The 144179-nt window shown below is 32.9% G+C and overlaps 2 protein-coding genes across 2 annotated transcripts in view; one reads left to right on the forward strand and one right to left on the reverse strand.

The window, feature by feature from the left end:
- Positions 1 to 34608: 34608 nt before the first annotated feature.
- On the forward strand, positions 34609 to 112142 carry LOC129920894 (uncharacterized protein DDB_G0283357-like). Its single transcript, XM_056002393.1, has 5 exons — positions 34609 to 34643; positions 71512 to 72078; positions 72204 to 72357; positions 110698 to 111048; positions 111884 to 112142. The coding sequence occupies exons 2-5, from the start codon at positions 71622 to 71624 to the stop codon at positions 112005 to 112007; spliced, it is 1086 nt and encodes a 361-aa protein (XP_055858368.1). The 5' UTR covers positions 34609 to 34643; positions 71512 to 71621; the 3' UTR covers positions 112008 to 112142.
- A 31147-nt stretch (positions 112143 to 143289) lies between these two features.
- LOC129920904 (piggyBac transposable element-derived protein 4-like) overlaps positions 143290 to 144179 on the reverse strand; it is a 1740-nt gene continuing 850 nt past the window's right edge. The window contains exon 1 of the mRNA XM_056002402.1: positions 143290 to 144179. This exon is cut by the window's right edge and continues 850 nt beyond it. Within this exon, the coding sequence (XP_055858377.1) occupies positions 143290 to 144179 (890 nt within the window).

Raw genomic sequence — 144179 nt, forward strand, 5'->3', positions numbered from 1 at the left:
GTAGATTCGTATTATGTATTCATCTAATAATTTTTCAGAAATGGATATTTTGGAGGAATTCGCGTCTTCACCCAGATGCTCAGTTTCAAAAGCAAGAAAACGAAAATCAAATCCAGAAAGTTGGAAAAAGAACGTTGACCGAGAATAAAAAGAAGCAAGCGGCAAAAACCTTGGAAAATAAGTTGCAGCCATGCCCAAGGATCTTTATGTCAGATTGTGAAGCTCCAAGAGTCCAAGTTGGAATCATTCAGCAAAAAATATTACCAATGTGCAGGATTAATCCAAAGGCGCAATTTCATTGCCAATTTTATGTCTGTCAAGCGAACTAAACAAGGGCAGAAACGTAAACAGACAATAAACTATAAAACACCTAGCTCTACAGGTAGCTTCGCGGTGTGCCAAAAAACATTTTTGTCTGTGCTCGGCATTACAAAAAATACAACTTTAGCAGTTGCCGATTTGAAGCTAAAGAATGACTTAAACCGGAAAGAAACACAACGTTTGAATGTCAAAACTGAAAATACGACGAAAAATATAATGGACCACATAAAGTAATTCAAGCAAACCGAGCTTACTTGCCGTCTTGTCTCAACATAAGAAAAATGTGGCTGATGTTTTGCGAATTAGCTCGTAAAACGAATGCTGTACCATCGAGCTTTGAATCTGCAGCAGATAAAAGTATTCAACATCCTGAACCATCGGAGGTTGAATCTGCAGAGGGTTGGGGTCGAAATTCTGTATGTTGTAAAATTCTGTATTCAAAATACTGTATGCCAAAATACTGTATGTCAAAATTCTGTATGTGCAAAATGCTGTAGGAACAAAATTCTGAAAGTCAAAATTCTGTATAGCAAAATTCTGGTTGGTCAAAATACTGTATTTCAAAATTCTGTACATCAAAATTCTGTTAATCAAAATTCTGTAATACAGCATTTTTACAGAATTTTGATATACAGTATTTTGCCGTACAGAATTTTACAAAACAGAATTTTGCATGTCAGTATTTTGTTGATACAGTATTTTGACGTACAGAATTTTGTATTTACAGTATAATGACGTACAGAATTATGGTATTACAGTATTTTGACCCTACAGAATTTTGTCGTACAGAATTTTGACAAGCAGAATTATGACCCGCTCCCATCTGCAGAAGATAAAAGTATTCAAAATCTTGTTTTTGAAGTCCTGGGTGATGAAGAGGAACAAGCTGGTCTTGAAATGGATATCGAAGCAGAAGATGGTATTGATATTGAAGAAGAAATTATAACACCTGTTGAAAAAAGCCAGAATTCAGATAAACAGATATGCAACTATAAGCTGTAGGTACTATACGGTAAAAAAAGTAAAGGAAAATTTTAATTTGGGTTTTGGTTCAATGAAGTCTGATACCTGCAGTGAATATGAACGACTGCGCATGGTGCGAAAATTAGAAAATGATGTAGAGAGAAAGAAGATTCTAATAACGCAGCATATGGTACATATGATGAGGAGTAAGAGGTTCTTTCAAGAACTCAACAAAACTTTGCCAAATTCTGTCACAATTAATTTCGACCTTATGCAAAATCAGCCATTGCCAAAAACTCCAATTGGGTAAGCATTCTATTCCAGGCAAATTTGGTATTATATTTTCGCTGTGGTTTTACACCTTCCAAACGAGGCACATCCCCTAAGCAGCAAAGAAAATATTCATTTTTACCGCTGGACAGAAAAACAATCAGGAAGAGGGTGCAATGAAATAGCATCTTGCATGTGGAATTTCCTCGAAACTATTTTAAAAACCTTTATTGTTTCCAAAAATATTAAACACATACGATTTTTTTCGGACAGTTGTACAGGACAAAACAAAAACTATACCGTCCTATTAATGATAGCAATATTTTGTCGAAAAAATAACCTAAGCTTTGAATGGTATTTTCCTGTACGAGGTCATTCGTACTTGCCAGCTGACAGAGTTTTTGGGCTTGTTGAAAAAGAACTGAGGAGGGTTGCTACAATTAATTATATTTTCGCTGTAGTTTTACACCTTCCAAACGAGGCACATCCCCTAAGCAGCAAAGAAAATATTCATTTTTACCGCTGGACAGAAAAACAATCAGGAAGAGGGTGCAATGAAATAGCATCTTGCATGTGGAATTTCCTCGAAACTATTTTAAAAACCTTTATTGTTTCCAAAAATATTAAACACATACGATTTTTTTCGGACAGTTGTACAGGACAAAACAAAAACTTGAAACTTGTCGAAAAAATAACCTAAGCTTTGAATGGTATTTTCCTGTACGAGGTCATTCGTACTTGCCAGCTGACAGAGTTTTTGGGCTTGTTGAAAAAGAACTGAGGAGGGTTGCTACAATTAATTCCCCAGCTACTTATGATAGCCAACTATCTAAGTTTGGAACTCTTCATACCCTCTTTAATGATGTTCACCTTTTTGATTGGCAAAATCTATCAAAAGCTGTGGTTCAAACAAAAAAAACTTTTAAAATTTCTGATTCCAAGACATTGGGTATGACAACAACTTTGAACCAAATAAAATTTTGTGAAACATATAGTGGAGCAACTACCTCCCACAACTTACTAAAAAGAGGAGTTAATTGGGCCGGTCTGGAATCTCGTCTCCACACAAAAATCCAAGAAAGCCATATTAAGCCAGCCAAACAGGTTGATGTGTTCAAATTATTAAAAGCTATGGGCATTGGGCATTGAACCCGATACAATTCCATTTTATAATGATATTGTTAATACAACACTTAACGGCGATGTTAACGTTGAACTCGATGAAAATATCACGTTTTCGAACGAAGATAGATTTTAAAAATGAAAACCACTTTTGTTCACGTACATAGATACTTACTTTACTAATGGATTCTTAATTTTTATTTTTATTTAAATAACATTAAAAAAAATGTTTCCGTGTTCCTACCTCGTTTTTGAACGAACATAGATTTTAGCCCTGGAAAGGTAACCTTCGTCGATTTGACGAACACCAATTTAATTTTTTCTGTTTTTTCGGGAAAAGGAGCTTCCGATTTCATTCTCAATTCGTGTAACCCGTGTGGAAAAAAATCCTTTTTTTTGCTTTTTCTGTTAAAAAAATAACTACAAAACATGAATTATTTAACTTTTTCTTGACAGCGCAGTTAAAAATCACTTCGTCGTTTCGACGAACGGTTAGCTTAAACGTACTACAAAATAAGGTTAGCTTTTTAGGGTTAAAAATGAAAAGCACTTTTGTTTACCTACTTACTTTACTAATGGATTCTTAATATTTATTTTAATTTTAATAACATCTAAAAATATGTTTTACTGTTCCTGATTATAAATTTAAAGACTGATATAGAATAAAAGTTTATTTAAAAATATATTTTTCTCGTGGTTTTTCTTCCAAAAAAAGCTTTTTTTAAATAATTTTACTTCCAAAAGAAGACATATTCAATTATACTTCCAAAAGCAGATATACAGCAGATATAAAGGTATATTTATTTCGATAACTTTAACTTTATTAAAATTTCGTGATGAATAAATTTGTAGAAGACAATTTTGCTCTATATCTTCTGTATTAGGAAGTACCTATAGGTTTTTTGCAATTTACTCAAAACTACCTTCAAGTCAGATAGCTGGTTTTGGAAATCACCTCCTCATATCAAACCTAGTTTATACTTATTAATTTCATATTGCTAGTATTTACTATTTTTAATGCATTCGGCTTGAAATATACATACATACCTACTACAGAGCAAGCAAGAAATTGAAATTTTTGTAAGACCAAAACTAACGCTACTTTTCATACATATAACGACACTAAAATTTTTTTTTTTCAAAAACTGCTCTAACTTTTTTGAAATTTTTGTGTTTAAGGAAACCAATAAGGTGCTAAATTTGTGATAAAAAAAAAGTATTTTTCGCACCTGCCATAAAACCGTTTTTTTTTTAGATTTCTAAATTTCTCGAAATCGGTTAACACGATTTCAACGAACATTTGTATACAGAAGTGTGATAGAAACACTAATATTCTCAAAAAATAACAATTATATAAAAAAAAATCAGTTTTTTGAAAATGGGCTGATGATTTTTTTTTTTCAAAATTTCGTTTCATTAAAATGGCTTAGGTACCAACTTTTGAAAAGTAATTGAATTTTTTTTTTAATTATTTATTTAAAGAAACGATTCTATAACAGTTATTTTATTTTTTTAAAAAACTCTTCTTTATACAAAAATTCGTTTTGAGGAAAAAATAATTTAAAACAGTGTACATAATTGTAAACACAATTTGTGGTCGTTTCTTATGAAATTCAAATACAATTGTTCTATAAATTGTAAAAAGCTGTAATATTGAAGCTACCTTTATTGTAAAAACTTGATATCGTGCATTTTTTTTTCACTTTCACATTTTCAAAATTTTATTTTTGATTTGTATTACCTAAAACTTAACAAATGCCTGTGCATCTAAGGAAAGATTTATTTTAAGAAAATCCAAATTGCAAAAAAACAAACGGTTTAATGGAAGGAACTGAAAGAAAAAGATATTAAGGTATATATTAAAATTCCAATTTTATTTACAAAAGAGCCGTTTTGAAGACAATTAAACTTTTCCAAAATTTACATACATATGACAGGAGGTATCGTTATGCAGCGGTTTTCTGCATGGCTTTAAGATAAGATGACTTCCGTCTTAAATTATTCGGAAATCCACTTAATTTTATGTTGTCTTTTTCTCCGTGTATGCTTTTTAATCCTCAAATTCAACATACAAAATTTTGAATACAAAACTTATTTAAAAAAAAAAAAAGTCTTTATATTTTAAAGTAAATAAAATTAATTAACCTTAACATTAAAATTGAGATACCAATCAAATCTGTATCAAAACTAATCAATAAAATGAATTTTATACCCTGGAGCATATTACCAACAACCATAAGATAAAAAGCAATCCACTATCCGACACCCATAACTGCAATTAAATCAAAACAAAAAAATAAAAAAAAATATGTATAATCTGCATTTCCTGACTGCAGAAATGTATATTTAATAATTCTCCTCCTCTTTTTATTTTTCTGAGGAATTAATTAGCTAAATGACTCCCAATGATGTTTCTATTAATGTGCTCCACTCTACGACTACACATTCACACACAGCTCCCCGTGGTATACTTTAATCATGTCACTCAGTTTGCATCACAATGATGAATCTGCCCTCCGGAAAAACAGATTGTTTGTTTCATTTTACCAAAACCATTTCGAAAACAAAATATGGCACTTTTCTGTCGTCTCTCTGGTGTAATTACCAATTAAGTTGATTAACTGATGAATTTTCATTTTTAATATCAATCAAGTGCTCCCATTCCGAGTTATGGTCGGAACGGGCAGGGCCGGGAAAGAACGGGCCGTGTTATATATACTCTGGTAATTATTTCTAGTATCACACACCCATTTGTTTCTATTAATTCATTAATTGATGTGATCCCTGCAGAGTGACAACCAACAGACACGACACAAAGGAAGAAGAACGCAAAAGAAAAAAAAAAAACATACATAAACGAAAATCTAATAAAAATATAACATGGCCATCATGACGGAGTTAATTAAGCAAATAGTTCGACCGACTACGTCTTATCGTTTCGGGGGGAGAAACGACATGCCGCCGCCAACCGAAGACTCAACTTGACTTGACAATGGAGGCGAAGTTGATGGTTTTGGCAAGGATAAAGGATATAAATAAGTCCCAACATTTTTTCCAAAAAAAATGGGGAACAGGGGCGCATTTAGTTTAATTTTTTTTTATAATAGAGCTCGATGGCAAACTTTTTGAAATCCTTTCTAAATATCGAAATAATGTTACTTTCTCCAACTTGTTGAAAATATTTTTTCTATTGCTCTGTAAGAAAAAACTATCAGACAACAGTGGACCAATCGCTACGTAGGCCTTAATCCCGTTCATAAAAAAAAGCAAAAGAACATTGTCTTTCCTTTGGGACAGTCTGGGCTTATATGTACATATGTATCTACTGTTTTCGGCTATGTGAATTTTGCACCCCAAATGCAAATTTATTTTTTCAAATCCGCCTGGTTCGTTTGCACAGGATAGCACAACTTTTTTTCATAATTTTTTCAAATGATACAAAAAAAATGTATTCATATTCATATTATGAACCGAAAATATTATGATTTTTTTTCCTGTAAAAAATCGTTAGTTTAAACCATAATTCGTTCGCCCAGGATTTTTTTTCCGGTAGCCCACCCCTAGTTCAAAAACTATAAAAAAAAACTTTTTTTCCAATTACCAACCTCTTAAAAATCTAAATTTTTAATTTTTTTTTTCAGCTTTTTAATAAAAAGTACGGTGGAAGTAGGGTTGCCAACCGTACTCTAAAATAGAGTATTGTACTCTATTCCAAGTATGTGTACTCTATAATCTATAACTCTGATAGAGTACGTCAAAATACTCTTTTTTTTGCTACTGTAAGTATTTCTAACTCCATTTCATTAACTTTTTTCCGCACCATTTGCTACTTAGGTAAAAAAAAATGTCAAAAGATATATTTTCTTCCTCCCATGCATTAAAAGCACCGGCTATTGTGAATCCAGCCTAAGAATCAGTTATTTCTGAACGCGCCCCTAAATGTCAAAACATATTAAATGTCAGTGTGACAAGTTCATGGAAGGCATAACAGTTTTTTTTTTGTCTTTGTTGTGGCTTCTGGTTGTGAGTGAATTTTACTTGGAATTTTTATAAAAATGGATGACGAACAAAACAGCACCGAGAATGAATCTGGAGATAAAAACGAAATGCAAAAAAAAAGAAAGTTAATTAATAACAAAAAGAGAGTACAAAAGTACATGAAAACATGGGAAAACAATTACAATTGGCTGACAAATGATCCGGACAGTGATACAAACGCCAAATGCAATACTTGTGGTGTTATTTTTTCAATTTCTTCAGCTGGAATTGGACACGTAAGAAAGAGACTCACTCCTTCATTCCCAATTGATAAAAATTGAGATTTGGTGTTTTAAAACCTAATTTATTCATAATATGTATCGATATTATTTCAATTCAATGATTAACATTTTCATCAATCGAATTATAAAACACCGAATTTCAATTTTTATCAAGATCAAAATGATAAAATGATGGAGGTTCTCGGTCCATATGCACTTGAAAGTGTGATTAATGATCTACAAGACGATAATATGTTTTTTTGCTTACAAACGGATGCATCAAATAGAAAAAACATTAAGTTATTCCCATTAGTGGTCCAATACTTCACAGTAGAAAAGGGAATCCAAAACAAGCTTTTAGACTTCTACGAAAATTCTGACGAGAGTGCAGATGGAATGTTTGCAGCTATTCAAAATTCAATGGATATGTACAAACTCCCCTTTAGTCGAGTATCGGGCCTCAGTGCAGATAATACTAATGCTAATTTTGGAGTTAATCATTCTTTATACACCAATATGGTTGATATAGTACCTGATCTCATAAAGGGTAATTGTCATGCACATATTGTGCATAATTGTGTAAAACATGGAATGAATTTCCTTGCTCATGATGTTGAAAATGTTATTTTAAAAATATATAGCCATTTTTCGGTGTCAGCTTGTAGAAGAGAAGAATTAAAAAAGTTTGTTGCTGCAGTTCAGGGAAATTTTCATGAACTTAAAAGGCATATTGGTACCAGGTGGCTATCGTTACTACCTTGTATCGATACTATCTTATTGAATTGGATTGCAATATGTAATTATTTTAGAAGTCTTAAGGATGACTGCCCTCAGATAATCCAAAACCTGTTAATGTTAGATAGTGAGCATGACTTAATTGAAATCTTATTTACATTTTTCCAGCCACATTTTAAATATATTTAATAAAACTATTAAGTCTTTGGAAGGTAACAATGTCACAATTGTAGATGTTTTTGGTATAATGAGTTATTTAAAATCAGAATTATTGCAGAGAAAAAATGATAACTTTTTTGGCTATACAACAAAACAAAAATTAAAACCCATTGAACAATCATCAACTGCCCTATTCAATAAGATAAACAGTAATTTCTATTTATTTATAGACAAATGTTTGCTTTATTTGCAAAAATGGTTCGATTTTAGTAGCACAAACTGGCTATCTTCATTAAATTTAATATCTTTGAAAGATAATATTGAATTTAAACATTTGGAAGAAATAATTGAAGGCAAACTTAATTTACAAAAACTAAATATAGACATGGACAATTTATATTCAGAAATTGTAATTTTAAACAAAATTCTAAATGAAGTATTAAAAAACGCAGATTTTATGCAAAAACATACTGCCGAAAAATGGCAATATATTTTTAAAAAATGTCCTAATGAATTTATTCATTTAAAAAAAATTGTAAGCTATATACTCTCTGTTCCTGCCACTTCAGCATTCACTGAAAGAGTATTTTCGGTCATGAATATGAAGTGGCGAGACGAGAGGAATAGATCTTCATTGAAATTAATAATAAAATGCACGACTGGGTCGCACGTACTTGCTCTTGTAGTTCAAAGCATCTTTATCTTAAATATCTATTGGAAATTTAAGATTTTGTATAGAAAAAAAATTAAAAAAAAAAAAAAAAAATCGAAAGTTAAGAAAATTCAATTTTTTAAATATTTTTTGAAAAACTTTTTTTTCAATTTTTTTTTTACATTTTACACTTCAATACCTATGATGTCTGTGAATTTTGAAAAAATTGACTTATGCTTTGATGAAATATATGAACTTAAAAAACATGTCAATTGGAGACATGGAGATATGCGTTAAATTAGAGATATTAAAAAAATAAAAAAAACGGTCCTAGGGAATTACGTAAAAATCATCTGTACCAAGTTTCAAGCAAATCCATCCATCCGTTTAGGCCCTAGCTCCACGTACAGACGCACAGACCGACGGACGGCATGACGAAAACCACTTTTATGTTGGTTTTGATTAAAACCTCGATTTTTTTTTTCTACACGAAACCAATACTTGCCCTATAGAGCAAGTAAAAAATGAGCTCTTAATTTATATGAATGTTGATCTTGAATGTTTAGAGTCATACACATATTTTAAAAACAAAAAATAATTGCTATGTACTGCAAGAAGCACACAAAAATACATTTTTAAGAATTGAAATAAATGGTACTCTTTTTTTTTAATGTACTCTTTTTTTTTTCGTCTCTGAAATGAAATATACTCTATTCTTTCTTAAAAAAGTTGGCAACCCTAGGTGGAAGGGTCAAGGTTTTTTAGATGTAGCCCTTCAACTTCGACACCATTGACAATGCGAGAATACACTTTTTTGATATCCGTCAAAAATTGCATAACTTGTTGAGAGCTCAAATCATGTTTATATTCTCTTTCAAGACGGAACCAAATCGTTCCTCTTGGGCTCTTCCATATTAAACTGCGGGCCTGTCAGCTCATATCAGTCAAGCAAAATAAAATAAACTAAAGAGAAAAAAAGTCCACTACAGTACCCCAGTGATAGAATTGGTAAATGGCAAATGAAATTGAGTACTAATCAGAGATCAACGAACGACGAGGACAACAACGATGTTGAACCTCTCCCTTAATGCTTAAATCAATATTCCCAATTTATTGGCAAATCGAATATACTTTCCGATAGACACTGTAATATGTCCTATAGCGTCTTTGCGTCTTTCCTCACCTTATGGCCGTTAACCATGACCTGACTCCAAGTATAACCACCAACGCCATGGGACAAGATTTGCACCTTGACATCACGATGTATCTCCAACTTATTCCCCCTTCTTCCCTTTACTTACACTTCCTTATATTGCAAGAAGACAACCTTATTTCGATTCAATTCGAGAAACATTTGTAGTTACAAGGATGTAAGATCGTAACTTTAGCTTTGGAGAACAAGGAGAATCAACTGAGAATATAGAGATGATTTCGAGAATGAGAGTGTCTCGCTTTTGGATGGAATCAGATGCTAATGAAATTAACAAAATGGATGAACATATATATTTAGCCATAGTTCCAGGAATCGGGGTCGGTCGTCGTCGGTATAGGAAACTGATGGGATTGGGGTATGTCGAAGGGACAAAGGGGATTAGTCAACCAATTTAATGAATTAGTATCGTTGCTATCGCTCGACATTATTTCATTAACTAATTTGTTTTGGGAATGAAATTGGGTTGGGACTTGGGAGTTTTAGTTGGAGTCAAAGTTGTGTGCAAATGATTGTTTGTTGTTGTAAAAGCACGATATCAAAGCTCTCTTGGTTTATATCATGCATCGTGCGGATTAACCCAAATGAATGGATAGTAGTTTTAATTTTGTCAATTGATTTGATGTTCATTGTGCTATTGGGCTATTATTGAGATTACTTAATTCGCACTGTCAATTTATTTGTTGTTCAATGAAATGAATGAATTGTTACATTTTACTAAAATGGATGTATACATTTTTGTTAACAGGCTTGTTAATGGGGTTGAATTTGTATTAAAGGCATATAATTGTAATGGTTTATACACATTCAATTTTGACTATTGTATTTTTCGGGCTTTTTAGATAGATATTCAATATTAAAAGAGTGAAAGACAAGAAAATATCTCATGTTCTGTTCTGGACTTTAGTATTTCATAGCAGTTAGAGTGTTTAGAACAGAAAAGGTTAAAATAAATGACCAATTACACTGAATTATTTGTTTAGTGCATGATGCAAATTTACTGGCAACATGGCAACCACTGCCATGAGTTGATATCAGAACTGAACGAACTGGTTCGTCATGTTTCGAAGTTTAGCAGCAAGATAGGTTAAGAATAGTATATGAGAGAAAATTAACGGCAACTGAGTTCAAGATGCTTGATCGAATTAGAGTCCGAGAAATCCTACACGTCAAAAATACCATCTCCCAAAAATTAGAACTGAGACGGAAGGTATGAACTTCTGGAACAAGAAAATGCAGAGCTACCAGGGCTGCCAGAAATCATGATTTAGCATGATTTTCATATTTTTTTAACTAAAATCATGTTTTAATATTTAATGTTTTCGTGCCCAAAATCATGTTTTTTTTCACTCGGAGTTGAACATAACGTGAGAATTTTTAATATAAAAATTCTTAAGTTATGTTCAACTCCGAGTGAAAAAAATGGCCTTTAGTCTATTTTAGATGTCAGAGAGACTGTGAATATTTTTTCCGTTGAGATTTCGTAAGCATTTCGTTGTCCTCATGGAGACCGATGAGAAATTTCGTTCCACATCAGCAGCGAACTAGACTTAACACTTAAAGAAGATGGGGCGTTTTTGGGCCATGAGCGTACAAAATGATCCTGGAGCTTAGTTCAATCTATGAAGTTTTTTTTAAATCGGAAGTCAGGGTCTTGAGATACAAGGCTCTAAAGTTCGTTGTGGATAACTCTTACCTGTCCCTTTTACATACAAATATCATGAGAACTATAAAAGGTATAATTATTAGGGTGGGTCAAAAAAAAAAATCGAAATTCGTTTTTTCGATTTTGTACAACGAAAAATCGATTGCTAGACACCTCTAGAATATACACACCAAATATGAGCTCTTTATATTAATGGGAAGGTCCTCCTCTTCGCAATTTTCCATTTTTACATCAAGCTCTACGAAAAAAAAATCATTTTTTTTATTATAATTGACTTTTTAGCAAATTTTTTTTACATATTCTTGTAGAAAATATATCGATATTTGCCTGATACCACAAAATGCTCATTACGTGGGCACAACATACAACAGTTCTCATTCCAACTAGACAACTACAGTAAAAGGCTTTTATGTGTTTAATTCCTTCAAAAGAATCTAAATCAACATCATTATCGATGAAAATGTACATAACGTATAATAGACTTTAGAACTGATGTACCAAGATTTTAAATGACCTTTTATTAATTTTTTTTTTAATTTAAGCTCTGGTGTCCTGTTATAATTCTATTTGTTTTTGGACATACGTCAACGTCTATCTGGTAGTTTCTATTTTGCTTCAGATGTTCGCCGCAGTTTGAACGAGCTTGTTTTATTTGATGATTCCCCAGCGAAATTTTCTTTAGCTTTAGGTTTGGCATATCTCCATCAATATTTTAAAAAGCTGCTCTTCATCCATTCAAGTTATTTTCCACAAAATCACCTAAATGATTATGGGTATTAAATTTGTCTAATGCGATTTGAAGAAGCTCCTGAGCATCATCATTGTCATTAATCAATGGATGAAACTTATTCAAAATAGCTGCTGCCAGAACGTTTCTAAAACGTTTAACAGCCTTGTGATAAAAAAAGTAGAGCTCTTGATTTCGACCGGGTAATACCCGTCGTCACAAATACCCGGGTACCCGGGTACCCGAGTTTTCATTCCAACTAGACAACTACAGTAAAAGGCTTTTATGTGTTTAATTCCTTCAAAAGAATCTAAATCAACATCATTATCGATGAAAATGTACATAACGTATAATAGACTTTAGAACTGATGTACCAAGATTTTAAATGACCTTTTATTAATTTTTTTTTTAATTTAAGCTCTGGTGTCCTGTTATAATTCTATTTGTTTTTGGACATACGTCAACGTCTATCTGGTAGTTTCTATTTTGCTTCAGATGTTCGCCGCAGTTTGAACGAGCTTGTTTTATTTGATGATTCCCCAGCGAGATTTTCTTTAGCTTTAGGTTTGGCATATCTCCATCAATATTTTAAAAAGCTGCTCTTCATCCATTCAAGTTATTTTCCACAAAATCACCTAAATGATTATGGGTATTAAATTTGTCTAATGCGATTTGAAGAAGCTCCTGAGCATCATCATTGTCATTAATCAATGGATGAAACTTATTCAAAATAGCTGCTGCCAGAACGTTTCTAAAACGTTTAACAGCCTTGTGATAAAAAAAGTAGAGCTCTTGATTTCGACCGGGTAATACCCGTCGTCACAAATACCCGGGTACCCGGGTACCCGAGTTTTCATTCCAACTAGACAACTACAGTAAAAGGCTTTTATGTGTTTAATTCCTTCAAAAGAATATAAATCAACATCATTATCGATGAAAATGTACATAACGTATAATAGACTTTAGAACTGATGTACCAAGATTTTAAATGACCTTTTATTAATTTTTTTTTTAATTTAAGCTCTGGTGTCCTGTTATAATTCTATTTGTTTTTGGACATACGTCAACGTCTATCTGGTAGTTTCTATTTTGCTTCAGATGTTCGCCGCAGTTTGAACGAGCTTGTTTTATTTGATGATTCCCCAGCGAGATTTTCTTTAGCTTTAGGTTTGGCATATCTCCATCAATATTTTAAAAAGCTGCTCTTCATCCATTCAAGTTATTTTCCACAAAATCACCTAAATGATTATGGGTATTAAATTTGTCTAATGCGATTTGAAGAAGCTCCTGAGCATCATCATTGTCATTAATCAATGGATGAAACTTATTCAAAATAGCTGCTGCCAGAACGTTTCTAAAACGTTTAACAGCCTTGTGATAAAAAAAGCAAAGAAACTTATTTTAATGTTCCAAGTTCAGTTATGAAAACTCGAACTAAATTCAAAAACAAATATTTTGGTCCTTCCGAACCGAATTTAAATCTCAGATTTTGTTCATTCACTAAATTTTTCCTAAGGTTTAGATAAAACTTTATTTTTAAATTAAATTTGAAAAAGGAGGCATGAAAGACTCCACTAAAATATAGAAATCCTCATAAAGGAAACTTGCTCCACTTATCAAAACTAATCTTCAAGGTAGAGAAACGCGTTTTTTCAGAGGCCTATCAATTTAATTATTTTTAACTCCTAGACATATATCGTCAGACAATTTTATTATTAAGTTGCAAGCCACAAGAGACTACGCTATGGCTCGAGCTCTATATGCTACCAAATAACATGCACCGACCGACATCGTCAGTCGGCCACTGCTTGCATTATTCATATTATACGCAAACATAAAAGATCAAATAAAAAGATTATTGAAAGTATCACTTAGAGAAGCTTAATTAAAATTAATGACGTCATAATACATGCAATATGCATGTGAAATTTAATTAAACACACATGAATGTCTACTTTTGATATATAAACGTATATCGTACAAAACCGCCTTCACACGAGAAAGTTATAAAGCCATTATTAATTTACATACCTACATAGTTATATATTTTTTAAATAAAACATGAATTTGTATGTATGGTATGTAGATGAATAATTTTTTTGTTCCGAATGAAGAACAAGAGCACACAAAAAATATATAAATCGAAGAACATTAAGCCTTTATGGTGATTAGTGTTACCATTGTTGAGAAAATATGTAGGTATGTTAACTATTTTAAAGAAAACTAGGGTGTAACTGAGTGGGTAGAGTTGTAGAACTAGAAAACGCCAATACTGGATTCGTTGGATTATCAAAATTTATCCAGAGGAATCTCGTCATTGATATCATTGGCAAAGAGTCATCTACTGTGCAGGGGATTGAAGAAGATATTTATTAATTCACCGAAAGTCTATCTTTCGCATGAAGACCTGACAATGTTGAACGGATTTTGAAAACATTGAGTACATTGGAAACTCTAAGCTCTATAGTACCATTTACAATTCAGTGCAAGGTAGTTAATAATAATCGTAGGCGTAAAGCAAAATTGTTCTTCTTCTTCTCCATTGTCGACGACAGTCATGATCTCGAATGGGATCACAGCTCTCCCACTTTACTGCTTTACACTACAGCTCCGCATGTGGGGTTCGCCGGTTTGACCCCAGGAAACTGCAGTTGTCGTTGCATTTGTCTTCTCCATGAGTTCTTAGGCCTGCCTCTTCTTCGCGATTGCGTTGGAACGTCATATGCGATCGCCTTTTGAACTGGGTTCTCAGGGTTTCTTCTTTTTACATGACAGTACCAGCTTAAACGGTCATGCTGTATTTTATCCAAGACGGTATTTTTGACGTGAAGGCTTCCTCGGATTTTCTTGCTTCTAATTCGATCAAGCTTTGTTACCCATGCTGTCATGCGAAGCATCTTCATCTCAGCTGCTGTCAATTTACTCTCATACGTTTTGTACATTGTCCAACATTATGAACCGTATGTAAGTGCTGGACGAACAACTGCAGTATAGGGCTTTCCTTTCAGTTTAGGGGGCATTTTTCTATCACAAAAGATGGCAGAGTTTTCTCGCCACTTCATCCACCCTACACTTATGCGATGGTTGATGTCGTCATCAAAAGGTGCCTTGTTGTTGATCATATATCCAACATATTTGAACTTTTCACACTAGGGAAGAATTGTTCCATTCAAATAAATGTCCGGAATGGGGCCGTCTGGATCAGAAAATGGACAGCATAGATATTCTGTCTTTTTCGCGCTTATCTGGTACCCACTTCCCTCCAGAACATCCACGCATAGATCAAGTGCTCCTTGCAAGGATGTTGGATCTTCACTTATGATGGCTCCATCATCAGCAAAGAATAACTGATTCACTTTCGGATCCGTCACTTTTCCTTCAAGCGGAAAATCAAGGACTCTAATAAAGAGCAAAGGACTCAGGACGCTTCCCTGGTGCACACCGACTTTAATTGGGAACTCTTCGGTGCCTCCTGCAGGGCATTTTACCTTCGTTTTTACTTCCTCGCACATGTCCATGATCATCCGCACGTAGGTTTCCAGAACCCCTCGCTGTCTCAAGGACACTCATATTAGATCTCGTGGTTGTCTATCGAATGCCTTTTCGAAATCAACTAGCACAGTATGCAAATCCCTTGAGGAATCACGGTATTTTTCCATTCGGATTCTTTAACAAACCCGCACTGGTCTTCAGACAGCCGTATTATTTTTCGCAGTCGGCCATCCAAAATCCGCTCAACGATCTTCATGGTATGTGACATCAGCTTAATCGATCGGTAGTTATCACATTTTCGTGTGTCTCCCTTTCCTTTGTAGATTGGGAGAAGGTAACTTTCTCTCCACTGATTTGGCATTTGGTCACCGCTAATGATTTTGAAGATGGAGAATCGTAAGCCATTTACACCCAATGTCTCCCATCTTCTTCCAGAACTCAGAGGGTACTTCGTCTGGACCAATCGCTTTTCCTTTCTTGGAGTTTTTCACAGCCACGCTCACTTCTTCGACTGTAAGGTTCAGCTGTTGGAAAGTATATCCTGGGAAATTGCTTATTTAGGAGTTCGTCACATCACAATACTGTCGCCAAATGTGAAGAATTTTGTCCTCTTTAACAAGTAGTAGGCCTTGAGCATCGTGAATGAACTTTGCCCGTAAAGCAAAATTGTTCTAAGTCACAAAAAGCAAATTTTACAGGGAACGATTTTTAAGTTTCAAATTGGTTTAAAGCGAAATTTTTCTGGTCGTTCGCCATTCAAGTTACCTATGTTTTTTTAAAAAGTTTGTTCTTTTCTCTTTTAAATATTTTTTAAAACTAAAAACCCGAAATTGGACATAGAACAATTCCTATACAAGTACGCACTTTCCTTAAATAAAAAGCAAAATATGATGGGACTTAGAACAGTTATGAACACTCGGGTCTCATTTTCAGAAAGCTACTTACCTGTTTTTATTGTTCTATGTCCAATTAAATTATTTTACCTGCTGAAGAAATTTTTTTAGACAAAAACGCTATTTCAACATTTGGCCTTATTGCGCTTTATAAAAGTGAAATAACGCCGAGTCCCAAGTGAGAAATAAGGCCGAATGCTAGAAAAGTGAGCATAAAAGCAGACGCAAGTTAATGGTGTGAAAATGAAATTTGATTTGAAAATTGATTCTCCCATGGGCAAAATTTAGAAAGAATATGGCGTTTATATACCAAACTGACTGCAGGTGGTTACATGGAATATTTTCCTAAGCTCCACTTAGCCGGATTTGCCTCACTGAAAAAGTGAAATAATGCCGAATCGGCGTAATCTCACTTTATCATTGTGAAATAAGGCCGAGTGTTGAATTTGTAAATTGAAATAACGCGGAATTTTGGAATTCGGTTATTTCGCTCGGCATTATTACACGGCACCACGCACGTTATGTAATTTCTGCCTTTTAGATAATGCACAATTTTTGTCCGTTCTTTGACTTCCTTCCAATAGGCGAAATAATTTTTTTCACTTTACAGAAACTCACACAAAAACTCATGAAAATAATTTCACTCGGAAATATTAAAATTTATTCCCGAACGATAGACTTGAATTGGATACTAAAGTTGTTTTCGATTGGTTTCACTCAAAGATTCACTCATTCTGAAATCGAATGGAACAGGAAAATCGCTTCCTCTCAATTCTGTTTTTTTTTTTTGTGTTTGTGTGTTTTTCTGTGAAATTTCAAATGTCAAATACTTATAATAATTAATTTTTCTTTCAAATGAAATCTTTTAAATCGTTTAAAAACAAATCGTTAGGAAAACAATAATTTATTTCAAAAAATAAAAAAAAAAATTTAGATATTCATGTATTAGTGCTTCTTGAGTGAATTCCGATTTTAAATCAAGAAGAGAATTTCTCTTCTAAGAAGCCAATAAAACAGTTTCAGAAGACTTCTAAATGCTTCCGGACGCTTCTGGACGTCCAATCGAAAACGACATAAGGATGATGTTCTGTTAAAAGAGACGTTTTTTTGCAAATTAATACTTATTAACGTGCTGGACAAGGGAACATTACTGCAGCTAGGTTATTTTGCTTCGTTATCCGTTTCTTCCTGATTTTTTCTTCTTCGAGCCAGTTCAATCATCCAATTGTACGATATGCAGGTCGTTAGGGATCAAATTATCAACCCATCGGAGATTAGATCTCAATTGGCATCTTATAACCCCTTCCTTGGCTTTTACGGCTTATTGGCCTGGAGAACTAGATTGTCCCAAACCAACCATTCTGAACGTTTAAGGTGTAGCGCCATTTTATAGGTGATAGCTCTACGAAGTATTAGTATTCTTCAGCAACTCTTTTTCTTTATACGATTGACGTTTACAATGTCCCTATAGTGGTAAGACTTTTTTTCAACGGTTAGTTTACTCAATCACATTTCATTGAATTGGTCAATTTTAATTTTTTTTTATGACGACTTCTTGGTCTGAGTTTGGACGGAGATGGAAAATTTCATTAGCATTCACAGCCTCCATTCGTTCATTTTTTTGTTATCACACTAGCTTTACAACTTCCTACAGAATAACCAGAAGTAACGCGAAAAATAATTACATTTGTATTTTTAACGTATAACTGTTTTTCACCAATCACGCACAAAACTGTATTATTTTTATTAAACCCGGTCATGAATTCCATACTCTTTAAACAATTTTATCTAGCGAAAACTGAACCTTTGCTGCCCATTTCAAAATAAATAATTATTTTTGCAGTATAAACTGTACTCAATTATGTCACCAAAGCGCAGTTATTTCTTCAATTTGCATACGAGTATATAAAAAAAATTGCGAAAACAATGCTTCAAAACTACTAGAAATAATTTAAAAAGAGTATTTTAATTATTTTCTACCTCAAGTGGCAATTAATTCCGCTTTTCAAGGTCAAGTCTTTACCTCTCTCTTGCGGTGAGAATTTATTCCACTTCAAAAAGTGGAATAAATTACCACTTACGAGTTAAGTGGAATAAATTCCCATGGGGAGCGGAATCTGTAAATTATATTTCCCTGCATCCTTTTTCACAACATTCTCGTAATTTTCGTAGTGATCTTTTACGTCCATTTAAAGAATTTTCGCAAGATCCAGAGATTGAAGCTCTTCAACTTAATTTTTTTTATGGATGCAAAATGAAAAAAAAAAAAAAAAACATAAGTAAAAAAGTTAGGAATGGTAACACCATTTTGTCTTAATAAGAGTGCAATCTATTGAAGAGAAAGAAAGATACCTGCTATACCTCTGCTCAATACGTCGTCATCTATACACACCTACATTCAACTACACCTTTTTTAATTGTCCAAAGCGGATTGAATAGTTCTTCACAATTCAGCAGCCCGATGGATTCTTCAACGTTAAGTCCTTGGATAATTTGCGTCCTCTTCAAGTATGGTTGGAGAGGTGCATGATGGTAGTAGTACAACATCAGAAAGCACGCAAATTAATTCCACACGATTCACTGCTCGTCCAGCTGGGTACACGTTCCGTTCGCTCGTTCGTTCGCTCGAGATATCGCAATGGCAAGTTGGTTTGGTAGATATTGAAACAGGAAGGTGGTGATGGTGCTGGTGCATTCGGGCACAAGTAGATAGATGCCAATAGGTACACTGCACTCGGTGTCAGTGTTGCATGATGTGCATGTGGAGATAGATGTGGAGAAACTGCAATTGCGGCTGTGGAGGAGCATGAGAAATAAATAACTCGCCCGCACATTCTCTGCCAGGGGTTTCATGTCTCCCACATGCATTTGGCTTAACGCAAATCCACCACCTTCAATCGATAGCAGCAATTATAGCCGATATTTTATTGAACGCTTGATGAATTTTTAATAGTGGATACCTCGAATACATCACCGTTGTATGGTGGCTTCTTTTCTCTGGGCTCTGGCCCAGTCCCAGTCCCAACTTTTGTTCATCATCATCATTCCCTTTCTCCTCGGTACAAGTTTGGTCTGTTCTATTCCGGCTCCAGGGGTGATGCCAGTGTTGGTTGGTTAGTAGGTAAGGTGGGTATAGAGAACTGCATACTGGTTGAACTGTGAAGTGTATAGTGGCGATGGCGACTATGGTGGCTCCATTCGGTCTCTCCGTCTCCACTCCTGTCCTGGATGGCATTGCAATGTTGCTGCTAGGGAATTTCTGTTAATTGAATACCAAAGTGATTCCTTGTTCAATTGAAAACTCATTGTTATTGGGAATGATGTATTATGGGTTGTGTCCTGTCGGTATTGGATGTGATATTTCTCAATTTATTAATGGCTCATGATGATGTCACAGTGCGATTGCGATTATTTGCAGAAATATTTTCGATGCGAATTTTGGGTTTTATGTGGGTGCTTTTCTGTTCTCTCTTCCTGGTTCCAGCTTGGTACTCATTTCTCATGGTGGTGGAGGTGGTTTGGGTGAGAACTTCATTTATTACTTTGTCCCGTATAAACAAAGTCCTTTGGTTTCAATTAAATAAATATTTTTGTTGGCTTTTGGAATTTCTGTTGAATGAGAGACAAGAATTGATCATCTCTCTTCTTCTTCTTTGATCGGTTATCTGTATTTATAAAATATTATTTTGGAATTCCTCGAGGTAGACAGAGAGAACTTTTGTTTTAGTGCACTTAAAAATTTTGTCAAAATACGGGTTTTTCGGAGCCTTTTATGTGGTGTTTCAGAATAGAACTCTTGAAAATATTATTTTTGGTTAGATTACTGTAAACTGTGATGTGAATTAGAAGATTAAAGGATTCTTAATAGAACCAAGACTGAGTTCGCATTCATGATGCGATACTCAAAGTAAGGTCCTTGGACATTCATTCAACAGTCCATTGGGATGACTGGCCGCCATGGACTGTGTGAAAGTCATTGATGGCGTGGGAGGGGCAAAACTGGCAAGAAAACCACCCGCACCAACACCGAGAGACCCGAACGCCAATATAAACCTTACAAATTACAATCCAAAATAAACCTCCGTCAAACTCGGGCTCAAATATGTGCAAGTATATCAACTACAAAGGATATTTTAGCATTGTTTTAGTTTCTTTATGCGATACAAATTATTATTATACCTTCCCTATGGTTGATGATTGATGAAGGAAGGCCGGTATGGTAGTCAAAGCGTATAATTTTTTGAAATTAAATATTTTTCAAACTAGTTTTTTTTTTAAATAAAGTGAAATTACCACCACCTGAAAAGCTTTCGTACTCAGAAAGAGTTGCTCCGTTCTTATTTGTTGGTGAAAGTGCGTTTCATTGCGTGAAAACTTGATATGACCCTTATTAAACAATCCAAAGGAAGTTTTTAATTTCAGGCTGTCAAGGGCACGTCGGATAGTTAAAAACGCCTTTAAAATTCTGGCTGCTTGTTGGAGAATATTCAAAAAAATGGCTCGAGTTTTAACCACAAAATGCGGATAAAATATTTCTTACATGCACTATTCTATACAACGCAGTCATAAAAATAAAAGATACAATTTATAACTACGAGTCCTTTTGTTCTGAAGGGTACTGCGACTCCCACACAGCCAATGGCGAGCGTATCAATTTAACTTGGCGGCAACAATCTCGCGATTTACTTTCAGACCGAAGATGTGGAAACAACAATCTTTTTAATTAATGTGGCAGTCGAAAAAATTATATCCAAGTTCATTTCTTTTGCAGTTTCTTCAATTTTGTGGGGAGGAAAGTTTATAACTTTTATAGACGAACCCTTGGCTGCATGATTGAGTTCTACTCCGTTAAAGACTAAAGCTTCTCTCCTCATAAATTTGTTTCTCACGGTTCTAAAGCCCCGCTTATCCCATCCACAGCCCCTTTTCCATGTGGTGGACATATCAAATGTTTGTTATTTCTAAAAAAAATAAATTCTTCTGTTTTGTGGGCTATATCATAGGTTTTTTCTAATGATCCTATAGCCTACAAAACAGAAGAATTTATTTTTCTTAGAAAAGGTCACGCAAGAAGGAACAGTTTGTTATTTATCTTTTCTAAGAGTTTTAAATTTTAATAAACTTTCGGCAACAAATCTATTTTTAAACTGAGAGCAAGCACCTCAGACCATAATACAATTTTCTATGCTCCTGTACACATTGCAGTAGACTTTGTTTGTGCTCTTCTTCTGTCGTGATTAATCCATGTAAATTTTTGCCCAATTTTACAGCTCTTTCTGCTGTATCGTTGACAGCTCTTAATTAAATTTTGTTTTGCATCTAAATAAAAGCTATTGCTTTCCCATCTAGAGGGACATTATTCGAGGAATTCATCATTTACTTGCAGACGGGAAAGCATATTTTTACTTCTTGCAGAAACAACAAAATCATTCAAAGTTTTTTTTTTGAAAATAAGTCTCACAAAATATAAAGATTTTAAATTAATAAAGTTACCTACAGCTATAATGAGAACCGCATCTCATCCTGTGAAGGAATATATCGTTTTGTTTGTCACATTTAAAGTCTTTTGTAAGGTATAAGGTTTTTGTTTGGACATTCACAGTATCGTCAAGAAGATAAACTGACAGTTTCCTCGTTTAAATAATATTAATGTTGACAGAACTTATTAAGAGCTACCTTCGAAATTGATAAATCCACTCGTTCGTAGGCTTTTAATATTTTTATAAAATTTAAGTCTTGATAGAGTGCCCTTACAATTAAATTAAATTGAAGCCACGGTTTAACATATAATGTGACAAGGAACAAACAAACATCTTCAAGACCTTGTCTTTCCTTTTGGTTAAATTTTACTTGTGACTGCAGCAAAAATATTTTGAGGGAATAAATGGTCCTTGCCATCCATTTTGCTTGATTCATTGCACCTGGAGGTCTGATCTTCATATCTTCTCTTTTTCCTACCAAAAATATGATGGACAATTCAATCAAAAGCTAAAGTTCACTCGACTTGAGCTTCAGCGTCGGCTTCAACTTCACATTTTAGTGCTATGTATTGTTTTCGTAATTTTCAACTTTGAAAGTACCACAAGCTTCAGTTTCACCATTGTGTTCAGCCAGTAAGGTTACGCACTTTCTTTAGTAATATCCTAGAGAAATTGGCGAGCTTAAACCCAAAGTGCATTACAAACTGGCGCCCCAGTACACTGAGGGAAAAAATAAATTGAAGTTGAAACGTCTTTGTTTCAAATATGAACAACTTTGATTTATGTGACCTTAAGATACGAAACCATCAAAAATTAACCTATTTTCCACGTTGATTCTAAAATGTTCATCTTCAACGCAAAATCATTCCGAATAATAGTTAAATCAATATAGTTTTCATTGATTTTACGTTGTTTTATGGTGGCTTTTTCCTCAGTGTAGGGACTTAAATTGTTTAAAAACTGACGATGCCAAATCAAACCAAAGCTGTACCTTATTGAAATTTTAATATTGTTATATTACTTGAGAGCAATATTGATTAAAAAAAAATGAAAATGTTTGTTAGATAAACCAAATTTAGTATTTTGTGTATGTCAATTAGCATTTACCTGAATAGTTTTTCTCATGACTTCCATCTTTATTTAAGAACTCTTTGTTCCTACTAGACTGACATTAAAATCATTAAAGCAGCTCTTATATTTTTATTTGCTTCCCATCGAATTCTATATAACTAAGAAACAATAAGAAAAACTCCTAACAACCCCCATGCTTCAATGCATTCTAGCATGAAAACCATTAAAAGTAATTACTAGAATTAAGCTTTCGCTAACTACATCAGCGCGAGTTAAATGACCACTTTCCGTCTCAAATAAAACATTTCTCAGTTGGCTATTTCACACCTGCCAACAATTTTCTATATCCACTCAAGCCTCCACACTCTATGAACTGCCAATACCTATCCAATCCACTAGCTGGCATCGACGAAAAGGATTGATTTCCTGCAATTCTGTGATATCTTTTTCTCTAAAGTACCACCACCAGCATTGCAATCACATGTGCACTTAATTGAAAATGCTAAGGTATTTTGAGGCTTTCAAGATCGTGCAAGATCATTACACCGGAATATCTAGAAGTGTTGCTGCCCTATGTTCTGTGTTCAGCTCTGATCACAGGCAACAAACTGGCCGTGGAAAGAGTGTGCATCATTACCAGGTGATTGCTGGGGCAATCGTAGCGTATCAAGATTAATGTAGTTCTATGCGAGGATAAATATCTGTTCGATGTGAGTTGATTAAGCCTCCATCAAATGGATATATGCGCGCTGAGCTGTGGTTCAATCTCTTGCGTGTGCGTTCGCATCCGAGTCCGTAATGTCTTGGCTGCGACTTTAGTGCCGGATTCAACGAGTCAATTTGTCTTTTCTGTGGTAAGATACCTACTCTGATGGGCATCAAGGATCGATTGTCACAATGGTCAAAGGCGGTGCTGAGTTGTGGCGAAAGTTGTGCACAACCGACAGGTTCATTTGTCTGTCTTGTGGATGTCTGCAAATCGGACTGTCTTGGAGGCGATTGTTGCCAAGTACTGTGGGATCAGAAGAATGGACTTTTCTTTCTACCGATAGCTGCCTAGCAAGTGTACCATCGAATTCTTAGAACAAAAACACAGGCTCCCAAACTCACCTTAGTTGGCAATACAGGTGAAGCTAAAAAAAGTCAAGGAGGTTATCATAAGCCTGCTTATCCTAACTAAGTATCAGTCTGTCTGGCTGATGGCTTTTGTCAAAAGATATTTCTCTGTTTATCTATATAAGCTGAGCAGAGACATGCCAATGCGTCTAAATCGTTATGTGCATGTCGAAGAGTTTGAAGAGCTGTGAAGTTGTAGTTGGCAGTGTTGCACATTCTGTTAAAGTCTCCTCATCTAATGTACGTTCGTTGGTCGTCGTCGGTATTCACTTAATGAACTATGTGCAGAAGAGATACAAATAGGCGTTTGCCTGGAGTATAGTGTGTCACAAGAATTCCAGACCAGACCACCACAATGATGAGGGTTTTTTTTTTTTTTTTTTTTTTTTGTATTTTTTATGTAGGTATTCAATTGGTAACATCAAGTCGGCCTGACTGACAAAGTGGCAGTTGATGAGGTTGGTGTTGGTTCTTTGTTAAGTTGGAATGCAAGTCTATTGATGATTTGGAGCAATTACTGGTAATGTTTTGTGATGGAATTGGTATAGGGATGCAGGAATCAGCAAACAAGAGTTGAATTCTTTGTTAATTGGATATTTAAGGCTTGTCGTTAGTTCTTAGTACTAACTAGATTTTCAATTTACTAATGAAGGCGTGATGTAATTGTAGTGGTCCTCGGAGTTGGTACCTACTTATATTCTGAAATACTTTTATTTTTATCAATTAACAGAAAAAAAAATTGTTTTGAAGTCTACTCATTTGGCAAGGTTAGTGTCCTTGTACAACCCGTACAGTTGTTGTATCTTCTTCTGTTTACAATCACCATTAATGCAGATGGGTTCATAAAAAATCAACCAAAGGTTTTTTTCTTAAAATAATCATTCGTCAAAGTCCATGCCTGTGCGACACTTAAGTTGGATAGTTGGTCGAGAGAGTGCTTTGCTGACTTTTTGACGCAACAATTTTTTTTTTTCTATTTGGAAAAGAGTTTTGTTTTCTTCTCCTTGAACCTTCCATTTTCTGAAAGGCAGCCTATAAGAAATGTAAAGATGGAGAGTCGATAGACCGCAACGATAGTTTACTTCATCGGTTTTTTTCCAAAACATTTGGCTGTATTCATTTTACTAGGGAGAGAGCCATTAGGATTAGACGAGCATTTAGAGGATGAATTTGTTTCAGATTAAACCATGGTTATGTGAAACTTATTAAAAACAAATAGTCCTCTCAATATATTGATAAATGTGTTTTTCATCCATTACCTACAATTAAATTTGTATAATGAATATAATAGAAAATTCTTCATCTTGCAATGTAAAGGAAATTTTTTTAAATATTGAAACACCTTATTCATTACATTAAACATTCAAGCATATCGAAATTAATTCTATATAATCATTTGTCTCAAAAACACACAACCGACTTCCATAGATCAAAACTGTGTTTTATGGTTTTTCTCATAGTTTCTATAGCCAAAACTAAACGAAATTGAAATGGGACCACATTGCAAGCACCAGCAATACTAAAAGAATTATTGAAATTGGTTCACTCAGTCCAAAGTTATGAGGTTACAAACGTAAAAAAATAAAATGCACGACTGGGGTCGCACGTACTTCTTCTTATGATAAAAGTAACTCTAACTTTTTATTCATGAAAATTAGGAAAAATTTTAAATTTGACATTTTCAAGAAATTTCATAAGTAGTGTAAAAAAATAAAATCGGTTTTTATAATTAATTAAACATCGTTTTAAATGATGTTTTACAAAAAAACAAGTATGCTTTTTTATTGCTTGTATAAAAAGGTATTTTTAGAAAAAAAAAATTCGAAAATCGTTAGACCCATTTTTTTTTTTAAATAATTTTTTATATAAAAATTTTCTAACATTTTTCAAAAAAAAAATTTTGAAGAAATAATTAATTTACACATAAAAACAAAATTTCAAAATTTTTCACCAACCCGTTTTCAAAAAATTGGTTGTGCAAAACAAAAATTTGAAATATTTTTAAAAAATTAAAAAAATGGGTTTTCTGAAAATATTTATTTAATTTCAAAAGTTGACTCTTATGTGTAATACTACACACACAAAATTTAATCAAAATCGTTAGAGCCGTTTTTGAGAAAAATTACCTTTTCTATTTCCGTTATATGGCAGGTACCGTTAGTTTTGGTCATAAAAAAAAAGATTTAAAAAAACAAGGCATTGAGAATAAAAATTAATCCTTAAATTTCAGTCTTGAAAAGTTCCAACGCAAATAAAATGTCCTTAACCTTGATTTTTTTCCCCGCTCTGTATTCAAGAAAAATGTATGCTCTTACAAGGCCAAAGCTCATTACCAATTAAATAGAAAATACAAAAAACGCGATGTATACGCATGCTAACCATAACTACGTATTACAACATTCGCACTCCTTGATTCCTTTTATATTCATCACATCACATAAAATGTATCCTTATCTTCTGAAATATCTACTACATATTCTCATTATATTAATTAACCAAGCAATTATTTTAATTGCATTAAATTTACCCTGAAACATGTCATAATTCGATCTTATTACAAAGTTCCTCTTGCTAATGATATCGTATTCGTACGTAGTCAACATCGTTGTCGGTCGTCCGTCCGTCGTGCTTGTTGTTGTTGTCACAATTATTGCTGTTTGCGTTGCAATGAATTCAAAGCGCGGAGGACATTCGGATTCGGAACAGCATTCTTTTATTGTCCCTCTTTAGTTGGACCTAATTATGCCGCGCATTCATTAAAAAATACCAAGTTTTCCAGGAAAACACTTGCCACATTGTGTGTTGCACACGATTCCGCAAAACCAAAACGAAACACACAAACACGTACACACATACAAATAAAAATGCGGCGTATATGGAAGTAAGAGAGTATTAAATATCATTGCAACAATCGCACCCTGCAGTTGAATACATACATGAAGAAGTGAGCATTGCGAATCGAAGTCAATTGCTTGATGTACGGACGTCATGATGGTCAATGTCGACCAAAATCGTTTGCTGCATTCTCACAACTTAAATGAAGCGACAGAGCAACCTGCCGAGTGCATGCTGCCATGCCGGCCGGCAGGCAGGCACAGGCAGACAACATCCATTCAAGGTGCATCGGTTTCCAACTCTACTTATAATCTTGAATCGCCTTAGGTCTTATACGAATTGATGTCAGAAGGCCATCATCATGCAGTCGTACCTCGCGCTTTTTAGCTGAATTTCGCCAGTGCTCTTCTTGCGGAAAGTATTGGCTAGTTGACCAAACATCTTGAAAGCATAACTGAAGGAAGCCGAGGTTGTTTTGGTGGTAAGACACCCTCTTAATTCTCACTTTAAACTGCGGGAGGTTTGAGGTCTTTTAAGTCGTTTTAAGCCCACACAGTTTGTAAAAATGTCTGTCTGTCTGTTTAAAGACCTTTACCCGACACGGATGGCTTGATCCACTTCAAACTTGGAATGCAGCTGTTTTAGAATTACATATATATGTTTTGGAACTGTATTTTTGGAAAAGATTAATTTTCTCAAAAAACTATTCCTACGATCTTGATTAATGAATTCAAGTGTTAGTTTTTAGGCAAGTTCCAACTTTCGTCCCGGTCAAGTTCTGTAAAATTTTGGAGGAATATTTTTATAACATTGAAAAATAATACGGACGGAGAGCTCTAACTTCATCGGATTCCAAGTTACAGTCGAAAATTAAACAAACAAAATGAAACATCAACTTTTAAAATTTTTGGTTAAATCAATTATTTCGCTTTTATTTAAACATTTTATGTATGCCATCTTATCTTCATGACGTGCTTAAGCTTAAAGCAACATGAACACAAGTTCCAAATGTACGGGTCCTTGATTGATAAGTGCAGAAGTTACCGAGTATATGTTCTTGTTGTTGTTGTTCTTCTTCTAATTCAATTTTATCGTTTGGTTTATAAGCTATCCAAAGTTGATATTTGGTAACGTTTCTAAATCAATATTGAATTCTTACTTTCACTAAGCCACGCTCAGGAATACTGTTATTAGCTTTTAAAATCCCTTAGTTTCACCGGGCCAATCATTTTGGATATAAGACGGTGCAAGTAGAAATTGATACACTTAAATAGTTCGGCCTTTCAAATATCCTATTGCTAGCCGAGTTAACAGATTTGTATCAATCCACCAACATTTCTAGAATAAAGATTTTAAACTTCAACTAGAGTTTGTATATAATTCGGATCTCTCATCAATTATTCGTTCGTTGTGTCATGGCAGTATCTGCTCCTTCCATATCAATAGTCTGAATTTATTATCCATAGCACCAGCAATTCGTTGGAAATCCCAAATTTTGAAAAAAGATTCATCTCAATAAACTTAATGTTTATTTTAATATTTCCATTAATTACTTCAACAGTCCATTTGAAGATTTTATAATTTTCCTTAATCGTAAGCTTCCTCTAAACTAACTTGGCGTGTTCCTCGTTGAAGTAGTGCTGGCATTTTATATGTTGTTCCTAAATGTATCAACGATTCCGTGCTATATCAGTTTATCTATTAACGATGACAATAGGTATAATTTTCTTGAAACCATCTTCTCATTACTTGACTATCACTTTTGAATTCTTCTTCAAATACAGCGAAATCATTGTTATAATAATCCGAAAAATTTGGACCTTGAATATAAAATATACAGGGTGTCCCAAAAGGAATGGATCAAACGAAATATGCTGATAGGCCAAGTTAAGTGCCCTCAGAATTTGCTAACTTGCCATCCCAAATCCTTACGGTTTTCGATTTAATGCAGTTTTTGTGAAATTTCGAAAATTCCTTACTACAATGTAATGTACAATGTAAATTAATTAGCAGTTCCAAGTTCTATAAAAACTCAAATTCACACTTTTATTTCAGAGCAATACGCAAAAAAAAATTGTATGGTGTGACTAGGGTTGCCAACTTTTTTAAGAAGGGATAGAGTATATTTGATTTCAGAGACGAAAAAAAAGAGTACATTTGAAATAAGAAGAGTACCATTCATTTCAAGTCTTGAAAATGTATTTTTTGGTTCTTCTTGCAGTATATAACAATATTTTTGTTGTTTTTAAAATATGTGTATCTGTATTACCCTAAACGGGAAAATTCAAAATTGATATAAATTAAGAGATCATTTTTGATCAAATTCAATGCAGCCCTATTCCTTTCATCTCATCACTTCATATTCATGACCCAAAATACTCTCTCAGTGAATGCTGAAGTTGTAAGAACAGATAGTATATAGTTCACAATTTTTGCAGTTACCAATATAAGAAGCTTAACTCGAACAAAAATACCTTGATTTTTTACAAGAAAAAATCTAATGTTTTGAGGTCTTAAGCAAAACAAAGTAAAATACAGAACAAAATTTGAATTAAAAATAAATTAAACTAATGTTTCTGAAAAAGTACAAAATCCTTTTTAAACATTTTTTTTTAATTAATATTTAAAACCGTTTTTTTAATAAAGGTATTAATATTCTATAAATTTTTTTATTTCGATGAATTATATTGAAAACAGCAAAAGTTACACCAGTTCAAACATTGGAAAATCAAGAAAATAGCATCAGTTGCGTTTCATATTTTTCTATTAAAAAAAAAAACAAAGTTTAATTTTTTGAAAAAAGCTTATAGTAGAGTAACTAAAGCAAATTATTAGGGAACCCGGCCGAACAGCTCTGATTTTGACGATTTTTTTTTTTCAAACGTAGGTAATTAAAAATACTTTAAAGTCTATAGATTAAAAATTGCCGGTGTTGCCGTATTGTTTTTTTTAAATTAAAATTAATTTTTTTTTAACAAAACCATTTTTTTTGCTTAAATTTCATAAAACAAATGATAGCAAAAGATTCTTTAGGTAATTTAAGGAAAATATATAAAAGGCAGAAAGGGACAATCTTCCATCGTTTAAGCGATAAATGCAATTTTCTAACATTCTGACCTCAAACACAAAAAAAAAAATTTGGAAACAACGGCAACACCTACAATATTTTAAAATACATTTTTTAAAAGCCAGAAGCTCATTCTTATCTCTTAAATTTAAATCCACTAAATTTGATCAAGTCTTTTTGAAAAAATGGTCCTCAAACTCAGAATTTAAAAAAAAAATTATATTAGAAAAATTTAAAATGACTTTTTCCCAACTATTTCTAATAAAATATGAATTTATTTAAAAAAATTTTTAGCCATAAATATTATCAGTTGAATTTCGAAGCAAAAAAGGTAAAATATATCACACTTTAAAAAAAAAAAATGAAAAATTACTTCAATTTCAATAGTTTTTTTTTTATTAAAACTGAATTTTTGCATTGAAATAATTAATTTTCTCAAAGACTGTGGTAAATAGGAACTTTAAATTTTTGCTATTTAGCTTTCAACAGTAAGGGTTATTAAATGAATTAAAAATAATTTTATGTTTAGATGTTGAACTTTAAAAAAAAAAATAAGTTACATTTTTTTTCAAAACTTTTATTAAAAAAAGTTCTTCGAAAATGAAATACTTTTTAATTTTTTTCATAAACCGTAATACATATTGACATTTCCTTTTATAATTTGAAATCATAATAAATGCGGCCAAAAAAATTTGAAAATAAATGCATTTTATATTACGACCAAGTTTAAAAAACGACATGTTAAAATTTTTTCAATAATTTTTTTTTTTTTAAATCTGAGTTCAATTACCTTTCTTTCAAAAGCCGTTCATTCAATTAACTTAATTTTAATTTTACATATATGACTAAGCTTCTAGCTTTTAAAAAATGTATATTTGAATATTGTAGGTGTTGCCGTTGTGTTCAAATATTTTTTTTTGTGTTTGAAGTCAATTAATAAGAAAATTGCATCTATCGCTTGAACTATTGAAGATTGTCCCTCACTCAGATATATTTTTTTTCCTTGAATTTCCAAGACAATCTTTTGGCATCAATTAATTTATGAAATTTAAGAAAAATTTTTGAAAAAAATTTGTTTTTGTTCACAAAAATCTTCAATTAAATTTAAAAAATCAAAACGGCAACAATGGCAATTTTTAATTTATAGACTTTAAAGTATTTTTAATTACCGACGTTTGAAAAAAAATATCATCAAAATCTAAGCTATTCGGCCAGGTTCCCTAATATTGCCAATTTTTGAGCTTTAGTTACTCCACTATTACTCCTTCCTTTGATTCAATTTCATTCCAAAACAGAATTAAAAAAATTAAATTTTAAGTCTGACTAAGAAACAAACAAAACAAGTAGGTCATACTAAAACAATGACCAAAATTATAGTGCTTTGTACTCTCTAAATCACAATTGTTCATATTTAGTAATTATAAGGTCGAATATTTTAAGCCTCGTTTTCTTTTTCATTCAATTATCTTTAGACTTCCATAAAAGAAATGCTACACCTCATTCTTCAAAGAATTGATAAACAGGATTTGAATATCAAACAGTTAAGCGAAAAAGTCGCTCTTAAAAAACAATGATGGACAGAACACTTAAAATCGCTACATGGAATGCAAACGGTCTTTTACAACACTTATCCGAATTAAAAATCTTTTTAGATCTAGAACATATAGATATTTGCTTGGTGTCCGAAACTCACTTCTCCAATGGGCAAAGTCTAGATAATGTAATAGAAAACTATTCATGTTACCACGCTCCACATCCAGCTGACAAGGCAAGAGGTGGATCGGCGATTCTTATAAAAGAAAGCTTAAAACATTATGAAGAAACCAAGCTTACTAATGAAAATATGCAAGTAACAACTATTAGTATTGGTATGAAAAAGAAAGAGTTTAAGATCGCAGCTATATACTGCCCACCAAGGCGCTCCCCGACAGAAGATGACTATACAGATCTATTAAATCTTCTTGGGCATAACTTTCTTGTTGGTGGAGACTTCAATGCGAAACACACTCATTGGGGTTCAAGACTTATATCAACAAAAGGCAAAAGACTTTTCCAAGCAGGCCGTAAATACAATTGCGAATTCTATTCCTCCAGGTCGCCTACTTACTGGCCTTCCGATACTAACAAAATACCAGACCTTATTGACTTTTTCGTAGCTAAAGGAATCAAACGAAACCACATTAGTGTCGAAGGTAATTATGACTTGTCATCAGATCATACTCCAGTGATTCTAACACTAAGTGAATCGGAAGTAATAGAAAAAAGTAATAGAAAGCTTGTAAATATTTTTGCTTGGAGTGATTTTAGAGAAAGGCTTTTAAGTTTTATAAATTTAAGATCTCCAATGGATACAATCGAGCAAATTGACCATGAAGTGGAACAATTTATTGCTGATGTGCAACAGGCCGCTGAAGAAAGTACTCCAACATTTTCTAATAGAAGACAAAATGAAATAAAATATCCTTTAGAGATAAGAGAGTTGATAATAGAGAAAAGAAGAGCTCGAAGAAAATGGCAAAATACTAGATTTCCAGATGATAAAACAACGTTTAACCGTACGTTTAACTCAGTACATTCCTAAAGAATTTAACGACTGATGCTTCAACCGATTTTTCGCTATGGAAAGCAGCCAAGCGCCTGAAAAGACCGCAGTTACTAAACTCTCCCTTGAAATCTCAAGATGGGAAATGGATCGGTAACCCAAAAGAAAAAGCTAACCTTTTCGCGGAGCATCTTGCGAATGTTTTTAAGCCATACCCAGCAAACGCGGCTGAAAATAGCTTACAGCTTGTTGATAAGATAGATGAAAGTGAAATACCAATTGTAAGATTAAAAGAAATAAAAACTATGTGTTTACATCAACTATCAAATAAAAAATCACCAGGTTACGATCTTATTACTGCTCAGGTTATGAAAGAAATGCCTTTGAAAGCCTTCATAAAACTCCAATATATAATAAATGCATGCCTTAAGCAACGGTATGTCCCACACCATTGGAAAATTGCTGAAATTATTGTCATACCCAAGCAAGGTAAGCCACCTACAGAAGTGACGTCTTACAGACCAATATCGCTTATACCAATTATGGCAAAAGTTTTTGAAAAACTGCTTCTGAAGAGACTTAGCAAAATTATAGAAGAAAGAAGGTTAATCCCAAATCATCAGTTTGGCTTTAGAAATAAACATTCCACGATAGACCAAGTTCATAGAATAACGGATGTAATAGAAAAAGCATTAGAAGAAAAACAAGTCTGTTCAGCTATTTTCTTAGATGTTGCTCAAGCCTTTGACAAGGTTTGGCATGAGGGACTTGAGTACAAACTGCAAAGGGATCTTCCCAGACAGTACTATGAAATATTAAAATCGTACATCTCAGACCGATTGTTTAGAGTAAGGTACGATCAAGAATATTCGGAATTGAAGAAAATAGAAGCCGGTGTACCACAAGGAAGTGTCCTAGGTCCTACCCTGTATTTACTATACACAAGGGATATCCCAGTTGGGAATCACACCATAATGGCTACTTTTGCAGATGATACCGCAATTTTGGTACCCGACAAATGTGTCTCTAGGGCAGCAGTAAAGCTGCAATATGCCGTCGATACAGTCAGAGATTGGACCGAAAAATGGCGTATCAAACTCAATGAAACAAAATCTTCACATATAAACTTTACAAATAAAAAGATAAACAATATTCCAATATTCATTAATAATCAAGCTGTACCTTACGCCAATACGGCCAAATACCTTGGAATGACTTTGGATACAAAGCTAAAGTGGAAAGAGCACATCAAAAAGAAAAGAGAAGAACTAAACTTGAAATATAGAAAAATGCGTACTGGTTACTTGGTAACAACTCTGATTTATCAACCCAAAACAAAATAATGCTGTATAATCAAGTACTAAAGCCTGTTTGGACCTATGGTATCCAATTATGGGGCTGTACAAAGAAAACAAATACCGAAACCATCCAAAAATTCCAAAACAAAGTCCTTCGTGGAATAGTTAATGCACCTTGGTACATAAGAAATAGCGATCTACATCGTGACTTACAAATAGAAACGGTTACAGAAGTTGTTAAAAAATACGCTGTATCCCATAATCAGAGACTGCAATGTCATACCAATTCTGAAATGGTGTCCGTCTTGAATACTAGAAACCATGTTCGGAGATTAAGAAGAACCAAGCCTCATGAGCTTATGGTCTAAAAAAACATGGGAAAGTATTAAAAGCTTAAACTTCCCCCAAAGTGATTTTACAAAGTTAAGAAAGAAAAATCTGATGTCGATCTCTCAAGATTGGTCCTGATAAAGAGGTGGTTTTAGTGGTTAAGAGTCCCACACTACTTGGTGTCGAATACTGCCAAGTGTCTTTTGAAGATTTCCTCCCGTCAAAAAAAAAAAAAAAAAAAAAAAAAAAAAAGATGTTTATGTGGTGGTACACTTAGCCTTAAGTAAAAAAAAGAGTATTTTGACGTACTCTATCAGAGTTATAGATTATAGAGTACAAACACGTGAAATAGAGTACAATACTCTTTTTTAGAGTACGGTTGGCAACCCTAGGTGTGACACGTGTGACTTGTCCCGGATTGCAGTTTTCAAAAAAGTATAAAAGTTTCCAAATTTGAAGTTAGATCGAAAAATATTAAAATTTGAATTCAACAAAATATGGTTTTTCGGAGCAAAAATCAAACCTTCCCATGGTGGAAAATGCTAGTATTTGACCCTTCTACAAAATATCAAATTCCAGTTTTATATGACAATCTCCATTATCAAACAAAGAAAGAATAATTTTTAAAAACATTCAACAAGCAACAAATTATTTTCTAATATTATTGAAAAGTTGCAAAAATTCTGTTAAGAACAGAAGTTTTTCTGTTGTTCTTTTGACCGGCCAAGATTGCATCAAGATTCGAGCTCACAAAATGATTATCCTGTCAGTTTTGGTGAATAATTTTTGGAATTATTTCAAGACATCCGATCCCCACGACTTCGAAGACCAACAATGTGGAATTTCAAAGAAATTCAAGTATCGGTCCTTAGACGCGTTATGGATTACATATATCGTCGGTATGCTGTAAAAGAGCTCAAGTCAATTTTCAGACTACTAGGAAGGACCCAAGTCTACATGGGTGTTTTTTGTGCGACACATGGGGCTGTTTTGAAGATGGAATGAATTGTTTTGAATTTTAGATAAACAAAGCTAATTTAAACATGCAAAAGATTGAATCTTGAACATTTTTACTTTATAAAGTCCAAAAATCAGAAAATGGACTTGAGCTCTTTTTGAAGCATACCGACACTGAATCAAGAAAAGATTAAGATAATATTGTGATTTGCTGGTGCAATATCTCTTAAAATGAAACAACTAGTTGATGGGTGCTGTGATTTTTTGGAAAAAAATAAATAAATAATGATAAATTGTTTGCATTGGCTACAATTTATTGGCAAGTGAACTGAAATTCGAATTAGTTACTGGTAAAATTCACCTTTTCTATTGTGCTTCGCAGACAGAAAGGCAGCACAAGAAAACAGCAACAGATTTAGCTCCTCCACTGGAATTGTGCATTGCCACATTCTACAATATATTCACTCTGATATCTCAAAACCACCAAGAAAAATAAATATGCTGTGGATATTGAATTCTCCACCAAGCCTCTACCTATAAGACCTCTTAAGAAATAAATACACAAAAGTGTGTGGTTGTATGACACTGTTGACGCGCGTATATATTATTGCAATTATTGACATTTCATGGAGGCTATTCAAGGAAGCCTTAAATGGACAAAAAGGCGAGCAGTATCAATGTGGAATGTTAATGAAGACGTTAGCGATGCCAAATGCGTTCGTTCCGTCAACTTTGATTTCCAATTAATCGAATGAAAAATGATAAATAATCGCTGTACAACCCATCATCAAGTATCGGCATATGAGATTGCAGGATGTATTTAGTTGCAGTTGGTTCATGTGTGCAGCGTAGCTCCAGGTGTATGCGCATTTATTTAAATAATAAATCTAAATTGACATTCTAATGCGCGAGCCAAAGGTGTTGCAAACAATTGACAAGCTGAAGGGTTCTTTGCATTACAAATTTTGTTGTAAGTGCAATGTAAGAAGGATTATTTTATGGTATTTTGTGTTGTGTTGATGGATTTATAACTTTGACATTGAAGTTGAGTTAAAAAAAAAGATGTTATATTATTTTGAGTGAGAGCTTGATTTGAAAGGTACGTAATTCAATGTGAAAGAAGTCGATTATTACATTTATGTATTTTAAATTATATTAAGGTGAAAGTTTAAGGGAGTAACTTTAATAGATTGGAATTATTAAAACAACATCGAAAATAGGGATTATTCGGAGACAGTTTCGAATGATTTAGAAAGAAATTTCTTTCGAAAAACTTTCAACATCGTAGAAGTTCTGAACCGACATGGTTTCTCTTTCTTTTTATTTTAACCCACGCTATTTCAATTATATTTAAATCAAAGTTCTGGGGTAGCCAATCCAATGTATTTACATCTGCACATCACACTGTTCAGAAATTTGGAAATCACCTTAGCTTTGTGGAATGGAGCATTGTCTTGTTGCAAGATAAATTAGATATTGATCCTCTTTCATTGTTCCTTTGATTGGTATCAAAACAATACAGTTCCAGGTTGGTGATGAATGACCAAAACCAATAAAAACAGGAAAAACTTATAAAAAAAAACTCTCTGAGAGAAAATCTATAAAATTTAGATGACCGAATCACGTCCGCGATTAAAAAATTGTTCGACTCTTTACTTTTTTTGCACATTAAACAAAAAACTAGAGGTAAAATTCTACATCTAATGTGACCGACCATGTACATGTACGCTAAAAAGTTGTGGAATGATTGTTGCTTGGAACAATACTGCCGTACCAACTAAAAAGGGCGCATGAGCCAAAAATCCAAAATTGAGTTAAAGGCATATTTGACATCCTGAAACAATGCCTCATTTATATGTAAACTAAAAACAGCGCATTTCCAATTCCAAGTGGCTCAAAATAGTCAATGAAGATGAGCTCAACAATATTACTCCGCTGTATTCCTCAATAGAAAAATGCATTTATTACTAACTCTAAAATTAAAAAAAAAAAATTAGATACGCATTTGGGAAGCTTGAACAATTATTGTGCAAACTAAAAATTATAATTTTCATACTACAAGTTGCTTAAAATCATTTTTGAAATTGAGCGCACTTACAATTCTCAACCTTTTCCCTTGTCAGTAAAATGCATTTATCTCAAAACTACAAAAATGGATATGCGCCCTTTTTGCTTAGCACGGCAGAATAGATATAGAATGTTCCATCTCTCAGCCAGATTCGTTACACACGCCGAGCTTCTAATGTTGATTTCGTTTCTAAGATAATGTTTATTTCCCAGTTGAACTTATGCTCATTTTTTAACACAAGAGTAATTCAATGTGAAAAGAATATACGAAAAATACCAATGTCATAAAATATTTTTGTGTAATTTTTACCGGTTCCTTAGCATTATTATTTTGAGCTCAAAATAACAACTTCTGTGTATAAATAATCGCCCCAAAAAATTAGCAAGTGAGTAGTATGAATTAATTCCTTAAGTATCTCAATTTTTGAGAGTAAAAAAAACCATGATCTTAAATTACTTTTTTGCTTTCTTGCGACTTTATACATAGTTGAATGAAGCTTTTGCCATCCATTTGGTGTGGTGCATCGTGCATAGCACCAGTACCTACGTCAAAGACAACTCCAGCAGTTCCTTATAATCATTTCGTAGATGAGCAATCTAACTAAATTTATTATTATAGTTTAGGTTACGCATATAAAAGTAAAACTACGAAGATTTTCACCTGTATTGGGATTCGAACCTTCGACCTCTGCTCAAAAAGACAAATCTATCAGCACTTTAACAACCTGATCTACTGGCTCTAAATATTTTTAGCTGGCTTAAGCTGAATCTGACTTCATATGACTTGACCCTTACCCCTTAAGATGAAATTCCAATCTATAACAGGCAGGCATGGAAAAGTCGATACAATTGTATCGAATTCGATACAAATGAGTTTGCTCGAGTACAAAAATACAATTTGTCGAAATTCAATACAATTTTTTAATCTGTGTCTTAAAAATTTTCTTGCAATCTAAGCTTTCAAAAATCGAGAAAATCGAAAGAATTAAGATTTAAACTAATTTCAGATTTTTTAACCAAAATAAGTGTTACAATTTGAGTGAAGTGGCTTGTTTTTTGAAAATATTTATAAAACTGATCAAGCTGTTTTATTTTTTCTTATTTAAGCCCAATTTATTCACTCTCCATTGTATTTAAAGTCTCCATTAAAAATTAGAAATTTGTTAAATAGCATACAAAATTAAAAATTTCCCTGTTTAAATGACGACTTTAAATTTAATGGAGTGTGAATAAATTAGGTCTAAATATAGAAAGTTTTTAAAACTTATTTTAAGTTCAAAAGTGAGCCATTATCTACAAACCTGTCAAAATTGTACTTTTAGGTATTTTTGGGTCCTACGATTTTTGAATTAAGAAAAAAAAAATTGTTTAGGTAATACTTGTGAATATGTACTTCCTCTATTATACTGAAAATAATTAAAAATTACTTTTTTACGCAGAAAATAATGAAAGGTATATGGAAAATTTTAGAGTTTTTTCAAATAAAACATTTTGAATAAATTTTATATTAATTTCTCTCGTGAAAAATAAAATTCAATACAATTGGACCCATTTCAGTACAATCAAAATAAAATTTTCAGTACAATTAAAAAATGTCATTTTCCATCCCTGATAACAGGCTTACGTTTTTTCGTGGATGCAACCGGGATTTATCGATTTATAAGACGTTATTACGTCAAAAAATAACATTTTCACACTATGCAACTTTATAAAAAAATTCTGTAAGCAAAGTTGTAATATAAAACTACTTGTTGTTGCGAACACCCAACAAAACTTTCAGAAATTAAATATATTTTGCATATGCCTCCATTTTTTTACCTGACGTCTATAGAAACCGAGTTGTCTTCATTCAATGTTGGTTGAATTCCATGTTTTTTTTTTTTTTTGTAAAAGGTGCTTCGACCGGTTATTCCAAGACTCAACATTATTATTTTAAGTCCTGGGAAACCCAAGATCTGTAAATTACAATGAGTTCATAATTAATGTCATTTGCCTATTTCTGCAACTTACTCGTCCCTTCGTGCACCGTCCAGAGTGATGGAGGAAAACAAGGTGCATTGTAACGCACTTCTTTTACGAAGTGTGTGTGTTTTACGAACACAAAATCACTTGCTATAAGGAAAAGAAATTAAATATATATGGAATAATCTTTTTAGTTATTACCAAATTTGTTGTATAACCCACAATTTCTTAGCTTCCGTAAAAAAGCTTGTTGTAAATGGAAATAAATGACGTTCCGGTTGTTGCACCGGGACAGGAAAAATGATTATTTTGTTGCGAACTATAAAGTTCACAGAAAGCATATACACCTTCTCTCTTGGGCGTATTGCCATTAACTCCTTGGTTTCATATTTTTACGAGTTCTATATTAAAATTTATTTTATTTGAATTTGTCAATTATTTTTGGCAAAACACCTATTGTGATAACTTTCAGACTTTCACTATGACCTATGAACTTGGGAAATCATATGATCTTCCAAAAACGGTGCTAAACAAAATAAAAAGATAAACGCTGCAACAGTTGGTACACTTTTCTCTGATCAAGACACAGTGGGCAATAGGCAAATATATCTTTTTAAAAAATTATCAGCATTTGTTTTTATAAAAAAAGCTAATTATTATTTTTTCTCACAAATTGACTTCAAAGACAAAAAAAAAAATATTTTGCACACATCGGCAACACCTAGAAAGTCAGAAGTGCATTCTTATCTGTAAAATTTAAATCCACTAAATTTAATGAAGAGTTTTTGAAAAAATGGTCCTCAAACTCAGAATTAAAAAAAAAAACATTTGAAAAAATTTAAAATGGCTTTCAAAATTTTTTTGGCCATAGATATTATTATAGGTCGTTTCAAATCAAAAGTCCCATGGAAAATTGAGCAAAAATAAAAAAAACTCATTCTCTTACTGGAAGGAAGCATTTATGAGGCAGCTGAACTTTTTCTTAAATTACGATAAAATAATGAAGAACAGTTCTTGATATCCCTATTTTAATTAATTAATCCGTCTGTGAGATTCACTGGGTTAGCCTCAGAAAGCGGAGGCAAGTCTCCTGGGCTTGCATCACTCCATATCCGCTGACAATACAAAAAAACATACAATTGAAGCGTTTGGATGAAGAAGGGGGTAAGTGACATTTGCAAAATTTCGAGATATAAGGACTTAAAGTTTTTTGTTGAGAACTTTTTTCGTATTCCAATCTTAATAAAATTGAATAAACTAATAAAACAAGAAAAATAATAGCTTTTTAATAATGTTACTTTTATTTCAAAACAGTAGCTCGGTATATTTAAAAAAACAAAATTTTTCAGGAAAAGAGTAGTTAACTCTTTCTTGCACAAAAAGCTTATAAGTATTTTGAATTTTTAAGAATACAAAGGGGTTAAGTAACAAAATTCATTTTTTTTTTCTTTTTATTTTGAATAGTTGTTTTCTGTTCGCATGGTTCCGATAAAGCTTTTTGATAAAACCAATGGTGTTCCCTTGGTGTGAACATCATTTGTTCCTTTAAATTTTTTTATTTTCTCAACAGAAAGCTGCTTTATCTTTTTTTCTCGGACAAAAAATTCTTGGTTTTTTTATTTCACCCAAAAAGGAGTTAAATGCTGTTACCCCATTCTTCCACTAATATTATGCGATTTTTTTCTCGGACGAAAAAGTCTTGGTTTTATTATTTCACACAAAAAGGAGTTAAGTGCTCTTACCCCATTCTTCCACTCATATTATACGATTTTTAGTTGTTAGTAACCCTTTTATACCAAAAATGAAAGCGCTAAATAAGAAAATACTAGTCGTAGCGTGACGTAGATTAGACGGAAATTTAAGTTTTCGCAAGGCATCCTCATTTTTCAAAAATAAACCGAAAATCGAAAAAATGTCACTTACCCCCTTCTTCATCCAAACGCTTCAATTATTTCATTATTTATCATTTGAAGGCAGTTGTGATAACTTTTCCGAAGATATTGTTATAGGACTACGTGAAAATTGACCAGAAATGTCCAGTTTATATGATAGCAATTCATAACTTAAAATTCTATTCACATCTTTTCATTTGTAAAATTAAGCAGTAAATATCATATTTTTATTTTTCAATTATTTTGGAGTCGTCACCATAGAAATCATTAATAAACAAATTCAGATTATTTCGTTTGTTTATTTTTTTCTCTAGCATTTCTTTCATTCAAACAAGCATGATTTGTTGTTATTTTTGAGTTGATTTGTCGCAATGAGCCAATAAAATTGAGTTTTTTGTTTATTTGTTCTCAATTTTATTGGAAGGGAGAAAAAAAACTCTGAGTCAGGACTTTTGATTTGAAACGACCTATAGTTTAATTCCGAAGAGGAAAAGGTGTCCCGGAATGAGATAAGGACATTTCGGAGGATGATTTTTGGTTATATTTTAAGAAAAAAATTGTTCCAAAAAAGTAACTCTCTATCTGAACCAATCTTCAATCTATGCAGGCTGAAGTATTTTAAATTACTGATGATTGGAAAAAAAGATCATCAAAATCTTAGTTCGGACGGGTTCAGTAATATTTCCATTTTTTTGAGCTTTAGTAGTAACAAAGAATTTAAATTCAAATTTAAGTTTTAATTCAAGTGTTTTTTTGATTTTTTACATTATGCAAAATAATAATTGTAAAAAGCAAATAAATTAAGCAAAGATTGGAAATGTTCGTTCGTCATTAGAGTTGGGCACTTAAGTTCATTTCAATGAGCGATCATTTTAGTTCATTTCACGCTATTGAACTAGTTCATTATTTAGTTCAATTATTTCAATCAAAATTAAAAACAAATTTCAAACTGTATCCAAATTTAGTTAAAATTGAAGAATTCTACAAAATAAAACAAACATCAATAAAAAAAAATCAATATTTTATTATATTATTAATTATTTATTTATAGGTCGTTTCAAATCAAAAGTCCTGACTCAGAGTTTATTTTTTCCCTTCCAATAACACTGAGAACAAATAAACAAAAAACTCAATTTTATTGGCTCATTGCGACAAATCAACTCAAAAATAACAACAAATCATGCTTGTTTGAATGAAAGAAATTCGAGAGAAAAAAATAAACAAACGAAAAATCTGAATTTGTTTATTAATGATTTCTATGGTGACGACTCCAAAATAATTGAAAAATAAAAATAAGATATTTACTGCCCAATTATATAAATGAAAAGATGTGAATAGAATTTTAAGTTATGAATTGCTATTATATAAAATGGACATTTCTGGTCCATCTTCACCTAGTCCTATAATAATATCTTCGGCAATGTTATCCCAACTGCCTTCAAATGATAAATAATTAAATAATTGTATGTTTTTTTTGTATTGTCCGCGGATATCGAGTGATGCAAGCCCGGGAGACTTGCCTCCGCTTTCTGAGGCTAACCCAGTGAATCTCACAGTCGGATCAATTAATTAAAATAGGGATATCAAGAACTGTTCTTCATTATTTTATCGTAATTTTAGAAAAAGTTCAGCTGCCTCATAAATGCTTCCTTCCAGTAAGCGAATGAGTTTTTTTTATTTTTGCTCAATTTTCCATGGGACTTTTGATTTGAAACGACCTATATTACATTTACAAAAAATAAAACAATAGCTAATAAATATCATATTATTAAAAAAAAAAATAGATCAGTTCACTATTAGTTTACATTAACAGATCGTCGTTTTATTTTAATATAAGTTAATAAAGAAATTATTTTATCTGTTTAACAAAAAATCTTAGTTTATTATTTTGAAGTTCACAGTCTCTTTTGTTTCAAAATACTTTATTGTTATAAAAATAAAATATATAAGTACATAAGCAAAAAACAAAACTACCGCAAGGACTTGTTTGCAGTTTCAAATTCACTTTGGTTTCCTATTCCTCTGTTTTAGAAACGTGGGTCTAGAATAGTGCACTCGTCTTATACTTCTTGTCTAAATCTTTGAAACGATAGTCCAGACTGTATTTCAACTCATTGTAAAGATCTTGTACCTTTCGAAAAAAATTAAAAAAAGTTGTTTCTCTAAGCGAAGTTATTTAAGAATAAAAACGAAATTTACCTACGTTTTGAAATTTATAATTTTCTACATGCAGCAACATCCTTTTTGGCGGCCGTGATAATGAGTTGTACCTTGTACCTTTGAAGCAAGTTATTAAAAAACTATTATCTTTGACAATGTAACATTTTTCTCAGCGCTTATTTCATTTGCAATTTTATTAAACGGCTTTAGAAGTGACAATGTCTCCTCTTTTCTCTATTATCATCCAGTCTTCTTTATCTAAAGACAAGTCGATCCGGTTGAGGCCAATTACGGTAATAATTAACAATGCGCTCTAACATATCAAAAGTTGAGTTCCAGTGCGTCGGAACGTCTTGTTTCAGTTTAAGTTCAAGGATGTTCATTTGTTTCTGGACAGCTTCCAATTTTTATAGCCCTTGTCTACTTCTTTTGAGGTTCTCAACTATTGCCTTGATTTTTGAGAGGGTATGGGCAATTTTGGTGATTGATTTTTGAACAACCAAATTTATAGAATGGGCGAAACAACCAATGAATTGCCAACCACCCAATCTTACAGCTGCTAAGATGTTCGCAACATTGTAGCTCACCACAGCAGTAATTTTATTTGAAATTTGCCACTCATTCATGATGCATGTTGCAGTGTTGAAATAAGGTTGGGTTGAAAAGATGTCAAGTTCTTTTCGAAGAATTTTCCCCGATCAACGACCTACGCTAAGATACATTATTTGACTTACTGATCAATCACCAAAAAGCAGAATAGAATAAAGCGATGAAATATATAAAAAAAACTCTTTGTCTTATCGATATGGTATGTCACAATGATCTTTTATTAATAAATAGCTTAGTCATGTTACCTGGTAATTTACACTATTACCAATTTGGTCCTTTACAAGATTACAAGCAACCATATTTCTTGAAAAACTATCTCTTTTAGCAATAAAAAAAACAAGTCCATGCTTATATTTCTTGCAATATCCACTCGTATCCCCCATGCAATTCCTCATAACCATAATTCTTAGAAAATAATTAGACAAGAGTTAAGTGATCCTCAAGAAAAATACACAGATTTCGAAGACATAAACTGCTGATAGCCTTGAATGCATCTTGTTCAATATCCTTATAAAGCCGCTGTACATTGATGTAATTATGATAGCTTGTTTCGAGTCTATATCATTCTCATCATTAAACAATCCACGTGCGCTGTGTTTTTGATTGCAATGTGCTTCTAATTAAAAATTATTAACTTTAAATGAACACACCAACAGATCGATCAATGCGCGCAACATTGGAATTGTTATATCGGTTTCGGTATAATTCAATATATTCCAGCAAAGGGTGTTGTACAAGACACAAAAATGGTTATCCTGCAAAACACTATATACACCAGCACATCTGCCACCACACACCATCGCCATCAGCACCAGCACCAGATTGAGAAATAAATTCAAGTTAATTATTTTATTCGATCGTAATGATGGCACGCAATGGTCATTCAGTTGATCAGGGGCAAGAGGGAGCAGGAGGAATGGTGAATATATATTGGGATTGCATCTACCACCAACACCACTATTGGTGTTAAGCCTACAACCACAATGCACGGATTGAATAGTTGGCAAATCCCACCAGCCATTTACTCCATCTCTATGGAAGCCATATCAGGATGTAGAATTGACTTCATACGGAGATGGCCGTCGGATATGGTATAATTGTCCGGGAATTTTTCGTTGGCATCAGTTTTAATTAAAATGAAAAATTGTTTAATAACCATCTCCATCTCAGTGCCAGTTCGGCAGGGGGAAATAAGGGGGGAACAGGGGAAGGGATAGAAGATATAGATTCACGTTGTTCTATATTTTAGGCTTTCAGGCGAAAAAGTGCCGCATTAAACGAGTATGTGTATGTGTTTAAAAAGTGTCAGAGTCGGAGGTGGATACGAGCAGGATGGAGGAGGCTCGCTCTGTGTCAAGCTTTTGCTGTTTTATGTTTGACAATAATTGTTATGGCCGAAGGCTTATTGTATCACAATTATATGACAGTTTATTAATAAATTTCATGCACAAACTTTGTACAGTTAATCAAAGCCCCGTTCGCTAGCTGGCTAGTGGTTATTTGGGCTTTGATTCTGATGCGGTTTGGCAGAGTAGAGTAATCGAGCTGGGGATGGTGATAGTGACCATAGATGGAAGCTCAACTAGCCATCTATAGGCTCTGCTTTTGTAATCAAATATTAATTGACAGCGCAGCGCACTCAAAGACTGGATATATAGAGCTATATCGTGGATAGATATACAGACAGCAGCAAGTTTGTAATTAAAAGCGCAATATCTACATATAAAAATGGCTTCAGGTTGACATATATTTTCCTTGGCGGGAGAATAACCATCTTGGATTAAATGATTATTAAGCATTTTGGCTAATGAGATACATTTGAACAGTTAAAGCGTGTTGAAGTTGAATACGCCTATTTGACTTGAGTTAATTGCGCTCTCGCAGTCAGTGTGCAATGGCATTTACGGATAAGTTGATGCTGCGCGTAAGGCATCACTCAAGACTCATCATTTGGAATAGTTGCAAGTTCGTGATGTTAAATTTTTCTTTTTTTAATAAATATTTTCAAAAAAGGTAGAAAAGAGTTGGTATTTTTTTTAATTTGAAGCAATTAGTTTCATTTTTAGTATTTTGTATCTTATATCTGGAGACATTTCTAGTGGATATTTCCACTGATACTGCTTTTATTACACATATAAATGGATAGATTGTTGTTCAGGATATAATAATTATTTTGTATTTAATCGTTTTAATTAATTCCAAATCGGTTAAGAATCACCTTTTTTTTAAACTAGTTCTTGTTCATATAAACAAAAATAATAAAGTTTTTTACTTGCGATATAGGTACTATAGGGCAAGTTTAGGATTCGTAAAAAAAATCGAACTCGAGATAACAATTTTACATGACATTACGATAATGGAGAATGCCAAAAAAGTGGGTCCGGCAATTCTGTCTGTCTGTCTGTCTGTCTGTCTGTCTGTGTGTCTGTCTCTATCTGGAGCTGCAGCCTAAACGAGTGAAGTGATTTTCTTCAAACTTGGTAGTTAGCAGTTTTTGGTGATTCCCTAGAGGGGAAATTGAAATTTTTTTTTTATGACCAAAACTAACGGTACCTGCCATATAACGGAAATAGAAAAGTTAATTTTTTTCAAAAACGGCTCTAACGATTTTGATTAAAATTTTTGTGTGTAGTACTACACATAAGAGCCAACTTTTTAAATAAAAAAAATATTTTTTGTACCGTTATAAACGGTACCTGTCGTAGAACGGTTTTTTTCGTTTCTGAATATCTCGTACAACATTAACCCGATTTTTATGAAAATTTTTATACAAAAGTGTGTAAGTAAAGATAATATTAAAATTTTAGAAAATTTTCAAAAAACTCATTTTTGGTTTTTTAAAAAATATTTCAAAATTTTTTTTTGAAAAATCAATTTTTTGAAAACGGATCAATGAAAAATTTTAAACTTTAGTTTTTATGTGTAAATTAATTATCTCTTCAAAATGGCATACCAACTTTTTTTTTGAAAAATGTTAAAAAAATTTTATATATAAAAAATTATTTTTTTAAAAAACGGCTCCTACAATTTTCGAAATTTTTTTTTCTAAAAATACCTTTTTATACAAGAAATAAAATGGCATATTTTTTTTTTTTTTTTTAAGATAATTTAAAACGGAGTTTAATTAATTATAAAAACAGATTTAATTTTTTATACTACTTATGAAATTTCTTCAAAATATCAAATTTTTAATTTCTTGAATAAAAAGCTTTAACATTATAGTTACATTAAGCATAAGAGCAAGTACGTGCGACCCCAGTCGTGCAATTTATTTTTATTTGAAGGAGAAAAAAATAATTAGTTAAAAAAATAATAATAATTCAGGTACTTCACAAGAAAAAAAATATGTATGTAAGTATAATTCGGGGGTTTAACTCGGCAGTTACATATTTCTCCACTTTTTTTGTTCATGTGAACAATTTCTTCGTATTTTTCACACAATTTGCGGCACGTTTATACGTCCACGGTAGTATCTAATTTTCTGCCTGTTAAAGCCTTGATGAGCTCAGCTTTATTGAGGAAGTAAATAAATCCTAAATTTGTGTAAGGGTTGTATTCGGTATTGTCCTCGGCGGATTTAGATTCGGACTTGGTGCTGAATGTTAATAGGTGCGGTCGATCTCGGTGGACCTTGTATGTGTGAAGGCTCTCGGTTAAAAAAAAAATACATAATTGTTCGGATGAATCTTTTTATTAAGTCCCTGCTCGGACGCCATTCTGAAGTGAAAAAAAATATACCACAACAAACATGGATGCCAAGAATTGAAAACAAAGGCTTTTTCGACGAAAAATCGGTTCAAGCTTTCTTTTCGCTTTTCACACGGCTGTTCTGATTTCTTTTCGAATTCTATTTTTTTCCGTTTTAAAATTTTAGCTGTTCCGAACTCCGCATTCAAACACATTTTGTGAATTCACAGGTGTATCGAAAAACGAATGACAAATTTTTGCCGTTTTCTACCGGGTAACAATTTGCTATCGGAAAACAATATTGTCAATCAAAAAAAGTCAAATACAAATCAGAACAACCGTTTTTAATCCGTGAGGATTCAATTTTCGTTTCGAACGAATATTAGAACAGCCGTGTTAAATAGCTTTTTCTCTATTTTGTCACAGACTTTTCCGTTTTAAATATTTTATTCAAGGGTACTTACAATTTTTCATTTAAATTGTTTTCCGATCATTTAAGAAACATGCCAACAGGATTGACCCAAATAATTGAACTTTCCCGTCATCATAATGTTTTATCACTTCAAATTTCTTTTACACCAATACCTCCCCCTCTAGATAAATTATAAATATTCATATAAATGTCCATATATAATAAATAACCATAATATTCTAAAGCATAAATACGATTTTTTTTATTACTTATAGGTCCCTCTAAAAATGTAATCTGATATGTTATACAATATTTCCACAATTAATCAATACCCAACAAAAAGCTATTGCTTTTCTAGTGAGTAGAGCAAGGCTATAATAATATTATATCACCATCATCATGGACGTCTCCGTACTCCGTCTATCCATTTATCCATCGTATCACATCGCTCTCGAGTCCACAATAATTCCACCTTATTACCTTAATGGTACTTGAAAAAGGAGATTTATTAATTAGTTCGTTAAAACGACAACTTATAATTCTGCTCCTAATTAAGATCATTAATTATAATTGGATGCGGTTTCCTTCGTCCTGTTTGTCGCGTATAATGAGCACTGTTCACATACATTTCCACACATAGCTGCTATACACTATTTATACATACTTATTCTTCGCCTCTGCTTGTTTTCCATACAAGTGAACCTCTTAACAATACGAAGAGCATCACCATCATCATTGGATTGGAGGCCGAAGCTGAAGCCAGCTAAAAGGCAGCACAAGAAAGGAAGGTTGCAAGAGGTAAGGCAAGTTAGCCTGGAAAATACATACGACTCTTCTTACTGTAAATTCTGCTGCTTCGCGCTCATTCTCCCATACATTTAGCTTTGGTTTTATTGGAACAATTATTTCAGTTTATTGCTGCGTTTTCCAAGCGTGTTGTTGGTAAAATCACCAGCAACAGCAGCAGCAGCCAGCAACGATGGCGATACTTCTTTTATTTGCGTTGAGTTCCCATTAATAGCGAGCTTGTTTCGTTCGCTATATTTCGATGTATTTTGTTCCACAGAGTTCTCTACCATTATAGTGTTTCTGTGTTTGGTTGTAGCGCTCCGCTATTATCTATATGAAATGGCTGTGTATTTCAGAGTCAGGTGTATAGGTATGCAGGGTTGCTATTAATTGTTTCGTTGATGATGGATCATCTGATGATATCAAATAGAGACCAATTAAGACAACAAGAGCGCCCAACTAGAGCAGTATATGTTTAATGCAATTAACGGCCTTTACTTTGTCAGCAGGTATACAATAACACAAAATAATTATAATAGTTTTATGTAGAAGATTGCCCTTTTGGGAAACGTTAAACATCCATACATCCAATGGATGTTAAATTTCAAACAATTGCAAAAGAATATCTAATTACAACTTTTTTTTGTGTTCATGTTAAATAATTATGCATGAATGTTTAGTGGTAAATGGTTTCTTTGAAAAAAAGATAGGTAGTTGAGTGTTGATTTGTTAAGAGACTAGTTTTTTGCACGTATTCTATTATATTAACATTTTACTAAGTATAATAACACTATTATATTCCTAAAGAAAACATTTACTTGGGGTAAATGTTTGTATAGGTATCCGATTTGCACTAAAAAAAGCAGGTGGGTATCAAAAGTGTTTGATATGTACCTCTATATAGGTACTTTTAACTATTTCAGATGAAAAACATAGTTTGCAACAATATAACGCCATCATAATGTAATCATTTTTTTTATTAACATAAATAGGAAAGAAGTTAAAATTCTAACTTGTATAAAGTTTTGAAAAAGAAAATTCTATAAACACTTATTCTGTCCGCCGCCGTTTTGGAACCAACATTTTGAAAAAAAGAATTTTCGTATATCTCATAACAATATGCTTCAATGTCCTAAATTTCATGACTTTTCGTGAAGAAATGGGCGTGTAAATGATTTTTTAGGCCATAAAACACCAAATGCACCACTGTGCGGCGGCGAGGAGAATGATAAATAGTCTAAGCCATCTTAACCGACAGATTTTAAAATCTTCAGCGAGTTCATGACTTTCACTGATTGTGTCAACTTCATTTTTACTTCTTATTCTTATTTGGTAAAAATAATAATTTACCATACAAATAAAATAAAATGCACGACTGGGTCGCACGTACTTGCTCTTGTAGTTCACAGTATCTTTATCTTAAATATCTATTGGAAATTTAAGATTTTGTAGAAAAAAAATCAAAAGTTTAAAAACTAAATTAAAACATTTTTTTTTTCAAAAATGTTTTTAAAAATATTTTTTTTAACATTTTATACTTAATGATCTCTGTAGTTTCAAGCAAATCCATCCATCCGTTTAGGCCCTAGCTCGATGTACAGATGGACGCACAGACCGACGCGACGGATGCACAGTGCGTTGATTCAGTGCAAAGTATGGAAAAAATTCAAAACAACCTAATTTTTATGATCTTTTCTTTCAACATTATTTTTTAGTCTCATGGCAAGTAAATAGTGTATAAAAACATTTTTTATTTCGGTTATAAGTTTTTGTCATATAAGTACACTAAGGATTGTTATTTTTATAACTCAAAAAGTGCGTTTTTCATACAAATTGTGTGTAAAAAGGCTTGAAACAATCAGTCATAGCTAGCAGGGACGCGGGTGGACGCGGATTAATGATACCTTTTTGGAAAGGTCGTATTTCCCACTTTATAACCTATTAACTTTTTTGATGAATGCACGTGAATCAAAAATTATGCTGAACTTTGAAAATAAGCTGTTTTTGTGAGAAATAAACCGTTACTTTACCGGTTATTAAAACGATCTAAGACTTTGGAGTGCAAAAAAAAACCAATAAAATATATTAAGCTTACCCTTCTTACGAGTATCCAATTAAAAACCGGTTTAATTGGAGCAATTTTACTCCGTGGTGCAGCTATTCGTAAATCATCACTAAATGGCCTACTTTTGACATGTTACCTTTAAGTAACCTCGATTTTTTTTTTCTACACGAAACCAATACTTGCCCTACAGAGCAAGTAAAAATATAGTAAGAATATAAATTTTACATTATATAGAAAAAATTCAAAACGCCAGAAGTCCAGAAGTCCTTACCCAATTTCCTACTAAATATTTAGCTCATAAGAACGTTGTCTAAAGGTATTATATTAAAAAAAAAAAAAAGTTTTAAGGCCAAACGGGAGGCAGAAGATATTAACCGTAGTATGCCCACCGTAGTATGTATACCAAACTTAAGAAACCGTCATAAATTTCACAAATATAAATTAACACTCTGTAGAACATAACCTCAAAGAGTGTTAAAAATAGCTATGTTTTTGATTTTTTTACGAGGATATCCTATTATAAAAGAATAACTAAAACTTTAATGGTGAATATAATCGATTAGGACAGATTTAAAAATTATGGGTTGTGTTGTTTTCAAAATTCTGTATTTATTTGCCTATATTCGGATTCCAAAACTCTATATTTTAAAATTCTGTAATCCAAAACTCTGTATTCCAAGCTTCTGTAAAATGTTTATCAAATTTTCATTTGCAGATTCTAGAAGCATAGTTTTTAATGTTAAATATTTTCAGAAAATAATTAAAAATTTACTATCGTTTTTGTTTGATAAATTAATAAATATTCAAAAATAAGTAATATATTTTTTATTACTGATCATCTTTTCTAATAAGCTGTCAACGGCTATAAAGCTCCGAGCATAAAAATAGCAGTGCATCGAAAATTATTATAAGTAAAACACAAAAAGAGCTTTGATGTTGGAAATTTTTTTAAATAAAACTCTTTTAGATTCATTAAAATTTAATTTAAGTAATAATGAAATTTAATGTATTTTCTATTAGCTAAGCTATAAAGCAAAAAAAAAAAAAATAAACCTACAAATAAAAGTTCTTTTCAACGGTATTTTATTAAATAAAAGCTAGTATTTGGTTATTTTTTTTTACAAATAGGTACTTCACAACAACGTTTCATCTTGAAGGTTTTATTGATTTGCCAAGTCTGCTCAGCAATGGTCCATAACTCCTTGTTATTTTTTGGTTTTGTCTTAGATACTTCATTTTAAATGTCTGCCCAAAGATTGTCTATGGGTTTGAGGTCAGAAGACTGCTCAGGCCACTTCATGACCCCAATCACATTGTCTTGGAACCATTGCCTGGTCGCTCTGCTGGTATGTTTAGGGTCGTTGTCCTGCTGGAAGACCTATTTGAGCGGCATTTCGTATTCAGTATATGGCAGCATAATGTTTTGCAGGATATCCACGCAAGAGTGCTGGTTCACAATGCTTTTCATCCAGTATACTGGGCCAACTCCATAATAGGAGAAGCGTCCACAAACCAAAATACTGAATCACCCATGCTTAATAGTTTATGTGGTGTATCTGGGATTCTTATATTCCATTTTGGGGGTCTTCTCACAAACTGCCGAGATCCTTTATCATCATAAAAAACCACCTTGCTCTCATCGGTGCAGAGAATGCTGTATGATCAAAAGCTCGTCCGGAAAAAATCTAATTCAACTGGGCAATAAAGCAATTATTTTAAAGTTTAAAGGCTTGGGCACACCGAAGGGACATGCGGTAGCGGCACGGGTAATTGAATGAAAAAAATTCCAAACTGGAACAACAACGTTTAGGTGTGGAATATTTTTCATACAATTACCCGTACCGCTACCGCATGTACCCTTCGATGTGGTCTAGCCTTAAGTTTTGAAAGTGACGCAGAATTAGATTTTTTAACGTTTCTGTGCTTTTATATTAGTATAGTCTCCTCTTTTTTTCCCATTTAAATAAATATCCGATCAAAAACAACCAAAAAATCTCATTACATTACAAAAAACCATTCACACACACAAACTCTCTTTAATAGTTCTTCCTTTATCACCTTAAAATTGTTTTTCTATGTAAAATTGTTACATTATTAAAAATAAATAAGAAAACAGAAACATCTAATGACAGAATAGTTCAACTTGATTAAATGAAAAAAAAAAAAACGCACGATTTCAATTCGTGTCCTGCCGCAACTTATATAATTTCTTTCCCGTCTCCAATTTACTGTGCGCATTTAATTTAAACCCTGTCGCTGTCCCCACATCCACGTATACACCCTAACAACTTCGGTGCCTTAATTATCTAGCAACAACCATGAGCTCTGCAAGCATCAGAGACTCACAAAACTTTGTACACTGATTCCATCGATCTTTATCTTGCAAGCGCACTTCCTCATTAAAAACAAGAACCATGCTCAAACGAATGGGAACCTTATGTGCTGCCTCCTACCGGCCGAACCCGAATGTAACTCTTTTTTACTTTTCAAGACCCAGCTGCTGTTAATTAAACTTCGAAAAATCGCTAATGAGTGGAAATTATCATCGCAGTGCAAAGTAAATAAATCAACGCCATTTGCAATGTAAAAAGTAAGATCAGCGGGAAAAGTGGCGGCGGTAAACAGAGCTTGACTCCAAATCTAGCGCTGCACGCACCCTGACTGAGAGAGCCTAGAAAACTGTGCTCACTGACGGACGTATTGAAATTGCTTCCTTGTGGTGCATTCGATTCGGGGGTAAAGTGGTCTCTTGGTACTTTTCGATCTCGGTACGGGAAGTCAATTAAATGAACGCCTTGTTGGCTTAAGGCCTATCCAACGTGTCGGTCGTCGCGTTTGCGTTATTCACATATGCAAAGCGAATAACGCTTTACCTGTAACTAGCGTTTTACTCTTCCGTATATCAAAGTGAAGTCCAGGTCGAAGTTGTAAAACATTGCAAGTCAAGTCGTTTGGTGACTTTAATAGTGCGAAAAACATTACTTTTAAGATGGTATCAAGATGTGGCACGTCAACTTGAGTATATTATATTTGCTCCAGCAGAGAAGCAGAGTTCGCCTTTGCTTTGTGTCGTTTCGTTCGTCGCTTTGCAAAATAATGTAGCGCCTGAGGAAAATGTAAATTACAGATTATACCAACCAAACCAAAATGCCGTCATTGGTTTGTTTAGTTTTTGACTGAAAAGTGCCGTCGTCGTTCGTCCGTTGTACAACTATTTACAGCGACCGGAATTTCTGTCGATTTTAGTGATAACGTCTAATTAGAGGAGTTGCAAATATTCAAATTTAGTTCGCGTTTTTTTTTTTTTTATAATCAACCACGCATCCACACCAAAACCAAAAGCAGACTTGAGTTTTGCCATTCGCCATTGGCATGACTCTCGGTATATCTAAAATCTCTTGCGGTCATGTTGAATTGTTTGAAACCGCGAATTAACACATCGAAGGAGGGAGGATAAAAAGAAACTTAATTGGCGGCTGGATTTGTATTTTCAAGACCTTAATTCGGACAGAAATTGGGACTGGGAGTGTGCAATTATTTTGTCAACATTGTATAAAATGTATGTGTGTATGGTTGAGTTTATATTTATTTTTAAACTTCATCTGCTAAAACCCTTAAGGATACAAGTAACTTGGATTGTGCGTTAGTTGGCAGTTGCACTGCTACACTGAGAAATAAGAGAGCACTACTATATTTCTGGAAAATTTAATCAATTAGCCCTATTCTGAATGAAAACTTCCGGGGAAATGCTAGGGAGAAGTTCTCCAAATACGTTTAAAATTTTGTTCCCACCTCGTTTTTAGTCATAAAAAGCGATTAAAATGTATGTAACCTTTTTTTTTGGGAGCCTAACGCATTCCCCGTGGGAATTTTCATTCAGAATAGGGCTGAATGTATATTTCAATTTATTTAATATGCAATGTACAAAGAAGACTTAGAAATCCAGCAGGAAAAGAACTGTTATATTATTGAGATCATATTCAAGCCTTTTATCATTTAGGACTTTTATCAGTGCAGTTTGGCAGCTGTGATTTGCACGAAACCCGGACTGAAATGGTGATAATAATTTAAACCGCAAACTATTCTCAAAGACTTTTGACAGGCAAGGAAGTATGCTTTATAGGGCGAAAATAAGAGCAAGAAAATGAGTTAGGCTATTTGGCTACAGGGATGACAGTAGCTATTTTCCAGGTTAATGGGAAAGTTGAGGACATAATGCAGAAGATGATCAAATGCGTCATAGTGCTCAAAACATAAGGCAATATAATTTTTACGAGACATATTGGCAACCCATCTATTCCAATAGCATCAGATTTTATTTAACAAACTGTTTCTATAACCTCAAATTCTGATACAGAAACAAATTCAAATTCATTGGTTGGGTCAAAACGGGCTTGATCATTAGGCACCGTTTTAAGAGGAATATGCTTTTCATATAGTTCGATAACCCATGATTGAAAATACTCAACTTTGTCGGCAGAATTTGTGAAAGTTTGACTTAAATGCTAAGGTAACTATAAGGCATCAGCTTGCAGCGCAAAATTGTCCACTGATTAAAAATCCCTTAATTCAAAAGTGAATGGAATAGGCACTTGTGTGGAATCAATGTTATAGATAGGAACAGTAGATAAGGTCATGATCCGAAATACCATCCAAAGATAACACTGGTTTACAAGGGTTTTGCTGCCGAAACAAAAATATACTTTTCTGAAGGTTTTCGGTGTGCTGAACTTAAATCCGAAGTCAGAAACAACTAATCAGCTCCCGTTTTTGAGATATTACCGTTTGAAATTGAAATTTCCCAAGTGATGTGGCTAGTCACGCTTTGTTTAGAACAAACGAAAGAGGTCCTCAGTCGCTTCGCTACCATAAAGGCAAAACTTGGACTCGTTTGTAAATAGCACATTGGCTGTGTGTCTTTGGTCCATGGTACGCTAACAGAACTCTGGCACAAAGACGAGTGAATGGTTCTCTTTGAGAAATCCAAACCATTAATCCGTCATTTCTTGAAAATTGTAATCCATGAACGAACTTGTTCGAGCTTCGGTTTCTTAGAACCTAGCTGACGCAGACACGACAAAACTAGCAAAAATACACATGCACATGCACTGCTGTGCGGAAGGGTGAAAATTGTATGCACAAATGTACATAAATGAGAATATACAGGATGTCCCAAAAGTTAACGTCGAAACGAAAACGGTAGATAGGGTAGGTGAGGTGGTGACAGTTATCAGAAAAATAATAAAAAAAATCGCAGCCATATATTTTGGGAGTTATGGGCATTTGAAAAAAAGTCGAAAAAATGGTCACCCTGTGACGGTTTTTCATTTGCCGTGACTACAAATATTAATTTTTCTCATTTTTTTCTTTTGATACGGAACCTTGAATAACCCTGCTACCAAATGCAGTTTTAAAGCAAATATTACTTTTTTGCCCAAGCAAGCAAATGCAAAAACACCAGCATTCAGTTGGCCTCAGAAACGGAACAATACAAAACCGGGAGGCTTGCCGCCGATTTCTGAGGTCAACCCGGCGAACCCCACAGGCGGATCACTAGTGTGAAGCAGTAACGTGGGAAGGTTATGAACCCTTCGACATCGAGATCATAACAGCGCCGAGAAAAAGGAAGAAGAAGAATTACTTTTTTGCCCAACTAGGTATTAAAAAGTTTTACATGACTCTAATTCAATGACCCGTAGTGTAAAAAAAATTCACTACGATGTTTCGGCAAGTTACTTTAAAAGGTGGTGTATTCAATTCTCTTTTCAAAATGGTATCACATTGTTGAGAATATTCCATAAATAACCGAGATAAAATTTTTTTTCTTAAGAAATCCAACTTTTTTATGAGGTAATTATTTCATATTTTTTTTAAGTTTTGTATAACTATCACCACCTACCCTATCTACCGTTTTCGTTTCGACGTTAACTTTTGGGACATCCTATATATTCTCTAACAGGGTTTTTAATTTCACTAATCCTGTGCCAAAAGTCCTCTAAATCAGTTAACTGTAGAATTTTTTCAAAGCTTTTTTTCATGGATTTTTATTTTCAAAAGTTTATATTCTTCGATGACTTGCTCAGGGTAACTGATCAGGTGTAGGTACTCTGATATTAAGTCATTACAATTAAAATCCTCACCGACCTTAATCACCTGAGGATCCAAGTATTTTAAAACTGCAAACTTTTTTTCCGCTATATCGAACCTTGAATTTATTTGTTTGCAAACACAATTGGAGGCACTCTTTCTCAAAAGTCAAACTACAACAAAATTGATCGAAATAAAACATTCCTTGTTAGTACCTTAAATTTATTTTTTTTTTTTTTGATTTTACTCAAACAAACACAAACCAAAAATATTTATATTTACAAGATTTATTGAATTAATTTATACCTTGTTTCAAAATCGAATTTCTTTTTTGAAGGCAAAAACAATTTTAACAGATCGTTATTCTTTATAAATTCATTAACACCGCAGGTAACTAAAATAAATTGCATCCATTTTCGATGTCTATTACGAGTCGTTTATTTGGTCGTAAGAAATCATTTAAGGCCTTGCTACCGTGTTACTAATAAATTGAGTTCTCATTTTCTCAACCTAGACCTCATCGTCGTCGTCGTCTACCACAAAGTACATACCTACCATACGTAAGTTATTATACGAGTACGTACACACACCTTGTCTTTTTGCGATCACTTGCGTGCAACGTACGAGTACGAGCTCTTGCAATGTTCTTGCAAAAAATTGAGTAAGGAAACTAAATTTCTGTTGTCGTTTGACTGCAGTATAAACTGATCTTAATGAAATTAAAAAGTAGTTGGTTTTTGCATTCAAGTAGGTAGGTAAACAAGGAGATAAATTTTGTAATCTGCCAGGTCCTTGCTGAATGAGTCTAAAAAAGAGCATGGAAATAGATGTCAGGTTGAAATTTATTTAATTGATAAAGAACATTCTACTATACCATTCTAGGTGTACTTGTAAATTGTACGCAATACTTAGATTTATTTGTTTTAGAAAAAAATAATAGGTAATATTTATTTGACTTAAGAACGTGTGAAGTCCCTAAGAACATTTTTGAAGGGTTTTAAAACAAACAAAACAAAATGAATAACTCATCAAACGAATCAGACCAACGGATTACGGAAGTCCTTTATAATACAGTAAAATAGGGAGAAAAAAGGGGTAAATCTCGGAATGAATGTTAGTAGAAATTTTTTTTGCTCAATATCTTCCTTTTGCCATTCTATAACATATCTCAAAAGTCTAGACAAATCTCATGTCCGCTTGTCGCGATTTCAAGGTCAAATCGCGAAATGGAGATTTTCCAAATTAGCAGAAATAGGCTATGGTATTATACACACATATGATACATGATGTCAAGGTAATTTTTAATGCTGATTCCAAAAAATCTAAAATCAAGACAATCTGACGTCTCTGGAAAAAGTTATACCTGTTTTTCATCTGTCAACTCATATTATTATAACAGTTGCAAACTTACTGCCGAAAAACCCTTAAAAGTTATGGTAGATGAACCAAATTTTGCATGAAGATTTAAGAATCCATCATTATTAAAAATCAAAACAATCCATTACAAAAAATATATATACCTACGAAATAATGGTATTTTTTGATGGAGGGGCAAATTTTAGGATATGCACTAAAGAAGATTCTTGTTCATCTTAGGAATAAGTGCAAATAGGCTAATTTTTACATTTTAATCTTTGTTTGGATATTTTTTAACTACCCATAAAAATCTAAAAAAATCTCATGTCCGCAAGTCCTAATTTTCTTGGTTTGAAGATAAGGTGCAGATTTGAAAAAATTGAAAAACTACACTTCAGATATTTGTGTCAGATCAACATGAATAAGGTGCATTACTTTTCAGGGATGGTCAGGTTGACTTGTTTGTGAGTTTTGTTGGAATAAGTGTTAAAAAATACCTTTAAATCATGTCGCTTATGTTGGTATACATATAAAAACTTAAACTTTTCTTATTAATTTTTTAAAATCTGCACCTTATTTTCAAACCAAGAAAATTAGGACTTGCGGACATGAGATTTTTTTAGATTTTTATGGGTAGTTAAAGAATATCCAAACAAAGATTAAAATGAAAAAATTAGCCTATTAGCACTTATTCCTAAGATGAACAAGAATCTTCTTTAGTGCATATCGTAAAATTTGCCCCTCCATCAAAAAATACCATTATTTCGTAGGTATATATATTTTTTGTAAGGGATTGTTTTGATTTTTAATAATGATGGATTCTTAAATCTTCATGCAAAATTTGGTTCATCTACCATAACTTTTAAGGGTTTTTCGGCAGTAAGTTTGCAACTGTTATAATAATATGAGTTGACAGATGAAAAACAGGTATAACTTTTTCCAGAGACGTCAGATTGTCTTGATTTTAGATTTTTTGGAATCAGCATTAAAAATTACCTTGACATCATGTATCATATGTGTGTATAATACCATAGCCTATTTCTGCTAATTTGGAAAATCTCCATTTCGCGATTTGACCTTGAAATCGCGACAAGCGGACATGAGATTTTTCTAGACTTTTGAGATATGTTATAGAATGGCAAAAGGAAGATATTGAGCAAAAAAAATTTCTACTAACATTCATTCCGAGGTTAAACCCTTATTTGACTGGATTATTAAATGAAAAATAATGATTTCATACGTATGTCCGTCTGACTGTCAGTCTGTCTGTATAAGGAGCTACAGCCTAAACGGATGGACCGATTGACTTCAAACTTGGTATGCAGCCATTTGTAACGGGGCAATAGGATGAGAACTTCGGGATAGGGATTGTGAAAAAGGAAGACCGGATCATAAAAGGACAGGAATTTTTGAAAGGAAATAGGATATGAATGCGTATCGAACGAGACCATGGCATGCTGGCGGAGCACGACTAAGCTCGCCGGGTTAGGGGGAGATCTTGTCCCTCCGGTACGCCTCACCTCGCTACAAAATCTGAATCTCATGCCAACTCTAGTCTTTAATCTCACAAATAATAGTCGCGGCACCAAGGTTGTCTGCGGATGTCGTGGCCCCTCCACTCCTCCTAAAAATCAAACATTTAGCACTTCATTTCAGAACCCTTTGGTTCCATTAAAAATCAGAAAGTGGCGTGGCTCACAATGTTTATATTTTTTCAAAACAAGAAACAAAAAATATTCAAATTGGTACGATAAGACTTGTATTTGTATAACTCCATTTCGAGTTTATAACAAATTCCAACAAAAAAATGTAACGCATAAAAAAAAAGTTAATTTATAGCAAAAAAGTAAAGTATTTGACTAAATATACATATTTTGGAATTTTGTTTAAAAAATTCAAATGTAAGTTTTAAGACACACACGGTCTATCATCTAATGAAAAATTTTTTTTTTGAAAATCATTATTAACGGTACCTGCCATAGGACCGTTTTTTTTTTTAATCTGATCTTCTCCGAAAATGCTTATTCGATTTCAACGAAACTTTTTGTGAAGAAGCATTTATAGAATTTAATATAATATATTTTAATATAAACTAAAAATAAAATTTCAAAAAAAATAATTTTTGGATTTAATTTTTGAATTTTTTTGAGATTTTGTTTTCAGATGTTGATTAGTGATTTCTACAAAATGGCATACCAATTTTATTTTAAAACTTTTTTTCCAAAAAATTATTTATAAAAAATTAGATTTTTAAAAAACGGCTCTTAACGATTTTCAAAATTTTTTTTCTAAAAATGCATGTTAACATATCAATCAAAACTGCATACCTACTTGTTTTGTGGGGCGATTTGATTTCAGATGTTGTTTTATTTTTTTTGAAAAACGAATTTTGTTTTTGTTAATTTTTTTTTTTTATATGCCTACATTTCCCAATTTTTTATATAAAAAGTCTTAAAAATTTAAGCAACTTGAACCCGTGCATTTTATTTAGTTATGGATTTCAAAAAAATTCATAGAAGTACTTCTACACTTTCAATTTGTATCAATAACACGAATCCATACAATTTGTCCAAGCGCTTTACATGACCTAGTCATCTCAGGCGCTGCACCTTTAATCCAGGCGGTGATAGCGGAATAGTCTCCTTGATGAGATCAACGGATGAACTATACAGGGTGTCCCAAAAGTTAACGTCGAAACGAAAACGGTAGATAGGGTAGGTGGTGACAGTTATCAGAAAAATATTAAAAAAAAACGCAGCCATATATTTTGGGAGTTATGGGCATTTGAAAAAAAGTCGAAAAAATGGTCACCCTGTCACGGTTTTTATGTGCCGTGACTACAAATCTTAATTTTTCTCATTTTTTCTTTTGTTACGGAACCTTGAATAATCCTGCTATCAAATGCATTCAAAAATTTTAACTCAGCTGCATCAGTTTTAAAGAAAATATTACTTTTTTACCCAACTTAGTACTAAAAAATTGTACATGACTCTAATTCAATGAGCCGTAGTGTAAAAAAAATGCACTACGATGTTTCGGCAAGTTGCCTTAAAAGTTGGTGTGTTCAATTCTCTTTTCAAAATGGTATAACATTGTTGGGAATATTTCATAAATAACCGAGATAAAATTTTTTTTCTTAAGAAATACTAAAAATGAGGCTTTGTTCCTGAAGGCCTTAGCAATAATAATCCGTTTTTACCAAAATCGGATTAGCTTCCTTTTTCGAGATACCCCCCGTAAACGTGTTTTTTTCGAGAAAAATTTATATCAGCGCAAGGCTCGAGTACGATAACTTGGGCGCCGAGAGTTGAAAACGGTTTTTTGTAGAGGTATTCAATACAATCATTTTTTGTTATGATTGTATTCTATTACATGAGGGTTATTGCTATGAAGACCTAAACAAACCATTCAATTTTTTGAATTTTATTTATAACTTGTTAAACCACTTAAATATTCTAAATAAAATTATTTCTGATTTCTTGACCTTCTATCTAACAAAGGAATTTGTTCAATGCTTTATTCCTTTCCACGACCACCTTTCCACAAATAATAATAATCATCAAAGACATTAAATAAAAGTATGACGGTTTATATTTGTATGTACGAGTATCATGTATGTCCTGAAGGTGCAACCCCATTTCCTCAGATTATAAATTCTAATTTTGAAAATTCGTTGAAAAATGAATTACTAAGCTCATCCATCATCATATTGTTGGTGTTTGGCCAATACAATTTTATAACACGCATTCTAAAGTTTTCTTTGGGGTAATCCTTTGGAAAATATTTCTAGCCACCCGCCCGTACCCGCCAGCAGCACAGATATAATATAACCCCATATGGAATAAAATGCACGACTGGGTCGCACGAACTTGCTCTTGGAGTTAAAGTTGCTTACATTTTTAAGACTTTTTATATAGAAATTTTGAAAAAAAAAAATAAAATTCGTTTAAAAAAAAAATAAAATCTGAAATTAAATTGCCCTCCAAAACAAGTATGCAGTTTTGATTGATATATTAACGTGCATTTTTAGAAAAAAAATTTTCAAAATCGTTAGAGCCGTTTTTTAAAAAAACAATTTTTTATAAATAATTTTTTGGAAAAAAAGTTTTAAAATAAAATTGTAATGCCATTTTCTAGACATCACTAATCAACATCTAAAAACAAAATTTCAAAAAAATTCAATGTCACGTTTTCGAAAATTTGATTTTTCAAAAAAAAATTTTCAAAATTTTTTTAAAAATCCAAAAATTATTTTTTTGGAAATTTAATTTTTGGTTTATATTTAAATTATATAAATGCTTCTTCACAAAAAGTTTCGTTGAAATCGAATAAGAAGTTTCGGAGATATTCGAATTTGAAAAAAACGGTTCTATGGCAGGTACCGTTAATAACGATTTTCGAAAAAAAAAATTTTCATTGAAATATAGACCTCAGCTTAAAACTAACATTTGAATTTTTTAAACAAAATCGTTGGAGCCGTTTTTGAGATATTTCAATTTGACTAAAATCGGTATATGACAAGTACCGTTATTTTTGGTCCAAAAAAATTAATTCCAAAAACCCCTCTGGAGAGTCGCCAAATAACGCTACATACCAAGTTTGACATTAATCGGTCCATCCGTTTAGGCTGTAGCTCCTTATACAGACAGACAGACAGACAGACTGACAGACAGACTGACAGACAGACAGACAGACAGACAGACGGACTTCCGGGACCCACTTTTTTGGCATTGTCTACCATCGTAATGTCATGGAAAAATGTTATCTCAACTTTTTTTTTTTGTACGAATGCATAACTTGATATATAGTACCTATATCGCAAGTAAAAAAGGAGCTATAGCTCTGTACTCATTCTTTCAAACTCCCACTCCTACTGGCAATGGCACTGCTTGCTACACACTTCGTACTGCGTCCTTCGCCACTTTCATTAAAGGTATCCTCGTCGTCGTACGATATGTGCGGCGTGCCCGCCATGCCTTGGAGTGAGGTTTTGTGTTGTTTGATAGCAGGAGCAGCTATACGAGTATAGAGTAGGTAGGTTATACATATACATGAAGGGGGCGTGAAGCTAAAGGGGCGACACTTTAATTAGTTCGTTTCAAGTTGCCTGTAATTCCGTTCACAATGGCAAAGGAATGTGTGTTTAATTAAAATTTCGCCATTGTTTGTACGCTATGGCATTTAATTAGGAAGTGCTGCTTTTAATATTATTGTTGGCGTGTAAATATAACGTCAAATGCTTTACCCACTTATGTCGTTGTCCGCGTTGCAGCAGCCATATATACACGGTATACATATATACCACTACCACTCACGTACACATGGTTACTTCTATGAATCTATTGTGCAGTTAGGGTTTTTGGAAAATGAGACGGATACTCCAAGCTCAACCAAACGGCAAACGGAGGTGGAGAGCTCCAAACAGCTATTTTAGCCGAAGGCAGTCGGGCGGAAACGTATTGAGGTAAATTTAATTGCGTCAGCAGTTTATTTTCCTAAAAAATAAAAAAAAAAGAGTTTTCGGTTTAATTGAAATTTGATAATATCGGTGCTTGGGGTTGCAATTGATTGGCATCCAACAATGAAGTCTGGCATAAAGTTGAAGCACGATAAAGTTCATTAACAGAAACAGGGTTGTACTTCTATGGGTATATGCGTTTGTTGGTGGTAGTAGAAATATATAGCAATGTGGAGATATAGTAAGTAGTCTTGTTTTAATTATGATGCTCGGATATGACTCTTGTGACGATTCCAGACTTGGCAACTTCAGTGACATTGACAACACAGTAATTTGTACTTGAAGTTCCAATTATATTTTACAATATTCCAAATTATGTATATTAATAAATGTATGTCAAATCAATATCTATCCTAGCAGGAACTGTAAAGAGCATCGTTTTCATTGAAACTGCTCACAAAAAAAGTGGACGAATAGGGAAATAACATTGTTTTTTTTTGTTACCATGTCACCAAAATTTCTTAGCCTAGAATATAAAGGCTAAGTCAGTATCAGTAAAAAATCCAAGTTGATATTATTTAAATATTCGGTCCTCAGGCGTAATAACTCCGGGGTTGTTACTATTATACCTGCGTGCCATAGAAACTACACTTTTCGCAGATGTGAATAGTTCAGCTCCCTCCAACTCTTCCCAAATAGCCCTGACTCTACCTGGACTCAGTATTCCGACTCAGCGTTACCGTTGAAAATTTTTGAAAGGTCGCTAAAAAAGTCGCTTTCAGAAAAAAATGGTCGCTAATCTAAAAAATTGAAAAAAAAATCTGCCGAAAAAGTCGCTATATGAAAAAAAAGGTCGCTAAACCGTTTTCATATGTTTTTACATAGAAAAATAAACACAAGTTGTCCTGAAACCAAGTTTTTATTAACAACAACAAAAATAACAAAATTAGAAACTAAAAAGTGGTTGTCTGTAAAAACCGGTTTACGGACGATGATTTTACGTGATAACGTCATAAGAAAACAGGTCGTGTGCTATTGTTAGTAAAATAATCTAAAAAATATTAATTTGCCAACTTTCTTGTTAAAAAAATTATAAGATATAATAAATCTTATAGTAAAGTACTTAAACTAAAGATTAAGACCTAACATATGTATAACTTAATGATTTGTGCAAAAACGGAATAACTTTTTGAATCCTATCATAATTTACAAGAAAAAGCTAAATCAAATAGTCTTTTTTCTTTTCTCATTATATCAACTTTTTATGTGAAAAACTTACAAAAAAATTACGTAATTAAAAAGTTCAATATTTTTTCTAAAGAATAAAACCATACTTAGATTTTTACAGTGCGTAAAAGGTAAAAAATCAATTTTAGTTATATAAATTTTATACCATGTCTGTGCGACATCTACAAAAAGAGCTAGAATTTTGTGGACCCAATCAGTTTTCATCAAAAAAAGCAAAAATATCAATAATTTTTATCTTCTTACGCCATTAAATAAATTTTTTTAAATTAAAATAAAAAAACTAGACCGACAACTCCACTCTTGCAGCATTATTTTATTTGTTTGAATTTTTTTTCAATTTCTATTGCTAAATGCTTGTCCAGCATTCAACTCGGTCTGCTCAGAGCGCTCAGAGCGGAATAAGTTATTTTATTCTGAGTCCATCGATCGCCCTCTGAACAAGCTCAGAATACGTTCAGAACGAAAAAAGAAATTGAAGCTCTAAATGTTAAGAAATAAAAAAGAAATACAATTGTTAGATAACAAAAAGTCGCTATAATGAAATTGGTGAAAAGGTCGCTTTGAATAAAAAGTCGTCGCTTGGTCGCTAAGGATTCAAAAAGGTCGCTAATAGCGACTAAAGTCGCTTAGCGGTAACGCTGTTCCGACTCTTCTGCTTTCTTGAGTAATCTATGTAGTTCCATTGCATTCTTTGTAGAGGCATCGATTTTATACGTGTAGGTATTTAATTACACGTGTCCAAGTGTAGTTTAAAAAAATTTAACGTGTATTTTATTTATACACCCGTAGTAAGCAAATACACGTGTAATTACATACAAAAAATATTTGTTTTCTTTTTGGGGGTAAAATGCGAGTTTTAAAAACTAAACAACTAAAGATTGTTGTGCAATAGTTTGAATTTTTTGAACACCTTATAAATAAATTTGATTGAAAATTAATTAAATTAAAACGACGAATTATGAACAGTTTATCATTACACGACCCGACGATCTGGTCTGTCCGGCAAGTTCATTCATAGTTTGTTTAATAACTCCTATTGAACGCCAATTTTTTTGTAAATATAATGATTGTATATAAATATGAATAAAACAAGAAATAAACTCAATTCTCAAGTTGGAATAAACGTTACGGGTATATATTTGTAAATTAAACGAATAAATTGCAAAAATAATGATATTTTTGAAAAAAATTCTGATAATTTTTGCAAGATATAATTTTCTCAGAGAAAAGTGTACCAACTATTACATCGTATATTTATTTTTCTTTGTTAATCATAATCATCGTTTAGTTGTAGCTCTAATGGTTTCCCAAGTTCATAGTGAAAATTATCGCAAAAGGTGTCTTACCAAAATTAGTAGAAAATTCAAATAAAATAAATTATAACTATATATAAATAAAAATATGAAGCCTAGGAGTTGGGAATGGCAATACGCTCATCCAAAAGGTACAAATGCTTTGTGCGATCTATGTAGCGAACAACAAAACGTTTTTCCTGTCCTGGTGGAGGAACAACCGGAGCTCTAGGACGTCATTTGAAGGTAATCCATGGAATTTAACCAACATTGAATGAAAACAACTCGGTTTCTACAGACACCTTTTTCGCAGATCATTTATAAAGAATTTTTTTTTTATAATTTTATAGTTGTGGGGCCATCTTCTAGTTGCACCATATTCTGTTCTATACGCTTTTTGTATCGCGTTTTCGCTGCTCGAAATTTTAGTTCGGGCTTGAATAGGCCGTAGAATTTTAATTATTTTTTCTATCGATTTCCACTCATGCCTTACAATTTTAAATTTATTTTAATTTGTTCCTTCATCTTCGGTTATGTACTACACTTTCTTATTTGGCAGAACCTGAGTCTTCTGGATAATATCTTTTTTCTGGTTAATGAAATGCCTCGGGGATTTAATAAGCGCTAGGCTTTTCTATCCCATATCCTATGGTATTTGGTTTAAAAAAATTTAATTGGGTATAATCGCTGCTCTCAGTTTTTTTGTTCGAAAGGAGTAGGTATGTACTTATTTTTGGAAAATTTAAGTTCTATTATATGTTGGAGGTAGATTCTTGAATTTATTTATTTTTTTTTTTTTGTTAGTTTGTACTGCGAGGTTTGATTTTTGCAATCGAAATAAACTTCGATTTTAAATTTCATCACTTCAACTTTCCCAGAATTGCTTAATTGAACACAATTTTAGTATCTACCGTGTCGTAAACGTTTTTTTTTTATTTTGCATTTTAGTCTGATGTTGAAAAGAATTGGAATACTATCTTATCTCTTACTGTCTTCAAGCTCATGTATTAAACTTTGATTGTATTGGATAACGTTGAATATTTATTTTGGTGTGGATCTTCACATGTGTTTTAGATCTTTGGTACCTCTTTTTGTGCATAACACATACAACCTACATATTTCTGACATTTGTTCCAGTTCCTCCTGCGGTTCAATTTTTTTTCAAAATAATACGGGGTAATTCTTCTTACTTGTTTTCGGGCTCTAGATCTGCGTACAAGTCGAGTTGGTGAGCGTTGAAAACCGATGTGATTATCTACTATAATTTGCTCTGCAGCTGCCCTCTACATTTCTCTTTGTGTCTTATTGAAAATCTTTCATTTTCGTATGGCAGCTCTATGCTCTCGCTTAGTCATGTCTTTCACTAGCTTTTATTTGCGCTGTACCTACCGTTCAATGTGTTTCGTTCTGATTTGTTTACAGGATCCAGCTTAAACTTAAGCTTATAGTGACGTTGCTTTTTCTGCAGGTATCAAAGCCATTTGGTTTAGAGTTTAGACGAATTAAGTAAAGGGAACGAGTAGAAGTAACAATGTTTTACCCTTTGCTCGCATATAGGTAATATACTTCTTTTTTCGAAAGTCAATTTAATCAAACCTTTTTGGGAAATCACAATTTGAAAATCTTAAAAATGTGGTTACTTAGCCGAGGCACACTTATTGTTTTTAGGCTCTGGGCAGGAATCCATTTTTTTTTTTAAATTAACAAATTCAGGACAAAAATATTTCTATTAAAAAAAATTGTCTTTTGAGTGACTAAAATAATTTTCTTCACTCTTTTTCTCTGCACATGAACAATTTTACCTATTTCTGGCAAATTTATATTATCGCAAACCTTTTTTCATGTGCATAACACTCGCAGAGTTCTAACAACCCATTCATATTTAAAGAATTTTAGCTTGTAATGAAGACTTTTCGTTTACGTTTACTAATAAGTTCAATGATTCAACGATCAATTTTTCGCCAGGGAGCATTTTTTCGGCATTGTCAACACCGCCTTTTGTTTTAACATAAAATTGTATTATTCCTGGTATCATTTCGGGCTCAGGTCCTATTTCAAGACTGTGGTGCATTGTATTTTGGACGACGACGCGACGCACAATGCGGCAAAATGACGAAAAGATTGCATTAAATCAACCAGAAGAGCTAGACACTTGAAATTTGGCACAAATCTTACTGTTACATATATGTATAAGCACGTAGCCAAAATTTCGAACGGTCACGCCCATTTTTAGGGTTGCCATCCATACATTATTTTAAGATTTTCGAAATTACTCGGAAAATCCTCAATTTTTTTATAACTTTATATGTATGTGTTTTATAAAATATAATACAAATGCAATCATAAAAAAATAATCACGAATTAGGGTTGCCACTTTAGAAATGTTGTATGTTTTTTTTTATTATTATCATACATATTTTTCTTTAATTTAATTTTTTTAAATATTTTCTTTTACACAAACATATTATAAATAAACGAATTAAATAATTTAAATGTCTTAATCACTCTTAAAAACTTCATTTTCATTTTGACGAGGAACATATTAACAAATCAACTGCCTCCTGACGCAGATACTGAAGTTTTTTTTTTTTTAAGTAGCTTTCGCATACTCGTTAACACCGGATCTGATGACAGCAAGAAAAAAGCCGTATTTTCTCTGCTGATTTTTCTTGAGTTTTGTTCTCTGTATTCTTAAAACTTTGTTTCTAGCTTCCTGTTCCTGGGCTTCTTCACTGAGTTGCCCAATGGGTAATGAAGCAAATGCAATTATTTCACGCCCATGGATTAAATATTTATGGACGGTAGGAGGCATACAGTACCACGGATATTTTGAAATAAAGTATTTTGCTGTTTCATGAGAAAATTGCCTGAATTTCGAAGAGTTAACTTCATGGCTGAGTGAAACCAAACCATCATAATTATATGTATTTTTTTTAACAAACACAAATTAATTATAGTAATTTTTGCTGAAATGTCTGCCTTTTCAAAAAATCTTCTGGCCGTATTGCCATCATTGGAATTTCCAAACCCTGGCTTTGGTTTATCCACGATTAAGCCCAAACGCGCTCGGAACTTTCTTTGAATTTGTGTTTTTGTTTCGTTTACAATTTTTTCTTTTATGTTATGTTTTATGTTCTTCTACCTTTATTTGCCATTTTTTAATTTTCAATTTATATGAGACATGAAGTAGAAATTCGAAAAAGCGAATCCAGCCGTGAAAAACTGATAACCCAAACTGCAAATTGACAGTCTTAATTGGTCTTTGTATCATTTCTTCTATTGAATTAAAATCTTTTTGTTTAGCATTTCAAATATAATATTTTTGTGTAGATGAGTTTTCTGTAATGGCATTCGCATTACACACTTTTCCATCAATCGTGGTGAAGATTAAATTGTGTTAGATGGATATTGTATTTTCGGATTCTCTTACAATACTTGGCTGCAGTGTTGCTGGAGAGAAATATTAGAAGGTAGTACGGCAGAAAAAAAAGGGGAGTATTTTGAACAAAATAGGAGTACAGCCATTTTTTTGTCTTGAAATCCTCCAGCAAAAAAAGACACATTTAATGGTTTTTTTGGCACATTGACTTTGGCGGCAGGATCTTTGTTTTTCTTTACGGATTTTGATTTGGTTGGTGTATCAACAACATCGTTTATTCTTGCACCAGGCGATTTTGGTGGTAAATTTATAGGAACCGCAGCAGATTCATTCGTTGTGGAACCTTTAGCAACACAAGACACATCATCTATTTTTGTTTTTGTCTTTACCGCCTCAAAGGAATCCAATTTGTCTAGATATCTATAATACAAGTTTATGTACATATGTAGGTACTTTGAATTATTCTTACAAGAATATAAATATTTTAAGCATTTATTAAACAAACCTTTTCATTTTATTGAACTGCAAACAAAAAAACAGAACCACCAAAGAACAATATAAGATTCAGGAAAGGTAACAGTAAAATATATACCAAGCTGACAGATGAAAATTAAAACGAAAAATAAAATGAAACAACAAAACAAAAAAAAGGGAAATTCCCTTTGAAGGTAAAAGTGCTGCCAAATTTTCATTAAATTTAAAGTAAATTAAATTTATTCAGGCTGACATTACACTTTGCTACAAGTGTAAAATATTTTTTGTCATTAAAAAAAATAGGAGTACGAATGTGAAAGGAGGAGTACGGGAGTACGGAGGTGCTGAAAGTAGCACAATACTCCTATGGGAGTACTTTCGGCAACACTGCTTGGCTGAAGATCGGCAAAATCTTTATCTATTCTTGTTTTTTTTCAGCTACGGATACTGCTGAAGACTCTTAAAAATTCAATTTTTATATAATAATTATATCTTGTTGAACTAGGACGTGAATTTTGCCATATTATTTTTGAGCCTGAAACTAGGCGAAGTGGAACAAGGCAAAGGCAAGTAAGAAACGCAGCCGAATTATCCGCGTTCAATTCATGAAAAGCTTGCTTATATAAGCTGTGTCTACAGCTTCCGTCGAATTCAAATTAATTCTCTCTCTCTCTCATTTTTAATTCTCTATTCTATTTCGAAGAGAAATAGATCGCTTATTTAAGACAAAGCTCAACTTCACGATTTGAATGCCAGCTTTTTTGAGATGTGCCCCATTGTGCTACCGACGGTGTATTTATTTTTTTTACTCATACATATATGAAACAAGCGAACTGGAATCCGTTAATGCGAACGTTGATCGGAACAGTGGTTTTTTTCTAACAAAAGTCTTGTTGGTATATGTACTTATTTTATTTTTCGGAACTGTGCCAACCATCGTCAGATTCTTCTGGTTTTTTTTTCTAACAAAAGTCTTGGTGGTATACTTATTTTATTTTTCCGAACCGTTCCAACCATCGTCAGATTCTTCTGAAGCAATTTTTGTCCGAGTTGGTATGTGGAAAAAAAATTATCCAATGTAATGTTGTGTCTCTTCAAGCCTTCAACTAGATTCAAAACCTCTCGCTCACCTTTATTTTTCTCAGCTTCACCACCAACTTGTTTTCCTAAATAGGGTTGGATCAAATGAAGTTTCAGTACAAGTACAAGTCCAGCCCCGGCTTATTAAATGATTTCATACAAGTCATCATCCTTCTATTTCTTTGTACATACTTAAAATAACTGATTTTGAACTCCAAAGCTTCAAAGTGGTGGTAATCTTTTATTGAATAAAAAAATCAAAAACCAACTTTCATCTACTTGTATTTGATTTCACTAATTTTAGTTTGTTTTTTATTTTTTAATTCCAGATATTTAAATCGAAAGTGAGGCGCACATCATCACTAAATCGTTTATAATTTTCTTCCATTCACTGACAAAGAAAAAACTTTAAACCGTCAAGCTGGCCGCTGCAATAGCAATGAATTCCCACTTCCAGCCATATTCCGAACTTTCTACATCGCATTCGCCGAGTCCTGAAAGTAGTGTCTGTTATACAAATCTATCGGAAACAAATGGCGGCGGTGGTAGCAATGGTGGTGGAGGTATATCAGCACCGACCAACATTAGCACGGGTAGTGGAAGCAATGGCAATGGAAATGGTAATGCTGGTGGAAATAACGGTATTGGTGAAAGCATTAACAGCAATAGCAACAGTATCTCTTGTAACGGAAGTAACATGGTGGTGCACCACCAAAATGGACACAGTCTTTCATTAAGTGGTGGTGTTGGTGGTGGCGGTGGTGGAGGAGGAGGTGGTGGTGGGAACAATGGTGCAAGCGGTTGCGGTGGTAATGCCACTCGCAATAATCAGCCGGCTTTTCATCAATTGAATAATAACAATAATTGTTCAGTTAAACAGTGCTCTGGTTGTGGAGGTAAGCTAACTAAATAGATGAAAATTATTGCTCTCTGATTAGATTTCAAATTGTTTACTACAAAGTTCATTTCCCTGTTATTGACTGAAGTTTTGTTAGTAATTAAATTTTATGAAATATTTCAGGAAAAATCATCGAACGATATTTTTTACACGCACTGGACAGATACTGGCACAACTCTTGCCTCAAATGCTATTGCTGTGGGGCAATGCTGGCTGACATTGGATCCAGTTGCTATACAAGAGGTGGTATGATTCTCTGTAAACCTGACTATTCTAGGTAAGTTCAAAGAAAATCTTTATCATAAATAAAATACTTAATGGCAGGACGATGATGGCAACAGCACCCAACAAAAGTGATGAATTATTCAACTTTATTTTCATAATGATGGCAAAGAGGTCATCTTGATTAGGTAAATTTTGTTGCCAGGTTCAGAAAGAGAAGTTATTCTTGTCCTTCCATTTCTATATAAAACAATGATTGAATGCAGATTTCCTTTAAGGAAATTTGAAACTTTTAACCATTATAAAATAACGATTGTGTTGGTTTTGACACTTTGGATACAAAAATTGTAATCGAATACTTTGCAATTTATTTGATTGGTAGCAGGGATTGGTTTCAAACAAGTTCATTTGTTTGGAGAATCAATTTATATGAAGATATGAAAAAAGGTGTTCGAATGATTTCTTATTGAATCTTTTGGAAAATGGTTCATGTTTTCTATTTATCTTTGTGCAATTATTTTATTCTTTTCGACTAAGAATTTTACTATAACATTTAAAGGAAGGGCATTTTTATGAACATTTGCCTAGGTCTGCTTCAAAGATTTATTTTGTATCTGCCCATTATCTATCCGTCAAACGTACATTTCTCATCATGTGGCGATTATACACACTCCGGATTTTGGATCGCTAAATTGTCTTATAACTTTTACCGACTTTGTTATACCTGGTCTGGAGTTGAATAGCTAGGCTACTATGTTATCTTTCCAAGCGAAAGTTGATATTTCTATTCCTCCCAGGAATATCTTTTTATCTTTTTCTGTGGGAAATTTATATTCGGGTATACGCCAGGTTTTTGCTACCCATTTCAAATTTGAAACGAATTTGATTATTTTTGTTTGTATGTATTTCCACCAAAACCTTTTAGTTTTCATTTCGTAAACTATATGTTCAAAAATCAAGAACTTTATTAGACTTGACAATACTTGATTTTTTCGTAAAGTTCGACTTTTTTAATCACAGTTTGGTTAATTTCGCTTGGCTTGGTAACGCAAATCTAACAATATTATATTGACTGGTTACGCTTTTACTTTAAAAGGTTTGTATTTTTAAGGAAAAAATTTGTAACAGGCTGATTTTTGCTATACAAAGTTTAAGGTTCCATTATGACAGTATTTGTACATGACAGTCCATGACAATGACCGCAAACAGTAAAGCAGTTAAGTCCTGCTAGCCTACAGCCTTAATTTTAACCACAACCTTTACAACAGTTACAAAACATTGTACAAAGAAGTTCTTCTGCTGTTAGCGCGGCGGGAGCACTAGTGTTAAGGCTCCAAAACATCTTCTGGATTAATTAAATTATTTCCAAGCCTTTTTTGAACCTACCTTATAAATGTGTTGTACAGCGGCAACTTAGGAATGGCCGAGCAACTAAATTATCAACTTGATCTAATCGTTCGCTTACAGCCAATACGAATTTCAATTGTGGACTTAGAGATGCGCCATGCGCCGGGAATCTCTTGACATCTTGAAAGTGCTTACACAATGTGGTTATGGCTAGAGTTACAGCACTGTTCCATCCGACTCCTTTATTCAATTTTTATGTGGTGCTAAGTCTAGTAATTTTTCATTTAATTTGAAAAACTTTTTCCGTCACACTTGAAAAACTACTTGAAAGACCAAGCTAAATCTATTAATTTGAAATGTTGATAAGCTAAAAGGCCAACATTTGGGTGAAACTAATCATGTGGTGAGGTCGCGCAATGCGTAGTGTACTGGCCTCTGAACTCGCTTGGTCAGAAAAGAGTTAGGTAAGCAAATTTTCTTTCCCCATAAAACCATCTGGTGGTACCTCTTAAAACATTATAACTACCTCTTGATAGAAAATAAATTAGTATCAGACGTTTTAACTACGGCCTTACCACCACCAGACGTCCTTGAAGTGTTTGGAAACACTGATTCTCACACATAAATACATTTTGTTTCTGGAACTGAAACCATTTTATGAATTCTATTTAAATTGTCTATTGTATATCTAATATCTTAAAAAGTCTTAAATGTATTAAAATTTTACATAATTTGTTTTTTAACTAGTAATCTCACAATAGTTTATTTTTTTAAATTAATCATCTTCTTCTGATTCATTCGATCGAATCCGAATCGTTCTCTAAATCGATTTCAGTTTTGAATTCTTCTTCCTTTAAAATGTCCTATTCTGTCTTGCGTAGGATTTCCTTGGAACCATTTTAATCGAACTACGCCAGCTTCCATTGTCCAACCAGTTTGACATGGTGAAATATTTACTGTATTGTTTCAAATGGCATTCTTCCACAAATTACTTCTGAGTTACAGTGTTTTATCGGCTCCAACAAAACGCTCTTGTTAGGAGGCAAAATACTACCTCCAAAACCTGTATACCGTTTTGGCATAAGGGTTAAAAACTATTTACAGAAGGTAAAAGTTTAACTTACTTTTAATATTTTTGAAGATTTTTTCGGATGAAGGCTTACACGTCTTGTAAAACAATTCATATCTTCGTTGTTCTATCACAGAAGAGGTGTTATACATTTTACAGAAAAACTCTTCAATTATGTTTATGTCGTCCTCGCTTATGCAAACTGCATTTCCAATATTTGAAAATGCATCTTGAAAATCTGGTGATTTTTTGTTTGTTCTGTCCTTTTTTTAAAAAGTATAGTCACAGCCCGTGAAACTATGAAATGCAGGTAATGCATCACAAAGGTTGGGCCCAAAATTAATAAACATTTCGTTAATGTTAATGTACCTTACATAAAATTTTGGTTGAAAATAAATGTTAAATATTTTTAATCCTTTTATTATTTACCTCAAAGTATTCTTTGATACATTTCCAATTTCGAGCCATATCTTTAATTGGTTTTGTAATTTGGGAATGGAATTAAAAGATATAATCTATAAATCAAACATATGCGTCGGGAGATTTCACTATAGCTGAGTGCTGAGTAGCGGGGAGGAAGATAAGCTAAATGAAGCATCATGCGAGTATCGGCCTCTTCTTGCATACTTTCTAGCACCTTTATTTTCTCTCTTATTAACATTGAATGTTCATTTTTATAGAGAAAACAACGTGTTCCTAATGTAACAAGTATTTGTTTGCTTCCTATAACATCCTGGTACTAGGCATTATTCCATTCCTGGACCATAAACTCATTGAATCGCGTTTTGAATGAGTTGCTTCTTAAACTTATTTATTTTCTATCAAGAGGTAGTTATAATTTTTCAAGAGATACCACCAGATGGTTATATTTAAGGGGAAAGAAAATTAGCTAAACTCTTTTCTGAAAATGCATTTCAGAAAATGTCTGGTACCCAGATTTTTTGAATCGTTTTATTTTTTCTGGTTTTTTGGTATATGTATCATACTTGTGATTATACCTCCGACATCAAAAACTGATTTTTTTTACCATTTTCGGGAACGTCTGATCTGGCAAGGGTAATGCTGCGAATAAAAAGACTGAAACCGAACTTTTTAAAATCAAGGTATCGCCCCCTATCGGCTCTATATGAATTAAAGTGCTTATATACTTATTGTCTTATTTGTAGCATTGCATATTGTAATCAAAATCGTTAGACTCGTTTTTGAAAAAAAAAATTACCTTTTAAATTTCCGTTACATGGCCGTTGTAGAGAGAATAAAGTTGTAGGCTTGAGTCCTCGACTTGAGTCAAAAATTACAGACGCAGCAACATTTAAATTAGTGTAAGTCTTAGTTATCCTTAATGCTGATATCTAAAAACTTAATGTTGCACTAAACATTTCAAATAAACGCTGAAATACCTTATTTCTTTACTTTTCATACAAACTTTGCCATCAACTAAGGGTGTTAAGAAACCTCAGGGGTTGAAAATCAAGTGTAACATTTCTACCGAAAGAAGAAAAGAATAAAAAAAGGAAATAGTTATAGCACGAGATCCGACGATGCGATGCGACCGACACGACGCGACGGGACGGGTAAAAATGATGGAAAAAACGCTGCCATAAAGCATTTCTGTTTGATTTTCAATAACCAAATTGCATAAATTCTGTTCATCAAATTAATGTCAAAAAACATAAAGCAGAACGTGACAGAAATCCAAATGCCCTATAAATATGCTTTGAATGGCTTTTGCCAACCGTTCCAAGCAATTGGTTGCCTCTCTAGAGTTACTCTGACAAGAATAAATCTATAATATAGTATAAATTTATACATGTGTGTGTGCATACACGAAAGTGGTTACATCGAGAAAAAAAGTGATGGAGATAAAGGAAAGAATTTACGAGGATAAAGGTAGAAGGGGGATGACAGAGCTCAGACAAGTCATGAATTTCGTTCATGTGTCTATAACTGCAATCAAATTTGGTTTGTTTCTAATTCTATATTGGTTTAAGGTGTTTAAAGTCCCCCTAGATGAAATACTTTGTGAACCCATAGATTTTGAAATTTGGCCCCCCTCAAAGTTTCGACTCGTCCTGTAAAATGATAAAAAGTCTTTAAGTTGCACACGTTTTCATCTATGTACAAAGTTCTAATAATAAAAAATACCTTAGAATCTGCAATGGTTAACTGCTTCCAATCAAGGATTCGCATGAGTACAACATGATCCGAAAAAAGACCTAAAGAAAGCAACCAACACTCACCCCAAGAATTTGTCATTTCCCTATAAAAGCCAAACCACTAATTCTGCCCACATAAAAGGACATTGTTAGAAAATAATGGTTGACTTTTAAGATTCTAATGACTGTATTTTCTCTTGATTTTGCTATTTTTGTTTGCCATTAAATTTATTTGTTTGCCGTGAATTTATAATTTCACCGTTTTAAAAAAATAGAAAGAAGACTTGCAAAATGTCCTTAATGAACGTATACGATTATCGCACAAACAGCTTGAAGAGTTGAAACACAAGTTTGTTATAAAAATGAATGTAAATTATTGTTAAAAAGTGGAGGGTTGAAGGATTGCAATGCGTTCTTCGTTGACTTGTTACTGAAAAGATTTTTGCTTCAATAAAAAAAAGTGTACGAGGAATAAAAGAGAATATTATCGTTTTAATGAACGCACATACGCTGTGGTGAAAAGAAATCATTGCTTTAATGAAGATTTATGAATGGAATGTAGAAAATTGTTTTTTTTTTAACTTTTAAGTTTTACCTAAGTGTTTTTAAATTGATAAATAAATTGTACAAAATGCTTGCATTCTAAAGAAGTAAAGGCTAGACCTAAAATTTGTTAAACATTAAAACAATCTAGATTCTTCTAGAAACTTCAAAACGTATAACAAAATTTTCAATTCGAGAGCACCAAAGAAAACAAATAAAAAAACAAAGAAAATGAATCATACAAGAAAATTTTTGCAGCCATATATCTCTGCATGTTATTTTGACTTTAATAAAATTTAAACAATATTTAAATGATTTTTTTTTTACATATACAACCGGGAAAAATATCTTTTTTCTATGCATCACATTTTGCTGAATTTGAAACAATTGAAACCTACGCTTTATCATGCATGAGCAACAACACTCTATGTTAATAACTGGGCAATAGAATCGACAGTAGTGGAAATTCTAGTTAGCTCTTACGAAGTGAAGAATAGTAGAATCTGCTTAGAAGACCATAGTTCAGCCAATTGAAGATGTAAAAAACAAAAGATTTTAATACCAGAGCGTGTCAACATATTCGATTCGTACTACAAACAAAACAAGAGCTAAATGATTTCATTTTGTCGAACAAAACCAGACCCATTACCATCTTGAGAAACGGGAACAATTCCAATTTAGCGTTGGTTACATAGGACATTTTCAGTACAAATTTTGGACAGAAGATTTTAAATGTTTCATATTTTGCTGGCGGCTGTTACTGATATAATAAGTTCAAATAACTTTTTTGGTATGGTCCATGAAGCGAGTCAAAATATATTGAGAATATAAAAAGATGACTCCCATACCTAATGCGATACAGTCAATCCTTGGAGCCACTAACTATGTAAATGGAAAGCAAAAAATGTGGAGAAAGATCATAGGCAATTTAATAAGAATATTTGATACACTTTTTAGAAGAAAGACCGGATGGGGCAAAATGATAAGTAAGCATCAACATAACATTTATATTAAATAATATGAATAAATTTACAAAACACTTAATTTTAAAGATTCACAACAGCTGACGATGTCTATTCCCATGAAAATGAATACACAAATCTAAGGGCTAAAATTAACTGTTAAGGAGGAGTCATAAAGGATGGATTTAAATGGAGAAAGTAGTTTAAGGATTTAAAGTATGTACATTGTACAAGTTTAACAGAATAAATTTCCGTGTTTCGAGCTCAGGACAGTCCCATCAAAGATCAGAGGGAGAAAGGTGGTTTCAATGGGCCAATTACCAAAAGGAAACAGGATAGTTGGCATCATAATTTCTAAAGCCATGTCAAAGGTGTACCGTCTTCGGTGAGCGAAATAAGCTCCGACAAAATTGTTTTAGGAATGATCATAAAATTTCAAATACCATTCCGTACCAAAGACTTTGTTTTATTTAAAGGCTCAGGACATTATACATTATGTATATTGCGGTGAAGAAGAGGAGAAAACAATTTATGTCGACAGCTTGTTGCCACCAAATCAAAATTTCACTTCGTTGCCACAATTGTAAACCTCTCAGCCACCTTCTTTAAAAATGCATTACCAAAGCGTCAACATGCCATTTTCATCAAGACATAAATATTCACCAAAGAAACTCTTTCAGGTTCCACGGACAACGCTCTAAAGGGCCCAACCCATAGAATCCGTTGCGTCCGTTCCGTCGAAGTTTTCAACTGACAGCTCGATAAAATACACACGTTCTTATGGTAAGCGACCCATAAGCGACGGATCGGACGGAGACGGACGGATTCGACGGAAGAAGTTGCCCAACTTTCTACTTTTTCATCCGTCGTATGCTTTGACATTGGTTGTCAACAATAGATCTGTTCAATTTTCTGTTTTAGAGTGCACACCGGGGAATTTCAGAACTAAGAACTGTGTTCTTTTCTTCTCCGATTTTATGAATTGTGAACTTTAATTGTTTATTTGTGAAGAAAATGTAATAAAAGTAACATTTAATGATATATCTAATAAATTATATCAATTAAATACTAAAATTCTGTTGTAGAGTTCAATTTTATTATGCCAAAGTCATATCTACAAATGATAATCTGTTATTAAAAATTATTTTTAACTGAAGAGCAAGTACCTATATAAAATCTAGTCACGCATTTTATTTCATTAAAAAAAAGAAAAAGAATAGTTAAAAATTTCTTGCATCAGAACTTCCTTAGTGCACATTCAGCGATAAAATATCGAACACACCTCGGAATTTGAAGTGAGCTGTCAAAAAGCAATCCGTCGTACGACGTATTCTATGGGTCACCCCTTTCTGTCCCAAACTTCAACTTCAACGGATGGATTGACGGAACGGACGCAACGGATTCTATGGGTTGGGGCCTTAAAAATCTATCAGAAGATAGAAGAAAAGAGAATTAAATTGAAAGAAAAAAAAAAATAGAACACATGACGAAAAATTATGAATATCACGATAAATAAAACATAAATTAAATGAGTTGATCCAGAAATTAAATAAAGATTAAGAATTTTTGGCCAAACAGTGAAACTGACTCTTCAGCACACCAAAACCAATGCAATGCCTCGCTCCACAAGAGCTCTAATTTTTTATGATTGCGAATCCCGAATATAAGGTTATAACCGCCCGTATGTTTTGACCACTGGCAGACGCGAGTGTCACAAATCATAGCATTAGGAAATTAAACAAGTCAAGAAATTAAATAAAAAAGCTTAAGTCTTTGAAAATTGAGATCCGTTGTCCTGGAACAACTTTTATAACGCTAGACTGACGATTTCAATTCAAAATTCTTAAAAATAAGGAGTCCTAACTATTATTCGGGAACTATTAGACAGTACTAAGGCTTTGTACCATTGCGAAGAAATCACTTGACCGACTTGAAGGCTTCACAAAGCAGTCAAATTATTTTCAAATTTATTAATTTTTAATCAAATTCTTCTGAAGAATCAGATGAAAAATCTTCACAGTTAATGTCTTCTTCTTCATCTTTCTGTATGACATCTTCAACCCCCAATAGCGTTGAGCTACCCCCGAACCAATAAGGTTCTAGAATTTTATTTGTATTATTTATAACCCATCCACATTGTTCGGCCTTATATTTTTGACAGGCAGATTCCGTAGCTGAAAGCCACATGGAGCTAAAAAATTGCGAGTAAAATTTGTTACTTGAGTGTCTTCCAGCATGGTGGAATGTTCCTTGACTCAAAGCTATGTATTTTCCTGAAAAATGGCCCAGAATGTTTTGAGCCATACTTCTTTTTGAATAAATTTACTCTATCAGTGTTGACATAATCATTATTGTTATTATACCTGATTGGTGAATTTTTGAAGCAATTTCATTTTTTGTAGGTCACGTTCACCGTACTCCCATACTCCCCATTCTTCAATTTTACTCCTTTCAAAAATATTACAAGCTTTATTGGATTTATATTATTTAAATTTTAATTTTTGTATCTTATTCTATGTTTCCATTATGTGGTCTTAATTATTTTGCATGTTTTCATTAAAAATGCTATAAATACATCCATTTCATTTATACTGGCCTATGCCATTGTCGGTGTGGTTGGTATCTGTGTACTTGCAGCAAGCTAAATGATGATGCTATTAAAAATATAATGTAAAATAAGTTTTTACATTTTTTTCATACAATGTAAATTCCAAAATAAATGACAACCTTCAAAAGAACTTTTGAAAAGTTTTTATTCGTACCTATTTAAAAAAATATCGTAACTATTATCTTTTTCAAAGAATTTTGTTTTTCACATTAATGAATTTATTATTTATTTAAACTTTTATTTACACTTTTATTCAGTATTCACCCTAATTCCGATTAACAACTATCAATTGATAGTTGATAAAAATTAAATTTCTTTATCTTATTACTTAATAAATAACAATTTTTAAAACAGAGAATGGTTATTAATTAAAATTTTATTAAAAAGATTTAAGTTTTCCCATAAATGAAAATTATTCCTATTTCCGTGACCCACTTAGAAGATCATAATGTTGAATTTTTACTAATTTTTTTTAAAATTCAATTAAATGCATTTAAATTTTTCAAGATGTGATAAATTACACGGAGAAAAAAGACATTTGGAATAATGTAATATATATTACATGTTTTTTTTTTTAAGCTATTGCATAGATTTTAACGCAATCCTGGCATGGGGAGCTAACCAAGAAAAAACGTAACGAAAAATTATTACACTTATGATGGTATGTATGTGTGTATATGCATATTAGGGTGCTTCTTAAAAATCAATTTTCGAAATTTTAATGGGACACCCTTTCATTTTGTTCTTCCTGCCTTAAATATAAATTGGGTAAAATTTGGTGCAGTTTAAACACGTTCTAGGGTTCGCTACCACAACTCAAAGTTTTGAAAAATACACCAAATTTTGTTTTTTTTTCTCAGAAAATTTAAAAATTTGTAATCAGAATTAAGTACTTTATATTAAATCTTTAACTGTTTTGAAAGAAGTTTTGATAAAAATACAGCGGAATAAAAATAAAGTTTAATTTTGAATATTTTTGAATTTGACATTTTTTTGTGTTATTCTGTAGAATAGCTTAATTGAAAAATTCAATTATTTTATCTGATTAGGGGGGTTCACATTGACTAACTTACCGGACAGACCAGCCGCCGTTTGGTCTGATCTGATGCTGTTTTGATAGTGTGAACACCCATCCGACGACCTGTCCGGTTTGCCGGATGGTTTTCAAAAAATTTTGATTTTTTGGTGGTCGGACGGACATGTTAGTCAATTGAACGACATGTCTGTCCGGCAGACAGTGATAATCCATTCTCTCTAATTTGAGAACAGAATAGTGTAAAGATATATTAAAAATAAGCTGAAAAATGGGTTTTGATGAAAATTGTCTGATGAGTGTGAACGAAAAATATAATTCGGCCATCAGGCTAAATGACAATCGGTCTGTCCGGTAAGTTGGTCAATGTGAACCCCCCTATTGTTCATGAGCCTAATATCTTTATTTGACAGACAGTTAACTGACTGTTTATTAGAAGATTGAAAAATCGGGTCTTAAACGTACTTTGTATTGTAACAAAAAAAATTTTGTTGAAATTGATCTTTTTTTTTACTTAAATCTTTAGTGAATGGTAGCGACCCCTAAATAATTTTAATATTAAAATCGGAAAAAAATACCATACACTATACTTATATGGTAGAACATAATGCAGGGGTGTCCCATTAAAAAATCGAAAAAAAGATTTTTTCGATCATATAAGAAGCACCCTAATGCATATGATACGATTGTACGAAGCTTGCATGGATGTGTGAATGGTTTTGGTTCAGACGGAGAGGGTTATATAAATTGTGTTAGAAAACAAAGAGAGGAGTAAGGAAGAAGACCATAAATCAGAAGCAAACAAAATTATCTTTATTTTGTTTTCTCTTCCTATTCTTCTGTTTCTTGTTCAACTTTTTGTGATTTTTTCTTCTGTTTCTTGTTCAACTTTCTTAAGTCAGACAGAGAAGGTTACATAAATTGTGCTAGACAACAAAGAGAGGAATAAGGAAGAAGACCAGTTAATATTTTCAGTATCTAAAATAAATTTAAATTAAATTATATTTTTTTTAAATCCAAGAAAATTTTCGGTAATAAGAAGGTTAATAAAATGAAAAATACCTACTAATTATCCAAACAACTTTCTCTTATCCTACACAAAAAATTAATTTTATCGGTAATAATCTGTAATACCTGTTACTCGGATCAAAATTATCTGCTTAGTCAAAATTATCAAGGAATTTATAATATCTGTTACTTTTGATAAAATTCATCTTTGATACTTTTAGTTCAGGCGAATAATCTGTTAAAATCACAAATGCTCCTATAATACCTGTTACTCGGATCAAAACTATCTGCTTACTCAAAATTATCAAGGAACTTATAATAATTTTTTTTTGCCCTAAAACTTATTTTCTGATGTTTTTCTTGAATTTTTTGATTTGTTATTTTATTATTTTTAATTTGCTCTATTACCCGATGGTATTTTTTCGTTAACGTGTTCGCTTTTGAGATTGGAGACTTCAAATTTTTCGTTTCGCTTCAGCTGCGTACTAGGCTTAGAGCTTAAACCAAACACAACTCTGCTAATATTCTGAAAAACATTTTAACTCGGCTTAATTTTGGAGAGAATTTTGTATGCTAGCTTAAATTTAGTTCGTTCTGCGTACTTGGCTTTAATCAAGAATTTAGTTCATAATTGAGGAGTGACTTTTCAAAAGGGGATAAATGATAAAATCACTTTCCACTTTTTTAAAACTAAGTTTGCAGATCTCTTCTTTTCATTCAAATGCTTTGGTTAGTTTAATCACCAAGTTAATACAAAAGACAGGCAAAATCTGAAAATCGTATGAAAAATCACAATTTATCATTTAGTTTTTTTTTCGATTTTTTGAGATATCAGATTTCAGAAATGACAAAAAGTGTTTGTATCCGGTTTTGAAAAGTCACTTCTCAATAATTATTACCGGCGTTCCTTTGTGGGCATTTACTGCTTATATAATAAACTGCTCTCTGCTAGTACTTAAAGTTGCTTTCAACTACTTTTACTGTATTGAAAAAGTAGTTCAATAAATGTTTCCAAAGGAACGCAGCTATTTTATGATCTTGGTTTGGTTTTTTCACCAACTTAAAAATTAGAAAGAGAAAAGAAAAAGACAGTCTCAAAAAGAGCCCACTTTTGTTGATCGCGCCTTTATTTCTGTCAAATTAGAGCAATTAAAAGTATCGTTATTTTACCGTTTGTCAGCAACAGCATTCAGCACCTAAACAACCAATAAGAAGATGAATTGAAAATTCTTATAAGAAAGAGAAAGAGTGCTGAAGAAAAAAATCTATCTAATTGAAAATTTGAATGCGATTTGCGAGTTCTGTTTTCGGTTATAAAAACGAAATTTGATTTTTATCCAATTTATGTTCATATAATTCGAGTTGTGAATTCTAATTGCGATTTGCAATTAGATTTTTGATTTTTCGAGTGATCTAGATCTTGTTATCTCGTGCCCGAAGCCCCGAACTGCCTAGTTAAATACGCTTTTTTTAAAGCGATTTAAACTATTATCTTTAATAATAATTTTTTCTTGGTTTTTTCTAAACTTAAAAAAAAAACACTGTACGTTTTGTGAAAACGACGATGACAAGTGAAGTGCACTAGTGCAGTTAAAGTGAGAAGTGACTAAGACACCAGGTTCGAAAAGAACCTTTTCGTTTCAGGAACAGCAACACCTAGACCATGAGCTCTCGAATAAAGAGAAGTGCCATTTGGGAGCATTTTACCCACATTGGAGCTGACTCTGAATTTGCTAAATGCAAAATCTGTAAGTCTAAACTCTCTTTCAAGAGCTCGGTCACAAATTTAAAAAAGCATATGGCCAGCAAGCACCCCACTGACCAAATGGTGCAGGATAATCGACCAGGACGACTTCAAAGTCGGCCTGACTGGATCCTTGGTCCTAGAAAAATGTTTAATACCAATTTGGAAACAAGGGAATATGCATAATAGCACATCATCAATCTTTTTTCCTTGAAGGTTATATTTAAAATAATGACATCTTCAGTCAACATCGTCATGATCATAATATTTTTCGGTTTAATTAACAACGATGTATATGTTGACTAAAGATGTCATTCTTTTAAATATTCCCTTAAAGGAAAAACTGTTGATGAGGTTCGCTTGAGCATGGAACCTAGTTTCTAATGACATATAAAACGTTTCTCTAGGACCAAGGATCCAGTCAGGACACCCAGGAATATCTTCGTCTTGAATACTATTTTTTTTTTTTAAATAAAGAAGAAAAGGCTTACAAATTCCTGCATGTTCTGCTCCTGACCGAACTCCTGGTCTTAAATTAATTTTTTGAAATATCTTATGAGAATTCTAAAGCAGGTTTTTTAAATGTATTTTTTTTTATAAAAAAAAAACATTTATTTTTATGAATTATTCATTTTAATCTGCGAAATCTATATAATAGGTTGAAGGAGGTGTACACAACAGCAAAATTAGTGTTTCAAACATAAGTCCCCCTGCTTCTTCCAATTCTGACAATCTTCCACAATCTAGTGGTTCAAATAGTGAACCTATGGTTGTGGATGATATTATTACTGAGAGTACACAACCAACAGCAACTGCGCCTCAGGCATCCTGCTCCAGAGCAGCTTCGAATCGTCTTAATCAGTCTTCAATGGAAGGCTTTGTCCCAAAAAAAGTAATGCCATCACAGAAAGAAAAAATTGATAGTGAACTATTAGGGCTTTCTACGCAGGTTTTTCAGCCTTTCAGAGTAGTGGAGGATAGTGGCTTCAAGAGCTTTGTTAAAGCTTTAAATCCGGGTTATGATCTTCCCAGTAGGAAAAAGATTTCCAAAAGCATGATACCCTCTCGGTTGGAAGAAGTACTTTTGAAATGCAAGAAAAAAGTCAAGGAAGTGAGTAAGTGTTGTTTGACAACAACTGATGGATGGACTTCATGCAACAACGAAAGCTTTATCGGAGTGACCATACATTTTATAGACAAGGATTTCCATCTCCAATCATGCCTACTTGGATGTGAGAGCTTCAATGAAAGCCACACAACTTCGGGACATGACTGATGCTTGGGACTTGAGGGACAAAATAATGCTAGCGGTTTCAGATAACGCAGCAAACATTGTTGGGGCTCTAACAACGCAACTTCAATGGAAACATTTCGGGTGCTTAGCCCACACCGTCAACCTGATAACAATGAGTAGCATTAAATGCCTTGCTCCAATTACGGACAAAATGCGTAAGGTTGTAACCTTCTTCCGAAAAAGTTCAACGGCGAATCACAAACTAAAACTGTACCAGCAAAAAAACTTATACTAGATGTAGCCAACAGAAGGAATTCTACATATTATATGATGGATCGGTTCCTTGAGCTTAAAGAAGCGATAAAGGCAACGACAGCCTTAATAGATAAAGATCTTCCTGTTCTGACAGCGGATGATTGGCTAGTTATCCAGCAAGCAGTCCAAGCCCTAAAGCCATTCGAAAACATCACCAACATCATAAGCGGCGAAAAATACCTTTCAGGATCGATGGTGATAATCCTGATAAATGGATTAATAAATGTACTTACTACCCTTCGGAAGGAAATCGGTCAACCTTTGGCTATAATAGAAACTTTAATAGCTTCGCTAGAAAAGGATGTTTCCCGGAGGTTCAACAAAATTGAAGGTAGTAAAACTCCATGCGCTGCAACGTTTTTAGACCCCCGTTTTAAAAACATTGCCTTTTCTGACGAGACAACTGCAGAGCAGACTAAGAAAACGATAATAGATCAAGTCGCGTGTAGAATAAGTCGCGCTAAAGGCAATGCTCCAACAACTGCAGTCGTCGCTCCAAGGCCCAGTACTACCGACTCAACTTCTATCTGGAGCTTATATGATGCTACAGCTGCAGCGCGAAAACCGAACGGAACTAACAGCTCTAGAGCTATAGTTGAGGTTCAAAGGTTCTTAGAAGAACCTCCATTATTATAAACTGAGGACCCTCTTAGGTGGTGGTCTCAGAACAGACAGAATTATCCCTTTTTAAGCTAGCTTGCAAGTGAATATTTATGTTCGATGGCGTCGTCCGTTCCATGCGAACGCTTATTTTCGAAGGCTGGACTCGTATTGAATGAAAGGAGGACCAGACTGAAATCAACTATTGTTTATATAGTTGTTTTTGAACCAAACCGAAAAATTTTGTAAGGCAACACCGTAGATAAGATGAAATTAGATTAGATTAGATTAGATAAGATTAGATTAGATTAGATTAGATTAGATTAGATTAGATTAGATTAGATTAGATTAGATTAGATTAGATTAGATTAGATTAGATTAGATTAGATTAGATTAGATTAGATTAGATTAGATTAGATTAGATTAGATTAGATTAGATTAGATTAGATTAGATTAGATTAGATTAGATTAGATTAGATTAGATTAGATTAGATTAGGTCTGAGGAAACCCCCCCTAGCTACGGCTATGATTGTATCACTAACTGTTATTTCAGTAACAGGTATTTATACCTGTTATTGGAAAGTAGCAATAACAGGTAGTAACAGTTATCCAAAAGTAGCAGTTAAGCCCATCCCTACTAATGTTGCATTTTCACAAGTGTTGACAAAAATAGGTAATGGAGATGTACTACTTGATCATGAGTTTCAACTTATTGAATCGAGATTTTTCAAAAAAGAGGATGTTGCTACACTATGTCCTGACGGAGTTCGTTTATTTTCCAAAAACGAAGATGTTGCCGCCTATAACAATTTGGTTTTGAGTCAATGTGCAGACAAAGTACTTTCAACGTCCGTAAACCTCATTATTGGCGCTAAAAGTACTGAGCAAGAAGCTAATTTTAGACTTAAATTACACAAAAAAATCTGTTATTGACACTGGTGGACTGCCTTTTCAAATTACTTTTGTTGTTGGAAAGCATTTTCTTATTACAACCAACATCGACGTTACTGATGGTTTATGCAATGGTGCTGTTGGGAAATTGGTACATCTAGACTTTGATGAAAGTAACACATTGATTAGAGTTTGGCTGGAAGTTTGTGGTTCAGATAAAGTGGGTAGAAAAAAAAAGGCAACAAACAGCCGCTCTAGCAGTGCAAAATAGAGTTGGGAATCTCGCTGTTGCCATTGAATTACGAACAGCAAATATTTCATTAACATCGGATAGGAAATGTATAGCCAAACGCAAACATTTTCCATTAACTTCAGCTATTGCTATAACTATACATAAGTCGCAAGCTGGAACTTTTGACGAAATAGTATATGAGTATAGTAAAGAACATTCTCAGGAGTTCGTTTATGTTGCGCTCTCTCAGGTGACTAATATTGAAAAATTGTATATCACTACAAGAAACGATAATTCTTCATTCAATCGAATATCGAAAGCAAGCTGGATCGACTGCATCTATGTTGCAAGAATTCAAAAGACTGTCCTTAAATAGTGTTCAGCAGACTACAGCTCAAAGTGTCTTAGATTTCATTAGTAACAGAAATGGAATTTCAATAATGACTTTTAATTGCCAAAGTCTAAATAGTCACAAATCAAGGGGCACGGTAGTGCCCAGCCAAGTTCTCTAGCAACTTTGGCACTACACCCTTATTTACAGGAAACAACTCAGGCCATTTTCGACCGCCCTCTAACTTCCACACCAAAGATGCTAGAAATTTCAAACTCGCTACATTTATTGAGCTTGTCAAAACAAAACTCCTCACAAAATTTCAGCCTTTTACGATGAGTAGTTTCTGAGATATAGGGCTTCAAAAATCGCAAAAACCGTAACTGACTGACTGACTCACTCACTCACTCACTCACTGACAGATCATCAAAATTATGGAGAACTTCCCGTTAACGTAGAAACTTGAAATTTTACACGGTGATAGGGCTTGTGGTGTATACAAAGGGAAAAATCGAAAATTTGAGATTTTCAATTCAGGGGGCGTGGCATCCGCCCATTTCTGCTGAATTATCATCAAATATTATAGAGCACTTCTGACTATCGTAGAATCTTGAAATTTGGTAGAATGGTAGAGCTGGTAGTTTATACAAAGGAAAAAATTTAAAATTTGTGAATTTCAGCCAGGGGGCGTGGCATCCGCCCATTTCCGCTGAATTTTCATTAAATATAATAGAGCACTTCTAATTATCGTAGAATCTTGAAATTTGGTAGAATGGTAGTTTATACAAAGGAAAAAAATTTTAAATTTGAGAATTTCAGCCAGGGGGCGTGGCAACCGCCCATTTCCGCTGAATTTTCATTAAATATAATAGAGCACTTCTGATTATCGTAGAATCTTGAAATTTGGTAGAATGGTAGAGATGGTAGTTTATACAAAGGAAAAAATTTAAAATTTGAGAATTCCAGCCAGGGGGCGTGACAACCGCCCATTTCCGCTGAAGTTTCATTAAATATAATAGAGCACTTCTGATTATCGTAGAATCTTGAAATTTGGTAGAATGGTAGAGATGGTAGTTTATACAGAGAACAAATTTGAAGTTTGAGAATTTTAGCCAGGGGGCGTGACAACCACCCATTTTCACTGAATTTTCATCAAATATAGAGATTTTCAATTCTACAGCCATACCTTGCAAAAAGTAGTGAAATCACAACAAAAACATTACTATTAAAAAGTAGCCAAGTTCTCCTATGTTGAAATTATGCTGGCACAAAAAGTACTGAGATGTAAAAGTGTACCAAGTTCTAAAGTTTGGGTTCAAATTCGTATCAATAAAATTTTGATTGTTTACTTGGCAATTTTTGAAATAACTTTAAAAATCGGTAATTAAAAGAAAAATTGTCAAGAGAACAATCAAAATTTTATTGATACGAATTTGAACCCAAACTTTAGAACTTGGTACACTTTTACATCTCAGTACTTTTTGTGCCAGCATAATTTCAACATAGGAGAACTTGGCTACTTTTTAACAGTAATGTTTTTGTTGTGATACGATTTACAAGATTCAGACAAATGTGTTACTTCTTACCGAAACTTGCATGGCGCATGGTAATCTAATTGAAATACCCAATTTCAATTGTATTATTCAATTCAAACGAGATACTATTCCAAAAGGTTGGGTAGCTATTTACCAAAATAATAATAATGGTATTGGTATAAATATTATGACTGCGAATAATGAAATAAATGCACACGTTAGCAATGTTAATGTTAGGCGCTCATTTGTTGGAGATATTTGTGCGTGCGTATGCAAACTTAGAAATGGCCTACACATAGTCATGGTAGCAATTTTCATTTCCCCTAATCCAAAATTGCACGAGGTAGAGAATTTTATTTATCGCACTTTATTGGAGTATACTGAAGAAGGCTCGAAAATACTTGGTACAAATGGTTATAAATTTCCACTCATCTTGGCTGGCGATTTCAACATCAACTTCGCTGATAAAAAATCAGAGCGGTTGACAACTTTTCTTTCTGAAAAATTAAATTTGAAAATTAATAATGATCCACAAGTATCTACAACAAAATACGGGACCACTATTGACGCGGTATTTTATAGATATTTAGATATCAGGTCTCAAACCTGTGTGTCATATTTTAGTTACCATAAGCCTATTGTTTCAATTATAAAAATTTCTGAATAAGATAATAAAAACACGTAAAGAAAAGAAGAAAATTTATATTCTTATAAATGTGTAACTTGGAGTAATATCAAAGAAAAAACTTTAAATAAAATCAAAGGAAAAAAATGCTGCGTAAATAAAAATTAATAATTGCATAAGTTAAAAAAATGCAATGCAATAGCTTAACCGCGGCAGTCCTCGAACGCCTACTGCAAAACAGGATAATTAATGTGAAGACACTTTAAATTAAAGTGGATTTCCGTTTAAAAAAAGTGTAAGGCAATTAAATACATTACATTTCCTGATTGAGTTTACTTAAATCGCATCAATTAGAGGTGGGATCCTATAAAAATAAAATGTCCAAAACTTAAAATTACACGTCTAGGTACACATAAATTTTACCTGGAAATCGTTTCCTTTTCAGATTTCTATAGGGAAAATTATATAGGAGATAGTTCTATAAAAATTAAACTGATCAATAATGATCGGAGTTGAGAACATCTTGTTATTTTTTTTGTTTTGAGAAATCTATAAAAATGAGACCCACAATAAGTAAGCACATAGAATGATTAAGATATCTTTTTATGTTAAGTCGAGTTTTTTAAGAATAAATCTTTTATTAAAATTAATTTGGAATTTAGCAAAATTTTTGAGTACTCTTATGTAAATAATAAAAAAAATTATTTTTTTACTTTTCATACTCCTTTTGAACGTGAAACACTCCCCTCAAAACATTTAAAATACTCCTCAATGAAAATTCAAAACGGCAGCCCTGATGCACAGCATACTTTTTGATTACTTGCTCAGAAATATTGGTATTTTTGGACATTCTATGTGTCTTTTTTTAGAATTTTTTAATCTATTCCTAATTTTTTTTTTTATGGATTTAGTGATTTCTTAAATCTCTGGTCAATACACCAAAAAACAAGACTTTTTTAACAAATACCTCATTTTCAAGATTTAGCCAGTAAGACCTGTGAATTATTAAAGAATTATTTTTCTTTAACTCGATGAGTTGAAGGGTGCCAAAAAATGAACCCGATTGCATCCTGCTACGCCAATTATGCCAGGATGCGGACGGGAAGATTTTTGGTTTTCGTAGTTACTCAACTCACAGTCATCTTTTACTACAAAAGTGAATTTTTCTTTAGCTCGATGAGTTAAGCGTTTCTGCAGCCGCAGACAAAAGTGAATTAATCGTACTTTTTTATTTAAACAAAAATTTTCCAACCCAAAGACTACTTCTTTAAAAAGACAATTAACACCTCTAATTCAAAATGTCAAGTTCCCACTTTATTCAACCCTTTTTAAACATTTGCTAGAGTTTTGTATTCTTACCAACTAAAAAGAGTACTTCAAGAACAATTACTTCCGTTTTTTCCATCAAACCATTAATGAGCAGGTGGAGCAATTCAATAAATCATCGATGGAAGAGTGAAACAGACACTCACCGCTCACCCATTGAGTGCATTTGGTTAGTTTAAGCAAAAAAAAAAACTAAACCTATACAATCATCAGTAAAGCAAGCAAAGCTGAATGACAAGAGTTCTAAGAAAGAAATAAAAAAAAAAAGAAAGTTAAATTTTTTCCATCGCCATAATTCTTTCTTTACTCCTTTTTTGTTCAGATCCTTTATAGCTGATTTTCCTTTTTTTTATATAGGGTGACCATCTCAAAACCCAAAGTTTTCTATCAACTTAAGAATTAGATGCTTTTATTAAGACTGAATGTATAGCTCCTGTAAAAGACTTGTATTTGTGATAAATCCTTATTAATTTTGCAAGCGACATAAACGCTTAAAAAGAAAGTTTCAGAAACTTAACATCTTTTAGACCCATTTAGGTCCATTTTCTTCACTCGGAGTTGAACATAACTTGAGAAGTTTTAATATAAAAATTCTCAAGTTTTTTTCAACTCCGAGTGAAGAAAATGGACCTTAAGTGTTTACTTGTGGTTAATGTGTTTGAAAATATGGTCACCAGAACTTTATTTCACCTTCATAGCTACTTGTTCTTTTTTGTTTGCTTTTCGTGCAAACAATAAGGGTATTCGTGCGTTGGTAGATTGCTTTCTTCGCTTCAGACAAAAAAAAAGTAAAAGAGTCAAGAAGTAATTATTGTATTTATTTTTGTCCTTTTTTTCATTAATTGTTAAAGAGAGTAGAGAAAACTTAAGAGCTAGAGGAGATGATGTGATTTATGATACGAAAAAGAAATTGATATAAACGATGGTTCATTTTAAGTGATTACAATTTAAGAATGTAAAGGATTAATGCCGTTTGATATTTCTAAATTGATTAATTTTTTAGAAAAATTAAAAATCGTGGAATTTTGTACATTAACTTGATTGCAGAAATCCAGTGAGATGAAATCAAAGTCTAAAGCTTTAGTAAATTATAGACTATGCCGAAAGCCGAACCTGTCTTTTGGAAATAGGCAATAGTTCAGGAAGGCAGTTGTTAAAAGCTTACTTATGTTCTTGAGAAACGATATTGGAATGTTGTGAAAAGGACCACGTCACGGTTTTTTGTAGTTTGTTGTTCTACACTCTAAGTGTGCTAAAAAATGGTTTAAGCGAGTACCTATTGTTTTGAAAATTTCAATTATTTTGTTTTTAATTTAATGTCTTTTCCACACAACTCAGCTGCTGCTGAACGAAAATTTTATGAGCTAAGTTTAATCAAAACCAAATTAACAAATAGACTTAATTTTAAGGCAATCAATAATAAAAATGCTGGCCAAAGAGCTCCAAGACGGTTTGACAGTTACATTAAACACTTATATTGCCTTATTTTTAGAAATGCGATAAAATTGGTTGGGATTGAGATTGAAACCATTAAAAGCTTGCCAGAAATAAAAATAAAATATCACCAAACAACGCTGTGTAACAAATTCAAAAAGAAAATAAAGAAAAAAAAAAACTAAGCAGTGCTTTCGGTACCGTTTTTTTTTTCGTGTCGCGTTAGCTTGGAAGAAATTACGAATGAATGCCCACAGTTCAATATGATATATTTCGCAAGTTTTACTAAATATCAGTTTTAAAATAATAAGCTCGTCTTTCCGCCCGTAAAAATATGTTTTAAATATTGTTTTTCGAAAACATTCAACACCAGCAATTAACTTCTTTCTCTTATGCCGCCCCCCTAACTCACCAACTCTTTCATTTTGCATTATAAATATTCGAAAGGTGCGCAGTTATAGAACACAAAAAAGAGAAAAAACGAAGAAACAAAAATAACAATGTTGAACATACTTCATGTTCACAAAAATAACTCATTACGAAAACTTTTCCATAAACAGACTCTCCTTTTTATTTGCATGCATCCCTACAAAATATTGCATCAATATTCACCACATTGAAACAACAAGCCACCTATCACACATTTTCTCTAGCCTTTCTTAGTCCAGTCAAGTTATACTTTTGCTGAGAAATAATTCGCAACTGCAATTTGTACTCAAAATATGAAAGTACACTAGTACAGGAACTAAACCCCCCATTTTCCGAACAAATGTCTGGACGACTTTGGCCGCCATTTTGTTTTGAACAGTTTTGCGACTATCGCTTGTAGTTCGGCTAGTTTTGGTCTTAGAGAAAAATGTTATGAGACAAAGTTGTAGCAAATTTTATTTCCCACAAAAAATGTTAAGTAAGTTTTTATTCTAAAACCTACCATTTAGGAGTTATAATGAATTTCGTAAAATGCTATGCTCACTTATTTTTTATATTCACCATAACTTTTTTTTTCAAACTTTTATTAAAAAATTGTTGTTATAAAAGTTAAAGAGCTACTAATTATCTATGTTTGTCTCATACTAAGTTTTTTTGTCCGAGTTGCCGTTTCCTCACTAAAACAAAAATTCAATAAAAAAATTAGCAAAAACAGGGTGAGGGGAGAGTACGATAATTGTGGTGCCGAGATTTTATAACAGTTTTTTGAAGAAGGGTTCAATACAAGTATTTTTAACTATCGGAAGGGGGGTCTATCTCCCCCCGTTTATGCGGGAGGGGCAGTTTTCTAAAAAAAAACAGCCTAAAATAAAAAAAAATATTAAAAAACAACGGCAACACTTACAGTTATGAATGATACATTTTTCAAAAGCCACAATTATATGCATTATTGTAGTTTTTAAATGGAGCTATTAAAATTTATAGTTTTTGAAATAATCGATTAAAAAAAATTTTTTTTTTCCTAAATTTAACTTTGAGATCGATTATTTCAAAAACTATAAATTTTAATAGCTCCATTTAAAAACTACAATAATGCATATAATTGTGGCTTTTGAAAAATGTATCATTCATAACTGTAAGTGTTGCCGTTGTTTTTTAATATTTTTTTTTATTTTAGGCTGTTTTTTTTTAGAAAACTGCCCCTCCCGCATAAATGGGGGGAGATAGACCCCCCTTCCGATAGTAAAAAATACTTGTATTGAACCCTTCTTCAAAAAACTGTTATAAAATCTCGGCACCACAATTATCGTACTCTCCCCTCACCCTGTTTTTGCTAATTTTTTTATTGAATTTTTGTTTTAGTGAGGAAACGGCAACTCGGACAAAAAAACTTAGTATGAGACAAACATAGATAATTAGTAGCTCTTTAACTTTTATAACAACAATTTTTTAATAAAAGTTTGAAAAAAAAAGTTATGGTGAATATAAAAAATAAGTGAGCATAGCATTTTACGAAATTCATTATAACTCCTAAATGGTAGGTTTTAGAATAAAAACTTACTTAACATTTTTTGTGGGAAATAAAATTTGCTACAACTTTGTCTCATAACATTTTTCTCTAAGACCAAAACTAGCCGAACTACAAGCGATAGTCGCAAAACTGTTCAAAACAAAATGGCGGCCAAAGTCGTCCAGACATTTGTTCGGAAAATGGGGGGTTTAGTTTCTGTACTAGTGTACTTTCATATTTTTAGTCCGAATTGCAGTTGCGAATTATTTCTCAGACCTCCATACAACCAAATCTAAAATGACTGGACTATTCTGTTTCTTGCATCAGGAGAACAACATCATGCACCTTTTTTCATATGGATACCAAAAACCAAAGTGATTCAGCAAACAAGGCACAACTCATTCTCCTCTCCATTTTTCCATTCCTCACTATCTACAATCTCCAAAGCCGCCCCCCTCACATACTCGTACCTCTTGTTGTTGCTGATATCTATGTATACAAGCCGTGTGTGTTGGAAACAACAAGCCAGCATCACTCAATCCGTCGTCATACTGACAGGGACTCAAAAACCCGCTAGGGCTTCAATTCACGGCGGCATGTGGTTCCGAACAGTTTTAATTAATAAACTTCATTACACATTCCATACTTAAACTAATTTTCAACTCAAATTACGATGCATAGGAGGAATGCTTTTAATAGGTGCACTCGACATTCGTCTCCTTCCCGCCCTCACCATGCGTCGTCCTTTTTTGCTCACCTCATAGACATATTTAAGTGTGTATGTGTGTGTTAGCTGTTATGTTATATGTTGTGTAGGAGCACGATGAGATGGAAGGAACGACAAAGTCGTCGTACTACAGTTTTCTATGAGTAGGGTATACCTTCAGTAAAAACACAAGAACAGGATCTGTGTGCTGGCAAACGAACGGCAAGGACTCTTTAAAGGTGGGAGTATAATATTTTTAGGTGGCTTTGCTGATGAGGGTGTATCTTGTGGGTGAAGTTGTATATTTTTGAACCGATAAGCATACCTACACAAAAACACAACACCACACACGTTCCCAAAACAGATTCAATAATAATGATAATTGAAAGTTTGTTCTCTATATTTTTCAAACAAAACATTCATTTTGTATGAGGTTTTGATGTAGATGCCAGAAATAGGTACATCAATTTGTTAAACACTGGCAAATAAGAACTAATTAAGTCAAGTAAAGTATGTATGACGTATGAGATGGGAAATGCAGTGTGGTAGTAACTATGTGGTGGTTGTGTGCAGTTTGAAAGATTCATCTGATCCGCCATTTTGAACAAAAACTACCCTAATAATCCAGAGTAGAATTTGCGACTTTGGAGTTCGTTTACTAGGTGAACCCAACAACATATTGTATTCAATGGAACCTATGTATCTTTGAGAAATTAGGTCGAATCAGCAGGGAGTTTAGCTGGAATCATAATATCAAGCGGAGCTTCTTGAAGTTGGGCTTGTTTTCTTTTTCTAGAGAAATTCATCGGAACAAAAACCAATGGCAAAAATGGAAACAGTAACAAATTAAAAAAAAAAATGTTCCACTCATCCGAACTAGCACATCAGTTGGAAGGCCCTCATCATCAATGCCATGGAGCTTAAATCGGTGACGTATTCAAAGATCTCTTCAAATCAGCCCGATCACTAGCCACGGCCAGTCTAAAGTTGATCAATAAATCAACTTTAACATCAGTTTCCCAGTTACCACAATGTAATTTTTTTCAAATGACATTTTATAAATTAAAACAAAAACAAATTTCCTGTTTAAGGCTAGTACGCTGATGAAGCGAAACGAAAAAAAATTAAGTCTCCAAAGTCAACAGCGGACATGTTAACAAAAAAATACCATCGGGTATTATAGCACATAGCATATTATATACATACATATTTATAGTACCTACATACATATCCCAAATTTCTATATAAAAAGTCTTAAAAATTTAAGTAACTTGAACCTAAGAGCAAGGACGTGCGACCCAGTCGTGAGTCGTGCATTTTATTTCTAATTTGTTTTGTTTTGATTCAATTAAAATTTGTTTGAATTTAACTTGTACGTGAGCAAAATGAAAATCAAAATGTTGACCTCAACAACAGTGAAATGTTATCAAAAATATAAGCATACATATGTACCCATTTTGAATTGGTCTACCCCTGATTGCCATTAGAAACCGATGCTCTAATATTCTTTCGACAACTTAAATTGAAATTTCCTTAAATTTTTGAGCTGGCTCTAGTTGATGTATTTGGATTGGAGTTTTTGCAAAACAAGTTACAGTAGAGAGGGCTTTCTTTTCACTTATGTAGTTTTATTTTGAGTGAAACAGTGGAAAGTTTACTTTTAGTAAAACTTAACAACTAAAATATCGTAATATAGCCCTATTATAGTTCATTATTGTGAAAAAAAAATTATTTTTGTCTTAAGATATCGTATTTATACATAAATCTATAACAATTGTCATCATATATTTTTTGTAGAAAAAAAAACTAATGAAAAGAGCATTTTTTTATCGGTCTGTGCGATATCGATTTAAAATAAAAGACAACTGTAATTTTACTTCTCTTATTTAACCGATAACAGGTATTGAAGTTTTGGAGGCAATTACAGGAGGTTGAGTGATTAACGCTCGGGCCTTCACAGGAACCGAACAAAAACGTTCCAACATGATGAGCAAACACCATAGACGCTTATCTATCTACATATTTACATACATTCTATCTCTACAAATCTCAACACACAAAAATCCTGTCACATATCTCCCTAATCCCTATGTCCTTTTCGGAAGTCCGAAAAAACTTAAAAAAAAAATAAGAGTCTTAAAATAGTGATTTGAAAATTCACCCCTTTAAAAAAGATATGGAAGCAAAACGTACAAGGAGGAAGAAAAAATAATTAATAAAACGAGAAAAAAAGAATTTAAAAAAAGCCCTTATGAAGTCACTTCTTTCTGAACCGAAGCCATCCGTCTTCGGAAATTTATGCGGGTTGGAAGCCGAGCTTGAATTGTTTATCCTCTTTGATCCGGGAAATGTAGTACCCCGTTGCCCCCAATCAGTGTTGCCGTTTGGCCCCTTTAGGGGCCAAATGGCCCCTTTTTTAAGCTCGGGCCCCTTGGCCCCCACTTTTTTAAAAATTAGCAAAATGGGCCCTTTTTATTTATAGCTAAACTTTTTGTTTTAAAAGATGAAAAATTATGAAGAATTATAAAAGATAGAACAGTTGACTTCAATTAGGAGGGAAACCTACACTATCTCCAAAAAAAAAATCTCAATCGGATAAAATCTCCAGAAAATTTTTGACCCCATGGACAAAATCTCCATGGGGAAAGGCATCCAATGGACAAAATCTCCAATAAATAATTTTTTCTCCCATTTTCTCCAAATCCCCAAAAATCTCCAATAAGCAAAAACAAAAACGTTATAGAATGATAAAAAACACTGTAAGTTAAAGTAAAATCAGAACTAAACACGCCAATTTTAAAATCATAAAGGTTCCTCTTTTAAAATGGAACAGAACAAATAAATTATGTAAACAACCGTGACTTGAACCTTCGTTGTTTTACCTACCATTCGTGTGCCTTAACAATGATTCTAATATACTGGAAGGATACAGCAATAAAAATACAGCAAATAAAAATACAAATGCTATCACTAAAAAAAACGAAAAATTAAAATCGAAGAGCTCAAATTGGATATGGCAAGTCCAAAAGCAGCACCTTCAGCTTCTTCCAATGAAAGTTCCGATAGCTCCGGCTCATCAAGTCCAAAAGCAGCAGCTCCAATGAAAGCAGCAGCTCCAATGAAAGCATCAGCTAACAATGAAAGTTCAAATAGCTCGAGTTCATCAAGTGAATAAAAATATTTAAAATTAATTTTCCTTACTTGAAGTGCAAAAGATTTTTGTTTTTTTTTAATTGTTATCTAGATTTTTAAATAGGTACAGGTTCCTTTAAAAAAAGTACAAATATATTTTTTATAGTTACGTATGTTATATTTTGTACCTATTTATGTTGTATTTTTTTTACTCATTTTGTGGATTTTGCTTTTAAGTAATGCTAAGTAATTAATAATGAATGTTAAGTAATTAATAATGAATAAAGTTTAAGTTCATGGAAACTCTAACTTTGTAAATTGTCTCTTATTTGGTTTCTTGTAGTTGTTGCAATATTTGATAGTTGGGTTCTGGCCACCATTTCACTTCCTTCTTCATGAACATCATCAGCAATATCAGCAATGGAAATCTCTGGAACATGAAATTGTATGCAGATGTTGTGTAGTGCAACACAAACGTTTGTTATTTGTATTGCCTTTTCTGGTGTGTAATTGAGCTGTCTTATTCCAAGAAGGCATCGAAACCGCGATTTTAGAACACCAATCGTTCTTTCAACAACGTTTCGGCACTTTGAATGAAGGGTGTTAAATTTCTCGTTTTGGCTTCCTTCTTCTGCAGATCGGTATCATCATCCAAGGCTCTAAAGTGTATCCAGAATCACCTATTGAATGAATTAATTTATACAAATATAAAACACTTGAACAAAATCTTGTATTTACCGAGAAGCCAACTTCGCTTGTCTCCGTTATTCCATCTCTGAAGGAGATGTCGATGGTATTCGCTTAGGCTAAATACAAAAGAGTCGTGTGATGCCTAACCGTACCTCTCGTCTACAGCCCGAATCACCATTTTATAGTCGCAAACCTATGAAATCAGAACGTTAATGAAAAAATACATCTATTTTGATTGAAAGTATGTACTTACTATCATTGCATTGATGCTATGATCACCCTTTCTGTTAAAGTAGATGTGCTCATTAGTAGCAGGACGTATTATTTTAACATGCGTCCCATCCACACATCCAATAATTCCTGGGAAGCGATACTTGCTATAAAAATGTTGCTTACTGGAAGACATCTCATCCTCAGTCATATGGTACGATATATGGTCGGGACATAAAACACTTTCCATTACCGGCAACACTTTTATCAATGTAGCAGACAATGTTGGCTGCGCCATTCCGACAAGGAAATCCTGACCTGTCCCTCTCTGATATCCACCCTCTCCCAGAAAGCGAAGAGTTGCACACAGTTTCAAAATGTTCGGTATGTATGTTGACCTTGCACTTGGAAGTCTCAAGTCAATCTTTTCCAGAACGTAAATGAAAGCTTCTTTGTTGAGGCGAAATAGATTTTCGAACCTTGAAATTACATATTTTTAAGATTAATGGTAAGGTAAACATTCTTACTTACGTAGAATAAGAAAATGTTCATTGGGTCTGAATTATCTCTTATTGCTCTTCTTGATAATAAGATTTCCTCTGCCTCAGAATCACTATCACTTTCATTATCAAAAAAGTAATAGCAGTGAAAAAACATTTTTACCAAAGATTAAAATTTTAATTTACTTTTTTTTTGTTTGTTTATTTAGCCAATTTTCACAGTCACAAATAGGAGTGAAGTTGGTTGCGCTTGAAAAAAAGAATTTTTTTCTTGTTTGATGTGGCAACATTTTCATGCATGCATTATCGTTTTATGTAGTCGCTCTTTGTCGCGACTATCGTTTGTCGTGGCTTTCGTTGTTTTGCCGTTCGTTTCGTTTTATGTAATAGGCCCCCTGGTTTCTGATTTCCAGCATTTAGTCGATTGAATTCCGAGAAAGTTATTGAGGTATATAAAATGCTCGAGGCTGGATGTGCGGACAAGGTTCTTGAAACATTTTTTGAAATTAAGGGCGTAGAAGAATTTTGGCTTGCTATTGCGGGTTATTTAAAAATGGTTTGGATGAAATTATGTTTGAAAACTCTTGATAGCAGTGCATCAGCGGAAAGAGTAGTTTTCAGACTGACACTGATAAAAAATAAGCTTACGAAAATTAACGAAAATAGATTAATTGTTATCACTGGCAATTCCTTGATGACAGCCCTTGATTCAATAAAACCAGGAAAAGATCATGAAAACTGGGTAAACCAAAGTCCAAATTAGTGTATAAATATCGAAAGTATATTTGCATATACATACATATTTTGTCAAGAACTGTTTTGTTTGTTTTTTTTTTTTAATTAATTTATTTTATTATTAAAAGTTTATGATACCTATATCTTTGGTGATGTTTACATAATTTTTTTTTTGCTTCACGAAATTTTATGATTGGCCCCTTTTTTTGTCTCGGGTCCCTTTTTTGTCCCTTTCCGATTTTTTCCATCGGCAACACTGCCCCCAATTATTATCGACGAATTTAGCTGAAGGCACGATAAAATACACATTCTTATGAAAGGCTGACCCATACATGACGAACATGACGCGACGTACTCGACGGATGCGGCTTATAGGTCGGTTCGCAAAAGAATGTGTTAAATCCGGATACGGATTCTACGCGTTGGAAGTTGGATTGCACAAAGAACAGCATTAAAGCTGAAACACAATCACGCTTTGCCTTCGATTTTGACAACTGCCAAAAGTTCAACCATACGAAATCTGTGTAATCTCAAACAATGACGCTTTTCTTACGTACGCTTTTTTTGACAAACGTAAGGAAACGTAAGAAAGCGAGCAAAAGTTCAACCAGACTGAACTTTTGCTCGCTTTCTGACATTTATCAGACATAGTTACAGTCACCCACATTATTATTGCGCCAAATGCGAATAAAAAAAAATAAATTATTGCAAACCTAGGTGTGTTTTTTAATTTCTCTATATAGATTTTGCACAAAAAAACGACATCGAGATATTTTAAATCAAAACAATTTACGTATTAAAAACAAAAATATTTTAATGATGTTGTAGACTGAGTTTTATTGTTAAAAACAATTTATTTTGATTGGTTTTGTTTTTATTACTGTAGGATTAAAGAATAAACAAATTTCTATGCATTTTTTAAACACATTAATATCCTTTTTCATTTTTCCACAATTAAATCAAGATAAAGACTTGGCTCAATAATTTTATGAGTGACTGTGTTTTTTTTATTTGACAGCAGATTTTATGTTAAAATCAGCTGTTCGAAGTCAAAGTGACAGAAGCGCGCTTTGAGGATTTCTCAACGTAACGCGATGACGCGTCTGGCAAAGCGTGATTGTGTTTCAGCTTTTATGAAGCAGGAAAGATATTCAATTGCAGTTTGCAAAAAAAAAAAAAAAAAAACTGAGTTAGTGTCTGACCCGTGACGATTTGGATGAAATTATGTTTGAAAACTCTTGATAGCAGTGCATCAGCTGAAAGAGTAGTTTTCAGACTGACACTGATAAAAAATAAGCTTACGAAAATTTACGAAAATAGATTAATTGTAAACACTAACAATTCCTTGATGACAGCCCTTGATTCAATAAAACCAGGAAAAGATCATGAAAACTGGGTAAACCAAAGTCCAAATTAGTGTATAAATATCGAAAGTATATTTGCATATACATACATATTTTGTCAAGAACTGTTTAGTTTGTTTTTTTTTTTTTTTTTTTTTTTAAATTAATTTATTTTTTATTAAAAGTTTATGATATCTATATCTTTGGTGATGTTTATATAATTTTTTTTTGCTTCACGAAATTTTATGATTGGCCCCTTTTTTGTCTCGGGTCCCTTTTTTGCCCCTTTCCGATTTTTTCCAGCGGCAAAACTGCCCCCAATTATTATCGACGAATTTAGCTGAAGGCACGATAAAATACACATTGTTATGAAAGGCTGACCCATACATGACGAACATGACGCGACGTACTCGACGGATGCGGTTTATAGGTCGGTTCGCAAAAGAATGTGTTGAATCCGGATACAGATTCTACGCGTTGGAAGTTGGATTGCAGTTTGCAAAGAAAAAAAAAACTGAGTTAGTGTCTGACCCGTGACGATAGAATGCCACATCAATGGTCCAGTCAACTTTGTATATAAAATTTAAGAATTTCCTGCTAGAATGCGTCAAATAAGTATTTTTTAACCATTTCATTTGGATAAAAATCAAATCGTTTTTTTTTTGTTTTATTTAATAAAATTAATGTGAAAGTTCATGCATAAAATATAAACAACCAGTCAACCATTCATCATCAAAAGTATGAAAGCATGAACCTACCATCATATAAATATAGCAAGACTTTACCCATACAAATGCATTATTTATGCACCAACTCAACTCAAAATACTTTGGCTCTCATCGATACTCTCGTATAAGTGTAACATTGATGAATGTGTCCTCACCAACCACCCCCCGATTATTTCATTCAATATGCACGCTTAGGGGTTTGTTTTGGTTTAATATCCATTTTAAACGAAAATGAACAAAAAAAATCGTGTTTCATATCAAATTTCCTTATTCATGTGCTAAAACTATTATGTCATCACTTTCCATACAGATTTTTTGTCAAATAGACACATATCACATTTATGTGAGGAAGATAGTTTGGTTTGGGGAGGGGATTTGAAAAAAAAAAAAAAATAAATGTTCAATGCATATAAACGAACGCGGATTTCATAAAAATCCGCCAATAAATTATGACTGATACTTAAATATGTGCCGTTTTATATGCATGCACTTCTACAACTCGACTTAGCGCTGACATAAAAGCACTTAATAGATTTCCAATGCCCCGTTAACACGGGGTTGACATCATGTTCTCTATTAAAAATCCAAAAATAAAAAAAACCAAAAAATAGGGAGGTAATATTTTTGTATCACTATGCACTCATTTTTATATGACACACAATGCATTTGAAAAGTGTTGAATAATTTAAAAAGCTATTTTTTTGATATTTGTTCCATTATCATGAATTTTTTTTGTTTCGCCAATTTAGCTATAGACTTTGCAACAAAAAAAAAATAAAAAAACTCATACTAATATGCCTACTCACTTTTGGCGTATTCATCAATGCAGATATGCGGATATATTGAAAGGCGAGGGGGTATAAGCTTAAAAAAATAGGCGCCCGCTGGCAATAACGATACCTGCTATAGCTTCGACATACCGGCCTAAGAGTATGGCTTATGTTACCTCGTTAATGGACATTTTTATAATGCATTGATATTGATCAGCTTTGTGTCATGATGCGAAAGTTTTTAAAACTTTTATTTTTATATACCTATGCGTTCTGAGCAAATTTTTAAATTATGTATTATGGAACAAAAAAAACTAAAAGATTGGGTTGTCACTGCTATTTTATGCCTCGTGTGTTTTAAAGTTTTTTGTTTTATTTAACAACATTATAACATAGAGATGGACATGGGATATCTACCCTATCCTATCCCTATCCCTTTTTTGCATTTTATAACGGTAATATTTTAAGAACGAAGGCTAGTAGAATTTTTCTGATTGTGGATTCGAGTTCAGCAACCCAAAAACCTGCAGAAAAGTATATTTTGATTCTTGTGGCAAAAAAAGTGTAATTTGGTTGGCCAGTGTTGTTTCTGATTCAAAGACCGCTACTTAAATTTTAAATATCTCGGGCAATAAAAGAGATATCGGAAAGATTTAAACATTTTTTGAAAGAATAAAACTAGCTCTTATATGCACCGTTACAAATTTATTCACAATTAATTACTTCACATAAAAACATAACCTCGAACCAATCAAATTTTTCTGACTTCAGATTCGGATTCAGCACCACAAAAACTACTAGAAAAGTATATTGTGGTTCTTGTGGCAAAAACTTTGTTGACCAGTGTTATCAGCCCATCATCACTTTGCAAATCGTTTTTTAGGATGATACAGGGCACTGTCCAAAAGCATTAGAGCATTCTTTTCAAGTTCTTTTGATTCAAGTAAATTTTTTACCTGGAAAAAAACTCATTAATATAAACACATATTGTATTCTGGTTTTACTACGGGAACAAACACGTTGTGGAACCATTGTTCGAACAATAGGAATGTCTTCCATGCATTTTTATTAGCATTATAAAAAATAATCTTATTTTAACATTCCGATGACAACAGGGGTGCTATACCACCCCAGACTTGATTTTTCTTTCTTTGTATTTTTGGCTATTGATGTTTTTTTTTTATGGATTGTCTATTTTCTGTTCTTGTTAAAGCCTATGGTGTGTTGTGATTTAATAAATATTTGTATTAGGTATACCTAAAAGTATTTTTTTTTTTAAATTCAATCCTAGCATCCATATTAAAAAATGTGTTGTTATCGGAAGGTTAAATTTTTTGAAATGGATAAAATTGGGTTAAAGAAAGCCAGCCAACCCTACAAGCTTTCAACTTATCAGAGTTTATTGTTTTATTTAAACAACAATGGTTATAATTGGATAAACAATTTAATAGAAAACAGATCTTGTTTCTACAATGTTGAAATTAGGAATGAGAACATTTCTGACACAAAATTTTCTCAAAAATACAAATTAAAAAACGATTGCTTATGTTTTTCAATAGAACTCAATTGAAATAGTGCCTGTCCGCCTTCTGGTACTCAATGTTACTCCAAGATCTTGTTTAGGAGGCATATACGATCTTGAGAGCTTCGATATTCAACCAAACCTTGCAGTAAATTTGTACGATGAAAACGCAGATTACATCGAGAGCATTTCGTTCCTCATTATATGTTTTAAGCTGGATTCGAAACATAGTAACATAGATACTATAAATAGCTTTGGATTCAGGGCTTAGTCGTTTAATAACATTGTTATCACTGCTACCTGCGTTAAATGTTTTCGATTCTATTTTTGACCATTTATTTTGGTTGGGGTCTAGTGGGTAAACTCAACTTTATGTGAAAAAAACATCTTACCATAACTTCAAGAATATAGTGACGACACAGGGCAGATGAGATTATTCCTTATCCAACATTAAAACTACTAAAAATATAGTTCATGTATTATACTTTATACCTACATAAAATTAAAAAAAGCACGAAATAATTTTACTGAAATTATTAAACTTGCACTATTACTCGAAAGCTTTAACAAAGTTGATGCTTCCTGAAAAAATAGCAAACAAATATTGTATTGTACAACTGCATTTTAACATAGAAAAAAAAAAACATGTAAACAGAATTACTCGTATAAGAAACGACAATATATATATATATTTTAGATTAAAACTTTTAAGGTTTCTTTTTCTTGAATATACCTATACGTCAGTGAAATTTCATTTATTTTTTCTAAAAAAAAAAGTTACCAGAAACAGACAAGTCTATTCAGTAGAAATAGTATTTAATGTGTTTTTTAAAACCTTTTTCCAACAAATTTTGACTTTGAAGTTGATTATTTCGAGAAAAATTAATTGAAATAATTTGATTTAAAACTAGAATTAAGTGTACAATTCTGGCTTTTCAGAAAGATATCAATTATAACTGTAAGTATTGCCGTTGATTTTTAATAATTTTTTTTAGTATTTTACGTCATATTTTAGAAAATTGCCACTCCCGCCTAAACGAGGGGAGATAGACCCCCCCTCCCATAGTAAAAAATAATTGTATTGAACTCCTCTACAAAATACCGTTATCAATTCTTGTCGCCTAAGTTATCGTACTCGTTATCGTTTTATGTAAAAATTTGAATCATCAAAATAAAAAATTGCAAAAAAAACAGCTTAAAAGTGAAAAAATCATCACGAAACTATTTTTATTGAAAAGATCATAATTTTTTACTTCAAAAACAGTTTTGAAAAAAAAAATTAAAAAATGGGTTTTTTAGAAAAAAAAAATAAAATGTGTTTTTCACCTTTTTTGTAATAGATCAGCTTAAAATGGACTAATTTCATTTTTAATAACGGTTTTGGAAAGGTCTAAATATCACCCTACAAATGCAAAAAAACATTCATTCAATTATGTATAAAGTCGCAAGAAATATGCAAAAAAGTAATTTAAGATCATGTTTTTTTTTACTCTCAAAAATTGAGTGACTTAGGGAATTAATTCATTTTACTCACTTGCTAATTTTTTTGGGGGATTATTTATGTACAGAAGTTCATATTTTGAGCTAAGGAACCGGTAAACAATGACACAAATAGATTTTATGACATAGGTATTTTTCGTATATTCTTTTCACATGGAATTACTCATAAGGCAGATAGTGGTACTCTCACTCTCTTCTATACCTGGTTTCCAATATTTTCTTTCCAAGGTCGTTTAGTTTTGCACTGGTTTACTGTTTACAAATGCTATTTGGTGATTACTAGTTGATGTAATTCTTTTTAGTTTCTGCTATCAGATTGATTGATTGTTTGGAATTCGGGTAAAGGGATTCTTAGTTTTCTCCCGTAATTAAAAGAGAAAGATGATAGACAGCTTTACTTACCTACTCACGGTTATCGCGCCTCAGCTTTTCTCTCGTTTTAACTTCACATAAATAAAAATCGAACAAAGAATCGATTTCACTACCATTGTAAAGAGCAGAAGTGGGTGACAAAGTAATCCGAATCAAAATTTTACTATTACCAGAAGATTGTTCCGCAAATATGAACTCGATACCTGGTTCAGAACATTTCAATATTTTTTTAAGTCGAATTTGACAGTCAATATACAATGCTACACCACCAACTCTTGGTCTGTCTAAAAATATTGGAACAGGAAATTCCTACAGCCAAATCACTTTGATAACTCTTAAGCCATGTTTTCGAGACACCAATTGTGTCCAAGTAGTGGCCACTTAGAATGGATTTATTTTCATCATATTTAGGACTTTGTTTATTTGGGCAAAACCTTTGGCAATTTTTGTCTCCTAGTCTTATCACATCCAGAACGGTTGGGTGTGTGATATCAAAAATGTTGTAAAGCCTATAAAAACTCCTGTCGGCGAGGCTCGCATGTGTCCTATTTTTTTTGTCAATAAGTTAAAAAAGCTTAAGTCAATTTTTATCATATTTCAGTATAAGCAAATGAAATTTGTGGACATGATTTTTTTGTACTTTTTATGTGATTACCAGGGATAGGATCTTGTGGACCTAAAAACTTAAAAAAAGGCAAAATAAAACTCCCAAAAAGGCATTAAAAGGCATTTATTGAGAGAAAGAATGAAATATAAAAATTAATTGCAGTAATTTTGAACAATCAAGAGTTTTTTTTAAATTTTCAGTTAACAAGCGCCTGCGATTGTCCCTTAAGAGTGCCTTTAAAGGAGCTAAAAGATCTCTCTACATCTGTTGAGACGAATGGACCCCAATTAAAGCACTTGACATAACCCACTTCAACATTTGCCGGGAGCTCTTGATTTGTGTTCCCATGTATTACGCAATTTATTTGTTCAACTCTCTCGAGTCCCTTATTTACCAAAAAATTGATCTGTACTTCTCAAAAACATCTTTTGCGACTGCCCCTTTCGCAGCTTCCAAATCTCTCTTGAATATGTCCAGAATCTGGAGAACTTCTTCAATTGAGTATTGTATATTGAGTAAGTAAGCTTTAGAACCCTGATACGTGTCGGTTGTCGGCCGCGCAATAGAACGTAGAAGACAATAAATGGTAGCAATAGCAGACAAACAAGTTGCATATAGGTAGATCTTTTCACTTAAATTTTGTTTGTGTGGGGTAACTATTGAGTAAGTAATGTACTGAGTAAGTTAGACCCGTTTTCTGAATCGAAACTCAGTTCTATACAAACCCTTATGTGACAGTTTACGCAGAGGAAAAAGTAGGGAATAAGAGTTTATGTTCAACATAAATTATTTAAGTTTCGATTCAGCAAATGGCGCTAAGCTTTTTGTTTGTATATTTAAGTGTTTTGTGTGTAGGCATTACCTTAAAGACGCTAAAAAAACATAGGAAAAGGCAAAAAAAGGCAATAACAAGAGAAAAGACAAAAAAAGTCAATAACGAAAGAAAAGGCAAAAAAAAGGCAAAATAAAATGGTTTACTCGACCACAAGTTTAAAATAGCTTATGTTGACCTAAGCGATGAATATATTTGAATTCAAATTGTCATAAAAGCTTATGTCACGACTTAAGCTGATTTAAAAAAATGTATTCTTTTTAAGATTTGGACGATTTTATTTTAAATATACATAAGCTATTATGCAAATGCAGTTTTTGTCGAAAAAGACTTAAGCTACTATGATTTTTTTTAAATTTAACGGTTTATATTTTGCGTAGAGAAATGAGACCCAGACTAAAACAAAGCAAACAAAAGGTGAACATGTTAAGCAAATAAAATAGATTTTCACTTAACTTATTACCACAGTTGAATCGTTTATTTCAGAAACAGCATAAGTTCACTTTTTCCAAAAATTTTTTTTCTTGGAAATTTCTCATATATGTATAGGTAGTTATTCATCTTCTGAAAAAAAATTAAGTATGTCAGACCCCCCAAAATACGAAAACTGAAAGAAAAGGGTTCAAAATATATGGAAAATTTTCACCCGGTGACAATATTTTTGACTGTTAAATACATGACTTTTTACCAGTTTTAAATTATTTTGGCAGCAATCTTGACACACACCCCCTTTTGTTATACATATATCTATAAAAAGGTAAAGAATTACTCTATCTATATCTATTAAATTCATTAAAATTTTACTCAGGATTCAAAAGTTATAGCCAGATTTCTGGTGGTGGCAGCATTTTTAACTATTGATTAATATGACATTTAACCAGTTTTAAATTTTTTTGGCAAACATCATGACTTGCAAGCCTTTAAGTTATACATCTATAAAAAGGTAAAGATTTTCTCTATCTACTGCTATTTAATTTATTAAAATCGAAAGTAGGGTTCAAAAACTATAGCTAAATAAAAAAAAAAGTTTTACCACAAAAATTTCGTTTATTTCAGAAACGACATAAGTCCACCGACTTTAAAGACTTAAAAACCCGCAAAGACCTACAAAAAAGTTTATATTTTAAAGATTTCTAAATGCATCTTAGGCTAGATTATAACTCGGCATACTCTAAATTTTAAGTGTTGTGGAATTTTAAGTAAAAAACAGTTTTTTGTTGCTCCTGAAAAGTTTATGCTCATGGACTTATGTCTTTTCTGAAATAAACGATTCAGTTTTAGTTCCACCTTTTTGTAATTCCTCGAGAAAATTCTTTAGTTTCTTGACGGAATAAAAGTCATTTAAATGCAGTCATGCAGGTTATCTTTATTATTTCTATGAAACCATTTTTAATTTTTTTTTTAAATCGAAATGAATGAAGCCAAATTCAAACTTTTTTTTGAAAAAAAATGAGTTTTTAACTTTTTTTTCAAAAAATCCCGAAAATAAGAGTTTCCTGATAAAAATAAATATAAATTGTTCAAAGGTAAGTTTTAGAACATTTTGAGTATTAAAACAATGGCATCGTCACCTGCTGTTCCTATATTTACACCTCGTTTGAAAGAACAACTACCAATGCCACCTGTGTTCATTTTTTACTATTTTTTCTATAAATTTTCTATTGATTTTAATTCACTGAAAAACGTCATCGTCCCTCTGCCAGCTTTGTCACAAGGCTTTTTTGTATTCGTTGCTTGTATGTACTAATTTTATTTCCCTTTTTCTTAGAATTTTTGTTGTAATTCTTTTTTTGTATGTCATTTTTTCCTTTTTAGAATGTTTGGCACGGCACCGTGTTCAGCATGTGGACAAACAATTGCACCAAATGAATTTGTTATGAGGACTACATCGCCGATAAGTAGTCAGCAAAAACAGCAGCAGCAGCAACAACAACAGCAGCAGCAACAACAACAGCAGCAGCAACAGAATCAGCATCCTATTCAAACGGGACACAATCAAGCGCCACCTGGTGTCGGCGGGGTCGAGAATCAGAGGCATTTCCAAACACATCAGAATCTGCTCACCCATCCGCAGCATCAGCATCACATACCGGTGGAGCATCACGTTTTCCATTTGAAGTGCTTTGCTTGTTCAAAGTGTGCATCACAACTACGACCTGGTGATAGGTATGTATAGTATATGTAGATACTTTTTTTTTTGTAAAATGGTGATAGTTCAATTTTGTGTGTGTTTTTGGCTAATTTTTTGTCCTCCTTTTTGTATTTATTTTTTATGTTATTTTTGTTTTCTAACAAATTGTTCAATATTGAGATGAGGAATTTTCCATCACGTTGACTAAGAGCTTTGATAAAAATCTTTTTGTTATAACGTTGGTATAGAGATTCATAAAGCTTAGGTTTTTATATTTGTATTTTGACAGATTTTTCCAAGTGTGTTCGATGGAAGAATGATTTATTTTTGAAGCGCTTACCAAAAATAATTCAATCTGCATCAAAGAGTGCTTGATTAGGACATACTCGTATGAGCTCTGATTTATTATATACGCCTGTGATGGCATGGACTTTCAAAACTTCATATTTGATATTATAATACATAATTAAAAACAGGATTGAAATTGTAAAGCACAAGTTTATTACTATGCATTCAGGAAACCAACAAATCATTTTTGCACAATTTCGGTGTCGTAAAAATTTTAATCTTTGCATACTCCTCTTTCTTTTCGAAATCAATAAGGAAGGTTTCAGGCTGTCAATTATTTCTATCCAGACTCTGCTTGCTGAATTCGGTTCACTTCACCTTCTGAACGTTTCGGAAATTCGGTAATAAGCTTATCATAGCTCTTTCGCAAAGACAAGAGGGCACTCCACTCCACTACTTATAGATTTGTTAATTATTTTGTATTTATATTTAAGTTATTTGTATACCCATTTAAATCCATTAAACTTGACTTCATTAAAGACTTTCATTTGATTTTATTTAATCACAAAATTTTACTTACAGATACTACATGCTTGGTGGCAGCTTGGTCTGCGAACAAGACTGGCACAAATTACTCAAAACAACGTCCACAAATCCACCCGTACGCAAAGGCAAAGTTGGCAGACCAAGAAGATCCAAAGACTGAGAAGTTGCCACACGTTTGGGTAGGCCACCGAAGCTCAAAAAAGGATCCCCACTACCCGATGTGGAACCAACAACCCAATCTGTACTCCCCCACAATCATCATCCATTTGTAGGTGGTGGTGGTGGTGTTGGTGGTGCTCCTTCGAATATGATTCCCATCGATCGTGCAACACAGAATTCATTCCGAGTTCCTCCTCCGGGTAAAGATCACTTCCTTTACAATAGTCTCTACAATCGAGATGTTGAATTTATGAAAAATTTGATACGCACCAGTAATGCTGGAGGTGGTGTTGAGCTCGATCGAAATCCAAACCTTCATGGCATGCAGCAGTATGGTGAATTCGATCACCACAGATCCCTCCATGATCATCAAACCGCATCGCAGTGCCCACCTGGTATGGAACACCAACAACATCTATTTGCATGCGGCAGTGGACCGCACATGTTGCCCCTGGTGGCACGATCTTTTTCTTGTTCACAGCCAACCGGCATGGCAGACTACCCAAGCGAAACCATCAAACATCATTGTAAAAGTGAAAAACATGACGAAGAAGCCGGTAGCGGCGGCAAATGTCAAATGCATTCCAACAACATCCCGGGAGGAGGTGGTGGTGGCATTCTAGTCAAAACTGAATTCAATGAGATGCAGCAAAGTAAATCATCACCTGTCCACGAAGTATTCGAAATGACTTCAAATGCATTCACATCAAATGTCCTAGGCGGTGGCAATAGCAGCACTGGCCAGTTCCATCATGACCATCATGACAGTGGCAGCAGTCCTCCTTTGCCGCTCATGGAATCCACAAATGCTTCATCGAATGTATCCCACCACCACCAGCTTCAACACCATCAGCATCAGTGCTCGCCTCATTCATATGAATCATATCTGTATGCCAGTGGCAGTAGAGGAGCTGGCCGAGAGGGAATGTCTCCGCGCCAGCCCCCAGGAGGAACGATGAGTACTACTTCTGGTGGTGGTTCAGAAGTGTCCGGAACTCTATTCCATTGTAAATCATTCTTTGCTGACAGCAGCAACGGTAGCTCTGGAATTGCAGCCTTCTACCCAAGCAACCAGCCACAGCACCAGTCGAATAATAATGGTGACTCCTCTTGCCGAGGAGGAGATGACTCCAGTTGTGGGTACTCTAGCACCAGAGATCCCGAAGAGAAAGTAGTTAAAGCAATTAAAGCAAGAAAAATGTCAGATTAATGGAACCAAAGGAAGTAGTTACACATTTTGTGCCTACGTCCAGTCAAAAAATATACACAAACACACCAAAACATTCACACCAAAAAATATGAAATCTTAAACCAGTATCCACAATTTCTACATAAACTAACAATCTAGTCGTAGTCGGCGAGGTATAGGATAATATTCAATTCAACTTGCATGAAATATACATAAATTAAAAAATGAAAATAAAACGAAACAATCAAAAGAGGCAAAAGGTTGTAACTTTTACAAGAGACAGAATGAGAGAGATAGAGCAGAGAGCTTATGTTAGATATATTTAAAATTCTTGTTAAATAAAAATAATATAAAATATTCTTTAAGAAAAATGTAAACATTCAATTTAATTGTATTTAAAATTTAAATAAAAAAACATTATTATCGATGGACTCAAAGGTTATAAACTAGGTAAACCAATAAACAATAAAATAGAAAATTAAAAACAAAGATTAAGCATTTTTTTTCTTTTGGGTTACTAACAATGAAGAAGAGCCTAATGATTATATTATCATAAAATGATGTAATTTTGTAAGTAAGAATATCAAAATAATAGGCCTGGAATAATTGGATGTTCGAAGAAGATTGAATGAAAACAAATGGCACCAATTAATTTTATATGTAATTAGGTTAATTGGATTAGTACAAATAATTTCGGGAGCACAAATATCCTTAAGCATCGATAAACAAGGTTAAAAATATAAGATACAAGATATGTCTAACTGTATAAATTAATCATTTAATTATTGACAAAATTAAGCAAAATAAAAGTCCACGACACCATGCTTTTGATGCCATGACAACTGTAACTTTTTTATTTAAAAGGATATTTTTAAACAATTTGAGGAGAGCAAAGTTTAAGGCATAAAAGTTGTTAGCTAAATCCGGAATATTAAATATCCTGTTTGTATTCTTCAGGAAAAATGAAGATCTCTTTCTTTCTGTATTTATCAACTCATCCAAAAACACAATATCGTGAGATATAGGTACTATCTCTTATTGTAAAATAATGGGTGATTTTTTGCAAAGTTCTGCTAATTCATCACCAAAGTGGTGTTTTTTTTTTTCAGATATCACATGAACCAATAGTCCCAACGATGGATACTGCTTCGTTTTGGTTTTTTTGGTTATCTGTCTCCAGCCAAGTATAAAATGTTAATTTTTCCCTATTTTGATTGTTCAATTTTGGACTGGAACCAATTTATTGGGCTTTGCATTTAAAATGTCGGCCACTTCGTCCTTTCTCTATCCTAAATATCTAGCAACGGTTAGATTTTTCACTAATTTCGCATTTCCTAGTCCTCTCTCATTTTCATATTCTTGAAAAGTAAAAATTTCTTCTGGAGGGTTGAATTTTTCTTGTGGTGATTTGGCTTCTACTATCAAAGGCTTTTACTATCAAACAACGATCTACAAATAGTTGATGCGCTTTTTCAAAAATTTGTCAACTCTTCTTGAATCATGTAAAACATGAGTTTTGACATTATTGCATTTGCCGTCAACTTATACACTAGACAAGTTCGAAATAAAATTTAAAGGCTATTAGCCATTTTTGTTCCAGTTTGTTTTTTATTCTTTTTGACTTTACACTTACACTGAGCCCATCAATAAGATCAAAATTTGTTGTTACACTTGCTAATAACTATCTTCTATTCGTTATTCTTTTCCTTTTCTTTGTTTTAAAGATCACAAAAGTTGATTTCCTTACAGGTAACAAATTGTTTCAAGAACTGGATTTTTTTGACACACTCAGTCTTGCTTTTTGTCCGAGATATAAAAACCTCGTGTTCGCTTTTACACACAATCACCAGGGCTCTGAAAGTTCTTTTGGCCTTTCTAAGATGACGGAAATAATTTACTTGACCAATTAAAACAAGGTGAAATGTTCTTACTATACTCTGTCCGATAAAAATTGGCAGTACAGGGAAGATAGGGCATTTGCATCTCACTCTGCTTCACGCCTTCTGGATATGTCTATCACATAAAAAAGCTCACACAGCGATGCCGTATTATCCGAAAAAAATGTTTCGAAAAGGTACCAGCGTTACCATTTTAACGAAAAAAAAAAATTAATTTTTCGTTTAACACCAAAATAACAAAACAAAAAAATCACTCATTTAAAACACAGCCCGACCCCAAGCAAGGGTAAACTATTTTTCCTGTTGAAATGTTAAAATGCATGTCAAAATGTTGACATTAATTGTTTTCCTTCATACACAAAATAAAAAACAAACAGCCACCAACACCACGACAACACATAATGCTTTTTTTCATTTTAAAAGCTTGAAAAAGCATTAATCCTGAAAGCTCTTTCAGAAAAATAATAGAAAAAGGAGTAGTATATGAAGGAAGTTTACCAATGGTAACTCTTATGTATTGTAAATACTTTTAATAAAAAAGTTTTATCATTGAGTTTCATTCTGCCACAGATCGTGTGGCAGATCGGTCATAGGAGGGTGTACTTCGCTTAGTAAAGAAATTACAACAACAATGCCATGGCGCGTCTGTGGTTTTCTTGTGTGTTTCAGGGGCAAATTTTTCGTGAATTGCTTTTTGGCAGTCGTTAGGTCGCACTGATTTTGAAAAAGCTCTCCCATAAGGCCTGTACTGCCAATTTTTATCGGACAGAGTATAGCTTAGAATATTTTCGAAGCTCAGTGGAATAGTTTTTAATAAAGTGTGTTACTTCTATTCGGACATAATGTCGTGGAATTTCTTTCCGAAAGGCAAATCCAACGATTTGCAAGATTTTGGTGGCTTTAATTATTTTATGATGTATTTTGACTTTCAATATGGTTAAGAAAAAACTTACAAGCTAGAACGTAAACGTACGCTAGCGTAAAAATTTCCGGTGTGTTCCTTCCTTTAGTCTTATCTACAAATCGACCTCCGTTGGGCATACTTGTCAATTGTTAAATGGCCTGCGAATTCCCGAATTGCAGCAGATAATAACGCTCCGGCTCTATCGGTTACAATTTTCTTGGGATAAGAAACGTCAAGCATTGGCCATTTCAGCTTTCAGCTTGAATTTCAGATAAATAAATGTCAAAAAATCATATAAGGGCACTTTTTTGTCATCATGGTAGAATTGGAATTAATCGGTGGATTGTGCCCATGAATCTTCATCAAATGAATCTCCGCTATATTCGTCTTCAACCAATGATATCAAACTCTCATTGGCTGGAATGGGGTCCTCAGTAAGAAGCATATCTAGGGTCTATTTAGAAAATGAGCGTTTTGTGGCTCTCTGAGACAACTTAAGAATAGATCATAAGTAAGTAGCAATCTGTTGAGGACATCGATATTGCAATCGGTTCCAGAGAATGGTTAAGACGGTAGAATCTGTAGGATAAGATTTTATTAGACTAACCATGGTTGTTTTTCATAAAAGTAAACTCACTGGAAATATTTATTTCTAGCTTCTGATGCTTCTTCTGAAAGTTGACCAAAAGAAAGCAAAGTTTTCTATGACTGCAGATCCATGCATTAAAATCTTATGAATGGTTGGAGTCATAGGGTACCATTGATACAACTCGACATATAGCTTCAAACCAAAGCCTTTATTTATTTTGAATTGTTAAAAAAACGTTAACATTTAAAAATAAAATTATTATCATTATTATTATAGCGTAGCTGTATTCATAGAGTACAACCCAAATTTGACAGTATCAATTTTGAATCCACTAGAAATGGCCTCCAAAATGATTTTAAAGCAGAAAATCAACTGTTAATCGATTCCTGTTATTTTAGAAGCAAGTTCCGGATGATAAAAAAATCTTCGAATAGTGTTTCCGTCATTTGTTGGCAACACAGAAGCTCGAGAAAATTCCATAATAAAACCGAGTTTATTACTAAATTCAACCTGAATTTGAGTTTTTCGAATCTTACATACCTCTTTGCCAATCTGTGTTCGTAACTGCCAATTTTTTGTTGGGAGCTTATATGCAATATGCAGAAGGCTTTCAAAAAGTCTAATTCGGGCATGTTCCTTCAAGTTCATTTTTCTTTTTGATTCTGATCATTTCCGCTTTAGGCCGCATACAAATTTTTCTAGTTGTTCTGTTGAACAAGAAGAAGTAAAACTTAATAAAAAAATTGTATAGCAATTGATTTTCTCATTTATATCCCCTTGGCAGTTTTCTTCCATGATGCCAAATAAATATTGTTTTGTCACAATTCTGGAACCTGATCATCCTAATGCGAAAAATTACTATTTACTATCAATTCACACATAAATAGTTTTTAAATTATACACAAAACATTTTTATTTAAAACGCTAGGTTAATTATTTATATGCTTAGTTTTATACAAAAGACAAAATTTTAATCATAACATGATCCAATAAAATCAAGTACCTATATAAATCATAATACCGCCATATAGCACCCGCTTTGCCTAGGCTTTAGTTGTCAATTTTACTTTTAAAAAATTCGGCTTTTGGCCAGGATTTTAATGCAAATACTCCTATGTGCGACGACAGTTAAATGCTCAGATCTTCTTAAGCGTTTAGTTGCTGTGAACTCATATAAAGTACATAAAATGAATTATGTCCTATATCATGGATTATATTCGCTTTGATAGATTGAATTTTATACAAAGCACGAATTGGATCTGAATCCAGGTTCTTTTTTTTACCATTTCATTTATTTCATATGAAATTGTATTACAATACAAATTTAAAAAAAACTAAATCAATAGTTCAATATCGGTAACGCTGCTAAGAGGAGCTACTAAAATAACTCGTGACCTCGCATTTTTTTAACAAAACTGTGCTTCCCAAAACTCCACCATAGTCTCGAAAAACAAACTATCCTTCTAGGTCAGTACATCTTCATTTTTCTAGTAAAAACGTTATTCGTTTTTAATACTCAGAATTAACTTTGACTAAGATTAATTATTTTAATTAAATTTGACCTGACTGTCGCAAACTTCATTGTCATTTCCATCTCTATCATCCCCATCAAACTGCTTCAGCATCCATATCATCATCAGAAATGGTCGTTCATTATTATCAAAGAAGCCAAATATATACCTTTTCTCAGTATATTCATTTCCTTGTTGTCTCCTTACTCCTGCCAAGGCTCGGACCTCCACACAGAACTTCTTTATACGTGTACCTATTCTTTTTCTCTTCTTAGCCAGCGAAAGATGAACAGAACAATTAATTATCCTTTCTATACCATTTCAACGGCATAAAACAGTAGTTGCCTATACATGACCAACACCAGGACCATGGCCACCTACTATGACTTCATTTCCCCCCAACAAACCCTACATCCGCAGGATATCAAATTCTACTCTCGCTCCCCGATCTATATGGATTTTTCTTCTTACTTTTTTTCTTTCATAAAACGAAGGGGCATAAACTCCACTGCAAGGACTATATAGTTCCACAGAACTTGAAAGAAGGTGGCAAAAGCAAAATTAATTAAAAATATCCTATGAAAATGAATGCCGTCGAGCTGTTTGGTATTTTCCATCATCACAACAGCATTTAGAGAGAGGGTAAGGATGTCTGATATAAAGGTGGCACTCTTTGGGGACATAGGGTTAAACTGCAATTTCCCCCATTGACCATAAAGGGCCGCCCTCTTGATTTAGATCCTGTGGCATCATGTATGCCAACATACATCCTCCATCACTGGCATTTCCAATATGAAGCGACCAAAACCCTTTTGATAGAGAAATATCTTAGAACCTTAGGTGCGAGAGTTCTGTAAAATGCATTTTTCGTCGCCGACCGCGTAGCACTATACCATATCAAAGGGTAATTGAGAATATTTGTGATGGCGCTGGCTGTCATCCCTAATATTTTAACATCACAAAAATCCGTAAAATTTATTAAAAAATTAAAAAAAATACTGGTGAAAAAAACCTATGCGGATACGGATATATCGGCTGCCAGATGCGGAAAAAAAAAGCTTCCATCGAATTCAACAAAGGACGAGAAAATCTCGAATGACAAGGTGAAAAGGATATGTCCGAGGAATGAGAAAATTAATTTCATACTCTGTCGGAGGTTGTTGGTTGGCGCGCTAGGGTTTATGTCAAGTCGAGTGATGGTGGGTGTGTATTTTTTTTATTTTTTGTTCGTCCGTTTATTTTCCAAGGTGTTCTAATAACATCCTTTAAAAAAAAAAGTACCTACAGTAATACGAAGGGGAGGGAGCAGAATTTTTTAATTAAACTCACCAAAGTGTTGCCGTTGGTAATTGTCCCTGTTCCTGGGATCACTTTAGTCCTGTTGTTGTTGTTTATTTTTTTTAATTTTTTTTCTTCATTGTTGAATGTTCGTGAGAAAGGGTTGCCGGTAATTGAATTTCTGAATTTCGGACGTAATACCTAAGCTATTTATCTGATGATGGTTTATTTTTTGTGTTCTTTTCTTCTAAAAATACCATGAATTGCGAATAAATAAACTTCTGTGAAAAAAAGGGATATTTTTGTCATTTAAACTGGTGGGAAGAAGGGGGATATGCAGAGTAGAGGTATGTTGACAGTTTAGTTGGAATTAGGATAAATGTCTGGCACGGATTTTTGACTCGTTGTTTGAGGGTAAAAAAGTCGGTCTAAATGTGTGAGGATCAAAGAGATTTTTCTTTTAATTAAATGGAATGCTTTTGCGCTATAGACTCTGTTTAGATTGGAGGGATTAGTCGTAACGAACTTTTACTTCTAAAAAATACTTTCAAAGAGCAAAATCAAAAATATTTTTCTATTCACTTCTTTCAAAATCAAACTTAAATTGAAAAAATATTTTGAATTTTTTTTTTAACTTTATTTGTTCAAAATGGTTGTTTATAAAAGTCCAAATCAAGAATTATTTGAAGGCCGATATATTATTGGAGTAACTGGAAAAGTTAGACGGAAGTGGAAAGAAAAGTCTTCGTGGATTAATGAAGAATATAAAAAGATGTCTTCTGAAATATCAAAAGCACGCAATGAGTGTGAAGCCGAATTAGAAGATTCGAAGACACTTTTGTTGAACAATTCCAATAATGAAAAGGAACACAAAAATGGCCTTGGAAATACACCGTTTCCAACAACATCAAATGGGGTTTATGGTAGACTTCCAAGATATAAACATTGTACATATCAGAAATACAGATTTCCATAACTTCTTTGCTTGATGATTTGTGTATTTTTTTCATTTAATAACACTCCAGCTCTAACTTATTCTCGAATAATTTTTTTCATGTTTAGGCACTGAAGACAAAGCATTTTTTTTAGATAACATTGTGGTATTCGTCCTCACTTCACTCTTGCACTTCCGCAGACTTTTACCACAACTATTTTTAGCAGACGCTGAGTGCGCTATGACTTATGAGCCTTTTTCTTGCTGTTTTTAATGGACGAGTACTTGAGTCGACTTGTCTTTATTTGAATGTTGTACGCTACATGCAACAGTCACTCCATCAACTTAATGCTATGAAGTAGAGGTGAAACGCTGAATATAAGCGATTCTTTGTTAAGTGGCTTGGATTTTACTTCCGAAATTTTATTAATTTTTGAGGTTGTTCCCCACAAAGAATCGGCTAGTGTTTCGGTGACAGACCAGACTTTTTTTCCATCGATCATGCAGCAATTAAGAAGGTGGTTTACATTAAGTTCTCGATTAGAAACATTAGTTTTTTTTAACCTCGATATTTCTTTCCATCTAAGTTTTTATGACCTCAGCAGTTTCTTTAATAAACGAAAACTGCAACATTTTACAACATTGTGTTGAGGAAGCCTTGTTAGTTGTCTACAGGAATTGAATCTTTTCACCCAACGATAATTTTAGTAGAACTACGGATGTCATATAGAGCTGAGAATCAGACACGTTATTATCCTATGAAAGCTGTTGTTTAATACTCACTTTGCTCTGAGCTCTGAGGCTCCATCATATCCCCAATCTGAGGATATTGTGAGGTTTTCAGCTCTAATTTTTCTTATGCCTAGGATTTTCTTAGCAGTTTGATCCAACATTTTTAAAAGCAACGCTTGCTGAATTTTCTGTAGATAAATACAAAAACCTTCTGGACATATTTTAGATTTTTCCTCCCAGAAAAGTTTGTTGATATCCCTTACTTTGTAGTCAATGCATTTGATATTCATACTTTTCTTTGGTCAGTTTTTTTTTTTTAACACAGCAGTCTTTGTTTTTGAAGTTTGTCTGTCCCATTTTGTTTCTTTTAAATCAATTTAATTTTTCTTCTTGTAGCTCCACATATTACTTGAAGCCGAAGAAGTCTGTCAAAAGAGCACGTTACTAACTTTCCCATCGACCATATGGTAGAATAAAACTTATTAAAAAAAACCTTATATAGGCACAGCTATTGCTTTAAGCGGCCCATAGTCACCACACTTGTGTGCACACCGGTGTCCTGAAAATGGTGTGACATTTCGCCATACACGCCACGCCAAATTGTACAAACAAGAGATCTCAAAGAGGAAAAATGAGCAGAATTCGCATTCACGAATTGACATTTTGTTTAAAAAACTTCCGACGCTCCGCACTCAACAACAATTTAGATGCAACAACATAGTAATTGTGTATACGCATCCCCATAGACATCACACCGATTGAGACACCGACACAAAAAAATCAAAATCTTTTGATATAACTCGCTCCGTGTCTGACACCAAAAATCGGTGTCCAATCCAGCCCACACACAGCACACATTTCAGCACACATTTCCTCCCACCGGCACAAGCGTGTACACAAGTGTGGTGTCTATGGGCCGCTTTAGTATTTGACTTGAAGCACCATGTATCTACCAGTTTATTGAAACTCCAGAATTATTTTTTATTTTTTCTAACTCTCCCACAGAAAGTAATGAACAAATTCTCCGAGTAGTATGGTCTAAGAGTGCGTGCATTTCAATCTCAGCTCCATCATCTCTTACTTACCTAAATATTCTCAACATAGCATAATCTTTTGGTTGCTAAAACTTTTTTCAAAGCAAGGTAATCCTTTCCTAACAAATATTATGACTACCCAAGGTTGGATAAAAAGCTTTTGTCAGTCCTAAATCCATGTTCAAATCCAGTGTTGTCTTCAATGATTCAAAATTGCTTATATGGGCTTCATCAATATTCAATATTGCTTGGGACACACACCGATTAATAATTCTTACTTTTAGCATTTACGAAGTTTTTTGAAAGTCTTTGAAGTTTTCTTTCACTCGGACTAGGAACATTTGCTCGCGGACATACAAGGATTTTTGCACTAGCGAAGTTCTTCGGGCTCTTAATTATCCTTGTTTTTAACTTTTTTGTTTAGGAATTGCTCATATTTTGTTAAAGGTAAAGACTGAATACGTTCTCTGAGAAGCATAATATTTAACATTGTTCCTTTGATTATCTACTAACGAAAGTTCTCGAACATTCCCATAACAATAATTCTAAGCCACACAATATAATATTATCATGTATAGTTATCCTACGAAATATAATTTGTTCCTTTTGTCTATTTCTATAGTTGGCGTAGTTAACAGATAACAGTTAACGACCAATTAAAAGCTGAACATAGCTTAATTTTCTATGAAACTTTATAATCTTCCCTTCTAAAACCACACTTTCCAATTTATATAGAAACTATCTCCGAACCTATAGGTAATTTAAGTTCAAAAAGAATTTTCAATTTTGAAAACAGTTGTGTGCTCAAATATTCCTTCACCATCTCAATTCTAGGTATATAATGAACTTTATGCCTAATTCATCCTCGTCAAGCATCTGCAATTCAAAACATCTACAACCAAAATTCTCAATTAACCCGCACTGCCAATTACCGTTCGTTCGTACCTCTTGTACAGGACTTTATTGCAGTCCATACCAGCTTCAGCTTCAGCAGCATCATAGGATCCTCAATCCCTACCAGATACCATCACCACACCAACCGGGGATGTATGCACATCACAATAATGTAATTATCGTTGTACACATTTCCCTAAACTTATGCGCATCATCTACACGCAAAAATTCCTTTTTGCAGCATCATATGCAACTTGCAAGTATATCCTTCATCCTCGAATAACGACGATGTCGATGATAATGGTTCGCTGGATGGGCTTGAGAGTAGAGAGAAGTCTCTTGCCAAAAACGCACACGTATCCTAATGGAACCGAACCGAACGCAGCAAATCCATTCGAAGAGTGATGCGGTATAAGAGGTATACCTATACAGAATATACCAAGCAAGCTACTACCTTTATCGTTGTACGTACGATTATAGTCATATACCAATACCGAACGAACGCTCCAAGGATCCAAGGTTTAGTTATTGCATTATTAGTGAATTAAAACCAAAGTTATTAGGTGCATGGAATATTTTACGTAATTATCTCACAGGAAGCACGCACGCACGCATGCATCCTTCCATCAATTCATCCATCTACTCTTCAGAATGCACCTGAGCGCCAGAAGGTATTAATGCACCTGTCTGCTCTGTGTACTGATTCCAGGGATGGTAAAACTTTTTTCTGGTTTATATTGGAGGAATTCTTGATGTCTAAAGTTAGCTATAACCTTTAAGCAAAAATATGAATCTGAAGTTTCTTAAAAGTATTTGTTTAATAAGAGAGGTACCTACGGTACCTTGGTTTCCAACCAATTTTTTTTTTAGAATGATCCTTTTTCTTGCAGATAGTTCTTCCTGAACACGAAAATGTAGAACAAGAAATTAAAGTCTTGGAGAGAAATAAAATTAATATCAGCTTCAACCAAAAAACTTTATGTTTTAAAACGGGCTTTAGGTCAAACATAAAATTAACAAAAAAAGGTTATCATCTCCATCAACATTATTCTAGCAAACATAAACAAAACTATACTGTGATTTGATCTGGGTGCGCTTGAGTTCATTGCATGGGTTGTGTGAGTTGGAGAGTTCAGAGTTCTGAACAAAACCTGAAGGTTGAAAAAAGAAATTAGTTGGAACCGATTTGAGCACTATTTGAGTCTAGGACTAGTATCGGTATTAGCTAGCGCTATTAGACGTTTTTCAATAAAATTACCTTAAAATAAATTAAGTTAAAGTATTAAACTTACCGAAACGGAATTTTTAACCCTGAGGATTGGGCTTATGGTGTGGTGGTCATGTTGCTGTGGCCATGGTCGTTGAAATGTTGACTGTCGGATGTTTCTTCTCCATGTGTCGTTTTAGGTTGGAGGTACTCGTCCTGTAAAAAAGTTTGGTCTTACAGATCTTGCAGCTAGCAATATCGCTGGTAACTTCTATGAAGAAGTTCCACAAAATGCTGGACTTTTTCCTCTTTACATTGATTGGGCTACTTATTGGAAATTGCAAAATTGCCGTAAACATTTTTAGTATGACAGCACAATCTTAATTGGGCTATTTATAGCCCAAATCTAATTTTGGGCGATATTTGTTTTTTCTACAAATACATTAAATACATAGCATAAACACACAGTACACATAATAAGGTAATATATTCCGAACGTTGTCAAAATTTGTTTGTCAAAAATGGGCACCAATCTGTCAGGTCGGCCTTTAATTTTCGCAGTAAACAGGAAATTTGTTTTTGTTTTAATTTATAAAATGTCATTTAAAAATATTATAAATTGAAAAATGATAAATAATTGTTTAAAAATTAGTGGTGTGCGTGGTTTATCGGTTTTTGTGCGTTTTTCGTCGGTATTTTAAACAATTAAGAATTCGGTAGCTGACATTGGTCTCCAAAGTGTCATGTTTTGACAATCTGGCGACCAATGTCAGTTCGGAATATATTACCTTTTTATGTGTACTGTGGCATAAACATTCCCTTGATTCGAAAGAAAAATGGAATAATCACACTCTTTTTGAATGAATTTCGATTTTTTCTTCGAAGTTTGAACAAATTTGAAATAATTTTGATGAAAATTGGCTCTTAATTGAAAAAATATTTCAAATACATTTGTTTTGGGGATTTTGCCCATTCGTTTGAACAAAATCCTGCAAAAACTTTTTAACTTTTAATGATTAAATTTTGATGAGTGTAAGTTTCTTAAGTTGAATTATGTTATTTTTTTTATAAACAAAAAACTTATTTGATTTTTCGTAGTTTTTTAAAATAAATAAATGTTGACTGTCGGATGTTTCTTCTCCATGTGTCGTTTAAGGTTGGAGGTGCTCGTCCTGTAAAACAGTTTGGTCTTACAGATCTTGCAACTAGCAATATCGTTATTAACTTCTGTGAAAAAGTTTCACAAAATGCTGGTCTTTTTTCTGTTTACATTGATAGGTGGTGGCGGTATTTTCAATTTGTTTTTTTTTTTTTTTAACTTTTACACTTTTAGGATAAAATGAAAAACAGGTGGGTGTAAGGGGAGGGCAGATAAATATAAAATCAAAAGTACATACCTTGATGAATTATCAAGTTAAACCTAGATAAAAAAATTGAGTTTCTAAAATTAAAACTACCGTTGCCAATTGCCACTAACTTTTTTTATTTTGTGGCTTTTTTTGCTTTTCTTCTTCCTCTTCCTTATGCTTGCTAACGGCACGAAAGTGCACTGAAAATGACTTTTGACCTGTGATTTTGGAAAAAATAACTTTTTACAGCAGTTCTAGCGTAAAAGGGAATTTTTTGGCAAAATGCAAATGCATTTAAATTTACTTTTGACAAAAATGTTTTCCCGACTTCTAGTGTTAAGTTTAAACTGTAAACTGCAAACATAGAGATCTTTTTTATGATTGATCTGTGTGAGAGATATCACGCCATATCCTAAAACGAACTTGTCGAAATTGAAATTCAGGGTAAATGCTCTATTTGTGCGAAGTGCGAACTGTAATAATCACAGGTTATTTAAGAACTGTTCACAGGTAGTGATTGTGTTTTGTCAATCTCAGGTCGTGATTTTTTGCTCATCTCTAATTAGTATAACAACTTTATTTAAGGAAAATTCCAATATTTTTTGTCAGAAAAAAATGTACCTATTAAAAAAAAATTTCCTAAAAAAAAGTGAACAAGAAAATAATATTTACCCTACCGAAGCCTTAACTTGAATTAAATATTTTAAATGTGTGCTTATTTAAACAGAGGAAACAAATCTGCAAAGCTAATTCCTTCAAAAATTTTATTCAATATTTGTTGTTGTAAAAATTTCATCCCAGTAATTTGATCACTATGAGAAAGAGTTTACGATTTAATAAATATACATACTATTCATAAAAATTAAGTTTCGTCATGACAACCGTGCGAAGCTTCAGCCTAAACGGGTGGACGAATTTTATTGATTTTGTAGTTATTTCTAAGGTAATTTTTTTTTTATTTAATTTGGTGTATACAGGAAGTCCACAGTCAGCGGCCCAAATAAAAACAATGGTTTCCTGAGGTAATTTTAAGTCGAAAAACTTAAAAGGTAATTTTCTCGTTTTCGAGTTATGACCGTTTATATAATTTTTACTCTCTTTTCCCTTAATTGGCTTTATCTTTGACAAACTGCGTCCAATTCGTAAAATCAAGAATTAATTATTACAGTTTTTATTTGTTCCAAAACTTTGTTTCTGTCGACAACCGTTGCTCCGCAATTTTGAATCAAACGCAAATTTGTTTCGTTTTTAAGTTGTTTTTTTTTTTCACTTTTATATCATTTTATTCAAAAAAAACACGTAAATTAGTATTAATTTTTGTTTGCTTTTTATTAAAATCCAGTTTATTTTCTTAAAAAAAAATAAATATTTAAACGAAAACCAAATTAATTTTTATTTAATGTAATTTGTATGCATTTCGAGTACTTTGACACATCATCAGTAATGCAAAATTTAATTTAACAATGAGAAAGAGAATCAAAACAAACATTAAAACACATTTTATTAGAAATACCGTTAAAGAAAATTTAAATATTACATTTAAATAATTAATGTAAAAAATAATAACGTTATTTTGTTATTTATTATTAAAAATAAAATAAAAAAATAGGAAGGTACGAAAAAATTCACAAAATATAAATTAATATTAAAAGAAAAATATAAGCTTCTCCCGGCATTTTTAAATAAGAGCACAGTATTGTACGAAGAGCAATTATTATCAGGTTTAACTATATATAAATACTATGTATATTAACTATAAATATTTACCGAGTAATGAATTATTAGCTAACCAAATATTAATGAAAGTTTAGATAAAATTATAACCCAGACAAAACAGCATAAATATTTTTTTCGCCTTGAAGTTTTTAGGCCAGCATTATATTATTTATGTATGATTCCAAAATTGAGTTTTTTTTAATTAATTCATAAAATTTTCGCTCAGCGCACAGTGGTCGATTTTGAGTCACTAGGTGGACTTAATTCTTTTATATGTCTTATTGGCTTAGAATATTATTTTTAAAGTGATAACGTCTTACAAATCGATGAACCCTAATCTCCCGTTCTTCCCGTGCCTGTTAGCAGTTTTTTCACCTTAGCCTCTATATTCATTATCAATGTACAGCTTAAACTATTACACTGGTTTACAAGGGTTTTGTTGCCGAAACAAAAATACACTTTTCTGAAGGTTTTCGGTGTCCTGAACTCGAATCCGAAGTTAAAAAAAATTAATCAGCTCCCGTTTTTGAAATATTACCGTTAGAAGATGCAAAAAAACGTTTTTTTGGGTACTTTGGACCTTATTCTTTTATATAAGGAAAATTGTTTGAGCATATTTAGTAACGGTTTCTATAAGAACTGTTTTCCATCTTTCAATGCCTGTTTAAATCTTTCTGATGTCTTTTTTATTGCCCGAGATATCTTTAATGGGAAAAAATATTTCTTTTTCCCAAATTTTTTACCGTTTTCGAGCCCTTTTGACCGTTTTTTATTTATATCTTTTTCGTTTTGATAGATATATTAATCAAATTAACAGGAAATATAAATAAAAGCCAGGACTATATTTGTGCAAAATTTCAATCTTTTTCATAGTTACATTTTTGAGATAACGGTAAAAAGATGGTCTTTTTTTTGACACGTAATATCTTTTTACATAGAGCATTTGTAAATTTGATTTATTTTAATTTTGAAAAGAGATAATATAACCTTTCATTTCATATATCACACATAACAGTTCATGCTCTACAAACTAGACAATCTTGAACAATGTCCTTCCGTAATAAAAATGGTCACCTTAAAAAGAGCGAATTGGTACCTGAAAAAGACGAAAAAAATTGTTTGCGGCGGTTTTCGGCACTTAATTTTAGCATCAAATTAAAGGTAATGATTCAAACTACAAAATATAAAAAATTCACGATGGCACTCTTCGGCACTTTTTTTTAATCGTCCAAGAAGTAAAAAACAAACATCTGAAAACTATCAAAAAAATGCCTTACAACATTCAGTTAATAGAAATAGAATTCGACTTTTTTTTTACAAAAAACAAATTGAATTTAAAAATGCATACCACTAGCATTTTCTGACATTTTTTTGTTCAACTCAATTACTCACTTTTATCATAAACTATCACTTTGTAAACACTTGTTAACTCGTGGAAGTTAAAATAGAGAGTGAGCAAATCATGAATGATTACATTGAGATGCTTCCCATGAATAAAATAACGGCATCAAAAAATTATTTTTGTTGGTTTTTGTTGTTTAAGAATATTTACTTTCGGCCTAACGGTATTTTTTATGTTGACAACAACTTTTTTTTTCGACTTTTGACCAGCTACGATGTACTGAATCGACCAGTGTGCAGCGGTAGCAAAGATCTAATTAATATTTTGGAGGTATTATGTAGATAGGCTGGTATGTATATTTTATTGATTAAAATTCTTCATAAAAGGAAACTTTATTTCACTACAGAAATTTCGGCCAAACTTAATTAGAGTCAGTGAACGGACAGAAAGTAGACATTTGCATCACTTTCTTATTTGAAATTCCTACACTAGCCTCAAGTTCGCTAATTTTTGGGTCACTGTTATGTTGTCAACATCATCAATAAAATGATTAGCTCCGAAGTATCATCTTCACGGTCTTCAAACTATCCAATGCTTTCTTCCATTTCTAAAATAACATTTTCTCTCTTATCATTAATTTCATGAGGATATTTCTTGCTTCTCTTATGGTGACAAAATTGTTGGTTATTTAACATGAGTGTTATTTAAGACTTGCAAAGCCACTGAACATGTTAGTAAAAATACTTCTTCAAATTCTTTGATGTTTTCGGAATCAATAATAAGTGCAACATCAGGATGAGAAGTTTTTTTTAATACATTTTTAACGTTTTTAATGGCCTCGTATTCATTCTCAAAGTGTCACTGGTTAACGATCGACACATTTCCATTTAAATTGATCGGCCATAGTAGCTTGCCATGGAGTTACGAGCAGGAATAAACATTCCTGCTCGTAACCATCTATCTAGCCAAAATTTAACTATAATAGATAGTGTCTTCACCTTCAGTTCTCATCTGACTCAATGGAATTGTTTTAATATCAATATTTATAGTAGCGATCAGTAATAAAATGTGTCCAGGTCGTCTTTTTGCCCTCAAATAATTCAAATTTCTTAATAAATTTTCCTTTGACAGGTAAAAGAACTGTCACTTCTTTTTATGTCTGGTTTCCAATATTTTCTCTCCAAGGTCGTAGGTATAGTTTCTCCTATTTGATTGATTCTCTAAATTCAGTTAAAATTCTTAGCTTTCTCTCATTAAATTAAGGAAGGCTGGCGTAAATTCGGTTGTGGTACGTCATAAGTTTGTTGCTTTTTATGGTAAACGCCAACTCTTGTCTGGCAAATAGGAAACTCGTGATTTTAAAAATTTTAAATTTTCCCTCAGAATTTTGATATTCCCTACTCATTGGCACAACTTTAACCAACTTCACAGTAAGTTTCCAATAAAATGATTCCTCATCTGCTTCTAACTTTCAATCAGTAAATTTTTTGAGGCTTTCTTTTATTCATTTTGTGGTGGATTTATTGAGGTCGATGATGCTGCCTGCTTCTTTGGTGATTGCTGAGCTTGTATTAATCTGTAAATTCTTTTTCTGCTTCTGCAGCTGCTGGGACTCCATTGTTAACCTTGGACTGTGGACCCTTGCCTCAAAAAATCTTTAGAGCGTTACTTCATACACAAAAAGGAAATTAAACTCAAACAAAAAAAACCGACCAGAAATTGTATATTATAGTCACTAATATGTACTAAAAGACTAACAGTTTTCAACCCTGGATCATTTTTAGTGCGAGAAATTCTCACAACCACCCAACCAAGCTGGATGCAATGCTGTGCATACACGCGGGCAAATTGTGAATTGCATTGCATTATTGATGGATACACTCGTACACATTTATGCAAAAGGCATGCAGAACAACAACAGCAGCAGCAATAGCAGCAGTAGCACCAACAACAGTACCCGAAAAACATAAGGAGCTCAATTCGGTCTCACCAGGTTATATAGCATGCATCTAACTTTGATACATTAAATTGGATGACTATGGGATGAGGCATGGTGCCTATCAGTACTATATGACTATATGGTGCCGCTACTATAGGCTGGCTCTATACAAGGGCGAATGCGATGGAGCCAAGCTACATGTTTCAGACTTAATTAAATGGCTTTTACTGGTATTGAATGTGCGATGAGTAGAATAGAGGAACGAAACAGTGGGCCGCTTAGATGGATGATGATGAAGACATGACCCTGCTTCCGTTGCTGCTGCTGCACCGCGCCGATGATGTCGTTGTCGTAGCCGCGGTAGCAAAAACTCTGCTTTTATAGTAGAGATTCCATATAGCGCCAGGTAAACTTTACCATGTGACTATGACGATGATGAGGACAATGGAAGGAGGAAGTTCATGGATTGTTAGGCGCATAGGTGTCTTGACGGCAATTTTGCTAACTACATTGGATAGTGTCATCATCATCAGCGTCAGCGTCAGAAGCATCAGAATTGTCGGCATCATGATCATCATCATTGCATTCCATAGCACACATAACTACTATTGAAACTTCACAACCGGAATTCGGTAGGCACTAATGCGTATTACCCTGTACCTGTACTCTACTACGTCTTCTCGTACTCGTCTCGTCGTGATGATGTTCTAGAAACTTAAACATACACAAGGGTTCCGGCGAAAGTTCCCCAACAATAATTAATTAACCATAACGAAATATTCTCAAAGAGACAATGAACATCATTTTCGGTAATTGCAAATTGTTGTAGCCGAGTATTAGGGTTAATTATTAAAACAATTAGGTTAGGTTACCCGGAATCTGTTTCTCCTTATAAACGTATATATACTATATATAATTTCTCCACATCAACTCCTTCTCCAAAAATACCACAAATTCAACTTCCACAAAGTCTATCGCCGCACCTATTGAACATCAGGGTTTATTGCTAAGGGCTCTGTTTAGTGCATACGAAATAGCTTACCTGCCTACAATCCGAGTATATCAGATGCACACGGACTCTTTCAAAATTAGATATGCAATTTGCGGTTATGATGGAGTGTTATATACTTGCATGGATATGTAATTGTTTTATATCAATCAAATATTGATGTGCTGCTGAGCAACCGATTCCGAACCGAGCCGAGTCGAGCAGTAGCGGTGCAATGATGCATCAGTTCAGTGTTAAGGACTGTGCTACAGAAAATCTAAACAAGCCTATGGGGTGCGTACTTATGCCTATACTAAAGGATGCTTATTAATGTGTGTGCGTTTTCATACCAACCAACAACGAAACGAGCCAAGTTAAGCAAAGCCAAATGAGAGCGTGTGGTTGAATGAAGCGAAATGAAATGCTTGAAATAATTATCCTTGGAACTCTTGCCAATATGTTGGGCGGGATGGATTGCATACATATAGTGGGATATAATAATATTGAATGGCTTTCAATTGGGGATCAATTTACAATTTACAAATTGATTATGACAAGGTTGTGAAATTTTAATCGGAAAGCAAGCTAATACGATTGTGAAATGTGATTACTCAATCAACAATTGCTAATTTTAAATGAGAGAAGGAAGTAGGTACCTAGTTAAGACACCATTTTGAGAAATGAGTTTTTGAGTTCTGTTTGGAGTAGTGGTTGAAATTTGAATGTGGTTGAAGTTATTGATAGGCAATACCACCACTTCTTTGGAATTTTAATAAGGATTTTTTTTATTTTATTCGTTTAAAACTAACGTTACAATACATTATAGCTATTATAGTTTACAATACAAATTTGAGAAACACAAAATACAGATTTAAGAAAAATGTGCCAAAAAGCTAGAGCGTGTCGTAGGTTGAGTCGAGACAAGAAAAAGATTGTTTGGAAGAGGAGGGTCTATTCCACCATAGAGGGGAGGGACAATTTTCTTTAAAAAAAATTGATATAATTTGGAAGAACAACAATTAAAAAGACGATACTTTTTGTAAAGCCAAAAAATTCATATTTCATTTTTTTATAAAATAGTTTTTGAAGAATTAATTTTCAAAACCAAAGTTTTGAAAAAATAAATTTTTTTAAATCGAACTAATTGATTTCAAAATTTTATGAATACCTGAGTATGTACTAATTTAGTTTTCAAAACTCAATGCTCTCATTTGTTTTCAAAAGAAAACTGGATGCAAAAATGTCTTATCGTTGTCGAGAAGTTAAAACTTAGCAATGAATTCGCAATTAATTTAATATTTTATTGTTTTTCTTTTAACAAATGTGATTTTATTGCCTTAATAAGGCTCTTACAGCTAAAATTTAGAGTGTAGAATTTTGAGAAAATTTTAAAATTTTAATAAATTGTTCGGAAAAAAAAAATTCAAAATTTTGATTTCGCAAAATAATTTTTCAGATAAAAACAAAATAAAAGGTGAAGATTTTGGCATGTTATTGTATATTGAGTTATTCAAGACGGTCAAAATATCAAAACGGTAAAAATATCCCAGCGCTTTCCGGCTACGGCGGTGAATTCAGTCACATTAGTAGCACAAATGTTATTTCAGGAACTTTATGCGAAAAACGAACGGATGAGAAGTACGAAATTGCTAAAAGGACAAACTTTTTTATAAATTCTCTTGAATCAAGAAATTTAAATATATGTTCAGACCTCAATGTTCATTAAAATTTGCATTAGCAAATAATTAAACTTAAAGACAAAATCCAAATTAGTCATCAAACGCAAATATTTATTAGTGTATCTGGAATTCAAAGACACATACCTAAGAAAAATTACAACATTGCAATTTAGAAAAAAAAAAAAACAAACCTTTATAGAGGAGAAGATGCGGCCTATTTTGCTTAGTCCGATGTAAAAAAAATAATTCTTTTGATAAGGATTTCGTCGCTAAATTCATCGAAAGTTCAGAAATAAGTTCACTTTCATTAATGATTTTCAAAAAAAAATTTTTATTAAAAAGAAAGACCTTGTCTTAAAACCTACATTTAAATTTGTTTTAACAAAATCGTTCGAACCATTTTCGGTGGAATTGAACTTTACTAAAATCGATATATATGTATGTATGGCAAGTACCGTTATTTTTGGTCAACAAAACTTTTTTCCAAAAACCCCTCTGGAGAGTCGCCAAAAAACACTACATATGATGTTAATCGGTCCTTCCGTTTAGGATGTAGCTTCGTATACAGACAGATAGACAGACTGACAAACGCACTTCCGGGACCCATTTTTTTGGCATTCTCCATAATCATAATTATCGTAATGTCATGAAAAAATGTTATCTCAACTTTTTTTTCTATACGAATGCATAACTTGATATAGTATAGTAATAGTAAATATATTGCAAGTAAAAATGAGTAGGTATTTTAAGAAAAATTACTTTGAAAAATAACATGTTATATTAACATAACAAGGTAACATAAGTCAAACAAAACAAAAAGTCAAAAATTCACTTTTTATATACAGATACAGTATTTATCGCTTATAAGAAACACGCTTATAAGAAAACCTCGCTTAAAAGAAACTCGAACAAAAGCACCGTGTATTTTACCATATATTTTAATGTTGAATTATGTGTTTATAAGAAACACGTTTATATGAAAAACACTGATAAAAGAAACATTTTTCAAACCACGAACTTTCTTGCTCACACATAAAGTTGGTTGGATTTAAGAAACTTTCAAAAAAAAACACGAAACTAAAAAAAAAAACACCCTTAAGAAAAATTCAAAGTGCAAATGTCATTTGAGCAGTGTTGCCAATAGATTTATCTGCATTTTGCAGATTTTTAACCCATTCCCAGACTTTTGAGAACTATAAATCTGCAGTGCAGATTTTATCTGCAGCTGAAACTTAACCTTTAAAAGACAAAAAAGGATAACATTCCAAAAACTCCAGTAAAATGTCAATTAAATTAAAGCCAAGGACGAACTAAAACATCATTTATTTTGCCAAAAACTACCTACAATTTTTCCTATTTAAATAATAGAGTTGTCAAATCACCTATAGTTTTTTCATAACGTTCAGTAAATTTTTGATTTTATATTGGAAAAACCCCAACAATACAATAAAGCCACACTTCCAGGGAAGTAACTAATGATACAAATTTATCAATTCAAGCGAGGTACTCTCGAAGTAATTTTTTTAGTTGAAATCAGTTCGAAAACTTTTTCAATGGGAGTCCCCCAAATTTTAAGAAATCTGCATTGCAGATTTTTTTCGTCATTTTTGCAGATTTTTCCAAATATTTTCATGGCGACACTGTTTGAGTTTGACATTATTTGAAGATAATTTCAGTTCAGTGTTCAATTTGTTATTTGTTGTGTTTGTGTTCTTTATTTATAATTGGATTGAATATTTAGGCGAGGATAAGTTTGTGGTACTACTGGGTAGGTATATTTGTATAAGAAACTTGTTTCTTATATCCGTATAAGAAACTTTTTTCTTATATCCGTTCTAAGAATATAAGAAACACTCGGTTATAAGAAACAAATATTGTGCAATTTTGGAGTTTCTTATAAGCGTTATGTACTGTATCTATCGTTGTCTGTGTTTCCTATAATTCATATATTGTTCATTATAATGTATATCCTTTTATTTATTTATATCCTTTTATGTCAATAATTCAACTACAGGTTTGATTTAATTTGAGATAGTACAGAGTTCAAAATCGGACCGGAAGGATACAAATAAGATTTAATTTTATGAAGAAAGTAGTAAAAGGATAGGTATAAGCGTATAAGTAAACTTAAACGAAATCCTAGTTGACGATCACATTGGAAAATGAAAAAAAAAAAAAATTATCGAAAAACTTGGTCCCATTTTAACTCTGAACTACCATGCAACTTACTTAAATCACACAATTTAGAGTCAGTTATTTAAGAAACTATCTTTCAAAGAAAGACAAAAACTTAATTACCTTTTCAATCCACTGTCTTTGGAAGTATATTAGAAACTCCTATAAAGCAATTATTGCATTTCTTGAATGTGCTTGGTTGTCAACATCAGATTTTATCAAATTAAATCCTGTAAAAATGTTCGATGGGCTCAGCAATTGAAGCGGTAATAATTTTTAAATTTTCAATTAACATCTTGGTCTTTTCGCATTATTTGAACAAAATTTTGAATTTTGCTAGCTTTTCTTCTCAAGGCCTGGGTGTAATGAAACCAGCAGGAGTTGAATGAAGCTAAAGGAAAAACATAATGTATGCTACTTCTTCTAAGCAAAAAAACAATACACTTTCTGCATTAACATTTTTATATCTTTTTTTCAAAATTATGACCATATATTTATAAAAAAACTTTTTTTGCAAAAAAAAAAAAAATGTGAATTTCAGTCCCTTTCTCGATAAAAAGAAATTAAAGGTATGATATTTGACTAACTTTTTGTAATAATCCAGTAACTACGCATTATTATCTTTCAATAAGCTATCGTAACCTCAAAAAAATTGTTTAATTTAATATTTTTTACGAATTTTTAAAAAAATGTTTCATGAGAGTAACGCTGGGTCCGAAAGGGTTAACCCGTTTCGCATAGCAACTTCAAAATCTGTCGTAAACTCATGAGGATCAAACTTGAAAAAATTTTATTTGATAAATTGACAGATCGTCCCGTTTCTGCTTGAACCTCGTAAGTACATTTTTTTAAAAGATTTTTTTTTCTGTTACACATTGCTATTAAACTTACAGAAAGAATAAGTACAAAGGTTTAATTGTAGAAACAACTCAATCAATATGTGTTAATCATAACCTAATTTCCTTTTTTTCAATTCATATTTTAAATTTTGCATTTTAAGAACTGAACAAAATTTGCAGTGTAGATACGTGGTTCAAGCAGAAACGGGACGAGATATGGGTATGAATTGCTTGTTACTCATCAAAACATAATGTTCGGGTTTATTTCCATTTTTGTTGGCCTTATTTCTTTTTTAAATCGAAACAAGCCAAATTGGTCTTATTTCGTTTTTAAAAACGAAATAAGGCCTAATTTGAAATTTCGTGTTATTTCATTTGGCGTTATTTCACGTCACCGTTGCTTAGTAGCATCAAGTTTGACGTAATTCATGTATTCTTCAGGTACTTGCGATGAAGATATGATGTTGAAAGCTTTTTGACACCAATACAGCTTCATGGTCCGAGACGTGCAAACGTATTTCTGTATATTGAGCACCACCTATGATAATGATTCTATACGCCACCCTCCAGACGGCTTGGCTAAGGATTTTGAAACTTTGCTTTCTATGTATATTCAAACAAATTGGATCAAACAAATTTCTAAACCACTTCCAGTAGAAAACTGAAAATAAACGTAGGTAATTACAAAATTTGTTTGCCAATAAAGTCGTTTTTAGTTGATTTATCTCCTTATTCAATTAAAAAAGAATATTTTTGCTTAGTGACATCCTTATCCTCCCCGCCTACATCCTCCATCCAACCGATAAGTACATCAAAATAGTTTCATGTTATAACAAAAAATTATTAATTAATTTCTCGTTTATTATCTGCACCAACAAAACTGAATTCTATAGATACAAAAAACTTTTGGTCTCGTAATTAAAAAAAAAAATCATCTTTTCACAGCCTCTTCAAACTATCATCCACTAATTCATCCCTTTCAACTTAAAATAAAAGAAACACAAAAAAGAAGAAGTAAAAAAAAAACACAACATCACTATTAATAGCGCATTATGTCCTTGATATTATCCTCTTGGTACACTATAAGGACTAAGCCATTCAACTTATTCTTTTTCTTTTCTATTCAATATCTTCACCGGCTCCCTATTCAAGACCAAAACAACCTTTTTCCTCCTTTGGGCTTGTGAAGAGGAGAGTGCTGTTGCTGCTGCTTCTGTTCCTCATTGGCGTTAGGTGTATATTGGTGAAAATATTTTAATTAAAACTTTTGCGGAAAAGAGAAAGTAGGTGCTTGGAAATTATTTTTTTTTTATTTTTCATTTTCTGTTAGATACTTTCTCTTCTCTCATTAAGTTTTTCCTGTTTAAGTTTGATTTTATTTTTTTTTTTGTTCGTTTAACTTAGCTTACGTCCGTCCTCAGTTTGATTATATCTTTTTTTATAGTTGGGAAATAAATATAAATAAAATACTTTATTAAACATGTTTATAGGAGAAAGGGGCTACCAGTAGTTATCTATTCATTAAAGGACATATTGTGTATGTGAAATATCCAATAGGAGGTTTATACAGAGTGATTTAGAAGGAATTTGCCGAAAAGCTAGAGCGCCATATTCTATATTTAAAATATCAGAAAGAATCACTAGCATTGATTGTATCATCCAATTTGGGAAATAAATATTTTGAAATCCGAAAATCTTTCTTTCAAATAAGCCGATCCCAGTTCAAGCAAGAGTTGTATTACTCTGGCGTGCAAACGATCCAGTTGATGCTCCTCTATCCTCAAATCGCTTAAAAAATAAATTAAACCCGTCTGGGCCCTCAAAATTAGATTTTTTTTCGGCGGAAAAAACAAGTCGGTACCATTTCCTACTCCAGGTCATGTTAGCACGACAGAAATTGAGCCGTTGTTCTTTACGAAACGGGTTTAGCTGTGGTTTTTTTTTTAACTAACGATTTAAGTGTTCAGGTTTAGAAATAACCCGTTTTACCGTTGAAACACTTGCGTTGTTGCTGGTTAGTAGAGAGGAGAATGGATAAGGAAGGGGAAGAATCGATAAGGCAGCGAAGCTACCATATCGTGGCAGTAACATCCTGGAAAGGAAAGGGGAACACAATGAAAAAGGAAAAGAGTGTCTACTCCCGAGAATTTGGCCTGGTTGCTATGCACAGCGTAATCTCGTCGGATGTGGGGGGATCTTGTTCTCGGAAGTAAACGTCACCAGCAACCAAAAACACATATCAGGCCGGTTTACCAAAAACAAAACTAAGTGCGACTCGGACGGACGTTCAACGCCCCTAGTGCACTGCAGGTGCTATCGCTGCGTGACCTTTACCCACCCAACCATGAGAATCCTTTGGCCATATTTGGATTCTTCCAGTCAAATCGTTGAGGATCGGCTACCATCCGCACCCCTGAAAATGTCTTCAAATAATCATAGTTTCACTTATGTGAAACTGAAACAAAACACAAAAAAATATCTCTTTTTTTACCAAAATGGGCGTAAAGTTTTATTTTCACATTTGAAAAATCTTAGGTGAATGAAAAAAAAAAAGATCAAATCAACAAAATACATTAACCAAATTAAACCAAAAAAAAAAAAAACGCTACGAAAAATGATTCCTTACTGAAAAAAAACTTCAATTATAGTCTGTCCGATAAAAATTGGCAGTACAGGCCTTATGGGAGAGCTTTTTCAAAATCAGTGGGACCTAACTACTGCCAAAAAGCAATTCACGAAAAATATGCCCCTGAAACACACAAGAAAACCACAGACGCGCCATGGCATTGTTGTTGTAATTTCTTCACTAAGCGAAGTACATCCTCCTATAACCGATCTGCCACACGATCTGTGGCAGAATGAAACTCAATGATAAAACTTTTTTATTAAAAGTATTTAAAATACATAAGAGTTACCAATGGTAAACTTCCTTCATAAACTACTCCTTTTTCTATTATTTTTCTGAAAGAGCTTTCAGGATTAATGCTTTTTCAAGCTTTTAAAATGAAAAAAAGCATTATGTGTTGTCGTGGTGTTGGTGGCTGTTTGTTTTTTATTTCGTGTATGAAGGAAAACAGTTAATGTCAACATTTTGACATGCATTTTAACATTTCAACAAGAAAAATTGTTTACCCTTGCTTGGGGTCGGGCTGTGTTTTAAATGAGTGAATTTTTTGTTTTGTTATTTTTGTGTTAAACGAAAAATTAATTTTTTTTTCGTTTTTGTGAAATTTTACCGATAAAATGGTAACGCTGGTACCTTTTCGAAACATTTTTTTCGGATAATACGGCATCGCTGTGTGAGCTTTTTTATGTGATAGACATATCCAGAAGGCGTGAAGCAGAGTGAGATGCAAATGCCCTATCTTCCCTGTACTGCCAATTTTTATCGGACAGAGTATAGAATTGAAAAAATTTGATCTCCAGGCTAAGGAGCTGGAACTGAAGGAAAAAAACAGGATCAAGATTTTGAACTGAAGAAGCTTAAATTGGAGAAAGGCGAGAGACTCCGATTGTAGTTAATTTAAGTTTTTATGTTGTATAATTTTTTTATTATTTTTACATTTGAAAAATCTTAGGTGAATGAAAAAAAAATGAGATCAAATCAACAAAATACATTAACCAAATTAAACCAAAAAAAAAAAAAACGCTACGAAAAATGATTCCTTACTGAAAAAAAACTTCAATTAGAATTGAAAAAATTTGATCTCCAGGCTAAGGAGCTGGAACTGAAGGAAAAAAACAGGATCAAGATTTTGAACTGAAGAAGCTTAAATTGGAGAAAGGCGAGAGACTCCGATTGTAGTTAATTTAAGTTTTTATGTTGTATAATTTTTTTATTATTTTTACATTTGAAAAATCTTAGGTGAATGAAAAAAAAAATGAGATCAAATCAACAAAATACATTAACCAAATTAAACCAAAAAAAAAAAAAAAACGCTACGAAAAATGATTCCTTACTGAGAAAAAACTTCAATTAGAATTGAAAAAATTTGATCTCCAGGCTAAGGAGCTGGAACTGAAGGAAAAAAAAAGGATCAAGATTTTGAACTGAAGAAGCTTAAATTGGAGAAAGGCGAGAGACTCCGATTGTAGTTAATTTAAGTTTTTATGTTGTATAATTTTTTTTTTATTAAAAATAAATAATTAAAAAAAAATTTTAACTCATTATCAATACTTAGTTCAACCAAAGCACGTCTTTTGTTTAAATGACTACGATGTTCACAATCTTTAATGTCCTCATTTTGAATGTCAGTGAGTTAGTTAGGTATGTCGTTTTGAATGATAAAACCTATTATCTTCTAAATTTTCCATGGTCACGATCTTATGCAAAATTGCACAAGTTAGTGAGAATCAACCGACAAGAGAGTTTGATGAAAGCTTCGTTTTTATTTGGATTTTGCTCATTCAAACTGTTAAAACTTTCTTTGAGAATACCAAAACAGTGCTCAAAATTTTTTGCCATTTTTTTAGGTTCTGATAAATAAATTATTTTTATAAATTTGAGAACTATTCAAGTTTTTTGAAATTTGACGTTTAATGAAGAAGCTGTTGTCATTGCTGGGACCGTTATCCTGTCTTTTTCGTTTACGCTTGGTATACATTTTTGAAACCTTTTAGACCTATGTGCTTATTACTTTTCCTCCTTTCTTCGCACACAAATTCAATATTCTTTCTGGATAGAGGAGGATATCATTGTTATGTTCGGCTTCTGTAAGGAAGCTCTATAATTAATGAAACCACTTTCTCCTTCTGTTTTTTTTGTTTTTTGTCACGACAGCTCTGCCTTTTGATAACGTTTTAGCTTCCCTTTGATAGGCTTAAGTAGTGTTTCGCTTAAAGAACATCTTAAGCCAAGTTCTTTCTGGGCCACCATTTTTGAAAGGGTTACCCCATTGTTCTGCTTTTATAATTTTTTGAACAGTGTCCAGAATCTCGTGTTTTTTTAAGGAATATTAATCCAAACATGGCCTGTTGTAGGTTCTCCTGTTCAGGATAATTTTATATCCTGAACAGGAGAATCAGGTCAGGGCAAGTAACATTAATGTGAAATTGTTTCAGATATAAGCTATTGAAATATTTTGTTTGATAGTAAAATTTTTAAATTTATTATTTACATAATTGCCATAACAACGGAAACACAGGTTCTCACATTCTTCTACATCTTGTCATAACTTTGTTAAAATTCCTTGGTGGAAATATTTTAATTAATCTCAATTCTGACCTCAACTAAAGGAAATAAAGAAGGACATCAAAAATGACTTAATACCTAGGAAGAGGATACGTTTTAATGAATATTAATAAATTGAACACTGTTATCTTCCTCGTTACCCTCTTTCTCTCCCTCTATCAATCTCCTCACCAAAGGAAACAACCATGTTGTCGAATTCGTTTATAGTTATACCCTCTATAATGTTGTTTTGTATGAAGAGAAAATTCAAGTTATTAATTTAATATTTTTCGTTAAGACTAAGAATAATGACAAGACAACAACCAAGCCACCTTCAGGTTCATTTCGCCTTATAAAACATGCATTGTTTGGTTGTATAGATATGATGCGAGGTATATTGTTACGTTTTATGGATTTTGTCCTTGCCACAAAATAAGAGGCATTGCAAGCAAGCAAACCTTTTTCCCATCTATGAAGAAGAGCTACACAAACAAACATTACGATATCATATACATATACTTCGAATAGGTGACAGGAAGAATTTTGTAAAGAAATATGAAACGAAGAAGAGCAGCAATATAATGACGGCAGTAGAAGGTACATGTTGTACACTCATGGGCAAGGGACTGTAATAATCGAGTATTGAAGCTGTTCCAGCGGAATTCTTTGTCATATATACCTTCCAGCGGAAGTAGGAGCACTATACCTGGTCCTCTAACACCACCATTACCATAACCATCACCCTTAACACCCACCTCGTCTTCCCCCCGGTAACTAACCCCTCCAAACCCTGTTCACATCATCTGCCTTTCCATAGAAGTATTATTTTAGAAATGAAAATTTTAATTAAATTTCGTGATGAAATTTATTACCAAGTTTTCTTTCTACCTGCCGCTTTGGAAGGTATCCTCCTGGGGAATGAGTTAATATGAGATACCTTACCTACTACTGCTCTACTATACTAGACAATGACGGAAAGATATTTAATTAAAAATTAACAGAGAAGATAAAAAAATATACATATATATTAGATATATCAGTCAAGGCCAGTGTGTGTGCTATGGTGTCTTGTTTCATTAAGCCAAATGCATTAGCTTTAATTTAATTGAATTTGAGGTGAATATAGGGCTTTTCATTAGGCACCTAGACGAAAATAAACTGGAAGCTTCATAATTTGTTTATTGACCCGCATTACCATGCAATAGTTAGAACGCTTTTGTAGTGAGTTTCGGTATTTTGAGAAGCCGTATCGGTAATAATATAAAAAAGCTAAATTTTGCAATATGGACAAGATTAATCCATTGGTGAAGAAAATCAACGAAACACGGGATATAGCATAAAGGCCAAACTGAAGCTTGTCCAAAGTAATTAAAATCAATGCTTATTTAAAAAGGATATCTATTACTTTCCGATGATTGAGGAGTAACAAAAACTAAATGCCTGACACAGTATCTGATTACAACTTACGGCCAGAAAGGTTTTAAAATCTTACTTGGAACTATGGAACTTCTGCTCTAGCCCTTAACTATAGTGGTAAAATTTTGTGACGTATCTATAGTGGTGGGTCCAGTGGACCCAGGTGTTTTGAAATGATAAAATAAAATACAAAATTGAATTTTTTTATAAATATTTTTATTGAACATTAAAAGATAACAATTTTAGAATAAGTAAAAAAAAAAAAAAAAAAAGAGAAAATTCATTTTCAAAATAAAATTTGCACTTTAAAATTCAGTCTTAAAAATCTTACTTTAAAAATATGTCATTTTAAAAATGACCATATAAAAAAAAATATAAATACAGAAACTTGAACAAAACAATTTTTATTAACATAAAATGATACTCTTAAGCATTAAAAAAAAAAAAACCTAAAAACATTAACAAACAAAATTTTGACATCGGTCAAAGTGACACATACTTTAAATGCAACAATTGCATATTTGCTTGGAACATTTGAGGCAAATGGGCTCCTTACACCTTCCACACAAGTGTATCGTCTTTGCTCTTTTATTGGGTGGACACAAAAAGCATCTTTTTCTTTTGTTCCGTTCTAATGTTAAGTTTTCGGCATCACTTGTTGAAGCATGTTGAATTTTTAGAAGTGTTCCAGTGCTCGACCTTAATTGTACTGGTAGCCTTAAGTTGTAGTATCTCTCCCTCATGTGCGGCTCACACAAAAGTAGCGCTAGTCCTTTTAAAAAAATCATCCTCGTCATCCTTGAAGCCTTTTCATGACTCTGCTGGATAATGTGAGCATTTAGAGCACTCATGTCTAATAGCCTATACAGAACAGGCATCGGCCAACGGCGTGTTCTGCGACTACTGGAATAGACTGAACACATTTGGTCTACAGTGTCAACACCACCTTTAGTGCCATTATAATACATTATAATATCTGGCTTGTTAGTTGACTCATCAATGGTGTTATCATGGTGCATAGATGAAACAAGAATTACAGATTTGTTTTTTTTTGGGACGTAACTCACAATTGTAGTTTCCTTTGTGAATCCAAAGAGCGATGATCCAACTGGTCTGTGTTTTTGCGGTAAAAACTCTTTGGGAATTTCCTTTTTGTTTTTTTTCAAAGTCCCAACGAGAGTAAGACCTTTAGATTTCAGAACGTTTATAAGCTCCATCGATGTGTACCAGTTGTCTGTTGTAATATTTCGATTAGAGTTCAGAATTGGTTGACATAATCGAAGACATGCTTGCGTTGGTATTGGATACCTTCGTTCTTCATCGCTCAAAGTAAGGCCGTCTGTATTTTTGCCACAGTAAAGATATGTATTGAGGACATAGTGCGTCTTTG

Source organism: Episyrphus balteatus, chromosome 1 (genome assembly GCF_945859705.1).
Source record: "Episyrphus balteatus chromosome 1, idEpiBalt1.1, whole genome shotgun sequence".
NCBI classification, from domain to species: domain Eukaryota; kingdom Metazoa; phylum Arthropoda; class Insecta; order Diptera; family Syrphidae; genus Episyrphus; species Episyrphus balteatus.

What these genes read in the sequence shown, in the direction of transcription:
- LOC129920894 (XM_056002393.1), top strand. Translation starts at nt 71,622, where the DNA reads ATGAATTCCCACTTCCAGCCATATTCCGAACTTTCTACATCGCATTCG. An exon ending in ACAGTGCTCTGGTTGTGGAG is followed by an intron (nt 72,079 to 72,203) that starts GTAAGCTAACTA and finishes GAAATATTTCAG; the next exon opens with GAAAAATCATCGAACGATAT. An exon ending in CAACTACGACCTGGTGATAG is followed by an intron (nt 111,049 to 111,883) that starts GTATGTATAGTA and finishes TTTTACTTACAG; the next exon opens with ATACTACATGCTTGGTGGCA.